The 144,179-nt window shown below is 39.9% G+C and overlaps 1 protein-coding gene across 2 annotated transcripts; it reads left to right on the forward strand.

Moving 5' to 3' along the window:
* Nucleotides 1-16,037: 16,037 nt before the first annotated feature.
* On the forward strand, nt 16,038-92,825 carry mafa (MAF bZIP transcription factor a). 2 transcript variants are annotated; one of them, XM_086286029.1, is made up of 3 exons: nt 16,038-17,401; nt 24,826-24,893; nt 83,755-92,825. In XM_086286029.1, exons 1-2 carry the CDS (start codon nt 16,434-16,436, stop codon nt 24,851-24,853), a joined length of 996 nt encoding a protein of 331 aa, XP_086142155.1. In that variant the 5' UTR covers nt 16,038-16,433; the 3' UTR covers nt 24,854-24,893; nt 83,755-92,825. The 2 variants fall into 2 exon arrangements, with proteins under 2 accessions (XP_086142155.1, XP_086142160.1); XM_086286034.1 differs by lacking the exon at nt 83,755-92,825 and adding an exon at nt 49,292-49,361.
* Nucleotides 92,826-144,179: the final 51,354 nt, after the last annotated feature.

Raw genomic sequence — 144,179 nt, forward strand, 5'->3', positions numbered from 1 at the left:
CACATCCTGCCTTCCTCTCACTGCTCTACCACATCACATTAAAGAGAACCTATGCACACACACACATATATATACAGACAAAACAGTACACAGTACACATACACTTGAAAATATTCCCACACTGTGGTGTTTCAGTTTTGTTTTCTTTGCCATTGTACTTCACCTACTTTCTAGGCTTTTTTTTAATCACTCATTGTTTGTAACTTAACCTCTTTAACCACCTTTGAAGTAGAATATTCTCTTATGTGAATAATGTAGACCATGCTTTATTCGGCATGTAAAAAAGTTAAAAGATTGCTTAGCATGTCTGCTCCTGAATGTCCTACATTGTAATAAAAGGATGACAGACCTTGTGAATATTAAAATGTCTTTCAAATGGGTACTGAAGAGCGAAAATGGAAATGTTAATGCAGAGAAAGAGAGACAGATCCGTTTTGCACTGTCCATGTCTGACTCAGTGCTCAGTGTGCAATAATGACAGAAGTAAAGCACACCACAGTGATCAGTTGGGTAAGCTCCTAGACCTCCAATACACCCCTCTTCACTCTAATTGACGACTGTAATTTGATGGCACTCGTAACAGAGTTAGAAAGCAATTAGCGTCATGGCCCATCGGCACAAACAGTGCAGAGAGGCCACCTGTGGGTCACTTTTTAATTTGGTGAGTGCTTAGTGCTTAGCGCAGGACTATGCCTTTGATATACTCCGTAGATGGTAAATCCTGTTAGTGCTAACTTCACAAACTACCCCACCAACCAATATCCATCTAATCCACTGGTTAGGAGCTCACCAAGCCACACAGCAAATTATTAGGGTGTCATCTGGCCTAGGATTAAAATCCAGACTCCTTCGCAGAAAAAAAAAAAGAGATGAAAAAGTGGAGACGAAAGGGAGGGGAGGGAAGAAGGACAAGGCAATGATGGGGGAGGGTGTTTAATTAAAGCGACTGATCCGTGCTGTTTGTTGAAGGACTAATTGTCTTTCCCCTGAGGAGGCTGTTTCCTCAAGGAGCCTCTCCAAATTATACTCTAGACGGTAAATCCTTCTTGGTGGTGAGGACTACAGCTCTAACTGGAAAGGAAAGAATAATTTAAGGAAATAAGTTTATTTCAAAACAGTAACAACATACAAGGAGATTTCCTTTGTTCCTTTTGTTCTATGTAAATACTGATGGTCCCGAGTGTCTGTGTTTGTTCTAATTAGGCCAACAGTGTTGATCTTGTCAGACACTGTGCTGTCCCTTTTTTGTTTTTTACCCTGGGGAGTGTGTTTAACATGTAGCCTGCAAGCAGGGTACTTGACCCAGAATGACCTTTAACCTCTAATTAAACCAGTTTGGGTTTTCCTCCCTAGCTGTTATCCTCTGGCCCAGATTTCTGACTTTCCTGCCTTTGACTGTAAACCTGCCTTTGAGCAAAACGCCACATGGTTCACCAGGACACAGTATAAGCTGTTTATGGCAGTCAGTACTCATTGTGTTTATGTGCATTGTAATGTGTTAATGAAAAATGCATTGTACCAGGTGTATAGTGGATAGAAAAAGAGAGTTTGGCATAGTCTGTTTCTCAGAAAGAACGTTCCCATCACATGTTTTTAGGGATCAGTGTTTTCTTGTTTACAAGACTTGACCCTGGTCTTGAGCAGGAGTCCAAATTATATTTTGTCTAATCTGGTCAGGTGGGGTTATGTTGCATTGCTGGATTTCAATATGACTAATTCCTTGATGGATCTAAACAGACTCCCTATTAGCGCTGATCAAGTGGTGCACCACTATCATCACATGTCGGTTTTCAGGTGGGACAGAGAGTGTGAACTGATGAGAATATGACATTTATTCCTACTCATTTTGACCACAGCTGCTCATTAATGAGTAGCACGTCATGCTGCTGCCAGTTTTAGTGTTCTTTAATTGGGTCTGTTTGGGTTTACTGCATTTTCAGATCTAATTATCCTCGTGTTCGACAGTCTTTGGGTACTATTTGGTTCAGGTCTGTTTTTTGAAAGCTAATTCAAGCACATCTGGTCCAGGGAAGTTCTTCATGAGCTTATTTGAGACTGTTCTAAAATGTATTTTTCAGAACTTGAAATATTAATAAAATTGGCACCACAGCTTTTACTTTAGAATCTATAACCCTTCATTTAACAATTCTGATCAACTTCAGTTAACAGAAATCATGATTCACACAAAAATTATGATCTATCGGAGAGGAAAAATCCTCTAACTGTGGAAAGTTACTGCTTTCTGTTTTTTTCTTTGTTTTACACAAAAATCTAACTATGTAACTGAACTCACATAATCACCAAATCAATGTATTGAAGCATGACTGACCTTTGCTTTTTTTGCTTTGCTTATTCAATTATCAGGAGGTAAGACTCTTACACTAGACGTAGGTGTTTCATTAGAAAAAAAAAATATTGCACAACCTTCAAAACATAATTATACATATGCTTTACATTCTCCATCAGTAGCTCAGCACTGATTGTGGGTTTTATGACTGAAGGTTAAATCATGGGTTTTTTGTTTGTTCTGTTTTTTAGAATATACATCCAACAGGTCCATAATAAATCACATGTTCAATTCCAGTATGGCTTCTGATTGGTGAAGAACACACTGTCACTAGGCAGTTTTAACCAGTTACATTTCTCAAAACTCCACCTACATAGACAAAGCCAAAGCTCTGGCCCCCACTTGACCAAACAAAAGAGGAGAAAAAGAAAAGAACTGAGAGATCCCACAGTGCTGGACAATGACACAGTGTAGACTGGACATGTGTGAAGTGTGGATGCTGTATCAGCTCTTTGTGCTACGACTGCTGAAAGCCTGAGTCACAGCAAAGTTCTCTGGGTTGATTTGTAACTGGTCATAGTAGAAAAATACTAGTTATTCTTTTCTAATAACAGGACTTGAGAGAAATATTCCAATAGACAGCACTATAATAAGTACTGGTAAAGACGTTTGAATGGCCCTTTTAAGCTAGTGCTGGATTACTGAAAATTCTTCATAATATAATATCAGAACACACTGTCCTCTTTTACATTTAGTTTCAAACGCCTGCAGACTAAATCAAGATACTCCACTGGGCATAAAATCACAATTGCATGCATATAAAATGTAGTGGTCTCTAATGCATCCGTTCTCCTGCAGTCTGGAGCTGAGGTTTGTCTATGAGGCCTGTGTGGACGCGTGAGTCTAACTGGCACTCTTGCAATATTTCCAGCCGGCGCTAATGTCTTTAACAGCCAACTGTGGTCTGAATGGGGTGCAACAGGAAACACATAGCTGTCATCAAAACACACTTTTCTGGTCAAGGGTCCTTACGATAAATAAAAACAGGTTTGATTCATGCACTGACTATATTTTCGTGATCCCAGATAAGCTTGCCAATTCACTGTCATAAACAGAGTGAATTTACAGTTCCTATTTTGCATTTTCTATGGAAGGGAGAAGGTTAAGTAAAATCCAATGGCAACATATTCTGCCTTGTACGAGAGTGAGCAGTGCTGTGTCTTCACTTCAACTGTGCATGGAGTGGGAGCAGCAGTCACAGATGGTGAACAAATGTTCTATTGAGGGAGTGTTGCACAAGAGTAGGTTCATGCGCAGCCTAGCAGTGAGCTTTGCTGCTGATGGTGTGAAAAGCAGCCACCAACAAACACGACTTCTTCCATTGATCTATGGTGCAATTTCACTCGAAGAGTGGGAATACATGTTTGCTTTATAGCATGTTCCCCTTTGTTTGTGTCTGAGCCCTTGCCAAATCATTTTACTCATTGATCAGTATTGATCAGAGTAGCTTAGATATGGCCTAATCAGTCTTAAAAATTCTGTAAGAGCTGTTGTAGATTGGTTTTACATGCCATGTATTATTATTTAAAATAAATCAGCATCCTGTGTTGTCGGTCTGTAAGATATAGGTTGTAATGTAGCACCACTGAGTTTGGTTTTAAGAGAAATAATATTAAGACAAAAAATATTAAGACATTTCTTCAGATTTATGTAGGGCTAAAGCTATTTCCATTACATCTGGAATATTTCATCTCACACTGAATAACAAACCAGATTTTGCCCACAAAATTGCAGAGCAGGCCATTAACACATAATTACTTGGTGTGAATAATGGCTGCATATATGAAATGCAAGCATTTGGACAGCATTAACTTTTTTCAGGTTTATGTACCTTAAAGAAACTGAGAAAATTAACAAAATGTGTCAGGAAAGGGAGGCTGAGTGTAAGTATGGACACAATATGGTATTTAAATGATCTGGAAATGTGTATTCTCTTTAAATTTACGTTTTACACTGTTTTATTGGAGGGGCAACCTAGCATAAAGTAAATCAAATATAATTTGTTCAGGCCTCATATCTTTTATCACTGACATTTGTATTTTCTGTCTTAAAAAAGTAAATAAATAAATATTACACCCAGTTTTGTTTTTCATGGTACACCTAGATACCAGTGTACAGATTTCTAGGGAAGATGTCCCACTTGCAGATATTTTTTAATAATTTTTTTTTAACACATCTGCTCTTTGGTGGAAAAGACAGACACACATACATGTTGCTCTATCTTTCTCTTTAGTGTTGAAAATGTTATATTTGATTCAAGTCACGTAGCATACTTGGCCAGGTCATAGTTTTCACTTATTTCTTCTTTAGAAAGCCTCTGTGTAATTTTGGCAGTATGCTTTAGATCGTTATCATGCTGGAATGTTGCTCTTCTGTCAGACCTTTGGAGAGTCGGACTCGTCTCATCAGCCAAAATATTGGAATTATCCACAAGCATTCGTGGTGCCATCAATAAATTTCATCTCCCAAACACCTTTTGCACTCCATATGCATCACCATATTGTCATACTGTCACATCCCTGCTTCACTTGCAAAACTACACATTCACTTCAGCAGAGTTTGCCAGGCACATGCCAAACATGCTGGACACCATGTGCATTCATCTTTGTGAAGTTTCAGAATGAGATTTCTCCAGTTCCTCCGAGAATTCCTTTTCTGTGAAGCCTTCATGCAGACACAAGGATAGACACATCCCATAGATCCAAACCAACATACTTCTATTGCTCACATGTCATTATATAATCATGTTCATGAAATTAACCTAATTAATCATGGGTCACCATCAAAGTTTCAACAAACGTGTACTTTCGTGGAATTCATTTTCTTCTTAAAAAAAAATAATTTTATTGTTTATAAAAGGAATTTTTACTTTTCAAATTATGAAATACTTGATTGGTAACATAGCCTTCAATTGTTTCACAATTGAATAGATTATGTTGCACAGGGCGGTAGTCTCTTTTTTGTGTAATGCATTTTCCAGGAGGACCCCTGATTTTGCAGTGACAAGACAGATGTGCATTGTGTTATGTATGTTGGTAAAACAAAAGGAAAACAAGGTCAAACAAATGTAGCGCTGTAGGGAAATCATAGATGAATTTGGAAACATTAATTGCTATTGGGCCTGACAGCAAACACACTACCAGGACTTGTTGTTATGGCCTTTACATTAATGTGAAAGCATGCAATGATTGAGGATTCTTCTAATGAATGAGTTAAGATTAATAACAAGATTGGACCAGGAGCAGAGGGGAAAGGCAGACAGGATAATGAGGGTTGCCCTTGTGTGTGAACAGTTATGCCATTGTCTCTGTGAGTAGGTGTTTTGGTCTGGATTGGTGGGCCCTGTGCTGTAATTGCGGCTTGGAATGTCAGTCTTGTTAGAGGATGTGCTTCGACTACTGGGTGTCATTGTCTGTGTGCAGTCCAATGACAGAGCTGTGGAGTCACAAACTACAATTTAGTTCATGACTTTTTATTAGCCAATTTAGTTCCTATGTCTCCATGGGAAGAGCATCTTGCACAGAAAGACATTTGACTAACTGCTTTGACAAGCCTGAATGTACAACAACAATGCCTAGCTTGAGTGTTAAGCATATTCTATGTAGTTTATATGCATAGTATAGACTGAATGTGTGTGTGTCTGTGAAAAGTACATGTGTGGTGGGTGGCAGAGTGCAGTAAGCATTAATACTGAATCCATACGCAGGTGCCACATTGGTTGCTAATTTACTGAAATAATGCATTAATGTGGCTGCCATATTGTTCTGAGGTAGGCCTCTTAATGCACGAATGCCTGTGGAAGGAGAGGTCAATTACAACTCATTACTTGGTGAGTTTTCTTTTCCATTTTTATTTATTATTTTACACCAGCAACCTTATCTGACATTTCTATAACATAAGGTTTTAAACTGCTTGTCACTGACTCTACAGTTTTAAAAAACTGATGGGATTAATCATTCATTTACAGTAGCTGTCTGTCCTGCCTGACTTTAAATGAAAGTTCCAAATTGGTAATTTTGTCTTCTCTTCGTAGCACTGTGGCCGATGAATATCGTCAAACTGTATCTTTTAGGAAAACTTGCGCAAAATACACAAAATAAATCCACCTGAAATTATTTGAATGTGTTATTAACTACAGTTCAGAGGCCGCTAGCTGTCACTAAAGGACATGTTAGTATCGTTAGCATTCAGAGAAATAGCTTACATAATTTAAAGTCACTTTAAACATTTACACATACTGTTGCATTGAAAAGTATTACTGATCAACTCACTCATTTCATCAGAACATGAAATCTCACAGAAATCTGGCATTTAGTCTTGTGGCAGTTGCAATACCTGATGAAGTTACATACCAAATTCAAACCTGTGACATTCTACTTTGAAGCTACCATTAAGGTACCAGCGTTCAGTACAAACAGCCTACAAATAATGGTGCTAAGTGTTTTGACCTCTACTGAGCATTAAGTCCTTAGCACCTCACTATAAGGTTGTCCTTTATTTAGGCATTCTTTTACTGAGTTGTTGTTGAGTATTTAGAAAAGTTATTCAAACCACTGCTAATAATGCTACTGCTGAGTATGATATACTCTAAAATTCCCTTCTTTCATCCTTTACTTTTCGTGGAGTACACTACAGTGGATCAATACATGGCCAGACTCCAAGCTGTTGGGGTAATAATCCTCACTTTCACCATGTTTTAGACAAAAACAAATGCTTAGCAATTATTCACTCTTTTGCAATAGCAATAATAATAAATGTACGACTTGTTTTTGTGTAAATTTTGGGTCAAACAGCCAAAAATGTAATGCATTTATTGGTATTCAGGATACTAAACAGCATTTGGTAATGATAAGCCTGTGACATGCATTTTAGTATGACACCTACAGATCCATAGATACTTGCATTTATGTGTGTGTGTGTGTGTGTGTGTGTGTGTGTGTGTGTGTGTGTGTGTGTGTGTGTGTGTGTGTTTTTGTGCGTGTGTGTCAGGATGCAAAGGGAATTTTGATGCTTTGACACACTAATCACCACATTGACTGAATTATCATCACGTGCTGATTGCAAGAAAGCAATGTGAACTTTTATCAGTTTAGCTGCCAAGAGATATAAATGTACGCATTGTGCAATGGTGATCTATCTCTCTATCTCGCTGTTTTTCTCTCGCTCGCTCGCTCTCTCTGCCTATCTCCCTCTGTGTCTCTGTGTCTGTCAGAAGAGCCCGGAGACTCATTGTTGCGCAGGAAATGCTCTCACGATACAGACTGCTAGCTTGTATACTCTAGATTTAACCCTATAATAGCAAGAGCGACATTTAACTAACCAGCTCCTGTTTGCCTAATGTTAAACCCTCATTCCAAAAACAAACTGGACAGACTACAACCAAATAGAGTTACCAAGAAAAACCTAGACAGAGGATGAAACTGAAAAAACAGGTGTTTTTTTCAAATTATATTTGTATTTTTGCTTTGGAAATAGAAGATATATTTCTTTTTTTTGTTTTTTTTTGTTCATGAGGTCTTTACGTTTACAGACACTGACAATCTCAGTGTCTGTAAACTGCTTCTGCTTCTGCCGCTCATAAAGACTGACAATTATTTACCTGCACGTCTCGTGTCTCTCACGTACAAATACAGTGGGGCACTAGTTGCCTTAGCTTAACAACATGTCTCCAGAGGAAGAGACTTTTACAGGCCAAACAGCCCTGTGAATATCTTATCGCCCCCCTCCTTACCTATGCCTCTTTTATATGAGTCCACACTCATCAATGTCCACACTAAAATCTCCATTAAAATGAATCATTAAAATAGAGTTTGCAAATGAACTAAAGCATATCTTTTGAAGAGTAGCAGGCCTTTGGCTCAGGATTGTTTAGCGCATTTTTTAGGCTCATTTAACAGTGATAGATTTATTTATCCAGAAGGTGCTTCTCTGATCTTTTTATCAGTCCTGTAGGCTGAGAATGGGCCTGACTTTCAGCCTGCCTCCTAAGCCTCGTCAGTATCTTCCCATTTCATTAGGAATCACTCAGCACTTCAGAGAAACATTCAATTACGCTCCAATGGTAATTAAATGTTCTTCAAATGAGTTCATTTAAATCATCGCCATTTGGGCTTCAGTTAGGTTTTTAATGCCATGCTCAACACAGAGCTCAAATGAACGTTAAGCGCCTCACCCAGTGGGAATATTTGAACGGCCATGCTCACAATCACAGTCAGATGACTTTTAACCAGCTTAGCAGCGTTAACAATTGAGAAGATATCATTACTAGGAAAAGATCAAGACTGCAGGATTTAAACATGCAACAACTCTGATAATATTGGTAACTCTCTAAAGCAGATGGTGTGTACTTGCAGGTCAGAAATGAGCCTCACAGTTTCAATGTCACAGTCAGTCTTATTGGAGAAGAGCAAGTGTGACATCGCCTGAAGTTGCTTTGCTCACCGTGTTAGATTATGTCTGATTTGACATGGGTAATAGAGGGGACAAAATTCATCCACTCACGTTTCATTGTGACGAAGGTTTCCACATTACAGGTTTGGAATGTATGACGATAAAAGGCTTAAATGTCATTGCAAATCCTGTGATTAGAAATGGCTGAAATCCAAGACCAGATTTTTAACATTATGGGACATTATGGAAAACGTTAAATATGACGAGGTAAAGCCCATAATGACACTTTGTACTCTTTCTTTGGCAATAGTCTTTTTATTTAGTTAATCAGACTATCCATTATGAAGGGCACAGCTTTAGTTTTACAATAGCTAATGCACCACTATAAAAGCTGTAAAGTGTTTTGCTCTTTTGTTTTTTTACTGATGCTACCTTTAGAGCAGAACATAAGTACTGAGTACACTCGTAGAGAATAAACTTTTAATTGTTCATATTGTGTGTTAAAAGGACCACCTCCTACCACAATGGACCAGCCCTGTACAGTCCAGCATAATAAATGCAATAATTATGTGTTTCTGATATAACTGTAAATCATTTAATGACCCTACAAGCGAGAGTTATTTTTAAAAGGGGATTCATCAATATTCTCCAGGGGTGTATAAAGAAAGGTCAGAAAATCTCTCATTAGGCTTGAGCATGCGCATGGGTGTGTGCCTCTCTTTGCATTTGTATATGTCTGCATGTAGTTGGGAATAAGTTTGTGCAATTGTTTCTGCTTTCATGTATTTATTTAGATAGAAGAAATGTCCTTATCACCAGTTCACAAATATGTAGACGTATTTCATCACTTCATCACACAAGACTGATAAAAAATGAAGATCCTGCTTTTCTAAACATTATAATATTATGTGCCATAGCCCTGAGGCCACATCATTTATTGCATATGAGAAGTATTAGATTTATGTACCAACATACAACACACTGGATTTGAGAACCCTTCTAAAAACTCTGTGGATCTTATCAAACTGTTGTTTGTCATAAGCAGACTGTTTATCTTCACTAAGTCAATAGTCTGTATTGGCATATTTGACAAATACTGTGTTGAACATAATAAAGAGATAGTCTCATTAGGTTCACTGTAATGACCATGTAGAAGGTGACAAATGAATGGAAAAACAACATAAATAAGGACATGTCCAAATGCTAAACTAAAGCTAAAGCCCTTGTATAGAGTCACATGGAAAGGTATAACATTAGGTGGTATTATATCATATTATTATTTACCACTGCCATGATGATCAACTCAACAAAAATGACAGGAGTAAAAAAAGGTATCATAAAAAAATTTAGCTTAAAAAAAAGCAAATACCGGTAATTATTGTTTTTTGATATTCATTGTGCATTTATTCATTTTTGCATTTGTGAAAATACACAGCAGGAGTTAGAGGCTGGATACTTTCCAGATGCTTCTGTACAACACAACAACTCCCCTGAACATTGCATGTTTGCAGCTTAAAATCTTGTAGCCTGGAAATTGAGAAATAGCTGCTTTATGGTAACGAACGTGCTATATCAGCACTGAACTGCTATATTGTATATTGTATGGAAAAACACCCCTTAATTGTTTGTAAAACAGCGAATGCAAACAATGAAGTAAACATATTTCATGTTCCATCCATCCATTCGCATCCGCTTATCCTTTTCAGGGTCGCAGGCGCTGGAGCCTGAAAAAAAGGGATTGGCCAGCTCTTGGATTTACGTAAGCATCTTGCGTGTATTTAACACAATTGCCTCATGCTTTAAAGTTAAGTGTAACTACATAGTGTAGAAACTACATGGTATGCAGAGAGGCTGTTCATATCATGTTCAAGTGAAGTAAGTCAATAATATATCAATGTTAAATCCGACACCGTTTCAGACTCGCGCTCTTTAGATCGTGGTTTCAGGAAGGCATCCATCTCAGTCAAGTCGAGCAGCCACCTCTACTTTTTTTAGTATACCAAAAAAAGTAAATTGGGTGGTTGTTACATTAAAAAAAGTCTAACTTGTAATTTGAACACAATAATTTCATGTTTCTATGAAATTTCTACGAAATTCAACAACTTAATTTGTTCTTGTTGACATGATACAATCTAGTAAGAGTGGTTAGTTGCTGAACTCATGAAATTCACAAGATCGCACAAGATTTCAAACTGCAGGAAAATCACTGGAGTTATAAGAGGCAGACAACTACACACGCACCACGTGCATGCTATTGCTATTTATTGTGTAATATTACAAAAAGAAAAAAATTCTGCATCAAATACAGGAAATCATAGCTTTCCTAAGGTCCTGTGTTCAAATCCACATTCTGGCTAGTTTGCAGGTATTCTGGTTTCCTCCCGCAGTTAAAAGTCATGCAGTTATTAGAGTTAGGGTTAACTGATGATTCTAAATTACCTGTGAATGTAAGTGTAAATGGTTGTTTGTTTCTATGTGATAGACTGGTCAGCTGTCCAAGGTGTACCCTGCCTTGTAACCTATCACTTCAGGGTTATTTCCCAGCCCTCCTGCAACCAGGATAAAGCTAGAAGGATGGTAGTTGTTGAAGACCCATTCAATTTTTATGGTAACCAGGATCTAGACTTTGTTGAAGATTATGTAATATGAAGACAGCATGTAGTATTTAAGTGACCAAGTAGTATTGGGGTAAAAGTTATTGAATAGTGTTAAAATAAAATGACAAAATTGTGAAGGATTAAAATATTCCAAGAGCTCAACTTACTTCATCTGAACATGTTTCAATCACGTTTAATGAACACAAAATGCACAGGTTTACTGAATATGAAAAAGTTGTGTTGATTTAACTCAGTTGTTTAAGTTTCTGCCAAAGCAAAACATTTGTGTGCAACCAATGTCCACTATTGAATCAAGTAAATCCAACATGGACTTTTTTTCAGTGTATCCCAGCTGTCATAGGGAAAGAGGCGGGGTACACCCTGGACAGGTCGCCAGTCTGTTGCAGGGCTAGCACACAGAGACAGACTGTCATTCACACCTATGGGCAATTTAGATTTTTCAATTAACCTATTCCCACAAAGTGCACATCGTTGGGAAAGCTATCCACCAGTTAATATATCATTTAATTGTGATACACATTAACCTTACACATGACAGTAAACCAATACATTATGTTCATGTGAATGTAATAATGGCTAATATGCAAACCACTCTGCCAACTCTTGTACAATATTGACTAGTCTTCTTCGATTACTTAGCATGGGGTGAAGAGAATAGCATACATTTACTGGGCACATAGTATTAATTAGCAACCATGTCACTGAACTTGACAAATATTCAGCTGGGGGGGAGGGAATGGAATATGAGAGATAAAACCTCAAAACTCATGTGTCATCCCAGGGTCGTGTGACACTAAGACAGTCTAGAAAACATGTGTGACTGTGCTGTTCACAGCACTGTAACACATTCACTGGTTTACTGCTGGTTTTTTGCCATGAAGCCAAAGAACTGATACTAACTTGTGTTCAGACACCAGAGTTCTCTGCTTACATAAAGCCCACTAGCTGTAGGCTACGAAATATTTTCCACCGGTGTCACAGTGGCTAACCAAACTCCACCTCAGACTACAACCCTGCTCTCCTCCTGACCTTATTTTGTCTTCTCTGTCCTCTATCACACCCTTCTCTGCCTCACCCTTCTTCTGACTAATGGATTAAAGTAATTGTGACATGGCTGTGCCCACATTCTGTTGGTAGGGTGAAAATTGATATTCCAGCTTTGTTGCTGTCACTAAACTGTTGATGAAACTGCATTGCAGCAGTGCAATACCAGCTCGTCTCGTTAGTAAAGATGTAAAGCATGGGTTGCCTTTCTGTCTTCTTCATTTTACAGTTAAAAGTAATGCTCAGAATGCTATGTTTTATTTGGTTTCTTGTTTTGTAAAGCCATACTAAACTTTTTTTTTAGCTAAATTGCCTGTATGGTTGCAGGCGCTATCGGCTTCCAGGTATTTGAGTGCCAACATGGATACAGTAACAGTCTCTGGTTAGCCCTGCCTGAAACTGAGGAACCCGCTTCCCACCACACACAAAGTCTAACAGATACAAAAGACAACTTACTGACCTCTGATCTTCCCGCTCAGTTGCCTCTAGAGCTAACCAGAATGAGAGAAGTTCAGACAGATAACAGCAAAAGACCAACCTAAAAGACAGTATTCATGTTAATGCTAAAATTCTCTTCTAAGGTTTAACAACTACTGACTATATACTTTGTAAAAAATAAGTGTCACCATAGACAAGGAGTCACACAACAGATGTGTGTAGAAGTAATGGAGAAGTAAATTTGAGTCTTTATCTTATCAAAGCCATTTTTAATATTCAGATCTAATCTGAGGTCAGAAAATCAAATTAGAACATGACCAACACCCTAGATTGATCATAAACCATTACAGACCGAAACTACAAATCATGTTGTTTTGTTTCTTGTTTGTTTCTTGTTTGGTTTTTAAACAGTACACTGTAAACAACTACACAGTGTTTAATGCATTACAATTGACGGTTTACATGATGCATTTTAGATTAGCAAATTTAACATAGTCAAAGCAAATGAATTGATAACATGTAAGTGGATCCATAATTCAGTGTTTAACACATTCACCTAACCTGTGAAAGATCCCCAGCTCAAGAGTGGGAAGGGACGCAAATCCCAGAGAGAGTAATGCCAGGAAGGGCAAAAATCCATGCCAAATCAAATATGTGGATTCATCCCTTGTGGCAACTCATGAAAATGTGTGTTAATTAAATAAAATGAGTGAAATAGGTGACACACAAAGTGAGTATATACACAAATAGCCTTCTTCAGTCGTGTCTCACGATTCTTAAGTTTGGAAAGCCAATGAACACATTGAACATTAATGACTACAGCATTCTAACAAGCTGCACTCTTCAGTTTCATGTGGCTGCTGTGGTTTCAAAAATCCTCCAGATTTTTTTTTCAAATTGCTGAAAAGCCTGAGCGAAAAAATGAGGTGACCTATTTAATGAGGCTGGATGGTTTCATATCTTTATAAGTCAACCTCGCGTTGCTGTTCCATCTCATCCCATGAACGTCTGTCTTTCCGGTTCGATAAGTTGTCTTCACAGCATATACTGATCTCTCTCCATGTAGATCTCTCACAGGTCTGCATCATCAATAACTTCAAAGGCACAAAAGCAGCTAAATTAGGTTCGCCACTTTCTTCTGTCATGACTAATGAGCTTACCCTTCGTTTGTATATTAGTCTCAGTCCGCTGTGGGCGCACCCCAGGGAACAGGCCGCTGCTGTGCCTTCCTGTGAACAGGTAAGCCCAAACAGATGACAAGGCAACAGAATGGAAATACAAACAATAGGGTTTTGTTTGAATTTTATTTGAGCCATATGTAGCGTTCAATTACCATACAAATGGATACATCCACTTACCCTTTAATAAAACATTCAGTAACAGTAATGATGATGTTTTTACACAAAACACAGCCTTATAAAAAAACTTTTATTCTGCATTTATTCTAATTTATTCAACATGTAATAAAATATTTGAAAGTCTGTTGTTTTACCAAATTAATAATATATAACTAGTATTTCTCCCATTTAAAGATTAGAAAATCAGAATCAGAATACTCAAATAACCCCCATAATGTTATGTCAACAAAACATAAAGACATAACCTGAACTATAGTTTTGGGCAGCCATAGGCCAAGTGTTGAACTCCCTGTGGTTGTAACATATCTGGTTTATTGTCAAGATCATCTTCCACATGACTGAGTTGAACTATCATTAAATAGGACGCATACAAAAATCTAAAAATATACATCATTGCAAAGATGAGATCATACGCTTGGCGAGAGAGTGGGAAACAGGCTATGATTATAGGCTTTTGTCACAGGAAAGAAATGGTTATTTGTCAGCACCATGTCAAAATAGGCCACAAAAGAAATCAACACTCTTGTGGCCAGTAAGACAGGGCCAGTGTGGCTTACATCACTATTTTCCCTAACAAACTTATTTATTTTTGTTTTAAGTGAGCTGCTATTAGTCATTAGTTAATTGCATTTTGCCTATACATTAATGGGAGACTTCAACAATACACTGTATACAAACTGTATACAAACCTTACTATTTATTCTGATTTTTAAAAGTCATGCTGTGTCCACTGGGGTAAAGAAACTATAACCACCTAACTAGACAGGACTTACAGTGGAAGCTGGATTACCAAGACTGACTCATGTTAGTGTTGTACACAAGTCAATTAAATGCAGGAGACCTCTGAACTGAGATAAAGAGCAATGTACTCAGATAAAGTGAGTTTTATGGCTTCCACAGAATATCAGTTTGCACTGAGCAGCGGGTTCACTCGCATCCACTTCCTCTGATATGACTTCTTCCATAAAACACAAAATTGACTTTGTTATGTAAGATGTTTGAAATTCAGTCGGGGTACCGTGTCTTTTTCCTACTGAAGTGAAGAAAACAACGACACTCGGACCGTGTACATGTGTTTGTGTTTTGCAAACAGTATATGTTTCATTCAACTTTCAACTCTTCGAAGATTGTGTGGACTGGATGGGGAGGGGAATCCCTTTCACTAGCGTGCCCAAAAGGTGGCAGTGTTGAGTTTTACAATGGTGTGCGAAAACATGACAACCTCTTCAATCCGCCTTTCATATTTTTTTTTCCTTTTTTTGTCAAGTTACCGCGCAGCTTCTTACATGCCACTTTTGTTTTATATTTAGTTGATAAAACATAGTTTCTAGGTTTTAATTGTGCTGTACATTCAGACAAATAACAGACATTGCCATTAGGAAGTGGACGGGTTTTGTTCAGGTAATGTTCGCAAGATTAAGACTTATGTCTTAAAATGTATAACCAGTTTATGCTACAGGGTTACGCGAACTATATAAGGTCTGTTTTATGATTGCTTTATCTCTTTTTTCTATATGTCAAGCATTACAACTCCGTTTTGTAATTAATTTAGAGCATGCTCTGTTTCGTTCCACTTACAACTCATACTTCGAAAAATTAAAGTAATAAATAAATAAATGAATAAATAAAATGAAATCGAAATTACGATAAAAAGAACAAAAGGATCTATGCTCCGACTGACAGTCAGCTGGTGTCCATTGACGGTAGATAAAAGTTTTGTTTCTCTGGGCTACTAATATGTTAATTAGCTGTTAGAGTGTGCGACCCTATTGGCTCGTCGTCCGAGTCAATTTCCCATTTCCAGCCTGACGTCAGAGCGGCTACAATGCTTAAACTCATCTGCTGTGTGATCCCACTAAAAAATCGCCCCACCAGACAGCGGGTTAGAACGTGCAAGTGAGCTTTTACTCCCTGACTTTCGGTGTGTTTCCCTCTCCGCGTGCGCAATGTATTCATGAAGACCCCGTAAAGTGTTAAATGTTTGAAATCCAAAACCGCCGAATTTCACATGCTGAAAAAGGACTCCGCTACTCGTACGCGCGGCACTGGTGTGTCAGTGCAATAGACTCTGCAAAGAAACTCTACTCACACACGCCTGCAAAAAGGACGCCGAAAACCTAATTTTTTTTTCAGTTTCAAGACAAACGCGTAAAAATCAAACTGGCTCACGTTCTTCCCAACCAACCCAGTTTGACAGCTGCTCTTCACCCCGTTTGGAGGACTGTCAGCAGCAAGAGGATGGCATCAGAGCTGGCAATGAGCAACTCCGACCTGCCCACCAGTCCCCTGGCCATGGAATATGTTAATGACTTCGATCTGATGAAGTTTGAAGTGAAAAAGGAGCCGGTGGAGCCCGATCGCAACATCAGCCAGTGCAGTCGCCTTATCGCCGGGGGATCCTTGTCTTCCACCCCGATGAGCACGCCTTGCAGCTCGGTGCCCCCTTCCCCAAGCTTCTCGGCGCCCAGTCCGGGCTCGGGGAGTGAGCAGAAGACACACATTGAGGATTTCTACTGGATGTCCGGTTATCAACAGCAGCTGAATCCAGAGGCGCTGGGCTTCAGCCCCGAAGACGCGGTCGAGGCGCTGATCAACAGCAGTCATCAGCTCCAGTCTTTCGATGGCTATGCCAGGGGCCAGCAGTTTGCTGGTGCAGCCGGAGGAGGAAGCACCATGGCCGGGGAAGAGATGGGGTCCGCCGCGGCGGTGGTGTCGGCAGTAATTGCTGCGGCAGCCGCTCAGAACGGAGCGCAACACCACCACCACCACCATCACCACCACAGCAGCAGCCACCACCAGGCACCGGGCGTCCAGTCCAACGGCACTTCTGGGACAAATCACCCACACATGCGCTTGGAGGAGCGTTTCTCAGACGAGCAGCTGGTGACCATGTCAGTGCGGGAGCTCAACCGGCAGCTACGGGGGGTCAGCAAAGAAGAGGTGATCAGATTGAAACAGAAGAGGAGGACCCTAAAGAACAGAGGCTACGCTCAGTCCTGCCGGTTCAAGCGAGTTCAGCAGCGGCACGTCCTGGAGGGAGAGAAGACACAACTCCTGCAGCAAGTCGAGCACCTAAAGCAAGAGATCTCCAGGCTGGTCCGGGAGAGGGACGCGTACAAAGAAAAGTATGAGAAGCTCATCAGCAACGGCTTCAGAGAAAACGGATCCAGCAGTGACAACAACCCTTCATCTCCGGAGTTTTTCATGTGAGTTTCGACATTATCGCGAAATAAAACTATATCAGATGAATAACTCACCCCGCGTAAAAAGTTTTCATTCTGAAACTTTTTTTTTTATTATTTACTTGACGCAAATCCCACTATATGCCTAGATGAAGAACTAATTTATCAACTTTTTGATTTTTTTTTATTACATTTTTTTTTTTTTTGAAAATAAGTTCCCTCCATTCTACCACTGCTGTAGATTTGGAGGGCTTTGTTATCCGCATTTTTTTTTAATCTAGAAGAGGCGTATTGAGAAAACTTTCTACTTTTTGCTATCATACTCAGTATATTACACATAGTTTGTCTGTCAAGATTTTTTTTCATCTCTGTTCATTAGATTTGCAGTGTTTGATATTTGAAAGTTGATCCAACTTTATGCCGCAGTATACCAAGTGTGCATGCAAGCACTAAGTATACTCCTTTGAAGTTCATCAACTTGGCCCTTTTTCATCATTTTAGTTTTGATTCAGTGTACAGATTCTTATCAAAAGTGCATCCATCGACAGTATGTTTTTTCCTTTTTTTCTTTCTTTCTCCTTTTTTTATTTTTTATTTTTTTTGTCTGCCAAACTTGGAGGATTGCAAGCCTGCCGTTTGACGCCACCTCATCTCATGCGTTTGCTTGTTATTGTGTGGAGCAACAAAAGACTGTATCCATTACAAACTCTTCATTGTTTTAAAGAGATGTGTTATTGAACTGCCCTGCATGCTGGACATGTATGGTTTTTCTTTCTATGCTTGAAGATGTCCTATTTTGTCGGATGACTCCAGCATGGCACTCATACTTCATTTAGGCCTCCTCACTTTTTTGGGACAGAGACAAAAAAGTGACAGGACTTCCCACCCCCTGTAGTGGTGCATTTCAGCTGTGTTGAAGTGCACCACCATCGGCTGTCATAAGACTGCAGTGAATGCGCTGGCATTCCTGGTGGAAGTTTGTCGGCGGGGACCCTGGTGCGAGGGGAAAAAGAAAAGACTTCAGTATGAAGGAAATTACCAGTCAATTTCCTGGAAGTTTAGTCTGTTGCTAAGCCTATGTTGTTATTTAAATATATTCCATTGTGCATTTGTCATCATTTGAATAATTTTTAAAGCGTAATTTAAAGACAAAGTTTTATAATCTATGATGCAAAAGATATCATGTGCTACAGCTTATGTCATATAGATTTCTAGGATAATTAATAATAAGATTGCTGCCCAAAACTATTTTTAACACTGATTAAGAGAAATTGGCTCGGCTCCAATTTATACAGTGAGCAGTATTGTGCAGTGCATAAAACAGCGCTTTTGCAGCATGTGCTATAAACCGAAGTGTGAGAGATCTGGTGTCCGACACACATTTTATTATTATATTTTAAATAACTATATTAAGAAAAAGTATATTTGGAGAAGACAATTCTCACAAGTCTAAGTAAATTACTGTGCTTTTGAAAATGTGTTTCTTGATTGAACTGACTTATTCTGAACAGAAATGCACTAAAAAAATGTCATGTGGAAAATTAGCTTTCCATCTCCCAAGAAGATAGATCTGACATTCGTTTACGACTTAGTCGTATCATTTGGAGATATTAGCATCAGTTCAGGGTATACTGTTGTTTTCTCTTAAATAAACGTAAACATTTGCAAAGCAATAAGTAATTATTCTAATCTATAATGTCCGGACATTATTAGATCGTCAGGGAGTGTCACCCTGCATGTATAAAAGGGGGGAGTACCATTCGCCAATAAATTTTGAAAATATGTTAATTAATCTTTCATCTTACATATAGTATATATATACATATATATATATATATTTTGCTGTGCAAAATTATTTCATTCACTAACCATATGTGATGTTCATATGTGCTCGTTTCTCATTTCATACAATTAAATGATATGCAATAAATGTATGTAATTGTCTTCAATAAGTTTCTCACTTTTCTTTTGAGTTGTCCTGAGACTCTTTGTTGTTTGTGAGTGAAACACACAGAAATGAAACTAGAAAACATGTCATCTCCATATTACTGCCCCACATTTTAACACTGCTTATAGGGGTCTTGTTACCCTCTTTTTAAGGCGTTTCTGCCAGAATTAATTTAGTAAGAGCTTCTTACACCATTTTGGAAGAATCAGAAACAGGAATGAATTGAACATTTAAGGAAAGCAATTCAGGCTGGCAGTGTAAAAAAAAACAGTAAAATGTAGAGATGCAAGTCCATTGTTGCAGTAACTTAATGAAGCCTAATAATAATAACAATAACTCACAGTGGCGTGCAGCTAATTAAACATTTCTGCTTTGACAGTCTGTTGAATGATAGAGACGCATGTTTCTTCACAATCCATGAATTAACACCAAATAAAAATATATGTATTTATTATTTCCTATGATGATGATCCTAAAAAGGAGAAACAGACCTTACCTGCTGACATTTTTCATTTAAAGTCCAACGTGATTCTATCATTATAATCAAAAAAATAAGTGTTAGAAATATTGTGTTTGCATCTCAGTTCATGAACTTCATCCTCATTTTTATTTGCAGAAGTCCAATTTGATTTTATGTCTGATAAATCATGTTAACATTATTATGAACAGTCTGGTCATGTGTGAGCCTTTCTATTTGTGCATATGTGTGTGCTTGTCTTAAGTGCTGCTTCATGTGGGAGTATGCAAGCGTGTATTTGGACTTAGGTGTAAATCTGAATGTGTGTGTGTGTGTGTGTTTCCTTGAGTGGCAGTATGTAATAATGACAACACTGTGAGTTTCTTGTGGCTGTGCATGATGCATGCTCCATATTTGTACCCTTCACTTACCCTTTTTACACATTCTTTGCTTACTTATCTGTTGTGCCCGCTTACCGTGTTTCTCGGACACTCTGCACTTACAGTCATTAGCATGTCATCGTTTGGCTTTCTCAGTTTCATCCAGCTCTTTCCTTTTTGTCAGTGGGTCTGGACGTTGGCCTGAAGCAAACATGCTGTGGGAGACGGGGCGCACGGAGGGCACAGCCATGTCAGGCATGTGAGGGGGCGCTGGAGAAGGTGCCAATTTATGTCAGCCACTGTGGTTAGCAGAAGAGTCTCTGCTCTGCTGTACCCAATCTTGCATTGCATTTGGTGTTTTTACATCATATGCTGATTTTCTTTTTAACATAACTTTTGGACTGCACTTGGACACGAACTAAACTTGCCACTTTCCAGAAAGACAAGAGGAAAAGTTCTTTGCTGAGTTCACAAGGAATAGGCTTGTGGGGCATTCGGAACAATTTGTTTGTTGAAACAGGAAGACCAACGTGCCAAAATACACTTTGAGGAAACGCTACAGTTTCTGAAGACAGATTCAATCTGGATTTGTCTTCTGTTTTGCAGTTTAGCCACAGATTATCAGTGTCCAACGGATACAGACAAAAAAACGCCTTTCATAAAAATGAACCGCACTGTCAGTGTGTTAAAGCAGTAAGTGCTCAACCGTTCGTAGTCTTTGCCATTATAAATTTCATACTTGTTAAATTTGCAAAAAAGCAAGCTTCTGCGCCATCTGCCAATGATGATGTGCTACACAGCTCATCAAAAAGGAGAGAGAGGGAGAGGGAGAAAGACAGTTTTAACCCAAGATCTGAGGTGTGCACTGCTGCTGTGGTGGCTGATTTGCCCAGAGTGAGGGGAGAAGCTGAGACAATAGTCAGGCTTGGGCTGAATTAAATGATTTTGCTGATGATTAATAGTGGTGTGGGCCAGTGGCTCCTGCGATGTAAAGATGATAAATTGTGAGTGTAGCTCTGTGCAGCTGTGCCAGTGTTGGGTCTTAGCATGTACACACCATGCAATTTACAGCCAAGCCGTTCTCCTTCTTCCTCAATTTATCTAATTACATCTAAAGCAGTAGTACCGTTATAGTCTGATATGTCACATTAACCACAACAATGTATGAAATTACTTTAGAGAGGATAATCATTTGCTTTTCCCCTCATTTAAAAGACATGTTTTTGTATTTGCCATTTCAAAGAGGAAATAATTTCCTCTTTGCTTAAGAGTCTCTTCTTTTCTGCCTCTCTTTAAACCATGCTTTCAGTGCAGTGGGTTTTTTGATGTGTTTTGAGTGGCATGTAAAAAATGAACATTTGTTTTTTGCTAGGGGCTTCTTTATAAGACTCTTAAACTTATTTAGTTTGATTGTTTCCTCATTGGAACAGATCATTTAGACCTCTAATGTCCATCCACTAAAACACAGTCACCGCACGCATACTAAACATGAAAACACACTCACCAACTTACAATACGAAAACAAAAGAATAGATTTGCTCCATTCTTTTGTTTCAGACCATAGTGTTACTTGTGCTTCTCTGTGTGTGTGACTCAAACAGTCGAGTCCCCGAGCTAAATGGCATTTTTTGCGAAGACAGATCTAATTTGTAAAAAGATGTTTCCTCTTATATCTGTGGTGCCCGTACGCAGCGGTTATGTAAGTGATAAAATGATCGATCTTCCAGCGAGACACTCATGTGGAACGCTGGCGCTATGCAGGTTGACAGCATAAGATGCAGCACAATGTTCAGTTAAGTACCAGTACGCCAGTCGACACAACCAAAAATAAGAGCCGGTTGGGGGTTTGAATTCTTACAGGCTTTAGAAAGTGCCAGAGGAACAATTGGAGCAAATCTTTTTGTCTTGCTGTTTCGCACGGTATGTCATGTATGTGTTTGTAGGTGTAGATGCATGAATCCGTGTGTGTGCATGCATGTGTATTTCTCTTGTTGTGTTTTTTGTCAAAGAGGATGAGCAGAGGTCAAAAGTTACAGCGCACAAGGCTGCTCTCAAAGTCATTAGAGTAATCCCTGCCCTGGGGAACTCATGCTCATTTCCTCTGCCCAGAACCCAATGAATGAGATGTACACACACATCCGACATAGGATAGTATCCAGTAAATTCAGCACAACTCCCTGCTATATATATTTTTTAATTATTAACATCCTATATTTCACTCCTGTCTTTACATTTTTTGAATCGCAAGAAAACAAATAATATATTTTTGACTGTGAAAAGATTATATAATAATACTATACTATAATAGCACACATACAAAAGGAGTTTAAATACAGGGTGCAGGAAAAGTGTCTATTAAATATGCTGTGAAGGGCAGTGGCACTTGGCTTAAGCTGGCCAGGTTTATTTTCACGCTGCCATTCATTCTGATTATTTTCATGTATTCATTTATTTATTTATTTACTCTGAGTCTGGTAGTATTTGTGGCACACATGGTGAACATTTAATCTTGTTCTCACACCCACTTCATTCAACCATTTCATTGTGGGTGTTGCAAAACAAAGCAGCCAGTCGTACATGGGGTAAATTCATTGTTCCTGTCTTAAATATCAACTGACTCAGAGTGGGTGTGTTAAGCTGTGGCTTTCTGTCACATTTTACACAACTGGGGTTAATAAAGACTCACAAAATATCAAAAGTGCCAAGTTTCAACTGTGTTTTTTGAAAACATATTTTTCTAATCTGTCTTAGTGTGATGAGAAATCCTAAATAAATGGAATAAGATCTTTCTTTTTTTTTCTTTGCATTTTCACATTTGTTCGTCCTACCTTTGCATGGAATTTGCTTCTGTTTTTCATTTTTACTATTTTCATTTTCAACAGTTAGAAAATGTTTTATATGAGTTTGGTTGTGGATAAAAACCACTGTCGACAGAAGATTGGAGAGAGGATGTGCAGCAGCAGTGGCAGTCATGTGTCTCAACACAACCAGGTGGCAGCCACATCTGTGAATGGTCTGTCTAAGTAGAGAAACAAAAAAGGAACATTATTCTCACATTCATAGTGTAGAAGAGAGGAATAGTACAATCGTATAAGAGAGGAATGGTGCAATAGTGCAGTTCACTGGGAATAAATAAATGCCAAGCATCAATACTTACACTTTACACTTTGCTGTCGATGATGTCTGTACATTTCTTTCTTTCTTTTGTGGCAGAAAGCTTGCTTCAAATAGACATTAAGCTGATACATGTGGTGTCATTAGAGAGTCGTCCTTGAAAGACTGGCTGCAGGTTATGTTGGTAATGAGGTGGTAGGGATTTGCTGGAGTAATTTTATATGTCTGTAAATGGACCCAAACCAAGAGCCTGTGACTTAAATAAATGCAGCAGCGCTAAAGCAAGAGGTAACGGAGTAAAAGAAAAAGTGAGACACACAGTCCTTCAAACGGGCATATGTTTGTGAAATTTCTCCCACTAAAAATCTAGCTACATGAGTGAAATCCCTCTGTGCTCCACAAATGTTTTTGTTTTCTACACATTTAAGTCCATTCCTTTGGTTCCTCAGGTGTAACTTTTAAAGCAGATCAGTATGAAATAGGGAGCTGCATGCAGAGCGATACACATGGAGCATAGATGTAAGTGCAATTTTGTTGTTTAGGTAAGTCCAAGTCATATCTCAGCATATGTATTTTTACACTTTCAGTACTTTCACCTTGAATGACAGGTGAAATAAAGCAAACCTAAGACATGAAAAAGATAATATCCTGCTATATCTAACAGGTGATATGATTTGTCAGCTGATTGGCTGCTGATCACAGTTTAGCACCATTAGGAGCCTTTTGGGGTTTTTTGTTTTTTTCTTAACATCTGTCATCACAACAGCTGCCTCACTGCTTTTGTGCCAGTTCTATGTGGCATTTATTTGAAAATCCAGTGATTTAAAATTTCTCTCACAGTAGCGTACAGGCAAATTACTTCCACCGCTGTTATTTTCCAGGAACTTTAAATCGGCCCGGCTTGGAATCTGCAAAGGGAGCTAAGAGCTGAGCTAATGTTTTTACTTGTGCTGCAACATTTATAGGGGATATGAACTGTATTTGGACCCGCCTAAAGAAACATGCCCACTTTTGTATGTTTTGCCAGGGTACTTCTGAAAGTTTCAGTCACAAGGTAGCAAGGAAACAAGACTTTATCCCTCTCTTTTTTATTTGCCACGATTCCTCCCCTGTTAGAACAATTCATTATTCAACTGAATGAGATGAACAGAAATAAATGCCTCTACAAAAAAAAAAGAAAAAAAATCTATTTTGCCTTGTCTGTGTGATGGCACGCCGTACGTACGCTTAGATATTTTAGTTTTGTCTCTTGTGTTTTGATGCATGGGTTCCGCCTGTAGAATCTATTTGCATGTAAATTTTTACAATTCCCCCAGCATCAAACATTTACTATGATACATGTAGTGTATTTCACCAAAGAGACAAGGTGAGAGTGAATCTTGCTCAGAATGAGTCTGCTTGTTTCTTTGTGATTGTTTGTGTGGGCCTTCTTGTGTGTATCCGTGTCTGATGCAGACAGAAGGGAAGAGGGTGAAAAGGTGACACCAAGCATATTTACGCTGATATTAATTTATCTGATCTGTTTGTCCAATCTTTTCTGCTTCTTCAGGTCATCAAGAAAATTTCTCCATCTGTGATTTCAAGCACCATCCCTCCGTGCCCTTGAGGATTCTTGAGGTAAATGTCTGATAACTTTGGCCTTTTTTTTTTTACATTTTCTGCTTAATAATAGTGAGCAATATCAGATTTGTTGAGTTTACAAAATATTCCTTCTTTAGAAAAATACCACAGCTTTGCACATGCTACCAAACATAGCTGTGTTATACAAGTATTATTTGTGGTATGCATTTTTCATTTATAGCACTACACAATTAAATCCATATTAACTATTCATTAATATCAGGCAGTCATATTAAACGGAGAAAATAGTCACCACATATGCTACTGAATGTTTTAAAACATAATGCATGTCTGTAAGCTTTTTATAATGGATACATAATGCATTGTATATGCTAAAGAGCACACACCTTCTTAATGTTGGCAATATCTCTCTACATCTATCTCCCTGATGCAATAACGTTCCTTGATATCGTATCCATTATCATACCTTATTTTATCCATGGAGAAGAAAAATCACACGACACATGAAGTTTTGAGTCATCCCCGATCAGGACAACCGGCAGATTAGAGCCACTCATTCAAATGCAAATTATATGTTCGTGTTTTGCACCAGTGACAAAGAGTGAAAAATAAGATTTGAATCTTGATATCAATTTGCAGAGACAAAGGGCAACCTGGGAGAATGTATATTGCAAACCCAAATGTTCCTGTAATGGTTTCACTGATTGTTCCAAAGCAAACAGCTGCAATGTGCTTCATCATGACACATAAGAATGAAAGAGCACTTGCATTCTAACTTTTTCCACCAACGTAAAGAAGAATATACTGTAAGTGTGTGCGTGTGTGCTTGTGTACATGTATTTGTATCTGCTGTTATTTACTTGATTGTCTCTAAGTGGGGAGCGGGATCAGTAGCTGGCCTTTCGCCAGATCCACTTAACTTCAGGAGGGGAAGCAGGACAAAAGCCATCAGGGAAGACAAGGACAAATCATCTTTAGATGAAGTGTTTTAAGTGCTCTGATTCTCCTCCCACGTCATCACTGTGAATTAGGTGCCCTCTGCTCACTGCTAAGGGGTGTCGAATATAAACAATGCCATGGGAACGGATGTTAAACGAATTAAAGTGGAAAACCATGAGGGTGTCTATCTTACGCGGCCTCGTAAATCTCGGTTCTCCTGCCATGCGCTATGCTGATGTTGTGCTCTGACAACCTGCCAGCTGAACTTAGAGGTGCTGCGTGCGGTGTGGTCTGGTCGATCCCATTCTTAGCAGTTTCAACCATGGCAGACATTCCAGGCAGAGCCATGTCTTTGTTTTATGCAAATCCATGCATATGAAGAATGGGGGGGGGGTGATGAGCAGTCTGGCCACGTAGCTCCAGGAGGACAAGCTGAGTGATGGAGACGGAGAGCCAGGTCTTGGTGTCCTTGCCTGGGGAAACAGTGTCCTGACTCGAGCCTGGACTGCCACCAGGACACTATGTCACTGCGCCTCTACCTAACTAATCCTAGAAGAAAAAGATTTTCCCAGGCACAAATGTATTTACGCCACAAGATGCAGAGCTGGTATGAAGATACTGTAAATAGAGGTTAACATTGGTATAAAACTACCTGCCAGTGTGCTTTTCCTGTGTGTTGTAAAGGTAGGCACAGCTCAGGGGATTGCCATGCAAAGAGACACTGGAGTTGAGAGCCCAGTAGGGAGCTGAAGGACCCAGAATATGCTGACAAAGATAAAATGCCAGGTGTGTGTATATGCAGTGTAAGAGGCTGTGAGAAAGTGCAAATATAGATTGGGGGGGAAAGGTCTGTGTGTGTGTGTGTGTGTGTGTGTGTGTGTGTGTGTGTGTGTGTGTGTGTGTGTGTGTGTGTGTGTGTGTGAGTGTTTGTGCTCACATAAAGATACAGCATACAGTCATGTGACCATTGTATGACAACGTGGTTTGGGTGAAACCTACTGAAGCAGCATCACCCACATACCACAGCTCATCGCACTGTTCAATTTCCCATCTTATCAAGTGTCTTTCGTTTCTTCACATCTGTGTTTTTCCTCTGTGCAGTAAATTATGTTGTTTTTAAACTTCCCAAAACATCTTCTCTTGCCCACCCCTTCTTAGAGTTGCTTGTTAACGGTAATGGTTAGTAGGAGGCGAATCCGTCACAGTGTGCTCTATTTCTGGGTGCCAGGATGTTGGTCTCAGTCGTTGAGGGCAGATGAAATCGATCCAGATTAACCTGTCATGTGGGGGAGAAAATGAATGGGACAGAGGGGTGCAGAGGCCATGGAGAGAAGGGGGGCAGTGTGAAGTATAAAAACAACCTCCTCCATATGGGTCAAAAGTTGTGGGATGATTTATTCAAGACTGGGTGCTATCCCACCTTCCCCCCCTTCTATCTGCTCCACCTGCCTCTTGGAAAGGAGTGAGAAACTGGAGACTGTTCAGGAGGAGGTGACTATATTTAGCCTTGGTGACCAAAGACACTGTGGTCTAACTTTAAAGTTAAAAATACATATATCCATGTACAGTGAGATGGACACAGTTTGCGTCATCACAAGGCACCTATCACAAATTTGTCAGCTTGAAGTGACTCGTGAAGAACGAGTGCAAAGCAATGTGCAGCTTCCAATGGATGCCTTTTCATTAAAAGACTGTATGAGATTGAACTAAGTTTTAGTACCCCTGATTAAATTCATGCTATTAAAAGTTATCATGAAACAAAGATTTTACTTGTAATTGTGAAAATTATGTATCCTAAGAAAAATATGTGTGTGTGTGTGTGTGTTTGAGGGGGGGGGGGGGGGGGGGGGCAAACAAATAAGCAAAAACAGAAGAAAAAGAATTGAGATTTATAGTTTCATTTGACTGTGAAGTGCTACTAGATTTAGCCTGTGTTTGGGCAGAGCTCCACTTTGCTAATTATTTTCCTGTGGCAGAGTTCTCAGCATGGCGCTCCTTTCTCACTCTGAGAAGAGAGACTCACTGGTAAGTGCTTAGTCAGCCCTACTCTGGGTGTGAGATACTGTTGAGTCTCTAGTGGACTGTAGGGAGGCAGAGCAGCGTGGGACCAAAGCCATGACAAGTTGAAGGCTTTAAAGTGAGGGCGGGCCCATCATCACCCATCAGTGAAAGGAAGAGAGATAATATATGAAAGTTGGGGACACTGAAAAAGAGTTCTGTTTAGTATACTCCTTATTCTGTACTGTTAAAAGTGTTATGGGAAATATCATTGCTGTGTTGTTTTGCTAGGTTCTTGATGCCTCTTGCAGAGGCCTGAAGAACCCAGACACTGAGCAAGAGCTGTTATAAAGCTCCATAAAGCCAGCGGCTTCACTCTTTATCAACTAGCAGTGGCATGGACTTTAAAATATATCAACACATCATCATCAGATTCAAGTTATGACTTGGTGGTTCTTGACTTGATCTCTGGAAATCCTGCCTGCGTTCTGTTTCTCTCTTCCCTCTCTATTTATATTCCAATGTCAAACTTGCCCTTCTTTCTATCGCTACTCCTCTTTATAGAGTGGCACACAGCTCCTCCTCTTCTGTCTGCCCCGCTATCCTCCAAATGACTCTCCTCCCAAACAAACTTAGCTTCCTTCCCCTCCCCTCTGTTCCCAGCGTCACTTTCCCTCCCTCCCTCCCTTCACCTCACACTGCACCTGCTTCCCTCCCGCTTTCTGTTCCCTCTCCAAACGTCACTACTCTCCCTCCCCCCCTCTCCACTTCTATTCTCCCCCTCGTTAGCTTGATGAATGGCTTCACTGCAGGGAAAGTGCTGATTTTCATCCCTCTGTCTGATTTCTGCTGGCTGTTATTAATTTCAAACACTCAGAGAAAAGCAAGTGAGTCAATAAATAAGGAAATGAACACACTTCATCCTGCCATATAGCAGCTCTTGCAGTCATTCACCCAGGGTGCGGGTCCTCTGTGGAGGCCAAGTCTGCATTTACACTGATAGAGTTCAGGTCCCCTCCTGAATCACAACACGGCAACATATTTTTAAGGCAAGAATAAAAGTTGTCCAGTAGCACTGCATCATATCAAATGTTCCTGTAATATTTTTAGTATCTTGCTTCAACAGGGCTAGGGGGGAGACAGAATGGTACAAAGCTAATAGCTCTGAAGAGACTTCCAGTGTCTTCTCTCATCTTTTCTCTTTCACCCTATAGTGCACCATTTAAGAAATGTACACACAGAGTGACAAAGAGGAGGAGAGAAAGAGAAGCAATGAGAAGTAACAGGCTAACAGAGTTATTGCTGTGCATTAAACAATGCTGTCGACGCTGTGTAGTTAGGGCCGTATGTCTAAGCGCACATTACTTACATTCCTGGCTTAATGCATTGTGCGTGCCTGCTAATGTCAAACACAAATAGCCTCCGAGAACAACACAATTCTCTCAGTTTCTTGCTGTCAAACAGGAAATTTCCAACCAAAAGTTACTTTTCTTTACTTTCTGTTTTCAGTTAAAATGCTAGGGTATTTAATCAGTCCAGGATCCCAGTAATGCATGCAGAGGGACAGATATTAGGCCTAAGATATTATCACACTGTTTACAAAGTGTTAAGACAAGCAATCAGGTGGGAGCTTTAGTAATGCACACACATCATTAGATGTTTAGTCTGTGCTCTAGAGCCACAAGCCACAGGGCTGTTTCTCTTGGCCATTAAAGCAATATTTGGTTTTACCTTAATAAACATACAGATTTTTTTGTAATTAGCTGATAGATTCCTGACACCTTACTAACTTTCAGCTTTATAGAGCTCCCAAGCTGAATCATTTCAGTGTTAAACAGTGTTGCAAGTGCAATTTAATGTTGTTGTTTTGCAGGCGTACGTTAGTCATAACTTGACTCGCCTGAACTTTTAGGCAGCATTTTATATTTAGCACACTTAATAGAAACTCACACATGGCTGCACAATGCACAGTCAGACAACTTGGACAATTTAGACAAAACTGATATTTCTCAAAACTGATAGTGAAAAAAAGAATACATCAGCTGATAAGATTAGGTGTATTTAAAAGATCATGAAGAAAACTGGGTGTTAAGTTAATTTTGCTAAACTGATAGAAACATATGGTGTGCGTGGACGCCAAAGCCCCTACCCCTCCTTTACGATGTAGGGACAGGAGTGCTGTAATAGAAGAAACAGTTAGAGCATTTAACACTTTGTAAATAAACATCGGGATTCTAAATGCAGTTCCATAACTAAACCAGAGGACATTTATGGGAGGTGAGAACAGACATAACATATTTTAACTGTGTATGTTTGAGAAAGTCCAGACTTGGTGTTCGGTCAGAGAAGAACCAAATAACATAATATAGAAAAGTGTGTGTGACCTAAAAGATTGTGTGTTTAATTTAAACAACAATAGGTTTTGCTTCTTTTTGCTTACACTGATTACAAATTATGTGGGAATGTATGGTGGAGGAAGATGAAAACAAAGCTGTAATAATTACTTAGCACTCTTCAGTTGCACCCTGTTAAAGATATGCAAACTTTGCTTTTATAAAGGGATGACATATGTACATGAGAGGAGAGGAGAGGAGAGCTGTATTAGTAGTAGCTGCAGGGGTAGTGGAGCCTGTATGTCTGCTTCATGGCTCTGTGAGCGCAGACATAACTATTGTGTTTACAAGGCTGAGTTGCTCTTACTGTTAAATTATCGAGGTGGGGGCGTGTTAAAAGAGGAGGAACAGAGGAAGGGGTGGGGAGGGGGTAAATATTTGTCCGTCTCTCATAGTTCTGGTTAACCAGGCTGAGGAATTCTCTTTGCATCTTATAATTACAGAATTTGGGTAGTGTCACTCTTGGAGAGTGCATGGCCTCAGAGACCTGAAAGAGGCCCCTCTGACACAGCGTGGAGAACGAACCTTAAAGTGTGGAGGCGGGAGAGTGGCACGCTTCTGCGTCTCACTACTGTCAAAGAGGCTTGTGTCAGGAGATTACATCGTGAAGTTAAACACCGTGTTGGTCACTTTTTTCTTTTCATTTGCTCTCTTTTTATTTTGGCTTGGACCAGTGTGAGACCTTTCGGAAAGAATGTTGTGGCTGAGGCAAAAAAAAAAAACTAAAATGAAGAAAGAACCACAGTCCTAGTTTGCTCAGTCTTTCGCAGAACGGAGGAAGCTCTTTCCTCTCCCTCGTGCACAGCCCCATGTATTGAACAACATCTTCACTCCTCTTAGTTTTTATTCCTTCTTCCTCTCTGTGGCCTGATCATTAAAGGAGAGGGATGAGTTCACAGCTGATAGTGTCTGGTTGCAAGAAGCGGACAACGGTATAGGATGACATTATCGGAAGCGGCTGCATATAGATGCTAAGACCAAAAAAAAGACACAAACAGAAAGAGAATATTATGGCGTACTTCTCTCAGTATAAACGTCTGTCTGCTTGAATTACAGTAATGACCCCTGACAAACCATAATAAGACACATGGATCTCTATGGATACAAGCCATGACCAAAGGAATGGCTCTCTGTTTACTTTCCATTTTGACATTCTGGAGTATGAGACTCTTGTTAGCAAAAACTAAAACGTGATTAGTTTCCTGTTCTCTTCTAAAACTAATAATACACTACACACACACACACACACACACACACACACACACACACACACACACACACAGGGAAAAACACACACAGAGAGAGGCACACAAACACACACACAAACCCATATGAATAAAAGAAAGAATATTAGTAACTTACAGCCAAGTATGGCACAACTGTTATTAGTGAGAGAGATGTGTAAGGAGGGTGATGGAGAGGGACGAAGCTTACCCTCTGTCTCTGTGGCTGAAGTGGAATAGTTGTGGTGACGGGTTGTGACAGCCGAGGGAACGAGGGAGCAGGAGAGGAATATCACTCCAAAAATCCCCAGGATACAGGGAAGGAAGAGTAATTTAGAATGAATGGCCTGCCGTATGCTCTCGAGCAGTTCCTCTTGTCTTTCTCACTTATGGATATAGAATTGCATGTGGACAAGTCTTTTTCTATCTCCTTCTCTAACACACACACATGCGAACACACACGCGCTTGCGTAATAGATATTTACTCTATGAATTCTTGCATTAACTCTCTAGTCACTAGATTATCATAATGATTCAGCCAATAAGTATTAATACTGGCTCCTTCGCTGGATCCCTCGGGTCAAAATTAGACATACATCACACATATGCCACACCAGAATGAGATGCGCACAAGTCCTGTACACTGACTCTCATTTCCTTCCGTCGTCTCTTGATAGTATCCCTAATAGACCTCTCTCCCAGTGGCACACTGCTGTTGCAACATTCACCTACTATTGCTTTAATGAGATGTCTGCGCCTGTATGAGTGTGTGCGCATATGTCTGTGTGTGCCTGAGAAAGAAAGATGTTAGCGATCCTTGCGGCCCTGTTTATCTCTACGCTTGTGTTGGAGTAGAGGGAGGTCAGAAGCAGGGCTGCTTGTATCCATCTCCATTCCCATGGCTGCTCTGTCACAGGCACAGTGGTCACAGGAGAATGAAAAGACTATGGATTTTTTCTCCTCCTCCCTACACTCACCAGAGTAGGAAGATTAGGCAGAAGATGAGCACAGCCTGGCCCATTCAAAGCAGCTTTAAGCCCAACACTGGAAGCATCTGACCTGAGTTCTCTGGTTCATGGAGCACAAGTACACACAAGACATGCATTCGCGCACGCACACATGCACAAATCAACCAGGGAAAGATTTCTTGGTTTACTTTTCCGGTTCAGAGCTTGGTCACATGGTGTCTGGGTGTTAAATGCTGACATTGTGGCCTGTGTACATTAAGATGCTATAAGCACACGCAAGTGCACACACCTAAAACACTGAGAAATAAGCCTTCGCACTCCCTGCTCAGCAGCCCCAGATGGAGGCTGACAGTTGCATGTGCATAAAAAGATATTTTTAGGGAAAACTTAATAGACAATAAGGTGAAGCGAGTCAGGAAAAAAGAGGGGAAGGAGGGGGCATCCACTCATAGGCAAACAGTAATAGGGAGATAAAATTCAAAGCTCTGCAGCTCTCACTAGCAATTAAAATAATTTCCGTATAATTTGAGAAAGGCCTGACCCGCCTTATCGGTTTCCAGATAAGTCTCCTCCTCCTTCTCCTCTTCTTCACCCAAATGCAGAGGGCCTGATGACTGAAAACCGACAGCGCACTGATAACCACCGCCATATGGGCTCCCTCTTCTCTGCTCAACTCATTTCACTTGCTGCTCTTCCCTCTGCACAAACACTTAAAGATGCAGGCACACAGTCACACATGCAAACACGAAGCAAGCGCCATGATCAAAAGCTTCCCTTGTTTCTTGTTTTATTGTGGTGTGTGTCCATGCGCGTGTAATTTGTATCATTTCATATTCTTTGTTTTGCACCTGGGTGGAGAAGAAAAAACGTTAAGCATTTGTTTCTTTTAACTGAATGGAAATTCTGATTGAGAAAAAAGCGTAAGATTGAAAGAGCGAAGCATATTCTAGAGAAAGTGTGGGTGAGCGAAGCGAAACTAAACAGGGCCTGAAACCTGATGCCGTCTCTGTTTACGGGGGTTTTGTGTAAAAGTATATATACTATATTAGATAAAACTAATGTTGTGGGCAAACGTGGACTGCAAAAATTAAGCTTGCCCGAATGACATATAGATGAGGCATCATTTAAATATCTTTCACCGGACTTGATTAGAGCGCTTAGAGTGGCGACGAGTAACTGTAACTACTTCACACCTAGCAGATGTATTGCTGGGGACAGGCAGTGTCAAGTTACAATATATTTATATTAACTAATATATATTCCAACATAGATTAAAATAAGTTGTGGTTAAAAGCTGGTTTTTGATACTGTGTTTCACCTGGGTTGAGTGCTTTGTTCTGCTGTGTGTGGGAAAAGATTCCTACATTGCTAAAAACTGACACAGATACACATACAGTGACACAACATGCAGAGGAGAGGAGAGAAACTAGTGTGGTTGTAAAAGATGCAAATAAAACAAACTGTGCACGTACTTTAAATAAGCCAAAGAACAGAAGTCAGAAATTTGTTTACGTGTGTTATTTTTTTAATTTACTTTTTGTTGGGTTTTTTTCATTCCTTCAATAATTTGGATGATTAGTTCTTAAGAAAGTTACAACTTGAACACGCCCATTTTAACAGGAACTTCTGATGACAATTTAACGTGAAAGTGCATTAAACCTGACTTGAGTAAACGGGTGCCACCGCAATATGGCACCCATTTGGGAAGCCAGTAAGTAAGGGTTCCAGTATTCTAGTGATGGTTCTGCAAATATGAACTAAGTTCCTCACGTACAAGCTACATGGGAATCACTGTGGTCAAACTGTTGACACTCTTCTTGGTAGATGATAGGATGTGACAACTGACTACAGACTTTTTGCTACTTTACATAAACAGTTGTGGTGGGAAATGGTCAGTGGCAGTTATGGCTTGTGTGTCACAATGTGTCAAGTAGGCTGGTCTCAGATGGCCCATTTGGGTCATGTGTGAAACAGTGATGTGACACTGTTATTCACGAATGGTGTTTAAACCACAAGCATCTGTAAGTGTGTGATCTGCAAAAGAGAGATCTCGGTTTTTCCAAGAAACAACAGTTTAGATTAGGTGTCATTTGGTGTGCTTTATTTAAAATCAATGTGGGATTTTTTTTTTTTAAAGGCGGTTACAGATTTAAAGAATGTGCTCTTGTGCATTGGGATGTTTGTGTATCTTTTTTACCTGTGTGTGCAGCGCAAGCCTCGAAGTTGGTAACATGTCTGAATCATTTGGGAGGTTGTGCTGTCACGGACGCACAGAGGGCAACGTTCCAGTGAACAGGAGGTGGGTGCAGTGACATAAGCGGGACGCAGTACATCTACTATACGCGATGCTCTCACAACACCTACATATGGAGGGGTCAAGGACATGCACACGCTAAGTAATGCATATACACTATCGTGAGATGTAATTTATTTTACATAACACTGACTATTTTGAAGACCAATTTCAAGACAAATTCTGTGCAACATTTCTTTGCACCATTATACTGCATTTAAAGTGAATACAATTTTTTTTCTAGTCTCTGAACAGATACAGTACAATAAAGAGCGAGTCTGGTTTCATATACTTGGCAGCATCCTGCGCACACACTGTGTGCGTGCTGTAAATAGCCAGAGTGTGTCGTGCATCTCTGCTGTGTTTGGACCTATTTTAGAGCTGACACAGGAAACAGGGCCATTCTGACAGCCACCCTGCCAGCCGGTACTGCACACAGCAGCCCAGGAACCTTCTGTCACACACACAAACACTCACACACATAGACACACACACACACAGTCATACACACAGGAAAACTAGAAGTTTTTCATGTTAACAACCTACCAGTCCTTAATCCACCTCATAGGCTTCCACAAATCATTTAATGTCCTCTTTAAGGACACATTTTTGTGTTCACCTGTGTTTTGTTTTTGGGGTTTTTTGCAGTTCAACAATAAAGACCTTCAACAAAAGCCCTGGACCCCCGTTCTCAAACATCTCCCATCACATCTTAATTACTATCAATTTCAAACCTTGCAGTACAGAAGTGATTTCACATCTGAATCAACTAGAAAAAAAATAGCTTCTGTGTTACAGATCCTTGCATAATATCAAGAAAAACGATAACTCTGGCAGAGAGAAGCTCAGTTACTCAAGACACAGGTTTCTGCTTTCAGCTACATGAGACAGCTGGAGATCCAGTCCACAGTTAATTTAAAGTTCATTCGTGTTGTTCAGTGTGTTTGCTATTCTGCTTCCTTGTTCCTGCACCGTCCTATTTTTTCATATATCCACCAGGGTGATGTAATTTAATTCAGCATCTTTGTAATTCATTCATTTGGTAAATATTTTGAGGGACTTAGTAATATAGAGGCACAGACTGCGGGAGTTTAAAACCTAAATTAAGCTGCATCTCAGTGATATGACAGTGCTAGCTCATTTAGAGACAGTTAGTATACAGACATAAATGCCTCTTCAAAGGCTGCTGCAGAGTCCCACTCACCAGCCTCTCATGTTTGGGGTGGAAGATAAATTCTGCAGGCTGCTTCTGCCTTCCTGTGTAATTATGTGCACGGTGATGTGCCTTTACAGCCTGCCTAACAGTCGGAAATTATCTCCCGGAAATGAAGTCCAATTAATTGTGGCACTTTGCAGGCGTACATGTGTGCAGAAACACTGTAATGACACTTAACGGGAAATTGGCTCCTGTTGAAATATTTAATAAATAACTTGCGAGGTGAAACAACCTCATATGATACTGACAAACGTAGCTTGTTCTTTTGGTTTTTTCTACACACACAGACACGCATACACTTCAATTTAACAAATTTCTCAGTTGCTTGGTGTAAGGCATCACACTAACCGGTAGTTAAAAAGACGCATACTATGTAAACGTATCACAGTTTTTCCTGTGGACCTTTGTCACATGTCACCCATTTCTTTTTCGCCTCATGTTTCCAGTCACTGCCTGCTGCCAGCTACTGAAGAGAAGAAAAATGCCTGAATTTATCATTTTTTTAAAGAAAAATAAAAAAAAAAATAGGTAGATTTTTTTTTTGACCTACACGTGGCTTTACAGTATCGATCCAACCTAAAATGAAAAGGTCTATAAATGGAAACAGCAGTCTTTTAGGGTCAGTGACACACCGTGTCACGCCACAGCAGCTCTCTATTGTAGGGCACAGTGTGTTGAGTCAGCACTTTTCAGAGAATAGCACCTTTTGTTTTTGTCTCTGGGAGTCTGGGTGTTCTGCCCAGAATCACCGTCCAGACACAAGCCATTCGGGAATTCGATTTTTCTTTCTAATAAAAAAAGAGATTTGTTTCTTATTATGCTCATTTTTTTAGTTGCTCTCTGAATATATTTGAAGTTTTAATTCACTTTTGACATAGAATATTCCCCATGTGATTTCTTATTTCTGAAATTATGTGATTACTAAATGTACAGCAAACAGTTACTTTCTGTACTCTCATACAAAAGCTGTTGGAGTGGATTTGGTTGATTGCTCAAGCACTCCTCAGCAGCAACGTTTTACAGGAAGTGAGTGGATTTGAACGCCCATGCATCTGATCATCATCATAATTGGCTTCAGATTAGCTGCGACATTCCTTTAAAAGTTGATGTGTTCACCTAATTTAAAAATTCCCATCCTACAAGACAAGTTTTCTCAAATGTGTATGAAAGGATGCGTGAGTTTACATTCACCTCTACATGTTTATAACACTAAATGACATTAGGGCCATTGTGATCTGCTTGGTTACACATAATAGAGTGTATCTGGCCAGCGTGTGAGTCTGTCAATATGTGTGTGTGTGTCTCTCTCAGTGTGTAAAGACCCGTTCAGCTCGGCAGTATGGCACATAAATGGCCACAGAGGGGTGCGAGTGTCAGCCAGAACGCGTGCTTGGCAAGCACAGAGCTATGCTATTAGCAAGCGCTAACAGTTTTATTATTAGAAAATAAACGGTGCGCTGCAAAACTCTGAATGTTATTAGCACCTCACCATCTGGGTCTGACAGCTGTGTTCAGCCACCATCATGGCTGTTCTGCTAAAGGCTATATCTGAAATCGCCACTCTTTATCTACAGCACTTTCACAGTCGTCCTGTGTCTGTCAGTTTCCTCTTTCTCACATTATCTCTTTTTCTTCCTCTTGTTGTTTTTCTTGCAGACATGAAGATGGGTAGATAATTCGCCAGCGCAAACTCTTGATTTCTCACACTGAAAGAATTCAAACATTTTTTATTATATCAATAGAGGTTTTGTTAGTCCTGTGTTTCAAAGTGTTTCACTAAGATTTAATTTAAATAAGAAAAAAAAAAAACCTAAACCAAAACCACAGGAAGAATTCTGCTCTCACAGAAACTCAGTCCTTGACTATTGTTCTATTTTATATAAAACATGTTTTACACACAACAGACAAAAAGAGCGTGGAAACAATAAGTCTCATAATGCTTTGTTAAAAGAGACATACTGTCTGTGCTTGCTTGTGCGCGACTTCTTGCACACTAAAATGTGTTCCCTTTTTGTAAGTGCTTGAAAGTGTGTCTGCAGGGATACCTTTAGATTTCTTTCCCCCGCATGTGTGTTTTTCCCTCCTTGATCACACAGCTTCTGCAAGGCTTTATTTAAACAGATAACCTGCTACTAGAAGCCCCCAGCACCCCCCCAAAACCTCCTAAGTCCTCTCCTGGCCTTCCAGTCTTTAACAACAACCCCCATCGAAAGGAGACACCTCCAGAAATTAGCACTCTTATTGCAGACACTGCAGAAAAGCCTACCCTCCAGTGTTTCTCTTTCTCGAGCAGAAAATACTTTTCTCCACTAAAACAGGCCAACTGCTTCTAGGCGTGCATCTCCTGTGCCCGACCTAATCTACATGCATACTTACCTTCCTTTATACTTATGGGCGTCGCTACCGAGAAGCGTGAAGGACTCTGGATGGCATAAGAATCTATTTCACATATAGATGCACAGGGCTTGCGCACAGGAATAGGAAAGAGAGCAAGGAAATAGGAAATATGTTTTCAATTTCACTGACCCTCCATTGTATTGTGCCACGGTTATCCGCTGTCTAATTCTATTTGTTTAAGTGTTCCTTCACTGTCTGGTGGGTTTAAAGAACAGCGTCAAATAAGCTTTACAAAGAAAAAAAGTGGATGATAATAATTCATTATTTTATTTTAAATGCGATTCTTTCATTTACACAAGCAGCACATATTGAAAAATCCACAGCATGGGTTTTAGATAAGCTAAGAGGTGTCCAGTACACCTCTTAAAATTGATTGAGATGGACTCAACTTTTCTTCTCTGTCCAGGTAAAAGTGGTTTATTTTTAAATCTTCAAAAGCAAGTCTTCAGGATTCAGTTTTGGTACAAAAACTTGGCTTTAATTTGTAATAATTGTGGGAAATGACATATGGATGCAAGATAGAGAGCAATTTATACAGACTTTAAATGAGTAGTGAGCAAGTGAGTCATTCTGGCAGAAGAAAAAGACAATATTTGGCTCTGGACCTGTTCAAATAAGTTACACAGCACTGACAGTATGCTTGTATTTTCTTCAGCAGTATGGTCTAAACAAACAGCTTTTGAAACGCTATCAGACACAGGGAAAGCAAGCACACTCATTTCACACTGCCTGAGGTTTGCAAAAGGACCATTTTGTTTTGATGGTGTGTGTGTTTGTATTTTTATGCAGCTAAACACATCTGTGTGCAACGTGGTAACACACTTGACTTGAGCCTGACCACAAATCATAGTGATGGTTGGTGAGCACCACATAAGAGAACAGAAATGAAGCAGATAAGATTTGAGATCAAACAGACCTTCCCCAGTCGAAACTCCCCTCAAGGGGCAGCACGGCTACAAAGTGCTACTTAGTGTATGTCTCATTTAGTGGAGCCACTACTGCAACCACTAACGAGGTGATAACACAGACAGATGATAAGTTATTAGGAAAATGAAATAAGACCTGTTAAGTCACTTTTCTTTGCTTTCTCTGTCTCTCTCTTTCTCCCCATTATTGTGTCATTGTGCAGTATTTAATGGCATCTTTCAGAATAAATTCTGTGTATAAATACAGACTGTGATTTCAGTACTTTAGTGACAACATAGAATGCTGGTCTGAACTGAGATCTAAGCTCAATTGGTCCAAACACAGCAGACAATTGGCCTCCGAGGACAGATGAGGAATGGCATTGATGAGAGGTTTTTGTCACTGGCTGGGAGCCAGAACTTAATGTGGATAGTGGAGTATTTGAGTTTGACAGGACTGAACGCTGTTTGTCTGACAGCTTACTGCCGCATATCTAACTCTAGATAATATCCAAAACCACTTCTGCCCCTTGTGCTCCCCAGTAGCTTCTTCTTGGTTTTTTTTTTTTTAAATGCATGCTGAGATTTTCCCTCTCCTCTATATTCCACATATCGCTGTAATTGGTGTAATTCTCATCTTTAGTTTCCAACACACTCCAGCAAATGAAAAGGTCTCAGTTTCACTACAACCTAAGTGTAGCATATTCCAAGTCTAAACATGCACATATACAGGAGCACGTACTGCTGCACAGATTCATGCGTTGTAAAATTATGAATGAATTTGTGGAATAAGTCTGCTAAAGCGAGCCCTTGTGAGAAAACTATAAGAATGTGCCAAATAAAAGGGGTTGGGAACCAGTGCTGTTAATATCGTTGTCTATGTGTGAACTGCTATCCCTCCAGTTTTTGTTAACTCTCCCCTCTGTTGCTGTTTAATGTATCAGAGGTAGCCACCATCCTTCTAAGAACTGGGTTTTGGCTGACTCTATTAATGGCAGAGTGACAGAATCAAAGGCGGCTTTATAACCGTTATCCCCCTGTTGACAGCCAAATTGTTCTGTCAGAGAAATCCTGACTTATCTTATCCATTGTTCCTGTGGTACAAATTCAACCACAAAGCAATGGATACAATAGCACACTCTTACACTTTAAATAACTTGAATTCAGCATCCTCTCCTTTTGTGTTTCTTTTTTGCAGTGTAATACTCTAAAGACATTTAGGATTTCAAAGAGGACAGATTTGATAACTTGCATCTCTGCTGGAGGAAATGTGCAGAGTGTGCGTGCGGGTATGAAGGGCGATGTATGTTGCGAGTAGTGGATTGAGAAAATGTTATTACATAAATGGACTATGCAAGACAAAGACGCTGATATTATCATAATTAAAAGTGAGCAGCACCATATGGTGAGGGAAAGAAAGCAGCTCATAAACAATCAAATTGAAAGCCTCTTGGTAAAAGAGAGGTAGAAGAACAGACAAAGTCTGAATGTACACTTTTCTATAACCTTCTCCTCTCCTCATCTCTTCTCATCCTCTATGTGAGTGCATGCTTGGTCAGTGCCCTGGTCTGCTAGGGGTCTACAGTATGCTCCAGGAATAGTCCAGTCACGTGGACGCACTGTGGGATCTGTTCCCCTGGCAGGAAGCTGTTATATGGTTACAGTTATTTTTGTTGTCTGTCTGGGGATAGTTTTTACTGCGCTCCAGAGGATCAATAATTGTCATAAAAGGACTGCGTCACCTGGTGCCTTCTTTGAGCAGGGCATTGAGGCGGTGTGTGTCTGCGTGTTTACGTGTTTGCAAGTATACACTGTGGGCAGGTATGAATGGGTGAAATGCTTGGGTGTTTGTATATTAACTTAAGAAGGGAGAGGGGTCTGTCGATCTAAGCGTGTGAAAAATTGTGAAATGTGTTTGTTACGTGAGAGGAAATGAGCTGCAGACAGTGTGGTATCCGTGGTTATGAGATGTTTTTTAGATGTGTTACATTTGATATATAAGGATGAGGTGACATGGGTCAGTCAGTGTGTTGGTGAATTTGACCACAGCGTGCACTTTTGTGATGGTTTCATACTTGCGATAACAGTACATATTGCCCTTTACCTCTTTGACCTCTTGTGTCTGTCTGCACTTTTTTTTGTCTAGAAGGCCACACCACATCCCCGTCTGTAGCATGTCTGCCAAGTATCTGTGTCTCTCTTATAACTTGTCTACTGTATACAGTATATGTACCACCACAGCCCTGAAGCTGAAGTCAGCCCTGGGGACTCAGAGAGGAGGTCCTATAACGGCACAGGCAACGGAAGCTGGCTTCTAGCTAATTGGTTCCTGTGTTAGCGGCACACAGAGACGGTGTCAGACTCAGCACTTTCCCCCCTCGTTCCCTCTCCTTTTCCCTTTCTCCATCCATCCATCCCTCCCTGCCTGCCAGCCACAGATGCCGCACATTTAACATCCCTTCAGGACACATTCATGAGCTAATATGTGCATTGCTTGATGCCTGTGTGCTGTGTGTTGCCAGAGAAGTTAGGTGTGGCTCAGGAGCTAATAGTTTGGCAAAAAATAAAAACAAAAATTGCAAAAACAACATAAGAAATTTGGGTGAAAAATAAATAAATACTTAAAAACATGGTTTAAAATTAAGAATTTATTTTTTAAATCTATTTCCTCTTTGAGGAAATCTACACCTCGGTCAGTGATATTCACGGTGATTGCTGCTAATCTATCCATCTATGCCTGCAATCTTGCCCATCATTGTCTTCTTTGTCCTTTGTATCTGTCTCAACCCACAGCCACAGCCCTCTCTATGGGTACAGCTGATGAAGGTCATTGTCTAACTCTGTTTATGTCCACCCTCCCCCCCTTCCACAAACACATATGAACACTCCTTCAACCGATGGTCCCAATGACAGGGAAGGCAGACTTCTAGTCCAAGTAATCACAGCTTGTAGGTGTTTGTGTTCCAAAATGCACACAGATGCCTCCACTGTGAGTGCGTGTGTGTTTTCATACTGTGGGAGGAGATGACTATGAAGGGTATCCCACTGAGTGTGAGTGAATTTGAGGAAAGCGGGCCTTTTCGCGACCCAATCACAGAGTAGGTGTCTGGTTGGTCACCGCCTAGTGCTGTGTGTTTATCATCGCAGGATGTCCTCTCACAAATGGGCTCAAACTTTGTGAGCCACTCGCTAACTCACATTCATAAGGTATTATCCTCTACATTCTTGTGTTCTTGCCAGAGGGTAAAATACTGTAGCACTGTCTGTGCTGTATTTTCTTGCAGTTAATGTTGATGGGAAAAAAAATAATCATACATATTCTAGATACACAGAGAAGCTTAGCAATGCTTTGTCCAACAACTCAACAACAATCAATTTTTTTTTAAAAAACAACAAATGCACATTCATATATACATTTATTTTCAGTATTTAATCCTTCAAGTTTTCTAAACATCACCATAAATGTTTGCAGTCAGCAGGAAGAAATATTGTGGGCTTGGAAATGTTGTCAATGAACATTTTTCATTAACTGAATTTAAATATATCCCTATGGTATTGCATTTCCTGCTAAATGCATTTGCTAATTAAAAAAAATGTTATGCATGGAAATATGTTTTAGGCTGATGTGCTGAAACAAAGCTTTACAAAAATCTATGAGATGGAATTTCTTCCACGAGACACTTTGTGCGACAGACCCTTGTCTCCTGTCACACCCTTTAAATCGCTATGATCTCCCTCCACCCTGACGACTCCAGAGATGACCTCCTGTATGAGGGTGGCAGCACAGGCTTGGCCCCCTCTCTGCTCCACTGCATTAAACATTGATGGAGCTGTAAGGGAAAGCTGGAGCCTGTCTCACACTGTGGTCTGGCCCTCACCTATAGCAAGTCTCTTCTCTGGCTGCAACCTGTCTCCTTTCAATTTCTCCCCCTCCTTTCGTAATCTTTACGTTTATTACTGCTGTGGTTATTTGAATGTGGTTGAATGAAGCTGTCTGCAGCAAGTGCTCCTCAGTATAAGGAGACACATCAAATCTCAAGAAATGATAAGTGTGTGCCTGTGGCCAGTTGCACTGCACAACGTGACTTCCTGGAAATGACTGCGTGTGTGTGTGTGTGTGTGTGTGTGTGTGTGTGTGTGTGTGTGTGTGTGTGTGTGTGTGTGTGTGTGTGTGTGTGTGTGTGTGTGTGTGTGTATTTGATTTCTGTATTTGCATCAGTGTCTGTGTGTGGTACATTTATGTTATGCATTATGACTCTTAACCACAGAGCACAGCTATATGAAAGGAAGTGGTAGGAGACAAGACGGCAAATACTTTCCTTTCCTTATCAGTGTGTGTGTGCTTGTATGTAGCAGAAGCGGTGCATAACATCAGACCATCAGCACCCTGCTATTTTCACAAAATGTAAAAAGATGTGCAATTGCTTCTAAAGCACTTTCAGATGCATATGAATAAAAGCTTGATTAAATCATATGCACAATGAAATTATACCTTGAAAAAATAAAAATAAAAGTGTATGAAATGTGGGGGCCTGCAGTGAGGACGGCATCAAAGTAACAAGCATCGCTAACAAGTGAAATTTACTCATCCATTAGGCCAGTTGAACAACATGTAGTGACAAGTTCAAACATGAATATATCCAAGAGAGATTTAGTTACTGCCACCCTACCTCACCCATCTGTACCCAGTGCAGACTTACCATGGGAGATCTGCCACACAACCAACAAGTGGTAAAGTTCAGCTGCATACCAGACCTGTTAAGACTGTAAATGTATTTATAGAGTGCAATATGAGCTGGGTTCGGGTGTTGGACAGTAAGAGAATGAGACTTTGTAATCTACTATGTATGAGAATCAATGTCTGGTGTTACTTTGTGTTAATGTGCGAGGTCTGGCAGGAAGCATGTGCCTTAAATGTTTGTGTGCATGTGTGTGTGTATGTGTGTTCCTGTGGTGAGGATGAATGTGTGGGAGAAGGCTTGCGTTAATTAGGATCATGCCTGATTATGTGGCTTTAAGGCATGGAGAGTTTGTAGATAATCACAAGTGGTTTGTGCTAGTGTGTTGGATCCTGAGAAGGTCTACTGATAGATCTCTCTGCCAGTTACCTGCTTTAATAGTTCACAAGCGAACGTCCATTCAACACATGTAGGAGTACAATAGGACTGTTTTCAGCTCTGAATTACATGATATGATACATCCTGCAAGTGCTGAGTAATATAAGAGCAGTGCACTTTTGAAAATAAGATCATCATGATGCAGTGCAAAAACATAGAGGAGATAAAAAGTGTAAGACTCTAATAAAACACTCAACCGATGCGGTACATTCCTTACTTTTTTTTTCCTAGGTATTTTAAAATGATCTGAATTGGCAAAACTAAGCATTCTCATTAATCCGAGCATCTCAGAAGAGTTATCTGCTTTAAGATGAGAGAATCACATGAGAATAAACCTAAGTGAAATAATCACAACTCTGAGCAACAGCAAACGCGGATGAATAAATAAGGCTGACTAAATAAATGATCAGTGATTGTTTGGCTCTAAGTGCTGTTGCTGTAGCTCAGCATCCTGATTTAGTCGAAGCCTTCAGCCATCCCTCAGCGGCGCTATGGTCTTAGCGGAAGAGAAACGGCTAAAAAGCCCCATTCTTCTTCATACCTTCAATATTCAATGAGAGTGCTAATTGCAACGTGCTGAAAGAAAGAAAAAAGGGAGGGAGGTGCAGTGGGGAGGTGGGAGGAACATACTGGCTAATGGTCCGTAGGGGGAAAATAAAGAAGAGGAAAAAAGGGGGATTTAAAAAGTTAGACATATCCTCAGGAGGTTCCTTCTTCTGGGTTTTTACCTGTGCGTCTCTTAGCTCTAATACTAATGCTCATTAACCAGTCTGTGTGATATCCGCCATATCACTGCTACTGTTAGCCACCATCACCGGGAGCACTCTGGTGAAGCGAGTGCATCGAATGGTTACACATATGCTCCTCTGTTGTCAGCCGGAATACGACCCCCCCCCCTCACACACACACACACACACACACACACACACACACACACACACACACACACACACACCTTTTTGGGGGTTTTTTTGTTTTACCTCAAAAGTTAGTTGGATAGATAGCTTGGAATATATTCGCTCAAGGTGCACCCATTTGTGAAGAAGAATTTGGGGATGCATATGCATTAAAAAGTCTTTGTGTGTATAAAATGCAAGCGCAGCACTTTAGCTTTCCCTCATCTTTCTACCCCTGTTTCTCCCTTTAATCTTTGGCTGAGTTATAATACAATAAGTCTCTATAATCACTGAATCTGCTTCTCTCGACTTTGCTGGGATAAATGAATGGGCTCAAAAAGAGGTGAAGGAAACAGGAAAAACAAAATAATGCAAATTTAAACTTGATATTAATCATTATAGAATAAAAAGTGATAAAATATCATTACGTTTAATACTTTTTTCATTGCATTCCACTTATGACCACCAGAGGCAGCATTTCCAACATGTCTCTCTTAGATATTTTAGCTGTGGTGTTTCCTTGTCCTATGTCTTGCAGTCAGCCCTTTCACTGTCCCCTGGTATACAGCAACTGAAATACTGCTGATAGGAAGTTTTCCTCATAAATCATGCCATTCACCAAACAAAGCAATAAAGATGTTTGTTTGCATTATTGAAGGAAAACTATTGCCTGAGGTCAGCTTTAAGCAGTGGCGTGTGTGTGTGTGCATGTATGCATTCTTATAATACGTGTTTACTTCTTTGTTTTCCTGCCAAGTATTTTTTTTCCAGGTCTAAGGAAAGCACATTTTGTTCATTTTCTATTTTTTCCACACTGGATCAGGTAATAGTATTTCAGACTGCTCAGCCAATCAAAAAACAGCAGTGTGTGTGTTTGCGAGCGCTTTTGAGTGCTAAAGTGGTACTGGGAAGGGGGTTCTGTATAATGCACAAACTTAAAATATACGTTTGGCTGCATGTCTGTACTTGTGCATAAGAGCTGGTCCGCTTTTATGTTCCAATGGGATCTTTGGGGATTATTTACAACTCTTGACAATTTTATAACAACCCATTTGGTGCTATTTATATTGATCACACATGCTGCCAAGTACAGACTCAGAATAAAGGCTCTTCCTGAAATGTATTCATTCTGGGCTTTCTGTTTTTTACTCTTTCCTCCTCTTTTCACTGCCTTACTGCAGTTTTGACTTGCTTCAAGTTTTTTTGTTTTTTTGTTTGTTTTCGGTGACACATGCTCTCTCCTAAAACTTGTCCCTGGAGTTACAGTGTGGCCCTCTTATTAGACACACATCATAGTATATGTCATATAGACCACTTTCAGTTTGCAAAAATATATTTGAGGTAAAACTGTGTGTTTTTCGCCACGCTCATGCTAGACTCAAAAAATGAATATTAGTAGTATATCAGTACTGATCAGTGACGTCTGCCTAACCCTTTGCCTTGTTTGTGTTGTGTGGCTTCTGTCTTTCTATTGGTGAGTCACACAGATACCCAGATAAATACACAAAAAACACTCTGTGGTTTTGTGTTTTAATTACTGAAGTGAGTCAGGAAACTGAAAATCACAAAAAAATGTTTCTAAAAGCATGTCTGACATAAATGAAATACTCCATATTGTCTGTTTGACAATATGTCAAAGGTCAAAATGTTGTCAGTACCTGTGCAACATAGCTTACACCTACTTGATAATTAGAGAGCAACCCAACCCAGGTCTCTATCAATAGGACCCTCTGCACAGTTGGTCAGTAAACAGCATTCCAGATTAAGCCTGAACCTGGTACACTCGTTAAAATCAAACCCAAGTATTTGGTTTCCCGTCATGACACTTCCATGTGATTCATCACTGCATGTGTTTGTTCAAGTGTGATGAAAGTTTATAGGCAACGTCTCCAGCTGTGCTGTAACTTAACCTAGTCCATGGGAGTCTGTTCTGGGCTCTCATGGCCTTCAAGCAGTCAGCACTTCATCAGAGGGAGAGTCTGTGAGTGCTTTGCATGGCAAAAATACTACTTTTATACCGAAACCAAGAGGGAAACTTAAAACACAACTTGAGAACGTTAAAAGACAAATAAGAACATGGGAGACAGGTAAAAGGTGTGCACTGGAGGGCTTACATATAGGAAACTAAACAGCTTATAAGAAAGACATTACTTGCTTGCTGTCCACTTACTTTAAAAACTTTTTACGATCTTGTTTATGCTGCCTCCTCATCCTTGCCACTCCTCCCTCCCATTCTGTCACAGAATGAGTGATGGTAAGTGGCTTCCAAGCGGGTACTGCAGAGTGAGGGGACGAGAAAGTACCTGCTTTTGTTATCTTAACACGCAGCACCATGCAAGAGACAACCATCAAACATCCTGTACCACACTTGACAAGACCAACCTCTACTGATGTGAAGGGAGATGGGATTGACATGCTTGGTAGAGTGCGCTGCATCCCTGGGCCCGGTAGCTTTATGAGTCCAAGTCGACGATAAAGACACAGGCTTCCATGGCCTCAAATGCTCCCCGGGTTAGGGTTAGAAAAGCATATAAAGCAGGGACAGGATGCCTGTTTAGTCAGAGTTCAGTGTTATCTGAGTAAGCTCTTCCCATTCACAGAAGCAAGAGTAACCACAGCTCACTAAGACTTGAACTTTAAATAATATCCGTATCCACATATTACCACTAATTTTCCATTCAAGGTCACACAGATGCATCAAAATGAACAATGCAGCTTTATCTTTCCACGGGCACAAAAATAGGCAACTACACTACACGATAGTGTATGCAGGCACAGTTATAACCATACACAGTATAAAAAATGTAAAAAGCTACTGTGACATCACCTATTGATTTTGGACTCTTCAGTGTTAATGTTTTTTTTTCCTGCTACCACATTTGGATGGCAGTGTCAGTGCACAAACAAGTATCACCACCAGTTAGTGCAAAGTAAAAGACCAATGAAACACTAAAATTTCACACACTAAAACTGAAAAACAAAACTCTTGGATAGTTTGTACCACACAGGAAGCATATTTTTAGCTAGATAATCTATTAAGGATGCCCCGAAAAGCACCAAGATCACAAACACTGTGTAGTGAAGAGGTCCAGCTTTGTTGAGTCAGCCACATGTCAGACCTACAGAAACTGCAGTTTTCTGAACTTACATTAGCTTCATTTCTCAGTTTTGCCTATTAGTTAGCTTTGCAGAAAGGTGAAGATAATGGTCAAGTGAGGTCATGGTGAAAACACCAAGTAGTAAGGCTGACCATGCAGCACTTGGTAATTGCTGCTGGGAAGTGCAGCCAACGGCTGAAGAAAGATGAACATGTAAGGAGCAACAAGAGAACTATCAATAATGGGGTGAGGCCCACGAAGGTAGGACTGCAATCAGGTAGACAGGATTTGTATGGACCTGATGCACACAGTTACTAGTAAGTAGACTACATAAAAACAAAGAGCTAGGACCTGAGTGTAACCATTGAGCAACACAGGAAATAGAGGGATAAAGTACAGGGAAAAGGGGAGAAAACAGAGGGCACATGCTGAACAATGGCAGCCACAAATGCAGACGTGAATACACTGGAAGAAAAGATTATTTCCTGCTTTTCACATACCTGTGGCATGTCACTGACAGATGCTTGTGTCAGTGTTTGTTTTAGCAGCTAGGTTTTTGGATGACAGGAGGAAGCTCTGGAAGAGCTCTATCAGTGTTTAGACAGATACCACTGGGCCTGAAAGACACGCAGGCTATCCCCAGGCCATCAGGTCACTACTCCTGAAGTAAAAGTATCTGACCACAATAAATGGACCTTGACCAATTTATAATGCCAGATAATTGGATGTATTAGATGGGTAGTTTTACTGGCTCAGGGCAGTATTCACTTTGCGCAATTGAAAAAAATAACAAATTTAAGAAGAAAGTTGTAATATATGTTTAATCAAAACTAACTGTACGGGCCGTGCTAAACCCTGTCCATTTATAGCTAATACCATTAGGTATGAGTAATTTAAATGAGTAATTTAACATAACCAGTGACTGACGTGACAGTCTGTTTGACCTCGTTTTCAAAGCTTTCTTTATGACTGGAAGTGCCCCTCTTTGCAGGAAGTTGAACAGTGTTTCATGGAAGAGAAATCTTCATTTCCCTACCCTCATGTTCGGGAGTTAACAGGACCATGATGAGGAGCAGGCAGAAAGAAGATGAGGAGCACAGGCAAGATTAGACACAATGAGAACACACAAGTAGGCCTACATAGACATCTGGTCCTACTGAGAAACTGATGAAGAACAGACCTTTACTTTCTGTAGGTACAGAGACACACAAACACATGCTCCCAGCTGCACTTAATGCACAGCGTACATGCTCATGTAGCACAGATGACGGACAAGTTTTCAAAACATTTTATGGATATGGTTCAGCATTGTTAAACTGGAAATAACAAGGCTGCTGGTACATCTAAATGCAACTGAGAGACGGTGGAGATGTGAGTCAGTGCCACAGTCCAATCGCACCCTGTTTTTCTAGGCGTGTGAGTGAGCGTTCCCTTGACAACCTCTGACAGTAAAGTGTGAATCATCAGTTGTTTCATCATCATCACACTCCTCCCCCGGAGCACAGTATGGGGGCTGTGACCGCTCCAATCTTGTTTTCTAGTAATGTGTTAGCCAACAAAGCTTCATACACCTTTCTTCCTACTTTTCTAACCCGCCCTCTATTTGTATGACTTTGTCATGCTCTCAATAAAGTGGATCAGCTTCATCTTTATATGTATTTAAAGGAAATCCATCTATGCACAGCAAATTACATACAAATTTATTTAAGTCTTTGACATTTACGCTAGGCTTTTCTCCAGAGTAGAATTTATACAGATTGTGATCGGGTCACTTTCCTTTTTTCTTTTTTTTTTCTTTTTAAGATGATTTAATTTCAGGAACATTTCTCTCAGAGAGGAATTAGACTGGGAATTGGAATTAATTAAATAACTCTGTGGGTCAGTGATGAATGGTTTCAAATGGTTCATGCAACAAGAGAAACCACAGCCCCGCTACTTGTCTCTAACAGCTCCTCAAACTGGAGGGGGGGGGGGTACGGGCTGAGGGGTGTGGGGTGAGGGCTTCCAAAGGCAACCTGTGGTAAAGGTGGTCACACTGAGGTTCACAGCTACGTGTGAGTGCTGTATTGCTTTTGTTCAGATGAACTTGCGCACAACTGCAGGCACAAACCTACATCCGTGTGGGGCCGAGAAAAGGGAGAGAGGCAGGTAGTGAAGTTTCTGTTGCCACAGATAGTGTATCAATTCTCACCGCCTCAAAAGTCACCGGAATGCGAGACTGCAGCTTCTGCCACTGCTGTGCAAACAAAAACACCAACAGACTCTGAACATCTAAAATGCCCGCTGACATGTTCCACTGAGCGAGCTAACATAATGAATGTTGGTTTTCAGCAAACTGTCTTGACAACAAATTAACTGGATTTATTGCAACGGTACATAGTGACCTGGGCTTTCTGCTGTTAGAGACAAAACACTAATGCATCCAGTTATGTAGCTGTATTGCCTTTGTAGCTGTGCGCATTTGCGCCTGTTGTGGAAAGGTGTTTTATTTATAGTTATATTGTTTGACATTTCTAAAAATGCATTATACGTGAAAGGGGTGCATTAAATTGCCTTGGAGAAAAGTTGATGCATGAGATTTAGGATGGAGTGCAGTGTTTGTGAGCGAAACATCAGCGGGCTGTTTTGGCGCCTGCACACCAATGCTGCCATGATTCACTCTTTTCCTGTGCACAAATGAAAATAAAATACCCAGCTCATGTCAGTTACAGCGGCAGTTGTGTAGCCCTTTGTAGGTTTTATGTGTAGCTGTGCATGAGATCAGTGGATGCAGATCTCTTCACCCTGAATAGGTGAAGAGAGGCCAAATAATTGCAAAATGAAGCAAAAATGTGAAAAAATTTCACAAAAAAAACTGGTCACAGTATTTTAGCGTTGATAAATTCTACTTACTAGTATAATGAACTGTTAAATATTGAATTTTTTGTCTTGCAGTAGTGTTTGTTTTCTTCTGTAATATGATTGTCCGATATGAGCTGCACCTTCCCAGCACTGCGGAAAGGATGGTATCTATTTCTTCTCCTTCCTGCCATGGCTTATAGAGCAGGCATCCATATCTTACCCTAACCCCATCATAGTTCTCTCAAGCCTGATATCTTTGTCAACCGCACTGAATAAAACGCTGCTTCCTGTTTGGGTTGTCCAAGCAGTGGCAGCTCTCTCTTACTGGCTGCTCTAATGTTCCTATGTCAACTTTGACCCTACTTAACTGAAACCACTGTTATCAGCCTGGTTCGCCCCAGTCACAGGAAGTCATGCTCTGAACTCAAGGCCTAAGACAGGGTTATGAAAGCACGTTGAAAAAAAAAGAAGTGAGGGGTGAAAATCTACTCAGCAGAAACATTTTGTCCTTTCAGCCTGCAGTATGCACGCGTGTAGTTTTAGTGAAAAACTGAAAAACAACAACAACAAAAGTTCTATCCTGGTTAGTGATGATGCTATTGTGAACAGAAAATAGGTGAAAGAAAGAGCATAACCTGAAATGATGCTGCTTTGACTGGGTTGGATTATTTATGATGTTCAGTATGGGTGTATGTTTATTGTGTTGCAGTCCTTTTCTCGTTTAGATTAAACAAACAGCTCAAGGTTTCAACTGCTTCCAGAGTCTGTCTGGTATAACCATCATCTTTTCATTCACGCTTTCAGAGATGATGTTTATTTGACTTCCTCTTCTATCCTCCTCCATTTCTGGTGTACTCTAAACCGCTACACTCCCACACGGAGTGCTGCAGCCCAGCAGCTGGTAAGACAACGAGTAAAAAAATGTAAAAAGACAGACCTCTTTTGGCTTGGCTACAGGGGTAGTCACACGCAGCTAGTAGGTGCTAAGTCTCATGCTGAGTCTGAGTACAGAAGACTTATGCTCCAGCAAAGCTCTGTCTCCTTGGTTACAACACTGCGTTGTGTGCTTGTTATGCTGTTAAACATCCAAAGGTGGACTAAGTGACAAATTATCTGATGGGAATCTTTGATGACGAGTAAGAAATTTTAAAGAGTAAAAGTAGGAGTGTCTGTCTCAGCGAGGGTGCATACATAAGGGACAGCGTAAAAGATGAAGAGACTGAAGTTTGAAAGGAGGGACAGACAGCATGACAGACCACTGAGTGTCTATGAAAGTGAGCATAGCACCGTCTCCATCTTTCTTAATAGAAACACGCACTAGTCCATTATGGGTAGGTGTTTGAGAATAAATCATCTAACAGGGCCCTTTTCAAAGCATTACCCTGTCAAACCTAATCTAACCTACCTCTGTCTGCCTCTCTCCTCCCCTCCCGTACCATCCCATGCCGCACTCCCTCTCCTCCCTCCCTTAGTGAGCAAAGCCGTTTGCCGCCTCAGGCAAGGGCTGGGAACATAAGCAAAGTCAGAGCAGAGTCGTAGATTCGAGTCACCACCACAGTGTCTCCTCTCAGACTGCATGCTTTGCCTCGCAGAAACAGGCCAGCATTATGAAGAGAACACTCTGGGTGAACACCATCAATTTGTGTTTGCTCACCCATCGCAATATTTAGGCCTCAAAAATGATGCACTTTGTGTTCCAAGGACATTGTGAGTGCGGGATTTGTAAATGAATTTGTTTGTGAATTTAATTTTTAGAGGAAGAATGCCGGAGCCTTTGGTGAACCAAAAGAAAACAAGTTAATAGCGTTTGATGTGACCACTGCTGCATTGAACAGAGATGAGAACTACTTTCCTCATGTCTCCTCTGTGTCTGTCACACAGTGTGGTTTTCACCACAAGACACATCCCCTATCCTTCTGGGAACCATAAGGCCAACCTCTATAACAGCATGGCAAAGCAACAAATAGACTAGTGCAGAGACTCTGAAAGCCAGAAAAGTTTTTGGAAAAACATGCAGAGCGATGCTATCTCTTATGCGGCTTAAAGAGGGGACTATTTGACTTTAAATGCTCAGAAGCTTGTCTCTTTCTCATCTTAGCTGATTTTTTTTTATCAATTAAGTTTGAGAGGTGTACAAAAACTTTTGTTTTCTAATTTGTATATTCAGAATTAACAATGTAAGGTTTGGCAAGGATTCTGATACATGAGAACTGTTTTGCACAGCTTTGCACTTCCGTTCTCACTTAAGGACAACCCCCATTGATCGGTTGGGATATCGGGCAATAAGCCCTGTGTGTTTTTCCATGGTTCCCTCCAGAGCTAAAGCACGCTGATGCACAGGGCTGCTATGACTGAGATGGCTCGGCCCACTGACTGACAGCACTGGATAAGGGATAGTGTGACTGTCCTCAGTGCCAGCACAGCTAGAAGTGATAAACACCAGAAACCTGATCCAGAGACAAGAGACGCCTTTGCCTTCGACAGAGCTCAAACTTAATGCACTTCTGTTCTTCTTAGCCAAGCCCAGATTTGCTTGGCTCACTCTAACTGAGCCCGATATATTCTGGCCAGGTGGAGGTCAGTGGAGGCTATTCTGGTAGTTTTTTGCCCACTTCTGATTGGCTCTTCCAATTGCCAGTCTATCAGAGCACTAGATAGACAAACCATCAAACTTTCAATCTGTGTGCTGCCTCTGCATTATACTGGGCCTTTCAGTCTCCATTATTCCAAAAGCTTGTCCTATCCAATATTCCTAAAGGACATACAGGACCTGAGCATTCTCTCCAGTCTGGAATATTTATGGAAAGTTTATTTTATCTGTTTTTTTTATTGCTACTCTTGTGCAAATAGCCCCCCATAGAGTCCCTGGTCCCTGCCCTTGCAGTAATGGCAATGTAAACATGGGAAAGTAATTTGAATTCTAACAAAGTGGAGATTAGCTGGTGACAGTTTGTGGCATGGGCGATTATTTCTAAAATAATCCTGTTTTGATATGCATCTGCGTCCTGGCAGGGATTTTCAATTTGTTTTCCCATTGCCGCATGTAAACAAGCTCTAGTGTCTCCTTATCATGGCGTCGCACGGACAAGGAAAGCGCGTATTCCCCCCACCACCCCACCCTTTCCATCTCACCACACAACCTGTCTCTTCAAGCCTGCATCTGGTTAGAGTCGCTGAGCAGCCGCGCTTGTCTGGGTTTCAACAAGTCTCTCTATCGAGAGCAGGTAGGGGGTTTTATGTGTGTACCTGCAAGTCATTTGCAAACATGAAGTCCTCAAAACGCACCTCCTGAATATGTTCTGCTTGAGGGGTTCTGCCCATTCCCCGTCTGAATAGGCAAATATGCAGCATGGCAAAATGGCCTCCTGTCTGCCAAAGGAGGCATCCTACCCACAGGTCTGGGGCATGTGATAAATGTTTACACTTTTGATTGTCAACCAGCAGTTCGGAAAGAATTGACTATTAAAATGAATTACTTGCCTTAAAAAAACCACTTTAAAGTTACAGACTTAATCCAAAATATTACTGGAAAATGCTGTATTAGAAAGATTTATTGTTGCAAGTCTTATCTGTCACTTCTGTAGATGTAACTAGTGACGGGCTTTCCACATGGTATCATTTCACATGGTGCTTATAGAGGTGGTAAAACCATGGTAAGTTCTGAGCAGCAATATATTAGCTGTTTACTTGTCCTTCTTTCATGTGGATAGAAAGCCAGGGAGCTATTTATCTCTCTCTGATTGATTGCTCCTGCCTGAAGCTAATCAGCATGTAGCTTGTTGTGTCTTAATGTTTATGGGGATTAAAGGAGGATAAACATGGTAATCCCTAGTGTTGTGCAGGACTTCCAATTATCACGCTGCTTCACCAAAAATAAGGTCACCATAGATTTAACCTATTAATACGATATAAGCCAGCCAATATCCCCCTGTTGTTCATTTCACCATAGCTAAACGTGACATTGGACCCAGATCCAAACCCACAAGAACAGGCTAAAACTTACAGGTGACTCATCTCCACGACAGTAGGTTGTGACTGGAGCTGACCAGCTGGGTTAGGCTGTGGTCACTGACGTGCCAGAGGCAGGCTTCCTTACAGATAGAGATAACAGGCAGAGGTGAATGTCTAGTCCATGCTGACAGTCTGGATCGATTAGGGATGGATCACTTACACGTACCGATCGTTACAACCCCACCCCAGCACTCAGGTGGAGCCATGGAGTGCACAGCAACATAGAAAGGTGATGGTCCTGACTGAAGTGCGTCCTTGCCCAGATAGCTGTTCTTTGGTGGAGGTGGCATTTGCGTGAACTTACTTTTAAGAGTCATTTCCAAAACTGTTGACAAAAGTATCCTGCGATCTTTGACTGACATAGATTGCAGGATTGATATACCTTCACATTTCATACCATTAAGGGTGTAGGAAAAAACAGAGTGGACTGGCTTTCAGTACAAACCACCTCCATATCCTCCTCTCATTAATCTACTCTAATATATTCAGTGCAAAGAGCTGCTTTCCTGGGGAAGAGCAAGCAGGCCTTAAATTACAATACAGAGGAGTGGAATCATTACTACCTTTAATGTTCCCAATCTAATTGAGGTATTAATTTAAGTAGAGTCTCCAGTGAGGATTATTCATAACTGCTTTTTAATTTAGAAGGGTGATCAGCAGAAATATTCCCAGATCAGAGGCAAAGTTCCTCCCCTGGTTTCCCATTTCACTGCTTTTGAAACCCCCTGACATTTACATGGTGAAGCAGGAAGAAAATACAGCAGAAGAGAACAGTCTGGGTTTTTTCTTTTCTTTCTTTTTTTTTTTTTTTTTTTTAGCAATAAACGCAAACAATAAATTAAATCTACTTTGGTGTGTTTCTTTTGTAATGCTAAAGATTATGTGTTGCTCAAGGCACAACTAGACACAAGTGTGGCACTGACTATGTAAAGTATGCTAATCTAAGTATTACTGAATGTCTCTAGTCGAATGATAGCAGAGAGGCTGATGTGTTAATTAGCTGCTTCTGATGAAGCATAAACAGTGGATTGAAACACAATATCAGTGTTCTGTCTGAATGAGCCCAGTCAAGTGTAACAGAAGCTTTAGCCGAGGAGAATATATGTATGTATACATTATTCCTCCTACAATGAAATGTTTTTGGAAATCCATGACAAGTTTTCGCAGACTGTGTTCTTCCGTTTGAAATCACTTACTTAAACAGTGAGGCTCAGCGGGGAGGATTATTTGTGATGGAACTCCATATTGAACCACAGCAGCCAAATTTGGCCAACGGGGAGAAATCAGCAGCCCAAGAGAGAAAGGCATTTGACTTTAAAACACACACACACCCCAAAAAATGCACTTAAGGGACGCGCATGCACGCTTACATTCACATACCAAAACAAGCACACTCACACACACATGCACATGGACCATGCCCCAAGGCACTCGAGTCACGCCGATACTGTCGCAGTCCCCCTGTGGCACAAGAACCAGGCATGGCATGCCATCTGGAGTTGGGAGGAGGGTTTGTTAGAAGGGTGTTGAAACCGAGTGGTACATGCTTCGACCGTGCGGCTGACCATCTGGCTTGGCATACTGTGTATCAGTAACTTTGAGCATTCCTGCAAGAGGGAGGAGGAGGGGAGATGGATGGATGGAGACAGAGAGGTAGATAGCTGTAGGGTTAAAAGCAGCCAGAGCACAGTGGCACCAAGCTGATGGATGTATTCTGTGCTCGCTCTCTCTCTCTCTCTCTCTCTCTCTCTATTTTCTCTTTTGCATTTGTGTTGAGAAAGCAAAGTTGTCAGTTTTGCAGGGACACAATGAGCACACTCTGTGCTCATAGAGATTAAATAAAATTCTGCATGCAATACACAACATTAGGAACAGAAATACTGATCACTATTCTTTAATAAATCCATTTAAACAAGAAATTCTAGAGTTTAAAATAGTTGAGTGAGTGTGTGTGTGTGTGTGTGTGTGTGTGTGTGTGTGTGTGTGTGTGTGTGTGTGTGTGTGAGTGCGTGGTTCACGCTGGTTTAAATAATCTGAGGTATGATAATGGTGGTTTAGACAGTAAAGGATATGTTTTTTCAAAGATAAAGATAGCCATTGAGTTAGTAATTATGAGGTTTGATTAAATAAACTGTTCTAGATTATCTTTACTGTCACTTTTAGATCACTCCACACAAGTCTTATTGCAGTATCATGCACTTGTACTGAGAAAGTGGATGAAATATGAAAGTTTGGCAATATATCCAGGCAGTAAGCAAAGACTGTTGGTATGGTTAAAAAGTAAACGTAGCTTCAATATATTATGTGTCAGCACTCAATTTCACAGTTCACATTATATATATATATATATATTGGAATCTAATTTTAAATGTTAGATAAGCTACACTAAAATCTGATAAGGTTTTTGATTTGTTTTCATGGCCCAGACCTTCCAAGGACCTTTTGATCACACCTCTCAGTCTCCAGTAAAAACATGCTTTTACCAACTAAACCATCATTATCAATACAGGTGTCACTGATGTCAACGATGTGAAATTACATATAGAACTGTGGCGAGAGACAAAAAGTCTATTTTTAGCTGATTTCTCCATTGATGGGTTAAATTATTATCATCAATATGAGATTAATAATAAATTAAATCAAGTCACTACAGTTTCAGATAACCGGCACTTGCAACACAGGCATTCCTGGACTTCTGCATGCTTTGAAATCAATGTGGGTGTGTGTGCAGAGTGGCGATACTGATCCTTCATTGTCATCTTTATAACATTCAAGAAGAGAAGTGTATTCTGACAGAGTACATGTCTGACAGTTCAACGGATATTTCAATTATAGCTGAATGCGAGTGTGCAATCAGGGACACGCTCCTTTATTTCATATACTGAAAAGCCTTTTTATAACAATTATGGTAAATCTAATTCGTTCATTTTCATATTCCAACATGTGAAAGTCTCTTTATGCTGGAAATGAGAAGTAAACCCCTGGTGTGTAGTCCTCTGTCACTTGTGTGCTAAGTTTTTCTTTTGTTGTTTCATTTACTTATTTATTTTTGGATTTTATGTCACACATTGCGGATTATGAAGGGTGCATGGGACTACCCTAATGGGCGTACATTAACCTCCTCTACCACACTATCCCAGCAGTGATGCTATCGGTCATCGATGGCACAGGGACGACGAACGATTGGACTATGGAACAGATCGCCCAGTCCTAATGACACATGAAAAGCTTGGCAATGACATGAGATGCTAAATGGCTTTAAAAGCACATGCTATGATGGAAATCACAGTCGCTGAGTTATAAACCTTTTTGTTGGCTGCTTTGGCTGAATTTTGTGCAGCTTTTTTTTTGTTGTTTTCTTAAATAAATTGTGTAGTTTACACACATATTTTAAGTCAGAAGTGGGACATTACTGATCTTATTTCCAAAAAATAACGTTCCCTTAATTTATTGAAGTACAGGGGGAAGTTTGGAAAATGTAATCATTCATTTATTTTTAGTGACTTCTGATCAAAACAATGCTTTTTCTTCTAATCCAGTTCTTACTTATTACATAGTGTGCATAAGCAAAGCAAATGACTGGCACGATCGTGGCTCAAGAGTTGGCAGTTCGTCTTGTAATCAGAAGGTTGCCGGTTTGAGCCCCGGCTCGGACAGTCTTGGTCATTGTGTCCTTGGGCAAGACACTCCGCCTACTGGTGATGGCCAGAGGGGCCGATGGCGTGATATGGCAGCCTCGCCTCTGTCAGTCTGCCCCAGGGCAGCTGTGGCTACAACTGTAGCTTGCCTCCACCAGTGTGTGAATGAATAGTGGAATTGTACAGCGCTTTGAGGTTCTTGAAAAGCGCTATATAAATGCAATCCATTATCTGTGATGAAAGTGAAGACAAAATAAGTGCAGGAAAAACCAGTGCTGAGGAACTCCTGCTTGTGGCAGACCTGAAAAGAGCCAACAAGAACGCTTAAAATCTGTGTAGCTTGAAACTCCATAACATTTTTTTTTTTTACCACAAAGACTGACAGAGATAGTAAGGGAAGGAAAGCGCGAGAAAGAGATAAAGAGAGAAAAAGAAGATTTCGCTTGTGAGCTTATGTGTGGCCTGACTCGTGTCCGCATTAAGCCAAGTGAGGTATCCACTTCCCCTTAATATTTTATGGTTTCCTTCAAAGAGGTCCTGCTGCACGTACTAAAGTCTCTGTAAGGGTTCAGTGAAAGAATTCAGACTTCCTACCTGGTATCCTGGCCCTGTATAGAGTTACCCTCCCTCTTTTGCTGATCTCCTTCCACACACACTTAACTGTATTTCCCCAAAACAGTGACTGCGCAGTTAACCTGAACCCATGAGGAGAAATCCACCGAACCATACTGACTGGATATATGATCAGACAGCTTCTTAGCTGAGGTAGATAAAAAAACATGAGAAAAAGCATTCACTTCAAAAACATGAAAAAGCTTTGATCTTATTGGCATGAGTACGTGTTACGGTGTCATGGCATGCTATATATTGTAAAGCTGTCAAATAATGAAATGTGTCAATGAAAACAGATTCCAGACACTGTTAATTCGATCTTGTTGAAAAACTCGGGAAAATACATTTTTAAAAAAAGAAGATGCACTATATGTATTTATCTTGGTGCCCAATTACTGACCAGTGAAAGGGACCAAAGATTTTCAAGGAATACATAAAATCTGGCCTTGCTTTAACTTCAAAGCCAGGAAAGGGTATAGGGTTCCTAAACACATCATGAATATTGCAAGATTGTAAAGTCACTCTTTCTGATCTGAAACAGAAACTTTTGAAGAGCTCCACCCCCCCCCCACCCCCCCCCCCCCCCCCTCTAGCCCTCCAACTTACAGTAGCAAAGCGGATGGGCAGTCCATTAACTATTTAAATGCACACAGAGATGTGAGAAGTACTGGCCAGCATTTTAATGAAAAACAGAAAGTGAATTGGCTCCTGGCGGGACCACTCTGTTTCTGATTACCATTACTACAGCTCAGAGTTACATTTTATAGGTCTGGATGTGATTAAAGTTACATTGCTATTTTCTTTTCGTCTTTTTCAGTCTGCATATGCATGCTCTTTTCTACAAAACCAGATGTGGATACATAACCTTCGTGGCAGATCCATTTCAATGTCTGCAAGTGTAGACGGTGACAAACTGCTACCAAATACAAATAGGTTTGAGTCAAAGCCAAAGTGTCATCTGTCATTCCTATTTTCTAACCCTTGGAGCGGTTCTCACCCCTCCAGCTTTCATGGTCCTATCTTTTGCTTGATACAAAAAGCAACATCTTGTATTTATGTTGTGCTCTGGTTTGAGACTTGGTTTCTGTCAGGATGAGACATAGAGGTTGAAAGATATATCACACTCATTCTTTCAGAGTTTTCCTGTAGACGCGGGTAGCTTTTTACATTCATTTTTAGGTTGGTCCTTTTTACCTGAGCGTTTTTTTTTTTTTTTACCTTACACAAACATATAAATCACATAAGCATGAAAAATGCACTTAACATAAGGGATGAATCAGTGTTGTATCTGCACATAACAGACAAGTTAGCAAGGACCCAAATTTAAATTGTATCTTTAAACACTTTTGTTACTATCACCCTTTTACAACAATATATAATTTGTTCCAGCTTCTTTAGTTGAATCCAAAAAAATTGTGTTTTTGTTCCAGTAATGTGATTATTGTTCAGTGAAACCTCATCAGCGATGGTCTGAGTGGAAGCCTGGCAATCAAGTGTTTGAAAATTTGGGTTCCAGTTGTTTTGAAGTCAAGCAGAGAAGCAGAGCAGTGAGTGTCTAAAGCCATCTGTAAAACATGATGGAGGCACTATCGTAGTCTCGGGCTACATTTTAGTCACTGGTGGTGGGATCTTGTCATAACCGATGGAATTATGAACATAGAAAAGTACCACCATACAAAACCATCTGGAAAGCCTGGGATTGGCAGTGGCTTCATTTTTCAGCATGACAATGATCCAAACACACTGTTCATTATATATTCAACTAATGGGTCCCAAACTGAACAAAAGCTGAATACAAACATTTTAGATTGTAAAAGTGAAGCATCTCTAAAATCACCCTCTGTTCTAAATGCACCATGAAAGAAGGTGCTGCACATGTAGGGTACAGTGCACCACTAGATTATGTGCTTAAGATAAGATAAGATAAGATAAGATAACTCTTTATTGTCATTGCACAGTCATACATAGTACAGTAGTACAATGAAATTGGAAAAACTGTCCTACGTCGGCACTACATATAACACAACACGACACAATATGACACATCACAACGTAACAAACAACACAACACAGTATATTAACTTAGTATAAAAAAGAAGAATAAGTGTATGTGTATTGCACGCTGTTATTATTGCACATTAATTATTATTGCACCTTGTTATAAATATAAATATTATTGTTATCGTTTTAAACATTGTTACCTCCCCCTAAAAAGTCCAGGGAGGTATCCAGTCAGGTCAGCTATTTACATTGATCAGGGCTATTGCCCTGTTGTAAAAGCTGTCCTTGAGTCTATTTGTTCGGGACCTCAGCAGCCTGAACCTCCTGCCAGACGGCAGCAGCTTAAACACCCGGTGTCCTGGGTGTGTGCAGTCCCGTAGGATGCTGCGTGCCCTCTTGAGACAGCGAGTGCTGTACAGGTCCTTCAGGGAGGGAAGAGGATGTCCAATGATTTTTTGGGCCATGTTGATGACCCTCTGTAGTGCCTTTCTGTGTGCTGTGGTGCAGCTGGAGAACCACACACCGATGCAATATGTCAGCACACTTTCAATGGAGCAGCGGTAGAAGACGGTCAGCAGCTCCTTCTTCTTCTTCAGTTGCAACCAAAGTATGAATCTCATAATACATCCACTCTCTGGCTAACATGGTCACTACTTTCTCTGGTGTGTTCCAGTCACAGCACAGACTGGAGATTTTGAGAAATGTTAACTTGGTCAGGGGGAGTTCACACTAAATAGAAGCCTAAAAGTAGAAAAAAGATAATAACTCATATAGAACAAGATTACAATCTATTTCTGACTTTGCTGTGAGCTCTGTTATTGTTCCACACATGAATGGTCTCTTCTTTATTCTTCTTATATCTTTCATGAATGTCAAGTTTGTTTACATTTCACGTTGTTTGATGCAAATTCATGTCAGCAAAATTTAAAATCTTTTTTTTTTTTAAATATCTGGAAACACAATACGACTGAATTGTGTGATAATAATTACAAAATTCAGGCAACATTCACTTTCCTACAAGCATATTATTTCTGCTATTGTAAATGATTTAATACTATAATATTTTGGAGCTAGAGAAGAACATCTGGACATAAAGCACAGCAATATGTAATCTGATGCCCACTATCTTAAGTATGTGTGTAACAGATCCATAAAGTGATGCAAAAGGTTTTACATATATTCTGACCGTTTCTTTACTCAACAAGTCTATTAATACATCTATGAACAGAGAGTGAACTTTAATGAAGCATTATTTCAAAAAGTATGTACTGTCTTTTTAAGAAAACGATCCATCTAAAGCACAGTTCTGTTCTTTATTTTCAAAGCATCTGACTCTTTAGTATTTTTACCCGAGATGTTACAGCAACAGCCACTTGAGCTCCCTCAGGCAGGGTGCTAAGTGGCTGAGAGGACTGGGAGCACTTGTGCAGAAGACTAAAGACGTGCCTCTGTAGACACGCATGCATCTTTGCACCGCTCCTACTTCACACACAAGCTCTCCCCAGCAGAGTCAATAAACGGTTTGTTTTAAGTGTCTCTCTCACTTTCATTCACTCCGTGTATCCTTTGCTTAGCTCTGTGCTCATCTTATGAAATGCCTTTCTCTCTCTCTTCTCTCTCTTTCTGCGCTTCTGAAGCAGTGCTCAATCTTGCGCTGCAGCGCAACAGGAAGCCATTTAGAGTGAAGTCCCCACCATTGTTCCAGTCTGTTTCTCTCAAAAAGCTTTTATCGCTTCTACTAAGCGCTCTGCCAGGGGGAGAAACAAAGATTTGTTGATGGTTTGCTGCTACTAAAATTGCACCCTGGAGGTCCACACGCTTAACATGTGGAACATGTAATAAATTAGGAAAAACGATATGCAAACGTGGATGATGGAGGATGTTCCTGTGAGTGATGACAGTGGGGCATGTACCATGGCAGGGACACTGCCATTTCCTCTTTGCTATCTAAAATCCCTCACTCGAGCTTTCCTGTTGATCTTAAACCTTTTCCTTCTTTTTTCCTTCGCTTTCCTGGAAACAATCATGTCTGTTTAAGCCCAAGTCTGTAGTTGTGAATGTCACAACAACAGTTAATAATGTTTATTTAATGTTTAACTTGACACAGCACAGCTTACAATTCATGCATAAATATTGCATTTGACTTGTAGAAAGACAGTAAGAAAATGCAAGACAAAAGGACCCATCTTATCAAGAACCAAGCACTACAGATGTCTGAAAGACACACAGTGGAACTAATGATATTGGGATTTGGTTCTCAAATTATTATTTTTAATCACCTCATTTAAGGAGTATATTATGACCATTGGTTTCTTAAACACTGAATATCAAATTAAGCTATGAACAAAAGAAAACCTTTTTGGGGCGGGGGATATGTGAAGAAAACAAAACAAAATGAAAAAATCTGAATCACAATGGGCAACACTATAAATATAAAAAGTGCCTACAAACTTTTTTAAATGTGAAGATTTACATTTTATTGACATTCATTTTCTTTGTCACATTATCACAAACATCTTTATATAAAATATTTGGATAAAAATCAGGCAAATAGATTATGGAGTCATCAGCATATTACGCATAATATAGTCTCACGCTTAGAAGGGTGTGCCTTTCTCTTGACTTGTTCAATTCTGTCTTGTTTAATGCTAAGAATCCAAGTCTGTTCCTTGACCCTTGCTACGGTAAGCTACTTTTGGATAATCAGTGAACATAAGTTAAAGTTAATTGCCATGTCACAATGTCACAGACACCACAGACTCGCCATTGAGGACTATGTGTGGGAGGCAGTTGTAAGAGGATTACAGGGACCAGATGTCTGTCTGTTTAGTTTGGCTTTAGTCCAGGCAGGTTCAGGTCGGACTGACCGCCAAGGTGAGTTCCCAGGAAAAAGAAGAAAAAAGAAAAAAAAAGAATTTATGTTCCTGAAAATGCATCTTGTTTTATTAGAAGCCACGGTGTTGCCAGGTACTGACAGTTACACTGATGAAAATCATAAGACCAGTGAGAGCATGTAGTACAGCATATGTTACCATGCAGGGGTAGCAATATCACCCCATAACTTCAGGACAGTGCTACACTAACAGGCAAGCAATTTCTTTTTCTTTTTTTTTTTGCATAATATTACACTATAACCTTTATGTAAATAATTTAAAATGCTTCCTGAATTATTCATCAAAAGTGGCTATAAAGCCAAGGAAGCACTCAATCTGGCGGTATTCCATTTTTTTTAATGTTCTTTACTATAGTAACTATATGTATTTATTGAGAATACATCACTGCATTTCTTTGTTGATGCCCAGCTAAATGCATAATGTGAACATATACAGTCTTCTGAGCACAGATGAGGGCTCATTGGTGTTGCCACTATGTCTACAAGTTATGGTTGCACAGTAGTGCACAGCTGCTTATGATATACAAATATGCTTTTAAAGCTGTACTCATCTATAGTGAAGCATGTTTATGTGACGATGAAGAACCTCCTTGGGTTTCAACATATCTGTTGTGTGGTGAAAACCAGCTACGACTGATCTATAGCTGCTCTTACAGCAGCATACAGACTTTATCCTAGAGATAGAGTCTAAACATATACTGTTGCAGTTGAGAGACCACACAAGATATTGCAGATGTGCTCCCTACTTAATTCCCCCAACCTCCAGTTGACAACTTTGTAATATCCATGCTAAAGTCATCCTCTCCTGCCTGCATGTGGCTGAGTAGAGACTTGAGTTGGATACCGTGAAGGTTTTGGGACTGGAGCAAAACCTTCACCTACTGTATAGGATCCTGAAGGTATATTATGTCTACTCTGTCCATACCAAGGACTGAAGGCACCCATCAAAGCCTTTTGTCAGCCTGTCACCATCTCTTTTCTGTGTGACTTATGTCCCCTCAGGCATCTTTGGGGCTCCATTACCTTTGTGTGTATTGTGGGAATGCCAGGACCTTCCCGTGTGTAGAGCGTGTGGCTCAGATTGATGGGCAAAGGTCTAACTGTGACCTGGCTCACTTTCGCTTTGAGCACATACAGATTTATATGGTGCAGGGATGGGAGAGGATACAGAGACACTCAAGGGAAACATTTAGATGACTGATTTACAAGCATACAGTTCCTGAAAAATCCTTTAAACGAGGACAATGGATTTTTTTGTACACATACACAAAAAATTGTCATTTAAAACCTGTTAAAATGACAATCAGAAGACTCCAAGCGGTAAACAGACTTTAAAAAAAAACTTTTATGTCACAGCGGCAGTGTTGAAAGGATGACTTATGATCTAAAGGTTAAAGTTAGTTTCACTTACGTATTGGGCAGCTGTGCAGTGTTTCACTGCTGGTAGGAGAAATGTGCCACATTTGTGATCTGTTGATCCGTGTTTTTTTTATAGAAATTATAATAAACACTCAACAAGACGCTTATTATTTGCACAAAAAGAGAATTTTGCTATACTGTCTGGGAAAACTATGCCAGCCTACTTTCTATAGTCGTGGCTTTCTCTCCATTTCCACATTGAAACACTTGAACACATTCAGTTGTCAGTTCATTGGGTTGAGGAGCGTAGTGTTTTTTTCCCTCCAGAGAAACTGTACAGCGCCTTGAGCAGAGAGCTAAAGCTTTGTAATCACTGTCCTGTCTCAGCCTCTGCATTTCTCTGTCTGTTTTTTGTTAGTATTGGAGCTGACAGCCTCTCAGCGCAGGATGGGCTTTGAACCTGGGGGCTCCTCTCTCTACCAGAGGCTAATCGCTACTTCAGAACAGGGGACTGCCCCTAAACAAACATTTACTGTTGTAAAAAGAGGGTCAGCCCCTAACGATGTGGGTCAGCGGGGCCTTTTTACTGCACAGCCTTTATGGAGACGGATGCCAGAGATGGACAAATATCATGACATTAGCTGTCAGCAGCACCAGAAGGGGCCAGATCCAGTCATACTTTAATAGCTGTTTGTTGGTGGAGAGGAAGAGCCTCATAAAAGAGGAGACTCTTATCTTCTGCGGACCCTGTGTGCTTGTGTCACAGCCAAGATTGACCACAATGAATCACCACCAGACTGATTCAGGCCAGAGATGGACTGCACTCCGTCTAATTGCAGTGCATACTTCCATCTACAATGGCCTACAGAAGGAATTATAAAGTTACATTAGCATTAGAGTCTAGCTGTCTTTATAGCATATTCCACATAGGTTATTTGTCAACACTGCATATACATTAGTTTAGGTGTCATGTAATACAATGATATTTTGGACAGCATAATCAGTTCATCCAACAAGGTTTTATTTGGTGACAGCGCTGAGGGTCTTTCTCAGCCTGAGGATGTACACCCCCCACCTCCACATGCTCACACCTTTAACGACTTCTTAAATGTCACTGAATGTCAGGCGGGGGGGATAAAAGCAGAGGACCTCCTCCTGCTTGCCAGTGATCCTCTGTAGTTTTTACTATGCTACAGTGCTGCCGGGCAGGACATATGCACTCAGGTGTGGCCCAGATTTCACCGGACCGGCTGGTGACATGATTTAATGCATTCACTACTAAGGAGCCAAGTGAGAAGAACTCCTTGTCAGTGGAAGAACACTGATTGAGCACAGCATGCACCAACAAATGTATCCTTTGTGCATGACACTTAGGAGAAAAATCATCCATCACGCGTGGTTTCATACAGTATAACACTTCAAAATAAAAAGTAGGCACAGAACCAGGACCTTCACAAAAACCACACTATTTACTTTCCTTTGTTTCAGAAAGATTTAAAATCATTGTAAGTTGACTGTGTATTCCCTGCGGAATGGGCTACTGCTGTGATGAAATAAGCATCAACTCTGCTCAATTTTCCATTGAGCTAACCAGGCAGCTCATCTCCATTAGTGTTAGTCTAACCAGCTCCGCTCTGGATCTCTTTAGCTGTGATCTCGCCAGAAGCCAGCTGGGTGTTATATGTGTGTGTGCGCATGTGGGTTTGTGCGTGAGCTTGTGTGATTTTGTGAGAGCTCAGTACTCTGAGCCCTACAGCTGTGAGAGATCTGAGTGTAAGGCCATGACGGGGCTCAGTTAAGCTCAACAGCGTGAGCCTGTATCAATTACGCTGCAACAGCGATACGGACACAGTGTGCGGTCTTCAAAGACAAAGACTTATGACCGCCCAGCGTCTCAGTTCCTCTGGCCACAGAGTCAGCTGGATAACCTTCAGACAACACACACTCAGTAGGGGGTGGAGAAAGACACAGAGAGACGATTTTAATACTATGTGCTAAAAGCATTACAGCTTACGCACAGTTCTTTTCATAGAGATGTAAATCTACTCAAATAAGAGTTCAGAGTTTGAACATTAATATAGCGTTAAGTATTGCATTTTACATTAATTGTGCTGAACTAGAAAACCACAGGCTATCTAACTTTGCCAATGTTTACAGTCTAGACTGTAAAGTCTGTTACAGTACTCTGCAACAATCCTACACATCTTTGAGTACATAATAGAGTAACTTTTGCAATTAAGGAGTTTGAAGTGAAATAACATAGGACAATGAAGGACAATGGTACCTGTCTCACCTCTCTGCAAAAAAATCTGTGGTCGAGCACTCCTTTGAACATCCTATGGATCTAGGTCCAGGGCTGGAGACTAGTGGTATAGATGTATAGATGAGCTATAATCCATGCAGGTGTTTCTCTACCTAAAATCTTCTTTCCAATATCTTTGTACCTGCACATCCAATATTGCTCAAAAGGCAAGCCAATTCCTTTGAGGATATCACCAACTTTGAGAAATTCCAAAGGCAAAACTGTCACGCACATTATGTCTGGTATTTTCCTCTACTCCAGTTAAAGAAATGACTGCTGTATCAACCAGTCAGCTGTGGACTGTAGGGAATGTAAAGGTGTATGTGTGTGTGTGTGTGTGAAGAGTGGTAATGAATGAAGGTAAATGGCAGGGTATGAAGCACTTCCTATCGTAATTTCACACTTGTCAGCTCTTGTGAGGAAACTTCACCTTTACACAAGGATAGCAGAACAGGCCAGACTATAGAAAACAGAGAGAATATGTCTTCATGTTGTGAGATAAATTCTCTATGCAAAGAATTTCCCTTGCAAATATGTCCTGTTTTTAAATCCAGTAAAATAGTGGTGTTTTGACAACATTTCAGTTGTCAATCAAAGGGTATTTAATGAATACACAATATGCATTTAAAAAGTCAAGCCAAAAGACTGTAGCATTGTATACATTGCTTTATAGAAGCAGGTGGCACGGAGTTAAGTTGTCGTGTACGTGCACAGGCACACGCGCACATGCCCATGCACACATTAAGTTGGGTGGTATCTCATTAAACTCTGAGGTGGGTGCGTTAAGTGCAAGCACATGATATCCATTAAAGTCGCTTCTTAAACCACATTAATAAAATTCATCACTGCTTGATGGGAACTGCTTTTCATTATTAATCCTTGTGCATGTATGAGTTAAATCCTCACAGTGACTGTGTGATGAAAGGACCCTATCATGCTCACGTTCCAGGACCATACAGCCGATAATCTCCAGCTAAATTGAACCGTTCCTTTATTATTTTTAATTATTTATTATTATTATTTTTATTTTTTGGCAGTCAAGCTCCAGTTAACAACAAGAACAGGGACAACAGTCACCCCGAGCCTAATTCCTTCAGTTAAAAAAAAGAAAAAAAGAATTGTTTTATGCATTGTTTAACATACACAACAATAAAAATTTATCCTCAGTGTAAATTTTAGCTTCGGTCTGTTCAAACATTTATTTTCAGTCAACGCATTTACTCATAATGTATTAAATGAGAGACAGACGTTATACAACTCTCTGCTGATGCAGCACTATCCATATTCATGTTCCATGCTTTTCACTGAGCCCTTCAAACTTTTGTAAGTGCATTACTAGGAAAATCATTATCGCTTCTATAACATTTACTCCAAACAAAGCTTAAAAGCTAAATTAAAGTACAAAAAGAGATATTCCAATATTAATGATATTGATTAAATATGGACGGAGCTGAAAAAATAATCAATTGATTCATTTGCACATGTCAGCTTCTATCTATCTGTTTAATATGTGATGCGAGTTAGGGAGCATGAAAAGTAAGTGTTTTCGTTTGTGTGAGCACGAGAGAAACAGAGCAGGGATGAGGAAGGGGTGAGTAGAGGGAGGATATGGGAGCCTTCTCGGGGGACCTTAAACAAACTGACTAAAGTGGTCCTGTTTTCTGATCAGGCACAGAGAGGAGAACACTTAGCACTGCTAGAGACACTCTAAACAGCCACTGAGGAATTAGCCTGTTACTGGGGAACTTCACAGCTCCAGTACTGGGCTGTGTCCCTGACTAAGTAATACAGAAAATAGAACAGACAATAAACAGCAATAAACAAGTGCAAGCATGCACACGGCTATTCATACTCCACCCACACTCGTTCACACATACACAGGTGCAGCAGGATGTTCTCTGTGTATCCAGCACTCTGGATAGTTGTCTCAAACCAGCACAGATAAACATATAAGTACAAAAAACCCAGGATACCATATGCAGAACGGTTTCTCTGAGGAAAAGTTGCAGATAATGAATGGGCCCCTCACACATTTCATAAAAGTGTTGCATGTGACTTAAAGAAAAATATGTTTCCACTGAGGAAAAGCGATGACCTTATTCCTTCTCCGTGTCCTCCGTGTACAGTTTCCCCGCATCGCCAGGTTTGTGCAAACAAAGATGAGTTTAAACTTGGGCCCCATGATGTCAACACAAACACAGGATAGAAAGTTCATCTTTAATTAGGTGTCCCCCCTTTTCTAAAGTTCATTTCAATTAGTCCCACCTCGGCCCCACTTTCAGGTCTCAGTGATTTGTCAATGCCTCAACTTTTATGTAGTGCAGTGTGGTCACAATGCAGCATGCAAACAGGCGCGTGTATGTTTTCTGCATGCGTGTTGCTGTTTATTCTGTTTGTGTGACCTCGACCAAAAAAAGAAAAGAAAAAAGGAACTCCTGTGCCCTTGACATTTCTTTCTTGTTCTTATGATGAATTGCAGGGGTTATTTACTAGTTCATAGGAGAGAATCCCAGATCCCTGCTTTGTTACCAAACGCTCAAAAAGAATGTAGAGACATACATAAAAATAACTGCTCTGGAACTTTAACTGTTTTAACTGAAACGCTAGTGAGAAATGCACAAGGTGTACTACTATTAACCTCAAATTATTTTGCAATTTTCTAAATTAGGACATTAATATTTCTAGAACACTTAATGATTTTGTTAATATCAAGAACATGATTTGTTAGTTAAAAGACTTGGACAATAAGAAAAGGTCTTCTTAGTCACATCAGAGAAGCAGTTCAGTTGCTGATTTGAAGTTTAATAGAAGTGTTGTTTATACAATAAGCACTTTTAATCAAACGCTGTCAAGTACCAGTGGGCTGTGTACAAATCAAGCATCAAGAACTGTTAAAGAAATATGTCTCATGATTTACTGTATATCAGCGTCTCATGTAGGAGCCTTGATAAATAGCCTATAGGTACTGTATAGGATCCTGAAGGTATATTATGTCTACTCTGTCCATTTTGTGACACCCTAACATAAGCCGATCAATCAGCTGTAATGAAACCCATCAGGTCACCTTTGAAATTTATCATTTTTTTTTGTGAGCGTAAAATGAAACGCCCCTTGATGGTATGGATGCTAAATTTAGATTACCTATGCTATATGCAAACATATGTCTCCCCCTCCCCCCTCACAAAAAAGAGGGGGGGGGGGGGGGGTTGTGAATTATGCTGAGATACCGAGGCCATATGCTCATGAACTTGTGGAAGGCGAGTCTCAGATGAGACATTTGACTTTGTTTTTGCTTTTTTTCCCCCTTTGCACCAACTGTTCTGTTTAAACATAAAATTATGCTCTTTTGTTAAGAGCAAAGTTGAAAATGTAAACGTAACATATAACAGTGCTTTGTTGCTCATCAGCGAAAGAAAAATTGAGCAATCACCTGAGTGTTTGACTCGCTTTCACCCTGTGGTGTGCTTTCCTCTCTTGCTAAGGTTTGAGGTGCTTAGCATCTCTTGTTTGCACACAATCCGTCTGTGATTATTGCCCGCTTCAGGCTTCATGCACAGTGATGCGTCTTTTCACAAAGCAGCTTAATTTGCATAGATTTTGCCAAGAACCTCTCAAGTCTTTAGGAGTGTGCTTAAATGAGCAATCATAATGACAGATCTTCCAGTTTGGTAAAGGCATGCGATATCAGTATCAGCTGAGTTGCACGCAGTAAATTGGCTCTTCAAGTCAGAGAAGGCTCACAAGAACTTATAAATAAATTTGTTCTGATGTGGTGGGAGGATTTCCAACACTTTAGTGAATTTTCCACAAGTTTTCTTGAATAGTGAGCGCAAACCTGTCTAAGTGCACTCCAGGTCCAACTCTACGGTTCACTTTCTGCAGATGGCACACAAAAAAGTCCTTATTCGAGCATTTGCAAAGAAATAAGCTTCTCTTATGTGTTTGTTGATTTGTTTATTTATTTCTTTATTTTGTTGTTGTCATTTTTTTTCTGCTGAACACAGCTGCTTGGGCTCCGCCATGCATAAAGGCCCAATATGGCTATGTCTGTAAATCGGAGTCCGGGGGCCACAAGACAGAAAAGAGGGGAGAAACACCCGGCGAAATTTAGCGCACGATGGCTCCCAGCGGGCATCATTTGGGGACCAGAGAGATTTTTTTTCCTCATTCTCTTTTTTCCCTTTTTCCTGCATGGTGAGCAGGTTGGAAAGCTCAACCCTAACGTTGCTGCTGACACAACCACTCAGGGACGGCTGTAACAGCTCTCTTAGCATGGCACCTGTTATTGAGCCATCAGAGGGAGAAAGAGAGAGCGAGAGAATGAGAAAGAAAGTATTGCGGGGTGGGGGGGGGGGGGGGGGTAAGTGTGGAAGCAGGAAGGAGTGAAACTCAATTGTAATTTCAGGGTTGTCACAGTTCTCAGAGCCTGTAATTCTGCTGTCGTATTGGCGAGTGGACATACTACACTGACTCTTCGTGCTGAGACTGATCTCATCTTCACAGTGCTGCCTTCCTAAATTTTCATTCATCTCAAATCAAGTAAACAGATTATAATTAGATTCACATCAGGTTACTTTGTAAACAGAGAGCGGTGTGTGTCTACGTAGCGGTCACACTCCTGCTCTTACTCTTTCTCCACTGTTGTGTTTGTCTGGCTTAACACATTTTCTTCCCACTGTCTCTTTTCCATTTTATTGCATCTAAAATTACTTGGACAATCCAGTCTGCCTTTTATGCAACTCCTTTTCATTTGTCTTCATCCCCTGAATACAATTGGCTTTTGGAGTGAAGTGATTCATAATGCTTTCATCAATGATTCTAAGACTCCCTATGTCTCAAGCCTTACGAAGATAAATGAGCTAGTGTACAGTCAAAGAGGAAGTAATAATAGCAGTGTTTTTCATTCATGATCTATTTTCTCTTGAAATGATAACACGATAGAGAACAGAGACGTTTCAAGGATTTCCATAACAGGTCAACATAACTGATAGTTGAGAGAAATCGTACAAATATCGGTGAAGAAAACAAAGACAAACACTAGTCTTGTTTTTTTCAGTTTGAGACAATCATAAGAGGTGCAAGGCAAGTTGTTGTCCACTCAAGCAAAGCAGCTGCATTCCTCTGCAGAGCAATCAAAATGGATTAAACCAACCACGCTCCAGCTGCCTCCACGCAAATCAGATATGCCTGTGATGATGATAATCAATCCATAATAAAATAACACAACATAAATCTGATAGTGTTGTTCCAACAATTTTAATAACATAGATTTAAATATTGCCATGTGCACTGGAGTGATTTATTGACGAAAAAGTGCTATCAAGCTTATATACACCCCGTTCCTGGTTGCCCGCCAATAATGCCATTAACTGCATTGTTCAAACTCATTATGTGATGAGAAACACAATAATAATCGCAGGACTACAAACGCACAATTTCTCCCATTGAGCTAATCACTTTCGCTAGCATTATTAGTCTCTCTTCCTCTCTCTCTTTCTCCCTCCCCAGTTCTCTTTCGCCATAAATCCTGGGAGAGGCGGGTGTATAAATCCCTAGCGCTGAATTAGTATTGTAATTTCTGGTATCCATGCATGCTTTGCCAGCACAGACTTTGGAGTTATTAATCTGGGGAGACAGGTGCCACAGAAACAATATGCTGAGCGGTTGGCCTGGATACTGGGCCGACCCCACCCAAGTTTAAGTCCTCAGTGCATTCAATTAAAATTACAAGGCATGGACTGAAGCCTGCTTTTAGAGAAAATAAACAATCAGAGAACTGCAGGGATTTTTATATGTTTTATTATTGTAAGTTACTTTAAAAAAAATGCGAACTTATAAAAAGTAATATGGAACTTAAAAGTGGTGGAAAAAATGGCTGTTTTTTTCTCTTTTGGCATATGCATTGAGACTTCTTTTAAGTCCTATAATGTGCGAGTCAATGTGGTTTGCCACATTTCTGATAGAAAAACTGTTACCGCACACATTTGGGCGACCGACGAACACAACAGATGAAACACTTTGTTTGCTTTTGTTTAGGCATGAACTCTTCTCCTAATACAAGCCTTTTAAGTGATCAAAAAGGCCTGGCAATATTTGGTGTTGTCTGCGTGAAGAGGGGGAGGCAAAAGAAGTGTCATCGAGTGATATACAGCTCTAGTCCTCTGTCACACAGCGCAGTGTCTGCTGGGAAATAATCTGACATCTTGCGCTCGACACATTCAAGCGATGAGTACAGCCGGGTGGAGGAAAAAAAAGGAGGCGGGGGGAGAAGGAGAGATGGAAAGCAGAGTGATGGGACAAAGAGGCGAGGGAGGAGAGAGACTCCGGAAGAAGTAGGAGTGCGAGCAGAAAAGTGAAAGGAGAGAGAGGACACAATCAATTCACCAGCCCCGTCTCCATCATGTCATCGCCTGTCAGCATAGATTTAAGAATAAACCTTTTGAGAGACCTTCCAGAGCTTTAGTCTGATCGATGTCCTGGCAGTGTTGGCCCAGATGTCACTGACATGAATCACATGGCCTTCCATCAACTCATCACTGGGAACTATCTGACCCTACTCTTCACTATTCTAAGTTTGTAGTGGCACCCATTCTGTAATCTTGTCTTATATCTATACACGAGTATCCACATATAATCCTACACAACCCAGACAAACTAGTTCAGATGCTAACCTTGCACCCATTACTAATAATATCCCAATGGGACAGAAAAGTGAAAGCGCATATGGGCAAAATCATTAGAAAAAAACAGAAAGACGGAGAGAAAGCAATAGTGACGGGGTGAATAAATGAAGTCATTAAGCATGTGTTTGTGGGAGCCTGACTCCCATATGACAGTGCAGGGTGGCAGGATGCTTCCTCCGCCTTTTGCCATAAACAGACAAACAGATTGACTTGATCGTCTCTCTCCTATGGGCGGCTTTTCGCCTACTTTCTGGGGACCACTTAGGACTTTGGCTCCCCTGACTCTCCAGAGAGAATGCTGCTTGTGCCACTGCAGTGCATGGCATGGCTTCTCTTAATTAATCATTAGCTCTATCAGATATCAGACTGATATAAAAGCTGATATTAAACCATTTAGTCTGTATCCACAAATAAAATGACATGTATTGTGTTAATAATTTACTGAAAGCTGTCAAAGAAATAGAAAATGTTTATTTAAGGTGTAAATAGTTGCTCTCTTTTTCTTTTTCTTCCTTAGTTTACCAGCTACAGTATAGTATGGAGGATTTTTTTTATTATCACCACATTTGCCTGAAACCATTTGATGTAAGTAAAATGTAAGTAGAATTCCAGGCCCAAATGTGCATACTTATGGCTTTCTGCTGACCCAGCTGTCAAGGATGTGGACTGGCAGCTTCAACAAGAAACACTATCCTGTCTGTTGTGAATTTCCGGACTGAAAACACTGCCTTTAAAAATAAAAACTGATGAACTCATGAATCATCAAATGTTTTTATATATATATATATATATATATATATATATATATATATATATATATATGCCAAGAGTATCATGTTTGGTCATACTCTTGGCATAAATAACATTTTTGTTCTTCGAGTCTTCAGTAGCGAAATTAGTGCTCACCAAGGTGATTTTTAACATAGGCAATACTGCTCTAAATGCCTGAGACAGTTTAGGTTCATTGCTAAAAAATGTTAATGACTGGGCCCTATAATAATAATCCAGGATAAAATGAAGTGTTAAAAATCATATCTGTCAGCAGAGTGGAACAAATTCTCCTCTCTGGCCAATGGAAAGAGAAAACCACTGTGACTCCATCTCCGCAGCGCATAGTGGAAAATCTACCTCTGAGTTCAAAACCTTATGAAATCATGAAAAAAAATGTTCAGTTTCATAGATGAAACTGAGATAAAATTGACTCTTTCCTCTCTCACCGTGTTTGTGTAAGATACGTGAGCTGTTATTTTTACTTCCGTTAGTTCAGTCCTTCCCCACCCTCTCACTCTGTCTCGTTATGTGAGTGATGTTACCCATCAGTGTAGTGCATGTGTTGTAAAACTGTCAGCCACTGAAAGATTGACTGACATGGTCAGCCCTAAGATTACCACCATAGAACAAGCAGGGGTAGAGAGAAAGAGATACAAACTGAAAGACGTGCAAAGGGGGGGACATGAGGGGAAACAGGTGCGTTTAGACAGCCACGTTTTATTTTACTTTCTTCTGTGAGCACTGATCAAATCCGGCACTAAAACCATAAAACAAACACTGTTAGCATTAAAAAGAGTGAAAAGAATGAAAAATAAAAGACTGATCTACAGACAAGGAGTGTTCCCGTGCAATTTCCAACAGCTGTTGATTCAAAGGGAAAAACTTTATTTGGTCCAGATGGTCTCAGTCAGTGGCAGAATGAGAGAGCTGACTTCATTGGCTCCAGCCATGTGTTTTTCCTCCTGATAGAAATTAAAATGGTCGTTCGTTTGTCACCGCTCACTACACAGCTTAAAATGTAGCAATGAAACGTTCCTTGGCGATAATGCACCATAATTACTCAAACGCCTGTTCTTTATCTGCAGCAGAGGGAGGACAGAAGGAGCATTTCCTCAGATGAGATTTTAAAACCCAGAGAGCTGTCTCAACCCGCAGCAAAAGATGGAGAACACAGTCAAAAGCGTTGTTCTTTTTCAGCTGGAAAGAGACATAAGCCTGTCATCTTCTTGTTCAAACCGAGGAAAATGAAAATCCAAGTGTTGTACGACTTGTAATTCTTTTTTTTTTTTTAAACAGGACACGTAGACAGTTTGATCAGAGCTTCTCTAGCTACAGAATGAGCCTGAGTATCTCTGCCTCCGATCAGATGTAACGGGCTGTAGTAGTGTGGTGTAGCAAGTATCCCGCTGTGATAAATGTATTTATTTTAGCAGTCTGATGGGTATTGATCTCTTCAGCGGCTCCTCCACAGGTTAACATTATGGGACCTTGGAAAGGAAGATAGTAGGCGATTCTCAAAGAGCACACATCTCACACCTTACAAATGAGGTGAAAAAAAAGTCTGTTGTGGAGGTGTGGAAAGGTTAACAGTGGCCGTTTGACTGCCAGCTAAACGTAAAATCAGTCATTTATCGGAAATAAAAGTAAGAGTATCTTAGCAGATGCCGATGCCGAGATGAAAGACCTAACATGACAGAAGTTGAGTCACAGCAGCGTGAAACTGACACACAGTGGCGAGAAAAAGAAAAGAAAAACTATCCACATGACATTTTTTAAAGCTGTAATGTGCACATCCAAAGGCACTCATGAGTAGGCAGCAGAGGTATGAGATGAAGTAGAAGAGGTAGATGTGACCTGTGGTTGTTTGACTCAAGCATCCACTACAGCGAGGATGCTGCTTGTAGAGGACACGAGTGGAGCTCACTGAATCATACAAAAAGATATTTTGAATGGCTGATTGTGACTGGCCTAAAACTCAGCCGTGGGCGAAGTCCAGTCATAATGCTTTGTGAGAAATTTCACAAGCACTTGCTTTTCAGTTCAGTTTCACTCATGTATTTTTCTTTTGATCTCCCTGTCTAAGCCTTTTCATGTTAAAACTTTGACAAATGATTCACTGAGCTTTTTCTATGCCTATTGAAAATGTCAGCTGCATAGCCAAAAGAATTGGAATAATATGAATAAAAGTAAAACTATGACATTAAAACATATATATATATGTATATGTATGAAATGCATTTGCATGTATAACTATTAGTTATACAATTAAATTTACAATTCCCCAATTTAAAAAGGGTTTCAGTTTTATTGAGTGAGCATATAGCATATAGTAATATTTTACATATTTATATTTTAAACAGAAAATGAAAATAATGTCGTCAGACTGAAGTGCAATGAAGCAAAATTTTATTTTTCTGTTCTGTAGATATTTATGTTTCTTAAATTCAAATGAACTCTACTACTCATGTGTAAACTGAGCTGAAAGGAAAGGGTGTTTTCTGGCATAATGTATTTTACGATGACTTTAAAGAAATCAATGTGTGTGCGTGCACTGGAATCAAAAATTTAAATATAAGAAGATAAATGTGGAAAGGCAAAAGAAGAAAATTGTATGAATGCTAAAAGTTATTTACCTCAATGTTTGGCTGTGCGGATGACGCTAAATAGCCGCAGATTATGAAACACTAAAGGAATGTGGTGTTGCCCTCATTGTGGCTGATTCTTTGAACACAGGATCTGATTGGGTAATCCATGTCTCCGTTTAAGTTTTCTTAACAGGGGGACTGTAAAAGGTTAACCAGAATAATACAATGTTCACAGACATAAATGCTGAGCAGATATTATTAATAATAATAGTAGGGAATTTCCACACTTAAGTCTATTGTGATATCAAATCAAGGTCTATTCTGATTAGTGATGATTTGCGGTCGGTTATGAACACGTTCATGGTGATTTTATTGCGCATGCAATAAAGTTGTACATTCCTGGGTCACCTAAGTTTGCTAGAGACCATTTAAATGAATTCACAGAAAATCTGAGTACAATCAAATCTTGTTTTTTTTCTTCTTTTTTAATCTTGTTTCGCTGTTGTCTTTCTCACTCTCTACTCTTTCATCTGCTAGAGCTACTTTTAGTCACAATGTCTAACTCATATTTCAAAAATTCATTTAATGTTACATTAAGAATTTTTTTTCATTACATATTCTCTTATCTTTTCATGGCAAATAGATGTTTAAGTGGGGAGTGTTTTAGTCGGTGAGAATTTTTTCTCTTTTTTTCAAAAAAGGCTATCACCGAATGTACCACAAGCATTTGCATCTCAGGAAATGTGTCACCCTTATGGGACAGTCCCAGTACCAAGCACTGAATGTGGTCGATTGTTTCAATTCTTTTACTGGAAAAAACTATACGATTTTTAGAGATTACACTGTGCAAGCTATGGCTCTAAACTACATTACCTTTTTATTATTTTTAGTTTTCATTATGTTACTCGACGGTATGCTATATGTTTCCCTCTTCCAGTAATATTGCATTAGATTTCCAATATTCATGGTGTGTTTTTCCATCTTTCACAGATCAAGACTTCATGGGCTTTTTAGATGAAAAATTATCAATACAACATGAAGCATCAGCAAAAAACCAGTGACACATTGCCAACATGCTCTTGTTCCCGGTGCCAGCATCAATAATTCAAACACTAGCTCATAACTTTATTTTCAATGCATAATTGAGGCCAACCCGTGATGGTTGGTCTTTCTTTATTCAGCCATTTATATGTTGAGCAATTTTTAAACAATAAGAGCAGCAGTCCATTAAGCTTTTAACATCTCCCTTTCATATTCCAGTACACGCTGGAAAGTATGGACAGTGGCCTGTGCTGCTGCTTTACTCTGTGCTTTGTCGTCAGTGCTGTAAGTGGTGGATTGCTTTCAGGTGCTTTTTTTTGTCTGTCGTTGTATCTAGTGAGAGCATGAAAATCTTAAAGTGATAACTGTGGGGAAAAGCTGTGGTGTGGAAGTGAAAAAAGTATAGACTCCACATTTAAAAAGTGTGGTTTGGAAAGGAAGGGGTCTCAGGCTGAGGTGAGAATTTGCACCTGCAGAAGCACTTCCATTTGTGCAGGGCATGGGTGTCTGTGTCTTTCTAGTAATTTACAGCATGCCTAATTCATTTCAAAGCTATTTTCTAGCTTTCTAAGTTGTTTTCACAGCTAAATATTTGCAGTGGAGAATGCAACTTGGAAGGGCACAACCACTACCCTGTGACTCATTATATGACCTGGCTACATTTATTATGTGTTTTGTACTACTGCTTAATAAATATTGATTTACTATTTTAATTACATGTTAATCTCAAAACACATAGGTACCAGGGTTATTACTCTCTCAAGTCATACTGCAAATTTCCTGTTTGCAAATATTTGTTGAGGATGACATCCTGAGAGGGCCATAAAAGTGAATAGCAATCATTAAACAGAGACTAGCTTTCTACAATATCTGCAAAAGTGTCAATATCAGCAGCACAGACTGACCCAGTCTTTAATCAATTGCTTTTACACTTCTTTGTCAAAAGCAATAATTTTCAGGGCATACACGCAAAAGATATAGGTAGAAATCTCAAAAGTCCCTTTCTGTATTTAAATATGGATTTAAGAAAAGAATCTTTAATGTTTATTTCATTTTCTCCTTAACTTAATAAAACCAAATAATCAGGTTTAAATTTCCTGACAAGCTTTTGAACTTTCCAAACAGACAGAATGACCCCAACCAATTTAATGAAAATGAATAATGACTCCAGTATTGTTTTGAGATAAGTGTAGTAAAATGTTAGTACAGTCCCAGAGCAACTCGTGATTGAACTGATATTAAATGAAAGCATGAAGAAAAGACAGATTAAAAGGTCCCTTTTTATTTATTTATTGTATGAATGAAATTATCCTAACCATTTAAAGACTCTTTTTTTTTGACAGATTTGAAGACCTGTTAAAGCGGCTCTTTGAAACTAAGTCCAGGTAATAATTCTCCTAAAGGTTGCAATCTCTTCCGGTTGCTGTTCACAATGATGCAAATCGAATCAAAGGAATTTAAATAACAAGCATTAACTAAGCTGTGTGTGAACTTCTTGCTGTTGTTATACTAAATTATTTTCCAAACAAGAGGGACTTTTTCAGGCCTTCCAAGTTATTGAGTTTTAAAATGGGAGAAAACAATGGGGAAGGTAAAAGCTATTTTTTTTCTCTGTACTAGAAGGTTTTTTTCCTTCTCTGTTGCACATAAAAAGTGCTTTGCGTGAAACCAGTAAACAGTAGTTCTTTCATAAGCACATGCTTGACATTTGTAGTTCAAAGACAAAATACTTTAAACTCAAACATCAATCAAACAAACTCAGATTATACCCTGGTAAAACAGTTCCCAGGAAGGAAAAGGAATAAATAAAATACAAACATGGAAATAAAAACTCATAGTTCCAACAGTATTCCATGTTCTTATTACTATAATTTATCATTGTATACTATCTGTAAACATATACTGTATATATACTGTCATAGTTTTTTTTTTGTTTTTGTTTTTTTTTTGCTTGGCATGAAAACCTGCAGACCCCTTAGGCCCTTTCTGTATATGACTCCTAAAAGGTTATCATACAGCACTGGTTCTTAAACATTTCTAACATGTCCTCTTTCAAATGCCAGAAAAAGCTCAGATCTTAGAGTTTGTATCAATGTTTAACTAAATTAAAATATTAAAGGTGAATTCCAGTAAAATAAAGGTGAGCATGACACAATTGGCTGGCTGTAGTTAGTTCATCATATTTGCCTCGTATTTTTTCTTTGGTCATTTTGCCTGAACAAAAGTAAAAAAAAAAACATTTACTTTTGATGAGGGTGAACAACACTGAGTGTGTGTTTGGGAATAATCTATGCAGTATGTAGTATTCACATGGTTTGTTCCTGAGATCAAGGTGGCTGGTTTAATTGAGCCTGTACTGGACCCAGGGCTGAGAGTGCAGGCAGAGGAACATCGATAAACTATAAAATGGTTCCAATATGGCTAATCGATGTGGCTTTGTGAGCAGCTCCCTTGGGACTTTGATTTTCCTCTAAAACAACAATCCAGGATCTCTGGTCTTCAAAGCCAAACTCCATCTTTGCTGTTATTGTAGTTGTTGCTTTCCCCGTGTTTGAGTGATGTCACTGAGGTCGATTTCATCCCTGTCCATAAAGACTCTCCCACACTTGAATCACCCAGGAGACAGCTTCGCTTTGTCTGTGCAATGGTAACAACAACCAATAAAGGTCAATCTCCCATGGTAATGGCCAATTGGGTTTGTTCCCGTTATTGGCCCTCTGAGCAGTGGTCAACAGATGGAGAGCTGGCATCACTGACGCAAGTTACACTCCAACCTTCTGTATCCAGGCACTGCTGTGTGATTCTACTCATCTTCTCCCTCAGCTTGTGTTGGCCTGTACATTACTCTATCATGCACAGCTTTTGTATGAGGAGGACCGTCACAGTAGAGTCACAGGAGTGCTGCCAGTGAGGGCTAACCGTCTAACCATTTCAGCTAATTGCCTCATTAATGATTCACTGGTGTTAGGCTGCTCTAGCACTTCGCTGTGGGGAGCAAATTGTTCTGATTGGTTTGCCTCTGTCAATTATTGATGAGGCAGTGAGCTGAAGTGCTAACACCTGGCTTTAGAAGTCCAAGTGGCCCTGCATTCCCATCACATCCTCTGTTATCACACACCTTGGGACTACATTCTGTTTGGAGAGGATGTAGTCTTGACGGTAGCAGTTCTCTGAGAATGGACGTAGCATGCCCTGGGGTAATAGCTGTGAGCATGTTAGCTCAAAGAACTGATGTGCAAAAGCTGGACAAAAAAAGACAGTTGTAGTGATTTGTGCCGTAACTAACCGAAGGCAAACGCACGAAGAGGCACCACTGATGAAGCTAGACTGTGTACATGTATTTATATGCAACTACAAATAACAGCAAAATCTAAAATACTTGATTATAATAATGGAAAACTACTAGAAATCATAATCATAAATCATATTCTTAAGTGTATTTTACCATCACTCATCATGTCCTTAGGAATCATGTTAGGCAAAATTAAACAAAATATAAATAGATAAAAGTAAAAACATTTTCCACAAATGGATACAATGTAAATACAATGACATAAAAAATGTATAGATTCTACCAGCATCAGTGGAGCTGTGATGGTATGCAAAGCAATGCCAATACTTTGTTTATGGTGATTTATAATGGGTGCAGGCAGTACCTTTACAGTAGGGTCATGTAATTGGATCTCCAGTAGATAGCAGCTGAATTCCACTATAGTCTCTGTGTCTAATGGCCCACCCACAAAGACCTCCCTCTGGCCACATGAATCATTCTTTCACAGTGCACAAGATGCTGGAAGGTCTCCCGAAACTTTTTAGAAACACACAACACAATAAAGAAAATGTGTAAAAAAAATGTTTATGGTTCAAAATGGTAAATCACAACCAGACTAAATAATATTTTTAATAGAATTAAATTAGACTCACCCATGTTGTTAGTGAATTGCCTCATCTCTCCTTGGCCTTAATTGAAGCTGATTATAGAGTCACCCCCCCATGCTGACGCCACTGTCACTCTGAATCTCAGCCAAGTGGGCTTTCCATGTACACTCACAGGGTGGTCATTCTGCCTTTGTTTTTACACTGGGACCAGTGACAGCAGAGCCCATCCCACACTTCAAGTGCAGTGACTGTTGCTTACTGTGTGTCACAATAAACCCTGGACAAGCACGCACAGTTCAGACAAGGGTCCTGTATTGCTCACAATGTGGACTTCACTCACAGTCTTGAGGTGTACTTTGTGTGTGTGTGTGTGTGGGTGTGTGTGTAGGTGTGTGTGTGTGTGTGTGTGTGTGTTTACATATCTTTGTGGGGACCAAAAAGTTTACTATACTTGTGGGGACCAACAGCCCTTATGGGAACAAAATGCCTGTCCACACGAGTTTGAAGGCATTTTTGAGACTCAAAATGTGGTTTTAGTGTCAGAGTTATAATTAAGTTATGGGTAGGTTTAGGGTAAGGGTTACGGTTAGGCATTCATTTTTGATGGTTAGGGTAATGGTGAGCAACTAGGGAAAGCATTATGTCGCTTAGATGTCACCACAAAGATATGAAAACACAACTGTGAGTGTGTGTTTGTATGTGTGCGTGCGTGTGTTCACGGCGTACATGGAAAAGCAACACTAGTCAATTACAGTATGACTCCCACTTTAATTCTTGTCTTCCTTTCTTGTCCAACCCCTCCTCCCCCCTTTCTCTTTCTGTCTCTCTCCATTAACAGATAACCTAATGACTGAGCAGTGATGACATCAAAGCGACTGACCAATTGCACCGAGACACCTACAAAGCACAACATTCAAAATTATTTCCCGAAGAACAACAAACAAGGCCCGCTGGAATTCTTCAAAATCTCTACAGCGATTCTTGAAAAGCCTCTTACTACCCCTGTTTCCTTTCCCAATATTTTACCTCCAGCTTTTTTCTACAAAACCACAAAAATAAAAAAGAAATAAAATAAAATAAAACAAAAATAAAAATAAAAATCACAGAGACTCATAATCAGGAGATGGTTGATTCTCTTCGATGGGAAGATCACTGATGCATGCTTCTGTAAATAGATCACAATAAAAACCCTATTCTTATTCCTAATATAGGAAACGTACCGAGTTGCTCTCACCAAATTCATAAACCTTCATTACTGTGAATAGAATACCCATGGTTCAATATTTTCCATATAAAATCAGTATTCTTACCTATTCAGAGCCAATGTAGCTATCATTTCAGATATTGCTTCTCTAGTCTTTGAAGTTAATTTAATTGTAAAAACTGTACTTACAATTGTTCTTATTCTCAGCCTAGTCTTCCTCTCCAGTATCCACACTAGTACGTGTAAATAGAGACAAATGAAGACAACCGCATGGATCAGACTTTAGTGTATATTTACCACGCTCTTAGATCACAAATCTCAGTATGTGGATATTTCAGACAACATTTTTGAAAGTTTAAAATAGCTGAAGATATTTTCTGATGGCCAGTGATTTAGTCTCAGATACCTGGATACTGTCTGAATAGATCAAATTTATCCGGCCACATTACAATGATTATACAACAGAAACTCCTTTGCTATCATCAGTGAATTCCATTGGGAAACAGGCAAATTGAACAGAAGAAGCAGGCAATTTCCCAAAGCCATGATTCTAACATAGCACCTCTAAGTATTAGGTTTAATATTTGATGTACTTTTTTTTTCTTTTTGTTTTTTTTTTATATATAATTTACAGATTTCTCCCATTGTCTTCTTATTTATTATTTTCTACTACAACAACTGCCCTGCCCTCTCATGCCCACTTCGTAACTGTTGTAGCAAAGCTGCTGTTAGCCTGAGAGGGACACGTTTTTTTCTTTGCATGGTTTGAAACTGTGCTCCAGTCCTGAGCCTACACAGGGGCAAAAGAAGACCTCAGTAACTGCAATGTAGAAATGAGGATTCTGGCCTCTGCCTTCAGTGGACTATGAAGCTAACCAAAAGGACTGACTGACATCGTACCAAGCCAATGAAGAGATGACCTCAAGGATTAGGCCCTCACTGGTGAAGACAGAAATCCTTTTGCATGGACAACAGGGATAATTTCTAGCTTGTTGAAGACCTCATCTCCACCGTTGTGCATCCTCTACCTCTCAGTGTTCTGCTGTGCATCAAGAAATCCATGTCTTCACACTGACCCCCCTCTACTACCCCACGTTTCTGCTGCATGTCCCTCTAGAGCCTCACGAGGAGAGTTCAGCATTAAATGCTTTGGATGGATCTATATGGCAATGGGAGAAACCAAACCAATGCCCAACAAGTACACACATATGACGCATGCATAGAGATGCTCAATCATACACAATGCCTCTCGAATATGTTGCTGTATATATGTACACTATGTCAAGTATGTATAGTCTCAGATGCTGTACTTTGCATGTTGATTTGTAGATGGAATGTGACCTTTATTCAAACAAGAGGATGAGCAGGTAGTGAGTGGGTTGACTCTCTAAACCAATGCAAGCCCTTTGACGGCTTTACATCTCCATATTTGATGGCAGGAGATTTACAGTAAGGTGACAGAAACAGTTTGATGTCTACTGTGACATGTTGTCTTCCAGCAAACAGCAGTTCTGATAAGGTTTAAACTCTCTGAAGGAACACATACTGTCCCTGCTGATGTCACACAGAATCTGGCCACAGCGAATGTGGGTAGAAGAAGAGAAGGAAAACTGGGGCGCTCCAATTAAGTGGCTGCGCACAAAGTGGCATAGGGCATCCTGCCAGCAACTGTCTATTCATCCAGTGTCAAAGGGATTTGCACGTCTCAATGAGTGTATGCACTGACAGAGAAGTCCAAGAGCAAAGCAGAGGAGGGGAAGGAAAGGAAACAAGGCTGGGCTGAAAGGAGTTTTTTTTTCTTTTTTTGTGTAATTTCACAGCTTCTGATCAAAATTTAAGGTTGTACTAAGCTGATGTTGACATACTTTACTGGTCGGTCCACTTATTTGTCAATTTTTAAAAAATTTTCAATAACCCCTTGACCCCATCTATTACTATCATACAGCTCTCTGGGCTGTCATGACCTAATGTCCTGTCTAAGGTTAACTTTGTGTTAATGAGTATGGCCCTCTGCTCCACCAGATGTTCACCCTTGTGGCCAAATACCCAATACCCTCTATGCTTCTGTAATGCCTGCCCACTACATCTGTACTCTTTCTGGATGCAGCTGCAGAAATTTCTCAACCATCTAAAATGCAGTTGAAGTAGGAAACGACATCAACTCTGCAAAACAGGTGCTTTCTTTTGGAGTAAAATTAATAAAAGACATAAATCAAAATGCTGCACCATAAAAATAGAATTTTAGCAGAATACATGTGGTTGCCTAATTTGTGTGTCTTACACAAAGTAGGTCTTACAATTTATGTGAGCAAATCTTCTTAAATCAAATATTGTCAGAGCACACCAAAGCTATTTACAGTCAACATGTAAACTGACTTGAAATTTGGACTTCTGACTTAGTGGTGATTAGTTAAGGAAGATTTAAAACACAGAAAAGGATGAAGATGTCATTCAAATATGAGACTGTGTGTGGTCTGAGTGTCAAGGCTTTCCACTTTGTTAGAAGTGAAACAAAGATGAAGCCGTATGTGACAGGTAGATGTGCTTTCCATGTTTTTGATTGCAGTGTTTAAACACCACCCAGCAATAAAACTGGACAGGACCAGAACAATATAGACAGCTATACACCTGAACACACAAAACGTGTGTAAATGCCTACAAGCACAGAAGCACATCCTTGATCTTTTTGTGACAGACGCACACACACGCGCACAGCAAGCTAATCTAAACAGCAAGGCTGTATGTAAACAGATCGTCGACATAATGGGATTGTTCAGTGTGCAAACAATAAGCTGTTAGTGTAATCACAGGTCAAAGATATATTACCCAGAGGGCCACGCTGTATGTATATTAACATGATGGATACGCTGGAGAGGAGGGGGCAGGGATATCAGGGATATAGAGCTCTACTGATTCGGATTTACCCCCTACTGGGTCTTGCCCGCTGCCTTTCTCTCCTCTGGCTCCTTCATATGGGCCCCACTTAATCAGTCTTCTTCTCATCTTGCTCCTCCCCCCATTCACCCACCCCTTTCTTATACACCAAATTCTTCTATTTCTTCACAACGCTCCCTCTTAACTACTTCAGTCATGTCTTTAACACAGTATCTTCATTTACTTATTTCCTCTCCCTGTCGCCCCTGGGCAGATTATGATCAGCTTCGGTAAAGTGGTCAGTCCATCTCTGTGGTCAGTGGGGTATCAGGATAAAGTAGCTCCACAATCTTATTTTTGGATTAGGCCAAGAGAGGTCTGGCTTATACTGGACTACTGAGGTGCTTCACCCATGTCTAATAAAAACAGTGAAAGAGCAAGGCTAGAAAATAAAAGACAGCACCATGTTGGGGAAGAACAATGCATGTGATAAAGAGAGATTGCTACATGTTCCCCTTAACTATGTACTGTGCTTGTGTGTCACAGTGAGTAGCAGCATACTAGAGCCATTTCGGGCAGGATAAATGCCGCAGAGCTTACTTTATAAGATCTCACCTTATTAACTTATCTCTACTTTATTTGATTATGATCTAGCCCATTCTCTAAACTGGTTAATAAGTCCATGTCCTCCTGACTAAACACTTGATTAGTGTCATCACCGGCTAGCTTGTGTGTGTGTGCTGCATATGCCTGTGGATCATTGAAGCAGATGCACACTGGGGCCAAGTGACAGAGTAAACACATAGACAGAACACTGCAGAGGAAAAACAACCTGAATAAAACGGGCCTGTTTGATTTTTTCAAGTCTGTCTGCCTTCTGGATGTGTGGCTGAAGATATGGTGTAAAGCTTTTGTGTGGACAACCAATGCTCAATACAGAATAGTGAAAAGGCAATGTTACATCAACTACTTCATTACAGCTGCTGGCAGGTCAAATCCCGTTATAAAACTATCCCATGAGTGTGAGACAGTTGCTTGTCACAGGCAGCTAGTTAATCCTATGCCAGCTGCTAAGCAAAGTTCTGTTACCTTGCCTTGTGAGTGATTGGTTGTTGCTATGACAATCGTGCCAGCAAAGATACTTCCCAAGCCTCAGGCATCTTAACCATCAAGTATTGACACTACGCATACATGTGAATCCTGCCAAGGACACAATGCTGTAGCAAGTGATAGCTGCCCCCACCCCTGGCACACAAGAGAGAGAGATCACTGTTCTGAACAGGGAATAGCAAAATGTATCATAGAAAAAATGCATGACTAAAAGGCGATTTATTGGAAAATATGAGTATAAATTTGACAAGCTAAGATTTTCTAGTAAGACCCCAAAATGATTTTTAGTCAAAAAAGCTACAAAAGACTCACTTAACACTGTATAACAGAGTGGCATGGTATATGGAGCTCTTTAAGTAACCACCAATCATGAAGGATGGCAGTACAATTTCCAGTGTGAATTTTAAATTCTTATTTTGTGTTTGTGTAGCATTAAGCTACACAACTATAAACTTATCCAGATGACCTCTATCCTCTATTTCTATGTTAAGTAATACTGCAATCAAAGTTACATACAGTAACTTTGATGACAGACACATGCTTGACAGCAGCTCTTCTCACCATGCAACTCTGTACTGCAGAAATATGCAGCAGCATACATATCCATGCCCTGCTCTTCTTTCTGTCACACACAGCTCCTTTTCATACACACAAAAACACACACTTTGGCTGTCTGTGTCTATGTCTGATGGAGTGTCATGATTAGCAGTGACCTCAAGCTAGACAGGGATGGGGTAGTGGGAGTGGGGTCAAAGGTGGTAGGATTACAGTGAAGCAACCCGTGTCAAGTCCTCTACTTCAATCCTGACCTCCAGGCTGACCTGAGCCTTTTGAAAAATTATTCACATGTATGAGGTCAACATACTGTGGGTACATCAACACATTACTCACAGAATATCTAACTCATGTGTGTATTTGAACTAAGAGAGGACTCTTAAAATGCTTGAAATGTAACACATGAAGTGGTGTGGACTTTGACGTAGGGATACAGTGGATGAAGGTTGGTCTCACAACCAGACAGCAAGAAAGACAGAACAGCCCTCCTTATGCCACATAGCTAATGGCAGGGATGAATAATAGAGCCTTTAAAGCCCTTACTGCCACCTCATTCTGGCCTGCACATAAGCTTGAGCTCTAGGTGGGCAGTTAGCCATCAAGCCCATGGCTGAGATGAGATGAGCTCCCAAGAAGATTGGGGATGGGGGTGAAGAAAATCGGATTAACCAAAATGCCTCAATTGGAAGAAATGCTCTGGGCTGACCTCATTGTAATACCATTGATAAATGCTGTAAACCAAATCTTTAGCATCTGATTAGATAATGGAGGAAATCACAACCTTTGTCTGTGGGATGCAATGGTTCAAAACACACAGAATGTGAGTTTTTAAAAACAAAAAAACGAGAGACAATAGGGACTTCTACAAATAGCCAAGTTTGCTACTATAGAAACAAATAAATGGGGAAATAATAAATTGCCAGGAGCTGTGGACAGGTGGCATTTCAGTCTGCACCGTTTAGCTGTGCAGTCTGGTTTCTGACAGCTTGATTTAGTCTCCCACACCTGAGCCAGAAAACAGAGAAAATTAACGGCAGGGAAAACAGCTTAACTAGATTCCAATTTGCCTGCTTTGAAACACAATTGATGAAGCTAATGCACATGGAAAACACAGAATGCAGTTTTTGGTAGAGTACCAAGCTTACTTTGATTGTGCGAAGTCTGTGCACACTAATTCAGGGTCAGACAGGAAGGTAATAGTACTAATTTAATTTACCCCTGTTTTGTTCTATCCTGCTTCGGGGGGTGGGGGGTAAGGGTTTACCTTTAGGGTGTAAAACTGAGATTATAGTGGCTCAAGAGGAGATAACATGCTGTTCTCCCTGCTGTGATTCGGGTGTAATCCTTCAGTTTTAGAGAAGTGAAAAGTTTGTAAAGTCCAGAAAGTTATGAATACATCCCTTCTGGGCCCCCTACAGAGCAGAGAGTCTGAGACAGCAGGGGATAACCATATGCTATCAAAGTGCTCTTCAAAGCTCCCATCTTTAGTCGACTAAATTATACAGTATCATCACATATACCTGACAAAAATAGAAGAAACGTAATTATGCAGCCTAATGTACTAATGGGGGAAAAAACATTACTAGAAAAAATATGTATTTCGGAAGTCTGGCCACTTTGAAAGGTAAATAATTTTCTTTTTCACTCGAATGCGTTTGTTTAAACTGCGTTTGTGCTCCAGTAGTGTGGGTCAGCTCATCATTTTGTTTTTACATGCTTTTAAAATACTGCTGCTGGTGAACAATTAAAAATTTATGATTCCTATCACAATGAGCTCCTTCACTGTTACCAGAGGTTAATTTGTGCTCGCCCCTCATTTCAATTGTACCGTAGTAAATGTCCACATTATTTCCCACATGGGCCTGGATGAGGGGTTTGATTATCCAAAGGTAGACCTTGGTTGGCTCTGTTATTATCAGAGGGGCCGTAAGCTGCAGTAACAGCTTCTAGGGTCTTATTGCCATGGCGATCAGCCCCTTGCCACTTGGCCTCCGTGACCCTAGTCAGAGATAAGCTTTATGGGAAAGCACATTAACATGCTCTGGCAGTCACCTCCCTCCTTTATCAAAGGCAGTTCTGTGAAATCAAGTGTTTATGGACCCCCAGTGAGGGTATAGTGCTGCTGATTGCCCATATTAGAGGTTGACTGTAAATGAGCTCGAGGTGGACAAAGGACTTGTAGCAGTTGGGAGAATTGAGGATACGTAATAGTGATGTTATCCTCACTAAATGAGCAATATCTTTAATGACTGCAACACCCCATGAGCAGGTTACTAGCCCCTGGATTACAAATGCTGTCTGCAGCCTAAATATATCCATGTCTTCCATTCTTTCTACAAAAACTGACAAAACTATAACAATAAAAATGCAAAATCTGCTTTTGGATATGGTGTAACATATTTTGTAGTCATTTATTCTATTCGCACTATACTGTAAGTGGCAGCTTCTTCTTCGACTGTCTTCTCATTTTTGTTGCACTACATCCATTAAATAAAACATTTTAAAGGCCTTTTTTCTACATTTCCAAGCACACTGATGTGGGCATTTTTCTGTGGCTATGAAAGGCACAATTCGAAAAAGAATGTGTCAATGCCGAGTGCCTGCTTAGAGCCTGATCGCTGATATAAGATCATCTCAGTATGTCCGCAATGATGGATGGTGATAGCCCAGTGTCTTTGTACAAATCAGGAGGCCCTCCTGTTGTCACTGACTGGACAGATACAGGAAGCATGAAAGAGAGAGACGCAGCCACAGCTTAATGTCCTTCTCTGGTGCTGTGCATGCTCTTTCCTATTTGCTTTTCCCTTCACGGCACGGTTAACATCGTAAATTAACCTTTCCAAGCCCCCTGTGCTCAGAGACTAGTGCGCAATACAGACAAAGGGAAAACTAGATCTCTGTTATGCAATGCGGTAGCACTGGTCAGAGACAAAGCCTGTTACAGAACTGAGCTATTCCTTTTGCAGTGAAGGGGAATAAAACAACACACCTTGTTTAGTCGAGCAAACATTCTCTTTTATGTGCATGTCCCATGTACTCAAATCGGTATGAGGCTGCTTTTTGTTCTCCATCCTAGAAATGTAAATGAAACACATGAAAGAAAATGTATTGTAGTCTTTTCTTCCTAGTTCAAGTCTGTAAATAGGATGTAAATACCAAACAGCTATGCATGCTAATATACAAGCAATTTGTTCAGGTACTTTTGTAATCCCGACTTCTCATATGGCATGTAGTGACGACAAGAAGCAAACACTGAAAATCATAAGAAATTGTAAACACGGATATGGTTTGTAAACAACTTCAAAACTGAAAAGTATATGTCTTTGCTGTTAATGTTTTCTTACTGATAACTAATGCATTGGCCTGCCATTTACTACACTGCTCTGCTCATGTTACTTTTTATCTTTTTTATGTTTCGTAAGGTAGGGCTGAGGCAAAAAAAATAAAAAAATAAATCACTGGTTTGCGGTCTAGTTGGGATGGGGACTAAGAAGCTGAGGGGAAAGCAGTCAGATCATGTTTGTAGGTCTTTTGCTTTTTTGTTGATTTGTTTTTCTTTTCTTTTTTTGAGTTTCTTTTTTCCATTGCCACTGCATGTTTACATGCATACGCTTAATAATTAATGACATATTCTGAATGTCTTCCACAATAAATCAAGTGTTGTGGCAAAACTACTTAAAAGTAGTGAAACTGCGGTGCAATTTTAGTTATTTCACCAAAAAAGTCTTATCACCAGCTTTAGAGTGTGCTCTTTAAAAAAAGGCATTAATCTGTTTTCTATAAAAGAAATAACAATTCTGTAAATGTCTGTAAATTCCGATTAACAACAAACTACAAAGCTGGTACAACAGGCAATTTTGACTCCAAATTGTCCAACTCATGACATGCAAGGGAAAGAGTTTTTGATATTTTTTTTCTAATATTAAAAGAATAATAATGTCCAATGAAAAATGATAATCTATATTTCAAATTTGCCTCTGCCCTAGCAACTCTAATGTGACATTTTATGAAAACAGAAATAGGGAGGAGTGAAAATAAAAAATTGTTTTTGTTTCTAGAGGATTTATTTTCAACCATGTTAGAACCATGTTAAATCCCAAGGCGCTCATAGTAGATGGAAGTGTCTAATTTTTAACCTGTGCTAAAGATATTTTGAATTTAATAAATAATTATTGTAAAGAGAAAACATGTCTGTCTTCTGAAGTCTCTCTTGAATCCTTCTGCGTACGAGTGATAAAGTAAAACTAAACAGTGAAGGGAAACTAAACACAATTACAGAGTTTAGTTATAAAACGCATTAATCCGGTGTTGTGTCCTGATAAACGCTAGCCCTGGTCTGTAAGGGAGCCTAACTGCTAGATTTTTCCTCTTTTTTATATCTTTGGTGGAGTACAAGGAAAGCAATTGACACAATGACCTTTGACCCCTGGCGCCCAGTTGTATAAGACGGAGTGGAGACCTCTCACTTCACCTTGGCTTTGGTGAACCAGACTATCTATTATATGCCACTTTAATATCGCAGAGATTCCCAAAATATTTGTGAGTTCTGTGGCATCTGTTTAATTATCATCATTCTAAGATTACTCCTTGCCTGAAACTAAAGGAATGGCTAATACTTTTGTGAAGGTTATCAGACTCAGTCTTCAATTAATTAAAAGTCTCTTGCACAGAGCAAGGGAAGTTTGTGCTTTGTATGTTTCAACAAATTGTTTACAAGAGGACACATTCAATTAGTTATTTCATTATCGCCCTAGGTGTAATCAATTGACAATGCCAATAACAAAGCCAAATCAATTTGTGAGCTGACTTCAGCAAATTTCTGTAAATGACTGAAGAGCACTTCTAGGTTCGTGTTTTTCTGCACCGTTTACACAGAAACCCCAATCACGGGCCATGCTACCGTACAGGCCATGAGAATATTTGCAGATTTGAGTGTTTCAAAGATGTTTGATTCGGTGGCTTCGGTCAGGAATTCCACATGTACACACTGTCTTCTGCAGGGAGCAAGGTTCTGTATTTTTCTTTGCTCCTCTTTTCCCCTCGAGTGATATATGGCAAAGAAAGAAAGAAGCACTCGCTTTCCCTCTGTCATTCCTTTCTCTCCCCTCCTGTAGCATAGATAAACAATGCGAGTGACAGTCTCTCATCACTCAAGAGGCTGAATCTCTGGCCCTGACCCGATAACATCAAGTGTGTGTGTCACCTGTCAAGTGGCTTCTGTCACACTTCAGTGGGAACTCAAAAACAAGACTCTGTGCATGTGTGTGTGTGTGTGTGTGAAGTCGATTGGGGGATGGTGTTGTGGGTTTAAGAGTGCCTGTTGGCATGCAAGCGCAGGCCTCTTTAGGCATGAGTGGAGTTGAGAGTGGCGAAGGGGGGGGGTTGGTGCTTCTGAAGGTATGCCAGGAAACTGAGAAAGAAGGAGGGGGAGGCGTAACGACCCAAATGAGAAGGACTTGTGCAGACACTGTGAAACTATCTCATTTTGTAGGCTCCGCTAGTCTCATTCTCATGTTCAGAATGGACAGGGTGATCTGGGAACGCAATTATTTTCACCTATAAAAGGCAACATATGCCAAGATCATAAAAGATCTTATTGGACAGTAATTTATTAAAGCAAGTCATAGAAATGGAGAGAGGTAGGGCACTAGCTATAATACGAAGGTGTCGTTCTGCTTCTCATTAGGGGCCAGTGTCAGTGAAATTCAATACTCCAGGTGGCTGACAACAGAGGGTTAGAAGAGCTAAACAGAAAGATGCCCTCTCTTTATAAGATCCTGGGGAAAAGGGAACATTTACTGCAGCTATATTGTATTGAAATTCCATTCTTGATTCGTTTTCTGTGTTTCACTGGAAACTTCCAAAGTTGAATATGTGCAGGACAGGCATCCTTACTATGATTTATTTTTCCATTTTATTGGATAAACACGCGTTTTCTTTTTCCAAAGGTACGAATGAACTGTAGAGCTTTGAGGCTAACAATGATCATCATCCTCATTGCAACAAACAGCTGCTACTAAGCAGAACTGGCATCCTCTTAAATGGATGAGTGATCTGAGACAGCGTGTTTGTTCCTATATTTCGAACGTTTAAATCACTGTTGAGCCCTGAATGAGCAATAATAAACTATCATTGTGATCCTCACAATACTGAATGATGTGGATTAGCCAGTGGGGAGCAGATTGTATTGAGGAACTTATCAGCATCTTCTCATTATCTAATACACGAAGTGAAGGGGGAGATGATTATGCTATGGCACATTTAAACCAGAACAATAGAAGCGTGTGTACCTCTGTTCATTTGTTGCACAAAATGAACAAGGCAGATATATGCTATTGTCTGAGGTTATTGTAATGTTAAAATACAGTTTTTTTGTTAATGTAAATGATTGTAAATGACTCTTCTTTCAGACAAGAGCAGGTTTTTGTATTCTTCACTGAGATAAATACCATCACAAATGAGGCGCGACAAAACAAAAGCAGAATACAGAGAGAAACGGGCAATTGTGATCGAGGGAGGGAGGGAGGGTTTTTGTGCAAACCTATTGTGTAATGTTTGGCAACACGCTTGCATGTTTGTTGTCGTCTTTCACACTGACAACCACGTTCTGACACACTCAAAATGGAGGAACATCCTGCACTGCCTGCAATTTTTGCTCGTTTTAACCAAAAATGTGGCATATGTCAGCATGGTGTGCAGTGTGTTTTTAAAAGAATATAATGGAACATTTCTGGCCTCCCCAGAGCTCTGATCTCAACGTTATTGAATCAGTGTAAAATCGTCTTGATAGAGCATTGAATGTCCTTCAAAAAGCCTGGAGAACAATTGCAGAAGACTGCTTACAGAAATTAGAAGGAAATTTGTCTAAGATAGGGTGTGTTGAAGAATCAAGGTGGTCATAGCAAATATTGACTTTCAAGCTTAGTAGAATTGTCAAAAGTTTCTGCCTTATACACTGGATTTCCATTTATGCTTGCACATGCTTCAAAAATTACATAATAATGGATTTAATTGGAATTAGTTCCCATTTTACTAGAAAAAAAAGCATGAAGGCCGGTTCTAGACTTTTGCACAGCATTTAAGGATTTAAAGTTGAACTGCCAACAACTAGACAGAGATAAAAGTCATATCATTCCATAACTCCTGTTGACATTTCAAATAATCATGTTATTAATTTATCAACATCAGTGATTTTTGCCCTCATTTTTCACTTTAAAACGTTAAGAAACTACATTTTAAAATAAATCTGTTTATCTCAAGTATTCCGTAGAACAAAGACAATCTAAGAGCCTTACATCTCTACAAAGTGCTAATACGTTATCTATATTACAACACACAGAAGTGAAATTGTGTTACCAGCTAATTAGTCAAATTTACACATTTATGCAAATTCTCAGTGTGTATTGACATGATGTTTGAAGACATTTGCTTTTGGCAACTTCTAAATCTACGTTTTCCCATAACCTTTGTGTTCAGTTCAATCACGTATTGATGTAAACTTGGTCAAGGTTGCACAGGCCATTTGGTCAGCCTGTCGAACACGTCCAGATCATGTCTGCCCGAACTGTCCAGAGAACACAGAAAGCTCTAATCCCTTGTTTGCACTGTAATCAATGTCAATATAGATCTCAGACTAATTACATAATCATACTTGTATCAATAACAGATGGAACTGATTTCTAGACAGTCCTTTATTTATAAAAGTGGTGTAGCCTCATTATAAGGTAAACACAGAATGTATCCTTGACTTTCAGATACAAATAGTACATGCAAATTCTGAAAGCAAGTGAAGGAGCTTATTTGAAGTCCCTCAATGAACTTCATTAGTCACAGCCATGCATTCTTGAACATACAGATGCACATCTTAAGTCAGAGTCATATATGGACACACACATGCATCCAGTATATTCACACAAGCACACAGCCCCTTGGACATGTCTCATTAAATTCAGGTGAGCAGATTAATTAAAATGATATTTAAATCCCTCGGGGCTGTAAATCTGCACTACTGGGGGTATATGTCACACACGCATACAGACACACAGACATACAGATAAAGCATATTGCATGCTGCATAGAAATGAAAGGTAAAGGTAAGATGAGTCATTTGTGGGTAGGCATAAACAATTATGCAAGCAATGAGTAAATCAAAGAAAATGAGAAAATATCAGAATGCAAACTTTCTCTACTTTGTCTGGATTTTACATGAATAAATAATTTGATTACTTATTAGATCAATGCTGAAAATGTTAGTCTCAATTTTAAAAATCTTTTCTAGCATAAGTATCAACTTTTGTTATTACTTAGAACTGTCACACTCTGAATCCTTCTGCTATGAAGAAAAAAGAAAAACAAATAGGGGCGAAAGGAGAAAAAACTCCACCACACGGCATAATTATCAAAATTATTTTTTTTAAAATGCTTGTCTTACTGGATCTTTTTTGCGCATGAATGCTAAAATGTTTCATTATTACGTCTAAACCACTTAAGGCTACTTCACCACATGGTGACACTGGGGGTTCTTGAAAGGTGAATCAGCCATCTGTATTCATATTGACATGGGGTGTTTATACACGATATCAACAAAATGTCATTGCATACTAACACAGAAAGCTCAAGTGTTACGTAGGAGGTGTGTTTCGCATATGCTCACCTACTTTCCCACCAATCACATCGAGATAACGGATATGAAATGAAACTTCAGAGCACTTAGATACGTGCCTATCATCAAAAAGGAAATGATGACAGGAAGTGTCAGGTGTACATAAGTCTAATGTCTTTCTTCTTCAAGTTAGCCTCTGCATTTTGAAACAGAGTATATTTTAAAGTTAATAGCAGTTTTAACCGCTCGTATTTTTCACGCTTGCTTTGCGTTATATTTATTCATATTCAGGTTCAGTGAATTGTTTGAAGTTGACCCGAAGAAAGAAAGTGATTAAACATGAAAAGTAAACGAACAAAATAATAAAACCATCAACTGGTATGCTCCGAGCCCTCTCATGACCTTCACCTGCTGGAAAGGTGGAGAGGCAAATTGCATTAGAGAATGGCACGTCATTCATCTGGGCTGTACTTGGAGGATCATTTAGCTAATTTAATGATTAATACGTTTAACACCTCTTAATAATTTCATTTGGCCCTCTGATTGAAATCCTGGGCTGAGCGCAGCGGGAGGCAGATGAGGATGTCTGCGACTCAGACTGCCTGTTCGAGGCTGAGCAGAAACAGCGAGGTGTAGAGGAAAGAGAGAAGAAAGAAAGGAAGAAAAAAAGAGAGAGAGGGAGAATCTCCCTGAGGACGACAGATCAGTCTATTACCACCATGACCTTTTCCCTTCACTGGATATGCCATTAGAGAGGAAATCTGAAAGTAAAGCCTTGATTAACACAGTTATCCAACATGTTAAAAGAAAAAAAATGGAAAAGAAAAAATATGTTCCCTCATTAGGAAAATGTTCTGCATTATTAATGTTAGAGAAGCCCGGCTAAGTGGACCTCAGAGCATTTAGAATTCTTGCTTTAACCAGAGGTGATCACTGTAGAGACTCACAAAGACTATATGATACAACATGATTGTGCAACAGAGTGACAAAAGAATTTACTGGAAATCTTGAGACTAATGAATCTTCAGTGATCCAACCTTTATTCTTGGTGACATTTAGTCCAATTTGATGATGTGTATGACCTTTTTAACCGCTTCCTGATCTTGACAAACCGGAATTAAAATACACTGAAGAAGAAGAAAAAAAGACGAGCGTCTTCATTTTCACCTGTTACGAAATAAATTATGTGGTCAGAACTTTCCACGTTTTTGGCGAACGTGCATGTTCATTTTTCTAGTACATTTGTTTCCATCTTCGACACACGGAGGAAGTAAAACATCAGCGTGTCAGTTCTCACGATCTAGCAGCAGAACATCAGCAGTTAGGCAAGAATGCTCTCGACCGAAACTCATGACAATCATCCGGGGGTGAATCTAAGCACAGTGAGCTGAAGTTGTGGTAAGATTACAGTCAGACCTGATCACAGAACTCTGATGGGTGTCTCGTAGGTGGGATGACTTAGCTCTGAGCCAAAGCTTCACAAGCTCGCACACATTCATTTTATAAATACCCTTCACCTCAAGCGCTATATATGCCTCTTACTCCAGTAGCAGTTTCACCTTAACAGTCACATCTACACAGTCTGTGTAGCTTAAGCTGAAAACAGAAGAGTAGCCACAAACTGCTCCAGTATCATTGGAAAATGTGTCCCTGAGTGTTTTAGCCACTCGGTGTACTTGTGAGATCTTAGAAGTCCGGAAAAAACTCAGCAAAGTCGTTGATGTACAACACGGTAAAAAATCATGTTCGCCAAAGCATTAAAGTCAGATTGGATTAAAATGGGACCTTGCCCCTTCTCACCTTGGTGTCCACATCTATTGATAAGCCCATTTGCTGTGGCCCAAATCAACTAACTAAGCAACCTTGTAAAGCCCACTGAAAAACACAATGACCTTGTCTTTTTCTGTTCTGGACCAAATGCTTTACATCATCCCCACCTTTCTCTCCTCATGACCCAGGCCACACAAGGTCATGACAGATCTCTCCCCCCCCCAATGTTCCTTTACTACTCCTTAGAGAAGCAAGCTCTGTGAATGAGCAGCCAAACAGTAAAAGACCTCCAGACAACCTTGGAGAGTCTGTTCCAATCTATACAGCCAGCAGGTGATGTTTATCTCTAGTATAGCAGGAAGGAGTCCTCTCTAATTGTTCAAAGCCACATATTGTCACGGTGGACAAAGAGAGTCTATTAAGTTCATGCTATAAGATTCAGGGGAAGCAAACCATAGCATGTGATATGTCAAAACCATGCCAGCTGGCACCACCTCTACATGTGTACACACAAATTTGCAAATGTTATTTTCAAATGTCTTCATTAATAAAGCCATTTATTATGTCTTGCACAGCTCAAGAGGCAAGGGATCTCTCTCCCTTAGCATTCACAACTGGACTAAACCCAACAAAGGACCAAAAATGTGAAACATTTTGCAAAATAAAGCCTGTTTAACTTTATTTTTTAAACTTTTTTTTAACATTGTAAAAACTCCTTTCTGGGCTCCACAAAATTCCTGGCCTGCAACGCTTGCCTTGACTAAAAACAAACTTTTGCACCTAAGGCGTGCAAAGGTCTGTGGACGGACACAGTGAGCGGAAATGGCTACGGTCTCTGTTAGGTTACATGCTGACACGCATCGTGTGTGTGCTTCAATGCCTTGGTGAAACTCTAACCTGTTCAAAAACTACTTAGGAAAACAAACACAGCTCTCATTCCAAATAAATGTCTGTTTGAAATGAAATGTTGAACAAATATTTTGGATTTGCTTATACAGAGAGAAAGAATGGAATACATTTTGTAAATGGACTTTGAGCTGAAGAGGGAACTCACTTTGAGGGTGGCGCAGATCAAAGGTTGTGCACTGCCTGTTTGTAAGGGCAGAATACCAACAGCCACATTACTCTGGCAACAGGACCCTTCCTCAGCAGGGTGCACCTGGAGAACACTAAGGCCAGTGTTTTGGCCAGAAAAGTCAGAGGCTTCACTTTCAACTGCTTCTCTCCCAATTTTCTTTCTGAAACCCAAGCTACTGTAAGACTGAAGAACATAAGAGAAAAGTCACCCAACACATCTGAGTATACATTTTCATAATTTATATGTGTATACATGCACAAATAAAAGACACAAAAGCACTCATAATCTTGCTGACTTGTGTTAATTGCCATTTAGTTGCTGCAATTTGCTCATTTTCAAGTGAGTCCTACTGAAGTGAGTCCACAGAGGGTTATTAAGTAATTTATTTAGCAATTATTATTCTATCAGCAGCTTTTCTTCGTCTGATTTGTGTTTATTGGCGATGCAGTCAAGTTTGTGTTGGTGCCCTGGATGTTTGCTTTTTTTTTTTAAATTCTTCATTTCTGTTTTAATTGCCTGTTTCCACCTGTAGAGAGAGGAATGGAGAGGTTTTCCCCTCTCACTGACAAACACAGTAGGCTTTGAGATGTCAGCTGCTCTCTTTAACAGGCCAATGATAGTTTCCTCCTGTCACAACTCCGACTTCCTGTATGAACATAACCTCATTAAAACTGCCACCCTGGTCTGTGGGCGGGCCTCTTGGCCCTCCCCTCCAATTAAGAGCAGCAAGGGCTGTCGCACTGACAACTCCCACTTTGAGTTAAAATCCTAGCGCTCTGGGGGCTAACGCCATGTGTCAAAACATAATTATGATCTCACCCGTACCTCAGTCCAAAAGAGAAGAGGGAGTAGGAGAGAAAAAAGGAACTAAAGCAGAGTGAATGAGAGAGGAGAGTAGATGGGGGTTGCAGGTTTGGGGTCAGCGAACGGAGACAGTGGAGGGAATAATGAAGTGTGAGAGATAATGAGCACATCTGACCATAGTGCATTATCAACCCTAACACATATGCTTGTGTCTTCAAAATAAAGTGTAATATTTATTCTGAAATCATCGCTGTTGGGCAAGGGCATGTTCATCAATTGTGCGCTGATTGTTTCCTCCCAGCGGTGAAGGTTAAGTTCAGCGGTTAAAAAGTCACAGCCTGCCTCTGTTAAGGATGTCTGGAAGTGACAGAGGCTGATACTTACCACGTTTGAAACCATAAACCTCATATACACGTGCAACAATCGACATATATCCATGAGAATCCACTCCCTCTAATCTCTCGTCCCAGCAGGTGAGACATGTTTTCCATGCCAGCTGATCTGCGTTATCCCTATTTTATCTCAGTGGATAGCACATAAAGATGAAGAGGCTGAAGAGAGTGGAGGATGCAAGCGGGAGGTCACAGAAGACTGACACTAAAGGCCACCCCCTGTCTGCAGCACACAGTGCCTCAGTGACCCAGTAACAGAACACTGCAGGGGCCAACACACTCCAAGCTGTGCCAACTGTCACAGCTGCCAGTCAGCTAGCCTTGATTACAAACAAATTATAATACCTATGTACCCCACCATGTGAATCACACACTGATAAAAAAAAAAAATCTTTAATTAAACCCGTGCTTTAGAAAATTAATAGGGCAGTAATTGAGTCATAATTTACTACGTGCAGGGATCCTTCCTCCTTTCAATACACAAGATGAATTATCCTCTTTTATTTCTCCACAACCACTCCCATGGTTTTTGTCCTTTCCCTTGCTCATCTTGTGTGACCGGGGTGAGGTGGGGCTGGAGACATGAACAGACAGGTGCTCAGGTGTGTGATGTTTGACATTCTCACACAGCATGCGTTCATCACATGCAGGAGATGTGTTTGACAGCAGCGACTCCCTGACCATGATTACATTATCTCTCGGTGTGCTGCTGAAGGTCAGGGCACAGGCGTCGTTGCAGTGAGGAAAACCAGATTTTTAAGGAAGGCAGAATTAAAACAAACACTAAATAAAATATTAAATAAAAGCATTTCAGTGTGTTGCATAAGTCTGTTTACTGTTAATTCAGATTGAGAAGCTGGTGGTTTTTTTCTTTGTCTTGAAACAAAACCTATTCATGCTGAAATATGCAGTTAAGCAAAGCGTTTAATTGTTAAAGCAAGGAATACACCAAAAAAAGAAGAATATATCAAAACTTTGATCAGCAAATGCAACCAAAAAACATTCGCATTATTGTTTTGAGTAATCATTACATAAAACAAGTAGAAAGTAAGTGCTTACACAGTGAGATGAATATCAAGGTGATGTATGATGCAAAAGGAAACCTGCATCTTTTTTCAGGATGATGACGGGCATACCCATTTATAAATCACTTAGTCAAGTCAATCTGTGTCTGTGGTTGCTATTAAACACTAAAAACAATGCATATTTTATAAGGGAATGTTTACATTCTGTTAATATGGCCTAAAATGCCCTTAACTCTTAAAGCATCCTTACTTTCGTCATAGTTTGTCAGCTTTTTTGGACAAACACGCATCTCGAGGAATGAAGACACAGCTACGTAACCTTTTTTTTTTTTTTTAAATAAGAAAAAAACCCTGAACAAAACTGCAGAAAGTCACCTTGGAGAAAGGCCTGACAGGAACAGGTGAGAGAGAGCAGAAGAGTTCTTAAGTATCAAATTCCTACATTAATGGAATGCAAAGAACAGACGATATGAATGTGCAGTTAAGATTTGGCAGAGGACAAAAAGTGTCCAAGACAGACAATGAGATGTAAAGTGGAACGAACAGATCATTTAAGGCTCCTTCATCTCCCAGTAATTAACACAGTCTAACTTGGCTTCAAACAAGAGGCTACTCAAATTAAATATGAAATATTTGTCTGGAACTCATGAATTATACAAAGCTTGGGATAATAATACCCTCATTATTTGCTCACTTTGGTTTTTCCTTCTGTGCTGTTCATTTTTGTTGAATATCAACAAATCAAGCAGAGCAAAACAATAAACATTAGCTGAATAGAGATGTCAGTTACAGTGGGTCCAGATCCATTATATGGGATCGCCCCTGGGGTGGCAGTGTGACTGGAGAGGGGAGGGGGGGACACCGGGATAAATGGGTCCAGTGTTTGTAATAGAGAGGAGCGTGGCCGCTAGCCAGGGATTTGAGTTAGCAGGCCTTGTCCTGGAGAGGAACACTTCACAATCTGCCAACTGGGGCTGTCCGTGCAGGGAATGGCATGGGGACCGCTCTTTTCTCTATCTCCTTATCCTTGTGTGTTTGTGTGCGTAGATGGTCATCATAGTGCAAGAGTGTGTGCATGTGCGAGTGTGATTAAGGAGAGTCCTCTGGAGCACGCTACTCAGTCCTGCTCTCTTGTGCGGCTGACAAAGCAAGCGCGGCTCAGCTTGTTCGCAGCATTTCCCGGTTGAGCTCTGGGGTAGCCATGGTGAACTTGGGCTGAAATACAGCATAGTGGGAGCCCCTGCATCTGATTTGAGAAAGTCTTTCTTGGGCTCTAAACAAGCAGTTTTAACCACTTCTTTTCGCAAACTGGCAGGACAGTTGGATTTTACCTTTACACATACACGCGCTCATAAGAGCAACAGAGAAACACACACATACACAAACACTAATTGCTGTAAGTGAGTGAGTGTTTGGAGTGGGTGGACAGGTCTGGCTGAGTGGACGGTTTCACGCGTTCATGCACTGCTGCTTGAGCAGCATAATGAGGTGTGACGCATCAGACTAAGTGGCTAATGGGGTGTGAAGTCATTAGAACACTGCCTGTATCCCTCTAGCTCTCCCTGTCTCTAACTTGATCTCTCTATGCAACTCCATCTCATTTGTTTTCAGTTTCTCCACCCTTCCTTCCTATTCACGTGTTTTTTGGTTTTTTTGCAACTTCTCTCATTTCTTTTCTTGCAGTGGCCATGCCAATCTATTTTTAAAGTGATCAACAAGTCAGCATCAAGAGATTGACTTGAAGATAAGACAATTACATTTTATTTTTTTCATTCTTCTAATAAACTAAATAAAGAAACTTGGAGAAAAGCTTCCTGAGGTTTGGTTTCAAAGCTGCTGACTATAAAACTGTTTAGAGTTTACAATACATATAAAGTTTATTGAACAACAAATTTTAAAAAGTAAACCTAAAAAAGATAAACTAACATACAGCGAATAAGAAATTGATTACAGTTACAACTCACAAATGCTTCCCTGTAACAAATGGTTATAAAACTGAAGAAAAAAAAACAGACAGGGAGACACTACCATCTGTACTTTGGGATCAGACATAGTTGTTAACAGCTGTAAGAACAGAGAACAGATTGAAGTCAGTGAAACTTAATATCTTTGTCCAGCTGTCATTTTTATACTTTGGCTTCTTTTAATACTCAGCTCACTCTTGGCCACAAGGGTAGATCGATTTATCACTGGGACGTTTGACCTGTTACAGTAAGCAACATTAGAGAAAAAAAAAAACATGAATCATGGATCCTCCAATCGATAGTATTTTGGCTTGTATTTTTTGGAAGCTAACTGACTTAACCCTTTAAGACCTACCATAGAACCAAGTTCGCCAGAGCTTATATTATATTTTTACATGCTGTGGAGCCATTTTTGGGAGCATTTCAAGTTGCTATACATCAATACAACCATTATAGCCCAAACTTTAATAATATGTCTGCATTAGGTGCATAGTAATTACATAAATTGCAAAAAAGTGCAATAAACTACAAAAAAATTGAAAATCGTTTTTGTTTTTTTAACATATATTTCTAATTAGAGAAATTTAAGAGGCTTATCCCTCAAAACTGTAAATACAAAAAAGTTACACAAACTAGTTTCCCACCACAGGAAATTTATTTTGAGTGTCTTCATAGTTTTATTTTTGAAATACACCAATTTTTATATACTGCAGGAAAAACAAACATAAATATTATAGTGCAAATTTGCAAAATAACAGCATATGCATCAAAATAAACTATTTCCAGCAGTGCAATATGAGTCTTAAGCATCCCAGAAACGACACAGAAAGTCATAAAGTCAAACATAACTTTTTAAAACACATAACAAGTAAAACACAAGCTCATAAGGCCCCGATCGTAAAAAACTACATTTCCGCAAAATTACGTCACTTCCGGTTTCGGGCAGGTCATGCGGTCATGTGATAGTTCGCGCTGATGGACATAGGAAGTGTTACAAACAGCTGATGGATCGGCGAAGCGTGTTTCTGGAATATCATGTTTTTGTTGCTGCAAGTGATTTTTATGCAGTTTTTGCAAAGCTATATGTGGAAGGAAACTGTGACCTAGGACAAGCTGATGGCATAAGATGTAAGTACAACTCCTCCAGTTTCATATGCAAAAAAAATTATTGCGCTAGCTTACTTGGTTGCAGAGCTACCGGGATTTAAAAATAGTTACGCAAAACAGAGCGTGCCTGCTCCGATCGGCTGTAAAGGGTTAATTGAAGTACAACTTATCTTGTGGCACCAATGCTGCACACACTCTCCACACAGTTGTTCCATGCATAGTTGCTAATAGTACACAGGACTAAAAAAATCTAATCTAATGCTGCCTTAGAGGTGATGACGTCTACTGCTCTGTAGAAAGGCATATGGGATACACACTCTGAACATAGTGGAAGAATTTGTCATTTTATGTCAAATTTACGTCAAATTTATGTTTTTTTCTATAACCTTAAGAGATGTCAGTGTTTTCTTTTGTTTTGCTCCATGTGTTGTTGACATGGTTCTGGTATCAGGTACAATAAAGCAGTTATACTTGTTATACTTGACACAAGTTAAAAATTGTACTTTTAGTATTTTTCTTTTTCTGTCAAACTTCTAAAGAGGTTTGTGTCTCATCATCTATGATATGAGCAGGTTACAGATGAGCCAAGTGATCAGAACAGGCAAAGAAGAGGTAAACAGAAAGCGGAAAGTAAAGCACATATAGAGCAGTTACCATAAATGCAAGGAAAGTGGTCAACGTTTTCATATATATACGTAACTGTTCGCAGTTTCGTGTATTACCACATGTCAGTCTATCCATTGTGCTGTATGTTTAGATAGCAGCTTCTTCTATCGGAAATGCACGTGTATGGAATCATTTCACAACTGGCCTTGTTATTTTTTCCAGGGTTCGGTTAAGTGTGCCCGTCTGTGAGAGAGCAAACCTGCAGCTGTGGCACAACCCCCTGCATAATTTAATTAACCTTTAAGCAAAACAGAGCATGTACAGATCCTCCCAGTAGATCACAAGCAGTGAGTCCTCCCACACATTCACTGAAAGTTACAGCTGTATCATGTCGAAGGTGTTAATCCATAAAATTCTTGTTTTCTTTATTTTGTGTTCATCATCACTGCTTTACTGTTTTGCACTCAGTTTACTCAACACGTATACTGGGGCTCAGTAGAAGTGACAGCTAGTAAACAAAAGCCAAACCCCTAGACTATTAGGTAAAATGAGCTGCATTACCCTTCCCTGTAAGTTTCAGTGGAGAAGTTTTATTTTCCCTCTGACAAGGTAAGAGCTGAGGTATCTTTTCATTGTTGCACATATTTTTGTTTGTTTGTCTCTCAGTCTGTGAGCACAAATATGCAATAGCTTCCAAGCTGAATTTAACTTGGTGGGGGATGGAGCATGGGCAAAGTCAGGACCCATTAAATGCTGGTGCAATAAAAAGTGATTTGATTTGATTTGATTTGATTTGCAGACCCAGAGCACTTTTAAATTACAAAATAAGGCAGAAGCCTTGGTGCAGAATGCATTCACCAAGCACCCAGGCCAGATAAACACGCAAAAATCAACAGAAAGTGAATGCGACCTGCAACAATTCAGAAACTTGCTTTCCAGGATGGAAAATCGTCATTTTGCGTGTGTGTAACTGTGCACCCACACACATTCACGCCCGATAGTGTGAGAAGAGAGAAGTCTTGAAAAACAATGAAACACCATATTCCCTCGACAAAGGCAGACACTGTCCCCAGGCACTGATCCAGGTTAACTTTCACATTCTATCATATAACAGTGAGGTCAGGAGCTGTGATAGGAGAATCTGATTCCACACCAGCCCGTGGTGATTGCCCTTCCCACGGAGCATGTCTCCTCCCACCAGGGAGAAGGAGATAACACTGGCAGGCCAGGGAAGCTCACAGACTGGAGAAATCAACAGTTTAATGCTGCAGACTTCTCAGAAATCCCATCAGACCTCATCAGTATTGGAGGGTCTTTGATGACCCATAGCAGCAGTTTGCATATCTTTGTACATTTTTAGTACATCAAGTACACTTTAGAAAACAGAGAAGCAATTTTTTAAAACTATTCTAAGCATCCTTTACTTGTCAGTTAGTAGACATCAGTAAGAAGTTCTCCATTTGTTTAATTTCTGTTGACACACTGTATTTATCCACCTTATCAAATGCAACAGTAATAATGATAGTATATGCATCTCAAGTAAGTCAGGCTCCTAGCTAATTGAAAATAATTATCAATAAGGTAATTATTTTTTTTAAAAATGTTTCATCCTGGTATGCGCAAGACTTTAAATGTTGCCCCTCTTCCTACATTATTTTATTACTACACTACCTGCTGCTTACCCAGGTCTACAGCTACGACAGCAGCAGTGCCTGTCTGTGACAGGAGAGAGAAGCGCCAACTTCAGTACTTAAGAACTCATGCTCCTCTCTATTACAAACACTGGACCCAATTTATTCAAGCAGAATAAATGGTTGTATGCCAGCTGTGTTAGAGTAAACTAATACGAAACCATATAACCAAAGCAATGTGCGACTACATTTTGCACAGGTGTGTGCAGGATCTTGACTGCTAGCACTGCTAATGTTGGCTACACTGGGCAAAATAATCAGACATCACCTTTGTACAGCATTATACACAACGCACGGTGACATACATTTCAGCGGAATTAAACCACTATTTGTTTCAGGTTAATGTTTTATGTCAGGATCAGTCAACTAACAGCTAGTAAATAAGTCACGAGGAGCATCCCTAGTTTCATTAATAGACCATATACATACCCATTAAACTCTCATGCAGAGGGCTGCCATTAAATGTCTCGCTGCTGTCAAACAGACAGTTCAAAACGTCCAAACTGAACAGGAGAACTCTAGTTCACTATGAAGAGATGTCCCAGTAACAAAGTACTGATGCTCTGATTCTTGGTAATTCTCCCCCTCAGCTGACTGGTTTCTGGAAAACAAGAAATCGCACAAAGCAGCGCAGCTACTGGAAGCTTTCTGAAGCATTGAAACAATGTTGTTTTTACAATAAACTTTAAACAGTTGTATTTGAGTCTGATTTATAGTCAAGACAGAAATGATCTACCTAAAAGTGCCATTTTGCTCCTCTACCAATCTCCATCTGGGGATACTTACCAGCTGACTAGATGTCTTAATTGCCATGTCTTATAACTTGTGATGCAACAGTAATTTTATGTGCAAATAATGATAAAAGGTACATTCAAGATGCATGTTGTAATCAGATTTGTGCATAGCATTTTAAGTCAATTAATACACAAGGGATGAAGCACAGCAACTTTGAGTCATAACAGTATGCCTAATTTTGTCAATATGAATTGATAAAAATGCACTTGTACATGAATATATCACTTTTTTAAAAAAAAATATACCCAATCAAAGAAGAAGTTTTATAATGTCACTGTATGTTATGCATAAACCTACATGTGTTGGGGTTAAAGAATCTAAGACAAATTCACTGTTTGAACCTCGGGGGTATTTTATTTTTTTGTTTCTGTGTAAAGCTGGTTAACACTGACCTATTAATCATTCAGGCATACAAATTGCTCAAAACTCAAGAGATGATCCAGTGTTGTGTTTACATATAACAGTCAAGTTGATATATTAATTCTACATAGAATAATGCCATTTACTCAGTTAAAAACAAGAGTTAGTATTTTCATATTACATTTGTGGACAGCTTTCTCATCTGCCTCTTTCTTGTTGCCTTCTGCTTTTCCTTCACTATACAAGTCTTGTAGCATGCATTTTAACCACCGAGGAACCTGCAGGTGAAATGTATTTATACATTAAGTTTAATATAAACACCTATCAGATTCAGTGAAACACAACTTTCTTTCAAAATACTAATATCATTTACAGGACCTATACATGTGTGGAGTCTTTGTTCTCAGTGCAAATGTGGCTATTTAAAAGATTCACAGCTTTGCATTTAAGCCTTTTTCTTTCTTGCTCAGCAGTCATATCAACCGTATATTTTTCCACACACAGCTGTGGTATTCCTATGAGCCAGCCAAGTTGGGTTACATGTTTGTCTAAACATTATTCACTTGCATAAGCACAAAACTGCATTTCCTCAGAAAATAAACAAAACCAATTACATTTCCAGTCCAGTGCACCGCCTACTACCAAGGGCGCAAAACATGTGTTCTTTAGCAATACACTAAATATTTCACAGGAAAAGAACAACTCCCCGATTAAATGTATGTCCTTAAACTCAAGGAACCCAAGGTTACAAAATAATGTGGGAATAAAGAATTAAGACATTTACATTAATAGAAGTGATGTTAAATTTTAAGTGAAGAATCACAAAAGTTATCTCATTAGTCCAAAAACATTGTAACACTTTAAAACAATAGAATCAGTTATTGAGCTTCTTATGGAGAAGATTAAATGTTAATCTTGTCTGTTTTCTAAAATCAATATAATGCATCTAGTATCAAAATTTTTTGTTAGTGAACAAAGACAATAAAATGTGTTTTAATGTTGTGCTAAAGCTGATTTTTGGAGGTGGAGGAAAGTGACATTTTCATCGTGAGAGCAGGCGGTAAACGGTTTAGAAAAAATGTCGCAACCACAGTACTTGATCAATATACTTTTCATTTTCATATCAATAGTGAAAATGATTAAAAAACAATTACCTAGGAAAACAATTAAAGTATGTGGGCAAAAAGAAATTATATGATTTAGGAATTATTATTCCAACCTATTGTCCATTCACTCTTTAATACAGTTAAATGCTGAAACTGATATATAAATATATCTATATAGAGAGAGGTACATATAAATATGTATTAAAAACAATACAGAATCATAGCAACATCAAGTAGAAGGAACACAAGAAGCTCAAGATGTGAATAAATGGAGGGTGAAGTCAACATGTACACTTTTAAGAAGTGGGCTTCATTTGCAGTTTCCTTTGTTAGTGAGGTTGTGATTTTTCACAAATCCAGTAAGTGGTTGCACACAAAATTAAAATGCACAGTATTTGTTTTTATTATTATTAAAATGTTGCAATTCACACAGTACATGAAAAAGGATTTTAAAAATTAGCACATTATATTATATTTGGAAACCAATTTCACCAAAGTCTAAATTAATATCAAAAACGCTATTATGACTACATCGTTTCCGAGAGCCTGACATATATTACGGGTTGCACTCTGCATATAGAACACATTTCATTTCCAAAGCTCTCCAGAGAAATTCATGTGTAATTAGATCAATACTTACATTTGATTATTTAGCTTTTAATATGAAAAGATTAGAGGTGCCCCCAAAAGGATTAAATGTTCATTTGAGGACCACTGGTGTGTGGCCATTACTCTTGTAAGGATTAAGTAAACTAATTAGGCAGAATTTGCATCTGGAGTTAAATGTGTGCTCCCATTTAGTGAATTGGAGAAACCATGACGCTAACGTTTTCAGCTATCCTTCTTTCTGTCCATTCATGTAGGGCAAATTTTCCATCAATTTTTAAACCACGTGAAATTAAGGGATCACGGCTAGAAGACACTAATATGAGAAGATATCATTAGGGAGAAGTGAGAAAGACTGATTAGTTAGTATAAAACAATAATGCAGGGTTGATACTGGTTCTGTCCGCCTAAACTTCTGCTGTCTGAAGAGTTAGGTCATCTGTGAACAGCCACTGCTGTGGAGCAGGTGTGTAGCCATATGCATAAGGCTGCAGTAGTGTGGCCTGGGACGGAGACAGAAAACTGGGGCCTCATTAAACTGGTGCTAACCTAAGTAAGCAGCAGTTCTCAATAGGCAGAGAGCCACTTCTTAAAGGGCAGGTGGCACTCAAGCCAAAATATTACAGAATAACACAGAGATATAGCACAGACAATAATCGTGTTCCCACAATTTTGAACTTGGCATTTATCAAACTACACAGTCTCTCCTGGTCCACCCTCTCATTCTGTGTCTTTAACCACACATTCCTTCAACTGTAACTACCAACTGATAGCAATAATAGCAAATGATTCACACTTGCAGTTTCATTACACCAATGGTCCCCTTTCTATTACATGTCTTCGTGTGATGTTCACAGCCATAACAGGCAAAGTGAAATTCACTAGCCATGACAGTCTTACTGTAGTCCATATGTCAGAGGATGGCTCTATGGCCTAGCCACAGCAGAGGGGTCAATCTCTCAACCCTAATGGCTCACTTTGGCTCACGTGACTGCCAAGTAGTCTGGAACACTCGTTACAGCAGATAGGAGCAGGAAATGATTATCAAGAGGTCAATTTATGCAAGGGAGAAGGAGAATGACAGAGTAAGAGGTCAGAACTCGTCCATATCTCTAGGCATTAAAGATTGACATGCAGAATCTGAGATGGCCCCCACGCTCCCTCGCTCCTCACCACACACACGCACTTCTCCATTTAAATATCTGACAGACGATGAAAGTGCAGCCATTAAAATGTCCGCGGAGCGCTTCAGGAATGAAATGGGGGAGATAAAAGAATTCCCCTGGGTAATCAACGGAGCTATGAATTAGCTGTGAGTTTTAGACGGGGAGGGGGTTAAAGGATTGGGTGCATGTTTTACTCATTTGTCATTCATTTCCTCTGAAAACATCCGCCCAAAAAGGACGCTAAAAAGCTATCTGCTCTCATACCTATATGGTTAAAGAAGACAATTGGCACATGATGACATTTTAAATCAGGGAGACAGTAGATGTTAAATGCAGATGAATGACTTAACTTTCTTCTAAAATTGTTGACATAATTTCTATTTACACAGATCACCCTACCAGCAGATCATGTCTGATCTCTAACCACTTAGATAAGAGTAAATCCATTCAAATGTATCATTCGGCAGTTAAATTGCCTGGAATACATGCAAAATATTTGTAATACTTGTATGTGTGAATGCCTTTTTCTTGTTAAGCCGCTTGGCATCCTTTAGAAAATGAAAAAATTAGAGAAAAGGTTGAATTAAAACAGATCGCTTCTAGGCTCAGTGAAAGATAACAGTGGGTATACATTTGAATCCCAGGTATATCTTGGCTTTATAAGTAAAAGTTGTGTTTGGCTGCCGTCTTCATAAGGGGTCAACACAGTAGACAGGTTCCACATTTTGCTTTGACGGATCTTTACACCAGATGTCCTTCCTGATAAAATCCGAAAGCAATTTTTATGCCGGATAAAACCAGGGATGTTTGGCTTGTAAATGCGTAGATGACTGCATAATGGGCTAGGGCTGTGCTATATGACCAAAATCTCATATCACGATATAAGACATTTATCGTCCCGACAACAATATATATCACAAAACTTTAACATTTTCTCTAAATTCTGTGAATCTTGGGCAACTTGACTTGCGTGAAGTGTACCTGGAGTGGAGTGTTATATAAGTTGAAACGGCCGCAATTTTCTTTGTGAGTATTTATTACATGGCGTGTTCTAAGGTTTATTTTTTAGCACCTGACGGCTCTTTTTAGCTTCTCGTCCGTAAACACTCTGCATACTCTTTTACCGGATTCAGTTTATTTTTGAAAAATCTCAACAGGATCTTCAGCTTTATTGTGAAAGGTTTATGTGGAATATTAACAAACGTATGGCGGAGCCACGCGATGGTTTTACCGTCGTTGTTGCTAACGGCAACGCATAAAAACAGTCTCTTGTCCGTCAGTAGTGTGGTTATATTAAATACAAGAGAAAGAGAGAACTTGACTAAAATGAAACGATAGACGTTTTCTTATCGCCATCCGATATATATCATTATATCGAACAGCCCTATAATGGGCCCTTCTTAAGTATCAATACTTAATATGTTCCCTTTTTCCTCATAGCCCACTAGGGATGGGTACCGGTGTCCGGTGCTGTGATGGCACCGGTTCTGACATAAACGGTAGTAACCAGACCGAAAAGCAGCGCACATTTCGGTGCTTTATTTCGGTGCTTTTTTTTCCTGAGCTGTGATACACTTCTAGCCAATCATTTTACGTTTCCGAGGATAGTAGGCGGGTTCAGGTACGTACGTTCTTTTAGAGCAGAGCTACAGATTAAAAACGCCCAAGACGAAGCGGTCAAAAGTCTGGCTGTACTTCACAGCAAAAGATGCAAACTCAGCAGCCTGCAACAAGTGCTTTAAGCTGATACTGTCAAAGGAGGTAACACCTCAAATCCGATGAAACACCTGGCGACGCATAGCGTTTTTTTTAAAAAGCCGAGAAATGCGCCGTATTTGATAGCTTGCTGCGAGACCTCACACCGAGCACATCTACTTCGGATGTGGTGCCTGTTATCAGACCCGGAGTTAGCAACATACCCAAAAACCCAAAGAGGAGAGTCCTGGCCCCTAGCCCTGCCAGTGTAGCAGAAATGATGAGGATGATGACGGCAGCAGCAGCCGTTCTTCTCCGCGTGAGTAGCTTAATGTTGTTCGTGTGTAATTTACGTTGAGTAGGCTAACGTTATTACATTAATGCATGTAAGGTGAACTAGCAAACACCTCGTAGTTACATGCGGCTGTCTTCTTGGTTGATGGCAGATACTCCCTTCACCCTGGCCAAAAAGGCTAAAATGACCAAAGAAAAAGAGGGGAAACAGCTGAACATTAAAGGTTTTTGGACAAAGTTTGTGTTTTTTCCATTGTTTAAGCACTGCTTCCAGCCAAGAGTCATACCATATATGCCCCATAGCTGCAGAAAAGGCTAACATTGTTATCTTTTTACAAAAAAACAGCTGAACATGAGAGGTTTTTGGACCAATTTTGTGTTCTCCATTCTTTAAGCACCGGTTTGAGCACCGTTTAAGCACCGGCACCGTTTCAAAAGTACCGGTTTGGCACCGGTATCGGATAAAACCTAAACGATACCCATCCCTATAGTCCACAATTGATTACAGCTTTCTTTTCTTGATTGGTGGCAGGTGCTAACTGGACAGGCATTAACAAATCTTTTTATTTAGCTTGTCTAAGCAGAGGACAAGTATTACCACAGTGTGGCAGAAAGAAAGACTATTGTCAAACAGAACCTCAGAGTATTTGGCTTCCCTCGAGTCTCCATGTTTATTTCTGAAGGAGGATCTTGAACATCTGTTCAAATACATGGTTCGGGTTTAGGCCAGATAGACTTGGTATAACTAAATGGATAGTAGTGATAGAATGGAAATATCCAACTCTGAAATAATTTGAGCACTTTCTTCTAAACTCTTAAACCTGATTGACTCACCTCTAAAATAGTATGAAATCTTGAGATAAACTTGATCTATTTATTAGAAAATACGGCCCTGAAGGCAGAGAAATGATTTGAAAGCTGTGTTCTAATGAGACATGGAACTAGACACTGTTCCTGCTGTATGAACTCATTATTTTCCCACTTTTCACTGTATTTGTGGATTTGGTGGGAGTCTCTGTTCTTTGGTATATGCCACTGGAGCCCATTGAGAGATGACTTAGGGATGCAGTTGGGTCCTTGACAATGATTCAAACAATGTGTTTGGTTATAGGAAACATTATTTTCTGCTAATCACTTCTTTTCTGCAGGTGACCTGTCTGTTATTTACTTATGGGACAGTATATTACATAGGGACAGTTTGCAGCAAAGTGTTAAGCTGCTGGGATCAGTGCCAACTATCTCACCTCAGGCAATAGTACACTGATGTGGGGAAAATGTGGATTTCCATCTGTTCTTTGAAGGTGAGTTGCTGCTTGAAATGACAAGATAGAAAGATCCAGGATTCTTGCTCATGAGTCTAGGGCAGGAGCTGCATACAGTTCTTCTGGCCATGCCCAGTGGCTCTCTATGACACAAAACCAAACTGGAAAGATTCATAGTCATCTAGACTGGTTTACTTTTATCACCAGTGCTCACAAGGATAGTTGATCTGCAGCTGCACAACATTGAAAGTAGCCTTTATTGTTTTTGTTGCATTTTCAAGCTGTTATGCAGCTAAATGTTTTGTCTGTTTATATGTTTATTTGCTTTAATCAAAGCAGGGTAATTTTAATCTAATTAACTTGCGCAATCACAGCCATGACTCAAAGTGGCCTGCCTAGCTTTACAGCCACTCTATTTCAAAGCAGGCTTAAACATGCTAAAGCAGGTACTTTTTCCTGCAACTCGCAATTGTGTCATCATTTTCATTATTGTAGTTCTGCTTTGCAGAGTAATCACATGTGGTAAAATATTAAAATTACATTAAAATGAAATGTAATTAAATTTACACCTAATAGTAATGTTAATAGGCTAATTTTGTCTTAATAGGCTATGTCACCTTCATTGTAGGGGTCAAATATGTTTTGTGGCTCCATACAGATTTGTTTCTTTCTAGCAATTCCTCAAAAATATGTCTCTTGATAGCAAAAGTTGCCAACCTTTGGCCTAGGCTTTTCAAAGTGACCATGCACATCTGACTACTGACACTGACTGGCCAATGTTGTCACGTGGAGGTACTCAAGGGTGTTCAAGGAACTGCTGGGATGATTAAAGCCTTTGATTAGGATGATTTTAAGATATCTCCCCTTAGAGGAACTGTGGGACCATCCTACTGGGAGTCAACCCAAGGACAGCCCCAACAGAGAAAGGGATTACTTCAGCTCATCCTGGGATTTCTCAGGAGATGGAGATGTGGTAGACTGGTACTTTCAATAGATTTCTATTCTTTTAATAGACCAGCATAAGAAAAGGAAAATATAAGGGAATTTTTGTCACATGCATCTGTCTGTATCTGATGTAGTCTACTTTAGTCTAATTTGCACACACACACACACACACACACACACACACACGTACGTCACTGTTCACTAGCTCTATAACATCTTCATAGTAGTTCCATTATGTAATAAAGAAAAATCTAAATTTAAAAAAACTGAGATTTTCCTACTTAATTTATTGTGAGATTTTAGGTTTTTCAATTTTATTCATCCAATTATTTATTTAGTGATGGGGGAATACTCCAACCATTTTCAGCTATCAAAAATACACATGGGTTACAACACATTACTTTATTTTGAGGGTTTGAGATATAAATGAGCACACAATTGGTCATACTGGATTTTTTTTCCCCCGCAAAGGCTTATCATGTTTTAACACCATCATTTCTCATAGTGCACATAGAATGTGAAACTAAATATCAGATAAAACTGGCTGCAAGGCAATTTAAACCAGATGTGATATCATTCAACCGCCCAAGACTGTACACATTGTATGCAGTGAGCAGTAGTCCCCTTCATGAACAATTTATATATGAAATTGGCCACAAGAGTTAAAAGTAAAAATAACCTCCTATAAAGAAATCTATCCATTTTAATGTGTCAGTTTAGCTAGATGCATTGTCTACTCAAATGTATTTAACAGTTTCCTACCAATCTTTTTAAAGGCAAGACATATACATATATATATACATAGATATATATACATATATATACATACGTGTGTATTAGGGGTGCAACGATATTCGTATCGATATTGAACCGTTCGATACAGTGCTTTCGGTTCGGTACGCATATGTATCGAACAATACAAAATTTGTAATTTATTTTATCAACTTTCCTTCTGACGATGCTGTCTGTGTTGAGCGCTCAGTGAATCTGCGTTCAACTGCTCCGCCTAGGGTCGACAGTGCAGCCTAGGCGGAGTAGTCGAACGCAGATTCACTGAGCGCTCAACACAGACAGCGTCGTCAGAAGGAAGAGCGCAGGGCAAGCTAGCGAGACAGAAGTTAAGCTCCCCTTACAACATGGACCTCCCCCACTCTCATTCAGATCTGGCGTTTGGAATTATTTTGGTTTTCATGTGACGTATGACCCTGAAGGTAAGCGAGTCATGGACTAAAGTAAAACAGTATGTTGGATGTGCCATGCAATGCTCAATTACATGGGTGGGAACTAGTGTGTTAGCGCAGTTAGCTCATTAATGTGTTGGCCGTCTAGCCCCATGCACGGGGCGATCGGCGGTAGCTCGTTAACGGAGATTTGCCGTGTTGTGGCGTTAAGGTCATTTCAATGAGATTAACCTGAAAGCACTAGTGGGAACACAACGAATATGACTGCACATTTACGCCGACATCATCCTAGTGCAAAGACAAAAACAACAAGCATGCTACTAACTTTAGCCGAGTCATTTAGACAGCTGTTAGCACATGATTCTCCTTATGCTGCTGAGAATATAGCCCAGAAGAAGCGGATAGTATAGCTTTTATTTTGGAAAGAGACATTTCTCTGTAATAAACTCTCTTTTCCAAAGATGAGTGATTCCTCAATCAGATACAGGGCTCGCAAAATCGCTAGCCCGACGTCCTGGGGCTAGCGATTTTTTTCAGACGGGCTACCCTGCCCATCGGGCTATTGTAGGAAGGAAGAATATATGTCAATGCTTTTGCATTGTTTCAGAAATGTAGCTGGGTAATTATGTCATTGGCATCGGTGAGCCACTGTCAATATGTGACATATTGAAATCGCGTTTGAATTTGCGCTTGTTTTTTTGCTTTCACTTTGCAATCGTGCGAACTGTGTATAGAGAGCGACAGCACTGATCTGTGAGTGATGATAATTTGTGCACCAATTCCTCTGACATCGTCTTATTAATCGTTAGCTTACTATGCAAACATGACAAGTGAAATCTCCCGCAGCTTAAACATGTGAGGTTGATCGCGCAGAGAATCGCTGAGCTTATGCGAGTCCGTGTGTAAAAGCAGCAGAATATATATTTTAGTTCTGCTGAGCCAAATAAGACAGGTCAGGGTGAAGAAGTGACAGCCAAAGAAAAGCTTACCACAAAACGGAGAAGTTATGACAAATGAGACTATAAGGCAAAAAGAAAGTGCAGCTTTATGGTTTCATGGACAAAAGAATTTCTGTGGCTGCAATGAGCTAAATAACCAGGGCTGCACATAAGTGGTCCGCAGGTGCGTATTTGCTGTCAAAATAAAAAACGCGCACAAGGGTTAGGGTTAAATTTAAAAACTGTACTTTTGAGTTAAAATATATATTTATAATTTTAATAAATGACAAATTAAAAAGGCATGAACATTTTTTTGTATCGAAAAAATATCGAACCGTGACACCAAAGTATCGAACCGAACCGAACCGTGAATTTTGTGTATCGTTGCACCCCTAATATATATATATATATATATATATATATATATATATATATACACACACACACACACATATATATACACACGTTGGCAACTTCTTATCTTGTGCTCGGGTCCTCTACCAGAGGCCTGGGAGCTTGAGGGTCCTGCGCAGTATCTTAGCTGTTCCCAGGACTGCGCTCTTCTGGACAGAGATCTCCGATGTTATTCCCGGGATCTGCTGGAGCCACTCGCCTAGCTTGGGAGTCACCGCACCTAGTGCTCCGATTACCACGGGGACCACCATTACCTTCACCCTCCACATCCTCTCGAGCTCTTCTCTGAGCCCTTGGTATTTCTCCAGCTTCTCGTGTTCCTTCTTCCTGATATTGCTGTCATTCGGAACCGCTACATCGATCACTACGGCCGTCTTCTTCTGTTTGTCTACCACCACTATGTCCGGTTGGTTAGCCACCACCATTTTGTCCGTCTGTATCTGGAAGTCCCACAGGATCTTAGCTCGGTCATTCTCCACCACCCTTGGGGGCATCTCCCATTTTGACCTCGGGACTTCCAGGTTATACTCAGCACAGATGTTCCTGTACACTATGCCGGCCACTTGGTTATGGCGTTCCATGTATGCCTTGCCTGCTAGCATCTTGCACCCTGCTGTTATGTGCTGGATTGTCTCTGGGGCATCTTTACACAGCCTGCACCTGGGGTCTTGCCTGGTGTGATAGACCCCAGCCTCTATGGATCTTGTACTCAGAGCTTGTTCTTGTGCTGGCATGATTAGTGCCTCTGTGCTGTCTTTCAGTCCAGCTTTGTCCAGCCACTGGTAGGATTTCTGGATATCAGCCACCTCCTCTATCTGCCGGTGGTACATACCATGCAGGGGCCTGTCCTTCCATGATGGTTCCTCGTCTCCCTCCTCTTTCTTGGGTTTCTGCTGCCTGAGGTATTCACTGAGCACTCGGTCAGTTGGGGCCATCTTCCCAATGTATTCTTGGATGTTCCTTGTCTCATCCTGGACTGTGGTGCTGACACTCACCAGTCCCCGGCCCCCTTCCTTCCGCTTAGCGTACAGCCTCAGGGTGCTGGACTTGGGGTGAAACCCTCCATGCATGGTAAGGAGCTTTCTTGTCTTTATGTCAGTGGCTTCTATCTCCTCCTTTGGCCAGCCTATTACCCCAGCAGGGTACCTGATCACGGGCAGGGCGTACGTGTTGATGGCCCGGATCTTGTTCTTACCATTCAGCTGACTCCTCAGGACTTGCCTGACCCTCTGCAGGTACTTGGTGGTTGCAGCCTTTCTAGCGGCCTCTTCATGGTTCCCATTTGCCTGCGGGATCCCCAGGTACTTGTAACTGTCCTCTATGTCTGCAATGTTGCCTTCTGGTAGTTCAATCCCCTCAGTTCTGACTACCTTCCCTCTCTTTGATACCATCCGACTACACTTCTCCAGTCCGAACGACATTCCAATGTCATTGCTGTATAGCCTGGTAGTGTGGATCAGTGAATCGATGTCTCGTTCACTCTTGGCATACAGCTTGATGTCATCCATGTACAGGAGGTGGCTGACAACTGCTCCGTTCCGTAGTCGGTATCCGTAGCCAGTCTTGTTAATGATCTCACTGAGGGGGTTCAGGCCTATGCAGAACAGCAGTGGGGACAGAGCATCTCCTTGGTAGATCCCGCACTTGATGGTGACTTGTGCTATGGGCTTGGAGTCCATATATATATATATATATATATATATATATATATATATATATATATATATGTAGAGCAAAAAACATTACATTTCATTACTTCAGGATCGATTCTCACAGTGAGATCATTAGGTTTTACTGACAATTGTGCAGTGAGGTGCGCTGATCGTGTCTCCTCATTCAAAGTCCTAACACTAAAATGTATAAATCTGATACACAATACATATACAAGTTCACAACCAGCAGCTAAGGTGTTAAAGCTGCAGATTGTCTCTGGGGTGGGCTGGACTGATGCTGGTGGAGGATGACTGAGGTGAAGGGGTTAGGAGAGGAGCGAGCACAGCTACAAGGGCCTCTGTCCCAGGCCAGGCTGTGAGCTGCAGCCCTGTGCTGATAAGACTGTAATAGTCCTCCTTAGAGGACCCAGGGCTCCGCTCCCCTTATTAGTCATTTATCACACCTGGCAGCCTCACTGAACCATAATTACTCTTCCCTTATCCCCCCGCACTGTCATGTCCATGAGAGCGAGTGAGGCAGAGGGGGAGGGAGAGAAATAGCTGTGAGAAACAGTGTTCGAAGAGAGTGGACTGAGAGAAGGACAGAGGAGTTAGAAGGAGAGTAAAGAGAAAGAGAAAGTGCTAGTGAAGAACAGTCATGAAAGGACAAACTGTAAACTAGACATATGAATAGTGTGTACCACACTACCAGTTTAACAAAAAAAAAACCACATTTTTTTAAACACAACAAAGGGAGCAAAAAACTACTGTGGTACAAACCTTTTAAAACCTGTTTTATTATAACATACGGATGCAACAATGAATGGAAATTCAATCATTACAGATATGCTCTTTTCAGACAGATCAGCCTTCCTACTACAAATCATACACTGTTATTCTTACCACAGTTCTTCTACTGTTTGATAAAACAGGAGCTGAGAAAATTCTACTGGGCCATTAAATTCAGAGCTCTGTAACACTGAAATAACACGATTTACAGCTGGAAAAGTATGTGCCAACATGGGAACATGTGTTTCATATTCAAAAGATTTGTCATTGTGGATTTACAAAAAAGTAATTGCACAAAATTATTCACATGCATTGTATCACATAGCGTTACAGTATACAATATACCCTATGCTGTTAATGCAACATGGAGACAAGAAAAAATAAAACACTTTAGTTAGCGTATTGGATAGAAACACAATGGACATAGCCTGTTAGCTGAAATCAAAACGACACCTCATATCTCAGTACTTGCAGTGGAAAGATCTCCTGCTCATGCCAAAAGTTGTTAAACTTTGCACAACCCTTCCTGCCCTTTCTGTTATAAATACAATGCTAAGCTTGTCAAAAGTGCTTGCCACACTAACATTTCTTTTACGAGTGAGTTACTAGGACATTTTCTCTGCAATGGTTTTACTTTGTTGCCACGTGCCTGGCTGTCACGAAGGCACCCTCCTTGCCACTGTAAGCAGATCCAGATGTGAGACACATGCTTCCAATCCCAAGCTACTACACCCCAAATCACCTGACCCTTAGCAATTGAAATCACGTCTCAAACACACAGTTAGTTACATTAGCAAAAGGGTTTTGACTTTCAGAAAAGAAAAAACAAAAAAACAGCATGCCAGTGTATAATCTTTCTTCCCTTGTTCTGGGTTGTCTAGCTGTATAAATCTGTCTTCAATTTATTTTTTTTTTTGATGATTTAAGTCATTCGTGTAGCCTGCAAAGATCCTGTGCTTGCACAATAGCAATGCATGTGGCTCTGTGGTTACAGGAATGTGCACACACAATGTAGAAAATTGACACTACAATGTGTTTCTTTAAAGAACACACACTTAATAAAAAAAAAAAAAGCTCTAAAAGCTGTCTGAAAAATAAACATAAAAAAATTAAAAAATTTGCTCTTTCTTTAACGGCAACGCTGAGCACATAAATGCAAACAAATTTGTGTGGACACACATCAAAATTGCCAAGGAGGAACAGTTTGAGCGCACAGACTCCCTGGATGCCCTGTCCAATCTTGGGTCCAACCTGAAAAAATTGTGCCAACAGTTGTGTCATCCTTCACAGATGGGGACCACATCAGGGTGCATACAGCTAAGTCCAGATGTGTGAAAGAAGGGAGAACAGAGGGACTGCAGCAGGGAGGAAGGGTAGGGAAAGTGAGAAGAGAAATGGGATTGCATGAATTTTGCTGTCATAAAAAAAAAACCCCAACAGATGTGCAGGTCCCAGAGGAAAGACATCTGGCTCCTCTCTCGCTTTCTCTTTCTCTCTCTAACTTTTCATCGAGCATGTAAGGTAAGAAAATTTAGAATGCTCTTGGCTTCTTAAGATCCGTATTGCTGGCTTCCTCCATTTTAACAGGGGTTTTATGGAGCAGCTTCCTTAATAGCCACTCACTTATAAAACAAAGCTGTAATGACATGCAAATGACTCAGGGAAACACTGTAAAGAGGATGTGATGTATGGCCCTTCTGTGCATTACAAGCACACACACCGAAACAGTAACACACAAACAACAAAGAAGCAGTGCTTCACAGAACAATGCAGAAATAGCTTTCTTTTTTTCCCCATCTTCACTATAAATACCAGTACAAAAGGGATGCAGTGCTGTGCAAAAGTCTTGAGCCACCATTCATTTCTTTATATGTTGCTAGGAAAATGAAAAATACCTGCAGCAATTTATTGAAACATGCAAACATGGAAATACAGTATATAGGCAAAAGCAGAGTATGTACAAGTCTAATGAGCTATATTTGGAATCATCTTGTTGGCGTAAAATTTATATTTTAGGCCTGTTAAACTATGAAACCTTCGCAATCTTTAACAGATTCAGCTAAATAAATGGGAACAAATGATGGGTTTTTGTGGCAGGATGCTGGTAACAAAGTCTCTAAAGATACAATATAAAATTGGTTTCTTTGCTAAACTGACACATGCTGATTGAGTTAAGTGCCTTTTTATACTTGTATGATTTATAGGTCAGTTGTAAGTGTCCTTAATAAACAAATAGTCCAATGCAAGGTCTGGATTCAAATGAGTGAAAATTGCTTTGATCACTGCCCTGGAAGCATCAGTTTACCAATAATTAAAGACTAAGAAAGTGGCAAGTGCATTGCTTGTAAGTGTGTTAGCAGCAGACATTCCATCAAACATCGTCCTGGATTATGTGGATTATTAGTTCCTGGGACTGGTGATGTGCCATTACTATGATAAAGAAGTTTATTGTAATTATTACACTCCTTACATATTTCTTTTATAATAAGCAATATTTAGCAGCATTTCCCAGAAAGTCAAATGCATAAAGAAAAAAAGAAAGTTGCATTTACTTGCAGTGTATTCTCAGAAAATTACCTCCTAATTTAAACAAACCAACAGAATCATATCTTATTTTTTTCTTTCAGGTGATCCTCCTCCTTTCCATCATTTCAGTCTAATAAAGAAGGTGTGTATGCATGTCGCTCGCAACCTGCCAGAGCATCTGCATCCTGACTCCAATTAGGAGAATAAACCAGAGGGAGGCATACACACCGTCGGGAGTTCAAAGGTCAGCTGACAGGATGGAAAGAAATAAGGCTGACAGACAGCAAGTACAGTAGATAGAGTAGCAGGGAAATTATTCACTCTACAGTAAAACTGACTGAAGTAATAAGCCAAAGTCTCTCTCACGCTCTCGCTTTCACTCCGCATGTCCCCGTCACCTCTTCAGTCTGTTTCCTCTTCCCTCCTCTCTTCCTTAGTTTTGTTCTATTTATGACTTCCTCTGAAATCTCAGCGTCTCTTGCACACTTATGTGGGCCATAAATCAGCCACTGAAAAGGACAGCGGACAGGAGGAGAGAGAAATGGAAAATCGGAGGGAGGCCTTCAATGTTGTCTGAGCAACCGTTTAAAGGCCCACCTGAGAGCTTTAAAACTGAAACCTGCTGGAAATATTAGCCGACACAGGCAGACAGGAGAACCAGCAGCATGTAGCATTAGCAAACGACGTTGTGACAAGCCATCAGTGTCAACTCTGCTTTGTGACACTGCACAAGTGTGTTATTAATTCTTCTCGTGGGTGATTTAAATGTAATTTATTTCATACTGCATAACAAGAGCCATAACGGGATTTTTTTTCTTATTATTTAATGAAATGCTCTCCAGCGTTGCAGCAGTTTGTTCACTGGTGGCTGCTTTCAGTGGGAGGGAGCTTGGCCAGAGCAGTTCAGCAGATGCAAAGAAGAGACTTGTATGGGACTCTGGGGTGATTAATTTTTGAAGTGTGTTGTAAAGAGCTATGAGATCCATAAACAGGAGAACACACAACAGGCAATCCCAAGATAGCGAGGGCCACAACACAGCTCACAAAGCACTATGGTCACATATAACCACAGCCAAGAATGATATCCAAAGCTTATTGTTAAAATCAATAGGACCTTTAACATACGAGAACACTTGTGACATTTATGGGACTGCATTCTGTTTTATCTAATTTTAAAAGGATCCCATTCTTTCTTTATTCCCCTTGTCAGAGTCAGAGTCTTTAATACATCTTTAAGGGACAAGATTATCTGATCTCAAATTTTCTAATGAAAGCTACAGGTTCAGCCTTGTCTTTCATGTGCAGTTCCTTAAAACTTTACACTGACATGTCTCACCAGGGTGTCTTTTAAAACAGAAGGGGTCTTCAAACAATACCCTGCTAATCTCAGGAAGAAAAAGAAACCCTTGAAAGAAAGAAAGAAATGGGGGTGAGTGGAGTGTGTGTGTGTGTACTGTTGTTTCATTAATATGCCCCTGAGACTATGGTGGCAGTAGCAGAAGAATGAGAGGTGGGTTATCAGCCCTCATCTGTGAGGAAAGCCCCTCACTCCCCCTCCCTCGTGTCTCACTAGACTGTGCGTCCATCAGGCCTCATTACTCTAATGGTAGTGGCAGTGATTAAGGCTTCCTGGCTGCAGACCCCTTTGTTTGTTCACTTGTGTTTCGCCTCCATAAAGACAGTTTTCAGGATGCCTGTGGCCCAGCTCCCCCCTCCTTATGTAGAGATGTAGCACTGGCAGAACGCCCCTAGACCTTGAAGTTATCACATGGGGGTTCATACAGGTTATCGCAAGAAAAAAGGAGGAGAAAGCCAGGAACTTCTCAGGTCCTGCATGCATACTGATAATATGGTGAGGGTGTTTAGCTGCAACAATGCTCTCCTTGGACTCTTTTTTTTTTCTTCGAGTCACTTATCATATGCCTGCACACTGTATGTACATGTAAAGAGTCCTAGGACGTGTGCTAGATTTCTCACTGCAGAGCTACAGGCTAATCGAGCACCATCTCTCGGCCCAGCCCAATCCCCAGCCTAATTCGCAGACTACCAACAGCAAGGTGGAGTTGGAAGAGGTCAAGCTCCACCCAATCTGGCCCTACAATGAGCACTAATTATGATTTGCACATATACAGCTGGTAATTAACGGTGCAATAGAAAAATCTAACTCTAGGGAAAAGTTAATATTGTGGAAAAAAAAAAACAACCTAAGACAGAATAATGGTTTGGAGCAAAAGCCAGAGCTTTCAGGGTCAATAAATTTAACCTGGCTAAATCATCATAGTAACTTGTGCTGCCTAATCTACTCTGGATAAGATTATAAAAACTCTTAGTTTAAAGTCAGCTTTAAAAGGTGCCACAAATTTTGTATTTTTCCAGCTGAATGATCTGAACGATACATTGATTTTCAGCTGAATGTAATATATATAGACCTGTTAAACCCATCATGGCTTCAAATAAAACTATGGAGTTTCAGTATAAACCGCATCAAGTTGCCAAACTGTAGAAGGTGATGCAGAATGGTATGAATATGTTTCATACTATCCTCAGTTTTGGTACTCTTATTGTAGCAAAGAGCAGAACAAATAGTCAGGTTATGCCTCTGACTACAACGCTGCAACTGAAATTGCGAGCCACTTAAGTAAGGAAGGCACTTGATTTATGCTTGCTCCAATTCTTTTGTGAGCTAAATGTTACAAACACAACAGTAAGTTTATCCCCATGTGAACCTCAAATTAATTGCAAGAAATGTTTTTAGGACTGGTCATAGAGTGATACTTCCCAAGTGGAATCATGTGGAAGAAACACCAAGGTGCAAATACTGTATATACTCACTGGACCTCAGTATATATGAATCTGTCAGTCAGATACAGAATGCCTTACTGGATTTTTCCAACTCCTGATAATGACTGATTGGGATACTGTCAAGCCGGATAACACAAGAAAAACTTGGAATCCCTCTTTTTTCAAGGTGTCTTGTTCTTTATCCTTTATTAAACTTTTTATGAAATGCTTTATCACTTTTCTCTCTCTCTGTAACTATTGGATATAACAATTAGAATCTAAAAAGGAGTTTACTTTTAACGGCCATAAAGCACTATCATCATAAAACACACACACAAAAACCTCCCAGGAGACAATGCTGCAACAGGAACCAGGTACTGCCTGATCCCTCTCCATCCACTACATAAGGGGAAAGTGTAGACATTCATTGTTCTTTGTACAACATTACTAAAGCAATCCTGTCTCTGGACTCAGTCAAGTGTTCAGTGATGTGAGGCACTCTGCCTGGCCTTCTTCAGTTTCACTCTATTCAGTTCTCTTTTACCCTGCTTCATTCATAATGGATAGCTCTTTGGGTTGCTGTCACCAAGAGTCTATCAATGACTGAAAATCCATGGATCTCAGAGACATCAGTTGTCACTTACTGACATAAAATCCACTTGTTGTGTTCACGGTGAAGACAGATTAAGGTAAAATTAAAGGATTGCAAAATAGGCAAACTATGATTACGGAAGCATCTGTGGTTCTGTGGGTGCAACTAAAACCAGGTAATATAAAAACAAAAGTTGAAAAGAGGTTGCATTAAAAATCAAATGAAAGTAGGTAAGTAGGGAGAAGAACTACAGACATCAGGTGCAGTCTTGCTCAATGGGAGGCCTAAAATGTAACAGGCTTTTAAAAATGCTCATTGTGGCATGCACCTATAACACCCCAAGAGGACCATCAGCTGCCAGGCACTGAAACTTGAAAACGATGACCATGCAGAACAATGTCTGTCATGGGAGGCCATCAAAAAAACAACACGTACACAAAAAGCAAGTAAACAAGCACAATATGTACACAACGAGCAAGTGTAAACAAAGAGCGGTATCTGTTTGTCCTACATCTGAGCAGTGAGCATCAGAGCTGAGGACCTGTACACAGCTGTTCTTCCTGTGCTGTCAGTGGGCTTCACCAGGCTGGGGCTGTCCCAAAGGCCTGTACTGGGAGGCCTGGATACAGTCTGACATCTGGACTACACAGGAGGGAGGGATCCTTCCCACTCTCAGATTTTTTATTTTTTTTTTTTTTTTACTGCCTCTCTTTCTATCTCAGTCTATCCATCTTTGTCTCTGTTAGTAACTCCCACTCTCTCTCATTTCCCTCTCCTCTATTTTCTGTATCCTTCTACGGAAGGGTCCACAAGTCGCAGTCGCTAGGGAAAGGATGATGAACAGCTCTACAACTGAGCCAGCTGACTCCATAGCAGCAGAACTGTCCCCTTGTTCCCTTCATTCTCCCTCTATGCACTTTCTCCCTTTAAATTTTTCTCATTGCATTGCCTCAGTTCACCTATCTCTTATTCCACCCTGGCAGGGCTACTGAGGGAAAGAGCTCAGGGACAGTCTACATATGCAGCCTCAGAGGAGAGCTGTGACATGTAACAGCTTTCAAGTCATTAATCAGTATTGGGTGTCACCATCTCTTTATTCCCACAAAAAAAGATTATCATTATATGTACTGAGAAATACACATTTTCTATTGATTTTGTTGCCGTTTTTTGTTTTTATTTGTTGGGATTCAATACGTATAAACAATTTTTTATTTTATTGCAATGAGTGCAGATCTTCAGACCTGCATGGTACAATGAGAGCTCTTTGTGGAGGCAAACTACTAAATAACAATATTCAGATCTTTGTCCTTTATTGACCTCTTTGTGAAGGTTCACAGTCCTCTGCCTACATCTTGGCTTCACCTTAATGAGCTCAGCATCACTGGCTACACTGACTTTGTTTTCACTCTTATAAGAGACAAGAACTTATGCTTAAGCCTCCATAATGCTTTAAAGAGCTGCCATAACCTTCTGTTATTCTTCTGGTTCTTTGTTCTTGTCTCCTGCTTGATAAGGCATGCCAGCGCCAAGGTCATGGAGACAGGAGAGAGAAGAAGAAGGGGGGTGGGTATTTCTCTGGTGTAAATGAATAGTTCTCTCTCTCTCTAGATGAAGAGGAAGAACCTCATCAAAATGTTGTCTCTTCCCTTCACAAAACGAGACTACATTCAAGTCAGATGAATGAGAATTGTCACGCGCAAAATCATAATTACAAGCCCACATATTCCCTCCAGTACCGGGGAATGACTTTATCAGGCACCCACTGGTCTGTTCTTGTGCGTTTACTAGGGGAGGATCCTCTAAGCCCTTCTCTTGTCTGCAATCTGCGATTGTTGTATTCCAAGGGGGGTATCAAGGCTGAAAGGACCAAATTTAACAAACCTAATTATCATGCTTTAATTAGTATCAGGGGTAAACCTCGGTGGGACACCTGCAGACTTAATTTATATCCTGACAAGCCAGGAACAAGTGTTAATGTACCGTATTTATGATAATGCCCCAAAGTGTACAGGAGGAGCAGGAGGAAGCTCACCTCAACTCTTCCAGAACAATGTGAGAGGCAGGTAATTACAGGGAAAGGGTCTGAAGTGTTCAGGGATCAACCCCGTCCCAATGTTGATGCACAACAATAAAATAACCTCAAATGTTATCTGTGGTATTAAGATGACTTCATACCTGGGCATTAAGCTGTTTTTCTCTTGGAAGATTCCAAAGGTAAAACAATAAAACCGTTTAATTTTTTTTCCCTTCCATATCCAATAAAGAAAAATGAAATAACAAGAAACGAATCGACAAAGATTACAGAGAAAAATTATAAGGTGGCATCATTCCCTACTCTCTGTTTTTCTGTTCAGCAGGTATATGGGCCCCACATCGCCGAGCTGAGAAATGCTAGCCTGCACAGAAAATTCTGCTACCACAAATAAATGGGACAATCGTTGTCCTATTAGTCAAAAATAGATGTGCCGTTTGTCTGTTGTGCTACCACAAGCAAACCTTTGCAATTGAAAAAATAGGTTAGCAGGGCGGGGAAGAAACCTGGAAAATTAAGCATATTCTGTATAGTGAGTGTTTACATAGTTGAAAACCACTACAATCTTCCGTCCGGCCTTGATGTGCTGAAGACAAAAAGAAGCGGCAGACTTATTTCCACTGATCAATTATGGAGGTCATGTCGCACGGTGTTGAAATGTCCTATACAAAATGAGAAAACAACGAAAACATATATGTGTGTATATATATATATATATATATATATATATATATATATAACATGGACTGAACCACCACTCACAACCACTAGCACTTTATATAGCCTCTGTAGAAACTATCTACACCCTCACTTATCTTAACTGCACTACTGTATAGCTCTGTGTAAATAATCATTCTGTACATTCAATAATCTTTAATCCTACAACTGTTTACAACTTGCATAGTTCCCATTTCTGTATAGCTGTATATCTCAGATTTCTGTAAAGTTATTTATTTCATATTCTGTATAGTTTTTCATATTTATATCCTGTTCATAGCCTGTACATAGCTTGTACTCACTACAGCCTTTACATACTTAGTTATAGAATATTCACAACATACTTCATACCGTGTACATTATAACATACCATAATAGACCCATTTCTGTAGTATACTTACATATCTATACTATTGCTAATATATATTGTAATATATCTATATCACTAAAGCACATCTGGATGGATGCAAACTGCATTTCGTTGCCCTGTACCTGTGCATGTGCAATGACAAAGTTGAATTCTATTCTATTCTATTCTATTCTATTCTATATATATATATATATATACACACACACACACACACATATATATATATATATATATATATATATATATATATATATATATATATACATATATACACATATATATATATATCCAAAGAAATGTCAGAAGGAGTCCGAACCACAAAAGAAGCACGTATTCTCAGAAAAGTGGTTGCAGGAGGTTAGCTGGGTTCAAACAAATGATGCATGCACAGATGTGGTGCGGAATGTGCCGTGAAAATCCCACTCTAGCGGACAAAAACACTGCCTTTTATATGGACGCAAACGCGCGTTGCAACTTCTTATCTGCTGCGCATCTTTTATTTTGACAGCGAATGCGCACATGCGGACCACTTATGTGCACCCGTGTAAATAACATAATGTTCTGCCGGGTGTGTGGTTGGTTTTCCCTCGAATTCTGAGTCGACAAGCGCCTTTCTTACTGGGACCAGTCATTTTAAGAAAGGCCCCCATTAGAACCCATGAGAAATGCAAGAAATGCATTATTGCTCAGTCTGCAGTATCTTTCCCAGAACAAACACCAATTGCAAATAACATACTAAAAATAAACCTGAAAAATCTGTTTAGAACATCGTACTATGTTGCAAAGAGTGAACTACCACTGGCAAAATTTAGCAGTCTTTGCAAACTTCAAAAAGCAAATGGCCTAGATCTTGGTTCCACTTGCCTCTTACCCGTGACTTCAATGGAAATTTCAAATTCAGGATCTGACACAGACTTACACAGTTTTTACAAGTTCATAGAAATTTCTGTTCAATTAGAACCAAGTATTTGAGTTGATGATTGTAATTTTTTAAAATATTATACTTTAATGTATAATATTGTAAAGGAAACAAAACATCAATCAAAAAATTGCTCTCTTTTTTATTCGGGCTACTTAAATTTATTTTGGGCTACCAAACACTGAAGAGTCCCTACCCGAAGGGCTACCAGGGATTTTGAAATTTTGCGAGCCCTGAGATTTTTTTTTTTTTTATTACTTTTTTGTTTCAGCAACATTAAATTTAAAAACTGTACTTTTGAGTTAAAATATATATTTATAATTTTAATAAATGACAAATGAAAAGGGCATGAACATTTTTTTTTGTATCGAAAAAATATCGAACCGTGACACCAAAGTATCGAACCGAACTGAACCCTGAATTTTGTGTATTGTTGCACCCCTAATATATATATATATATATATATACACACACAAAAGGCTGAATAAATCTCTCATGCCATTTCTCACATATTACGAACAAGAACAACATGACTTTTGACACAGACAACTATGCAGACTTTCAAGTTGGTCACAACAAAGTTGTGCGTGAGTAGTAATGTGGTAGTACAGCAATTGTTCATCTGTAATTTCAAGTTTTTTAATGGAATGAAGATGTTTCCCCTCAGTACGTTTCATGTTCTATCTTTGGTGAGAAACCTTTTGTGTTTGCTTTCATCTTAATGTGTCAATATTGTCACATTGTCCTTATCACGTTTTTAGACTCGTGGGTTGGCTGACACTTCACCCTTTCACTGGACCACATTAAAAGACTGTTGTATAACGTTTTTACATACCGTGGGTTGACCTAGTTCTCTTGTTTGTTTTTTTTTATTCAAACTATCATATAGTCTATTAGTGAAAGAAATGTATGGAAATACTAAAGTCACTTTCATTATGAGTCATTATCTGAAGTGCGTTATGATGCATGATGGTGCATAATGAATGTTCTGACATTTGTTGAGGTGGCATTGTTCTCTTTTGATGCAACTGTTTAAGGGGATACATTTAACATCACAGACTAAAGGGGACTTTGAAGTGTTTTATACTACAACTTTTTTTAAACTTTTTTTCAGGGATTAAAAAACTGAATTATATGTATTAACTGAATGAATTACACGAGTAACTAACTAAAAAATAGCCCCCAGCAACAGTACTTTTGGGCAGTCAGTTTTCTCTTACTGAGCAGCTCATACTTGGAATACAATACAGAAATAAGGAACCTAACTGGTTACTGGATAATCAAAACATGTCATGATTTTAAATAATGGTGGTGAAGATCCATGATTCTAATATGTTTTTATAAGTGATTTTAACATTTGATTTTTAACATGTTATGTATGTTTATTTTACATGTGTTTCTGTCTTTGACTTATGTTCACGTGCCTTCGAATGTTTGGTTTTCTTGATTAGTTTAATATGCCATCAAACTGCCAGAGACTACAGAAGAAAATTAGCCTATGCGGTTAAATCTGGCATATTTACATAATGAATTTAAGTGTCCATGTTAATTACGATGCATTGTCCCTTTTAAATAAACAAATAGAAACTTAACTAGACACATAACTAAATGTAGGCATTACAGTTTGCACAAAAAGATTATTGTACACTCCAGTTATTTGGCAAGTCCTACATTTGGCCCCAACACGCAGCTTAAAGTTGGTGTCTTTTCCTGGAAATGAAAATAGATTTCCTGGAACTCTGGATGATTTATCCTACACTGAAAGCAGAGGTCATTAGTCTGATGATCACAAATACGGGTGGTTTGGTATGTGTGCGGGATTTGTGCGTGTGTGAAGGGCCAAGCTTGTGAAAGGTTTTTTTAATGCATTGTATTGTCCTAAAATAATAATAATAAAACAGCCCCACCAAATCCACCTAAACCACAAAAATCCTGAATTGTCCAAAACTGGATCATTTACTTGTAGAAAGTACTTCAATTACTGCAGTGTGCACTGTAATTGTGTCAGTAACGAAACATCTGTCAATCATGGATGGATGTTTTCTCAAAAGATTTCCTTCTTTCATGTTTGACTTACTTCATTTACATAACAAACTACCAATGAAAAAGATGTTCAGCCTTTTATTGCAGGGTCTATTGAAGGACAATGTGCCTTCTCCCAGGGGAACTGCAATCCAGACATGTGGTAACGTCAAACTAAAAATAACTAAAAAAAATTTTAAATGTCCTTTCAGTTATCATATGTTAATGTGGGTTCAATAATTTCATGGACACTATAATAAGATCTCCCTCCAAATGCACATAAAGGCTAAAGTAAGAAGAAAATCTAAGAATACCTGAAACACCTTTGAAATGAAAGCAATTTTTTATATATAACTAAGAAGTTCAAGGTAGTGCTTACAATAATCAATGAAGTCAAACCTTTTTTTCATAGCTGGAGCAGAACTAGTTTACCCTACCAGACGTTTGGTTATAAGTGTGATTCTTGCCCAATTCACTGACATCTATGGCTTGCTTTTCTTCCCAGGGAGATGTGAAAATAGTAGATTTTGTTTTTCAGATGTATACGTGTTGCTAGATAAAAGTTGTGTGTCAGTACTGAAAGTTTACTGGATTGGCTGAACGCAGCTGCCGACCTTGCAGCCACTTCTATTCGGCTTTTGGGTTTGAGGTTGTTTAGAGCTAAAGGTGCTGCTACATGAGATTAGACTTCCTGTAACCTTCTGTGTACTGTCTTTGTGGAGCAGCGGTATTTATGCCAGTATCAAGTATTGACAGGTAGTCGTGAGGCCTTGCCCCAGGAGCTCTTTGGGCAGATTGTGAGCAACAGAAAAGCTGGATTGAGTAATCAGGCTCTTGGCAGGCAGACGGAAGCCCTCCAGTTGAGCTGAACTGCTTTAAAAGTCCTATCTCCTGTTGTTCCCCGCTGCGCTGGCAGCTTATCACCAAGACAGATTTCAGGGGCCTTGAACCGTGCAGAGAGTCCATCCACGTGTGAGAAAGCCCAGGCTCTCGCTCAGACAATATGAACCACTCCCTTTGAGACACGGAGATAAGTCTTTGGCCCACGTCACCGTGAGAAAAACAAAACTCTGCAATCTCTTCGGCTTCTGTTAGTGTCATTCGCATGTCTGGGAGACTCTCCCAACAGAAGTGAGGAGGTTTACAGGCTCTGTCAGGGGCTGTTAGAGATGATCCCTGAGGGAATGAGGCCAAGATCATGATCACTGCTCCACATGACTGGTTCCATGTCAATAATATACACAAACTGGTGTGCTCACTCACTCTCTCAAACACAAACACACACACACACACACACACACACACACACACACACACACACAGAATCCCTCTCTTTCTGTGTCCCTGTGTTCTCAACACCTGCCCTCTGAATGCGCTCTCGGTTAATCTCAACATTAATTATTGACTCTGAGTTTAATTTGAAAGGCAGACGCACTGTAAGCCATGGGACACTGCTTTAAATAATGTATACGGTCCATTCAGAGGTAATCATATTGTCATTGATTAATATACATTGGTGCTGTGGAGCATACCTGATGTGTGTGGGAGCCAGGCACTGGGTATGATAAAACTTGGCGCTGAGAGGCAGTGTCAAGGCGGGAGCATCTCAAGGGCCCCGTCCTCCTTGTCTGATGTTTCAATCACAGCTTAGGAGCTGTGATGCATGGAGGCATACACTATCAACTGACTGGATAACATGAGGAGCCCCAGAGAATCAAGGAAATGGATAGAGAGAGAGGGGGGGGGGAAAGGAATGCAATCGGGCAGAAAGAGGTAGATAAAATCAAAGACAGAAGGGTGGAAATGTGGAGGAAGCGTCCTCATACATCAAAAATCTTTTCGTATAGGGTAAAAATGAATGTATTTGTGCTATTTTGTTTTGAATACAGTAGCTTGCTTGCTGGGGAGGGAACCATTTGCAGTAACAATACACCACCAGTAACGACTATACATACATAGATCGTGTGCATCAAGTATCCCAAGCTGGCACGCTGAGGGTGAGGGATTTGAGTGCTAATGAATTCCCCCACTTTCACGCGCCTGTTGACACCTGGATGCAGATGCCATGTCACCCTAAGTTTAGTTTAGACAAACACAGACCTGCCCAAAGAGAGGCGAGGGGCTGCTGCGAGTGATGAAAAATTCATACGCCGTTGTTACCTAGACGCCATTCAGAGAGCACAGAGTTCAAAAAAATGAACCAATTACAGTCTAAAACTCAACTGTCTGGACACAACACATGCATTTTGATAGATGTAAACTTAGACACGTTGAAACCAATAAGAAGTCATGCTACACTCTCTGTCTCTTGCACTAACACACACGCATGCACACACACAATCTCTATCGGATAGATAAACAAATCTTGTCCAAGACTCTCCTCCTTCAGGAGATTGTGAAAGCTTTGGCAAGCTTGAGTGAATATGTTGTTTTTGTTAATACATAAAGATTAGGGAAAGAGTCTCTAGGCACCTCTCTCTCTCACACACACTTTCTCTCAGTCTCTCCCTCCTCTCTTTCTTGCTCCCCTCTCCTTTCATCCTCCCCCACCTTCTCTCTGAGTCTGGCAAGAGAGGTGGTCTTGTCAGACAGCTTCTCTCCCACGTACCATGGAGCTCTGAGAGGTGTGGAGCAAACAGGCTGAATGCTGGGAGGCTTCTGTCTTTCTTTCTTAAAACCTTTTGGCTGCTGGAAAATACTCTCTGACAGGAGGCCTATGTGTTCTGCTGAATGTTTGACAGGGAAGTAAGAACAGCCTGCACCAGATACAAAATAGCACCACAGGCAGATGCTTAGCCAATCTAAGAAAGCCACATGGATTGAGTAAGGAACAATATTTTACAACCGAAGAGGGACAGTCAGTTATGTGTGGTTTATTGAAGACTGTTTATGGGGCTTTTTTCTGTTTTCCAACCACAGTGATATGATACTGAGTAAGTAACGGGGAAATGGTGACCTAACCGAAGGGGGTGGGTGAAAGAACGCACTCTTATCTATATCTTGTGGTATTGCTGGAGTGGAAGTATGTGTAAGAAGGACTAGGTAAAAGTAGAGCATCAGAGCCCTTATTTCTCTTCATCAGATAAACTCTGCTGGAAACATAGTGACAGGGACAACTGTAGGTAAGTCAGCTAACATGAAATAAAAAACTTACATAGCATTTGTACAAATCAGTTGATCTAGTTGGTCAACCCTTTCACGTCACCTTTATATGGTTTTGGAAATGATAAATTCAATTCAATTCAATTCAATTTTATTTATATAGCGCCAAATCACAACAAAAGTCGCCTCAAGGCGCTTCATAGATACAGAGAAAAACCCAACAATCATATGACCCCCTATGACCAAGCACTTTGGCAACAGTGGGAAGGAAAAACTCCCTTTTAACAGGAAGAAACCTCCGGCTGAACCAGGCTCAGGGAGGGGCGGCCATCTGCTGCGACCAGTTGGGGTGAGAGAAGGAAGACAGGATAAAGACATGCTGTGGAAGAGAGACAGAGATTAATAACAGATATGATTCAATGCAGAGAGGTCTGTTAATACATAGTGAGTGAGAAAGGTGACTGGAAAGGAAAAACTCAATGCATCATGGGAATCCCCGGCAGCCTACGTCTATTGCAGCATAACTAAAGGAGGATTCAGGGTCACCTGGTCCAGCCCTAACTATATGCTTTAGCAAAAAGGAAAGTTTTAAGCCTAATCTTAAAAGTAGACATAGTGTCTGACTCCCGAATCCAAACTGGAAGCTGGTTCCACAGAAGAGGGGCCTGAAAACTGAAGGCTCTCCCTCCCATTCTACTTTTAAATACTCTAGGAACAACAAGTAGGCCTGCAGAGCGAGAGCGAAGTGCTCTAATAGGGTGATATGGTACTACAAGGTCCTTAAGATAAGAGGGGGCCCGATTATTTAAGACCTTGTATGTGAGGAGCAGGATTTTGAATTCAATTCTGGACTTAACAGGAAGCCAATGAAGGGAAGCTAAAACAGGAGAAATATGCTCTCTGTTTCTTTCAAACAGTGTACTTAGGCCCATTTCCGGTGAGCATGTCACACACAGAGATGAAACTTGTCCCAACCTGCAACACTCAAAGTGTCCGTGATGACAACGCTTGTGTGACTCAAAAAAAAAAAAGCAAAAAAGCAAAAAAATCCCAAAATGTGATAGCATACGTAGTATTTAAATGTATTTACTGGTAGTTGTGCAACAGATTTTTTTAATCAGGCAAACCAGTTTCTTTCGCAGTTGTTGCGGCATTCCTAAAACCTGTGTTTTTTCTCTTACTGTTTTTGGACTTATCAAAAAGTACTGGAGTCTGTTTGGGAGACCAGCTACAGTGGTGCACCTTTATTCAAGTCGCTGACGTCCAGCGACGTAATTCAAGTCCCTGATTTTAGTTAAGACTTCAACAACCAGTGGAGAAAGCCCTGAATTTTATGTTTGGACATTATCAGTTATGCACATTAACCATTCAGAGGATCAGCTATCATTTTAATGGCAGTTTTATGTGACAAATGATAGCAGGAAAGGGTAACAAAAAAACAAAACAAAAAAAGGATTATAAAAAAAAAAGTAGTCATATTTTTTCAACCTACAGGTAAAGTCAGACTTCTGTATCAGTATTAGCGGGTAGACATCAATAACAAAAATCACAATCTTTACCTTAACTTTCCTCCCTCAACAGGCCAATGAGCCAGTCCAACCCCAAAAGAAAAGCTTTTTTTTATTATCCAAAGTGAGGATGAGTGAAAGGCCAAATCACATCAGAGGCAACACCAGCTGCACATAAAGAAGTTCTTTACTGAACAATGGAGCCGCCGTGAGCACCACCTCTGTCTCCCAGCTGAGCCACACAGCCAGCTTAACCAATCATTGGGGTCAGAGCAGCCGCATGGATGACCAAAGTGCAGCCACCATAATGTAATTGTCATTGTATTGCCTTCCAATGTAAAAGGCATCTCCTTTCAGTATCGTGAAGGGATTGAAGTGTAGATGAATAGATCCGAGGCTTGTGTAGGCGACTTTAAACTGATTTAAAGGAGTCGAGTATAGTATTAAGATGCACTTTGGAGTAGTGGTGTTATTCAGTCTTCACAATAGAACTCTGTTCGAATGATGGACTGGAATAATCACAGCCAAACATCTCAGTCTAATCCCAATTCAGTGATATCTTTACACACACTAACACAATGCCAAGAATATGCTTAAAAGTAGAAGCTATCTGATTTTTTTTAAAGCAATCCCTTTTATGGTAGAGTACTTTTTATATACATAGGGAATAGGAAAACATTAGAAAATGATTTCTTTTTTAAAGCAGAATTATATGCACAAAACAGAGAAAGCCAAGAAATAAACAAAGGGAAAATACAGAATGATGAGAGAACAAACTAACTGATTTTGAGGGAATGATTCAAAGACATTTGGGAATAGAATCGTCTCCATCACTCTCGTCTTTCTACCCATCTTTGGATCATCTTACTACTGAGACCTGCCTACAGTGTTAAGCCTCTAATTACTCTGAACTCTATTTTTTAGTAGTTTAATCTTATTCTGAAAGAGACTTTATGATAAAATATGTAAAACTAATTAAATAAATGCAATAAATGACTAAAACACAAATATGACCATGTTGACTTGACAGATAGTTGGAATTAATTAAACTCTTTAAATGGTGTGGTGTCTTAGCAAATGTGAAGCCCTTTGATTATTTATAATTAGAACAACTGTTATTTATTCTTTACATATTATCTGGACACCTCATCTATATGGGATTTCCTTCTATCAATCTTCTGTTTTGTTTGTTTTTTCTCTTTAATCCTTCAGGAGATGGAAGTTATTTCATTCACACATAATCAAGTGCAGCCACATCTTGGGCAGAGCAACGGTGTCAGACTAATCTCATATCTTTAAGAAATACGCTCACAGATATTTATAACATCTCGCAATGATGGTGCCAGCATCCATCTACATGTAGTCGGAGCCTCCTCCTTCATTAGCCAATGGCACCTTTAGCTTATGGTCAGAGCTGCAGCGGTGTCTATAGTGTAATGAAATTTACGAAGAAGAGCCACTTGGTATGCCAGTGATGCCGCAGCAGGTCCCCGTGCTCTGTGAAAACCACGCATTCGCTTTTATAGATTGCATAATGGCCTGCATGAAAATGGTTTCACACTAACATAAATCAAATGTCAAAATACAACCGGAGCAAGACAATCCCCATGGTGCACACATGGACACACAGACGCACACACAATGGCACACACACTTGTGCAAACGGCAGATACACATGCTTAGAGGAGTCAGCCATCCAAAGAACTCACAGTCCTTCTTATGCAGATACATGTAGTGCTTAATAGCATACATAATAATTTATTAAGAAATGTTAAATATTCATCAATATCAAATTAATCATTTATAGCAGATCTTTAAATTAAAGAGTGTCCTTGAAGTTTTAGATGCGGGGACTGTCTTTAGCAAAGAGGCAATCCCCCGTGGACATTTTAAATCTCTGATGTAAAACACTTGGATTGCTATTGTATAATGACTATCTCACTTTGATAACGTCTTTCACAAAGAAAAAAAAAAAGCACATCAGTACAGAACAAATATCCTTGCAAAGTTATTTTGCGGTGTTTGTAGTGTTATTATCAATGTTACTACAAGACTGAGGCACACAAAACAGGTTGGGAAATAAGGCATACAAACTGCTGAATGAGAAGGTGGGCTCTGGAATCTGTAGCTGTGAAGTGCTACAATAGTGCCCATGAAACAAACTAAGCAACAACCTTCAAAGGTGTAAAACAAAGGTAAAGGGTCAAAAGCTGCAGCTCTTCAAAGTTCAAGAGTTCAAACTCTACTGTTTGCCATGTTTATAGTCTTGAACAAAAAAAAACACATACACAAAAAAAAACATATTAAATCTCTCCTTTCAGAGCAACTATATTAATTTGTAATCATTTGGGTGAAGGCTAGTCTGATAACTGTCTTCTAGGTGTCACTTCAGGTAATTTGAGTTACTTGAATTTTTGACTCTGTTTATTCCTTTTAAAGGAAAAGGAAATAATGTTTTTCTAGACAAACAGTTTTCTTTGTAGTTAGTAGACCTGAGCTTAGATTGGCCAATATTAGCTACTACTATTCATTACTGTCTATACATCAAATATTATAAAAATGTAAACAAGAAAAAGAGACATCCTGCAACCTTGTTATGAGTGATAATGTTGCATAGTTCATCCATGAGAGAGCTTCCCTGTTGGCAATGTGTCTCTGGACCACCACAAATACAACAACCAGCTGATCTGAGCAGAGTCTGGCAGAGTGTAAAAGACTTGTTGTGACAATAAAACAACTAAAAAACACATATTTCCTTTTATCATTTTTAAACTGTTAGCATATTTTGTATTTTATTTTATTAATATCTGTTTATGTTTATATCTGAAAGAGAAAAATATTTGCCTATATATCAAGCATAGAAAAAAATTACATTTTTGTGTGCATGTGTGTATTACCTTTCACTAATTAACATGTTTCTGTACAATGTAACAATACAGTCGATGGATTTTGCTCGTTCGCCAAGCTTACTAGAGGTAGCTGATAGCATAGCTCCAAAAACGACTGTGGCTAGGTCCATGTCTGAAATCGACTGAAACAAAGATAAATACTGCTAATTTCTCTTTTTCTATCCCTCTCTGCCATGTCGTGTCTATCTTGGGGTTTTCTGCTTTATTGTTAAAACGGCTGTAATTCAATGCAATACTTTTGTCAAACCTGTAGGTTTAAAGCTTAAATTGTACACTTTAATGACACCTTGAAATATTTAATTGTAACTGGGTTGGTGCACAGAGGCCAGATTACAGAAATTTTGTAACTGTCCCTGTAGGCGATGCATGAGGGACCTGACCACGTTTCAACACTTTTCAGCATTTTTCTTTTATTTCCAGTTGTCGTCTTAACACACACACGCGGATGCAGCTTTTCAGCAGCATCCTGCACATAACAACAACAATAATTCAGGACCCGGTTCACTACTTTTATGCAGCGGAAGGTGTGATGAGCTGATTGTGCTCAGGTGTATCAGCCTCCTCCGCAGCCGCACCACGAACCACGCCCCGCCACAGACCCAAAATGTATAGAGCTAATTCCATCCAATTTAACACTACAGGTGTGATGATTATTACAGGTGTGGTCAGCCATGAGTCTGCATGCTTTTAATGGGTGGCAGGCAACATTTTGCTAATCAGAATGTATATGAAGAACACTTAAGACTTCCATCCATACATTTTCTTAACCAGTAATCCAAGAAGAGTAAGACTGGATATGTACTGGACAGTCTAACACAAAGAGACACTGGACCACATAATCTAACAAGAAGCACTCTGAGTGTGCAAGCCTCTGCCAAGGCAGTTCACTCTGTGGGCAGTTTTTACTTTTATGGGAATAGTGTAGTACTTTGTATATATTCAATTTGATTTCTTACCGTACCGTAAACGTACCTTAATAAAAAATCAGCTACGGTTAAGATGACAGATTTCTACTCTGACTACACAAACACTATGTATGAGTAACTAATGGGTGATAGGTATTGATTTATAAATAACTGGACATGAATAACTTGAGATTTATAAATAATATATTTCTAACTAACTAGTCAGCTCATTCTCCTTCACTTCACATTACTTTCATTAAAAACATAAAGCATATTGTGTTTAATTGGAATTTGATTTGGAAACCCCATATAGCAGTATTGCCTAAGACAAACAAATGCAGTGGAATTATAAAGCATAAATTTAAAGATAAATGACATTTTGTCAAAGGCTTTTTGTGAATTGACCAATAAATCATTAAGTTGATCTTAAAGACCTTGGTAGATGTAAGGCACAGTTTAATGGACTGTTAACATGACTCCATTCAACACTACTACAAAATGTATCATAATTAACTGAAAGCATTTCAAGCTATTGTGTTTATAGACAGAATGATAACACAAACACTACCAAAAAAATAAGCTCCTTGGTGGACCTAACAACCATGCACAACAAAGGTTTTCATCTATGAACATATCTTTGGACTCTGAAAGAACACTTTATAGGCATGACCAGTAAACTCACCATTGGAGACTTCAGCCCTAAAAAGTTTTCTATGAATATTTTTTATTTATATAAGTGTTTGTTTTTAGAGGTATTCCTTCTAAAAATATTTCAGTCATATTTTATTCCTGTAAACATGACCCAAAAGTGTAATTTCCTGCATGAAGGCATCTAAGCACTTAAAAACAGGTGTCAAACCTTTCACTTGAGAACCTCCGAAGGAGACACAAACATAGCATCAGAGCTTCTCCTCTGATGCTCTGCTGATACGCTGCTTATGCTGTGTATTCCTGTCCAAATCTTTGGACTGTAAGTAAATAGAACAAAAACACGACAGGACCAACATTCACACATCATTCAGTACCTTGTTTACTCAGTATCAGAGGATATACACACAGCTCGTGCGAATAAAGACATCACATTCTATACATCTATGGTCATGAAGGCAGAAGAGGGGAAGGACACGTCTCCTTGCCAGGGTACACCGTCTGGTGAGACTGCATGGGACAAGCTGTGTGCTGTTACACAGCAACTCAGTGCCAACCACACCTGCGCACACACAGGCATCACGCTCTCCAGGCCACACCGAGGTCACCTGGGTACTCTGCCAGCCACACCTGTCCTTCTCCTCACCCCTCATATACTGTATATCCTTGTGGAAACCTTACAGATGGAGCAAACACACAGGATACACGTATGATTTGCTCGTCTGCGAAGGTGAGTAAAACGTAAAGATCCTAGTCACCAAACTGATGTGACAGGAAATGGATTTTCTACCCTAATTCCTCTACATGTACAGTAGTAGTATTTTCTATCATTCTTTCAATATTATTCCCCTTATCGGTTCAGCTAATGCCCTCCAGCAGGAGAGTAAAGTCAGGTCTTTTCCATTTGTACGGGTAAAAGCCAGGTTCAGTATAGGGTTATGGAGAAAAGTAGGCTTATACAAGATTATGCTGCCATGATAACAAATAATCAGGAGCTAATTCTTTGTCTGGCCCTCTCTTATCTGTCCCTAAGCCTACTTATTAGGGGGCTTACATCTGCATTTGCAGCTGATGAGGGTGCTCCTCCTCTCTTAAATTTAAACAACGCATATCCAAACGGAGACAGCACACAAATATTAGACCTGGCCCTCATTTCTCCACTATTTGTAATAGTTGTGGATCAGACAGAGTCACACATGTTTGCTAAACCTAGTGCCTAAAGGATTGAAAGGGTTTTTACATGAAGATTACAGAGGTCTGAGTATTTTATCTCAATCTGATTATTTTATTAATAAACGCTTGTGGGTGGCAGGTCTTCAGATACGGCTTATCCCTTATTCATTTCCCTTGTACAAATCCTCTGCTCTCAGCACGGGTCATATTTGTTTTAAGCTTTCAATTTATAAGTTCAATTTTACGTTTTTTTCTCTCCCCAGTATACCCAATGCGTTGAAAAATGATGGAGATTAATGTATGGAGGTATGTTTTTACAAATCACAAAACTCCACATGTCTTGCTCTAATTAGTTCTTTTATCATTTCAATGACAAATTTTGAATTGCGGGCTGGGGAAATTCATTATAGGCATATAGAACATGGAAAGTACCAGCAGGAAAACCCTCATCTATGTAGCCCAGGCTTCACCATAAATCAGACTAAATTCCCTAGAAAGAAGAATGCAGGAGGACACTGCACCCAGCACTAAAATAGTATCACCCAGGGCTACTTCTGATTGAATGTTTTATCACAGACAATCCTGAGTGGCGTAAAAAAAGAAACTAATTTATTCATCCTGTTCAAGTAAAGAACTATAACAACCATGTAATTCCTCTGAGATTTTGTCATTTCAGAGCACTTTGATTTGTCATGTTATGCATGTCTTTTCATCCTTCTTTCTTCCTGCACTCAGCTTCACAGTGTGGTGGGTATCGTGTGCTGTAATTCAGCTTTTTATAACCACTTCGCTCACTCACCTATTGAGTATCTGCCACCGTAGTACCAGGGCCACATGAGTTCATCACTCCACCTCAGTAAAAGGATACAATAAGTATATGTCCAGGGCAGCTTAGGAAGGGCATGGATATCCATCAGCAATGCATATGATGAATCACGGTGGTGTCTGGGATGAATAGACATACAACACGAAATACAGTCAACCTAAAACGGGCAAGAATATACATTACATCCATTCAATCATCTGTACGTTAAAAGCTTTGCTTAGATTATGTACAGAAAAGCACAGAGCATA

The sequence above is a fragment of the Aulonocara sp. 'chitande type north' Nkhata Bay genome, linkage group LG1, assembly GCF_057382095.1.
Source record: "Aulonocara sp. 'chitande type north' Nkhata Bay isolate Kocher_YH1m ecotype deep benthic linkage group LG1, A_spYH_male_GT1.1, whole genome shotgun sequence".
Taxonomy (NCBI): domain Eukaryota; kingdom Metazoa; phylum Chordata; class Actinopteri; order Cichliformes; family Cichlidae; genus Aulonocara; species Aulonocara sp. 'chitande type north' Nkhata Bay.

What these genes read in the sequence shown, in the direction of transcription:
- mafa (XM_086286029.1), top strand. Translation starts at nt 16,434, where the DNA reads ATGGCATCAGAGCTGGCAATGAGCAACTCCGACCTGCCCACCAGTCCC. An exon ending in TCATCTCCGGAGTTTTTCAT is followed by an intron (nt 17,402 to 24,825) that starts GTGAGTTTCGAC and finishes CTGCTTCTTCAG; the next exon opens with GTCATCAAGAAAATTTCTCC.